Source organism: Bos javanicus, chromosome 20 (genome assembly GCF_032452875.1).
Source record: "Bos javanicus breed banteng chromosome 20, ARS-OSU_banteng_1.0, whole genome shotgun sequence".
In the NCBI taxonomy this organism is placed as follows: domain Eukaryota; kingdom Metazoa; phylum Chordata; class Mammalia; order Artiodactyla; family Bovidae; genus Bos; species Bos javanicus.
This window is the reverse complement of record NC_083887.1, coordinates 22212906-22357084: the sequence shown is the minus strand read 5'-3', so window position 1 is coordinate 22357084 and position 144179 is coordinate 22212906. Positions and strand designations below refer to the sequence as shown.

The following is a 144179-nucleotide window of genomic DNA, read 5'->3' as shown; positions in this document are numbered from 1 at the left end:
GCCTTATTGAAGCCTAAAATAGATGCAAGAAAATAATAATTATAGCTTATATGTCAAGACTTATCCCAAAGATATTGTTCTAAATGCTGTGTGTACATTATTGCATTTTCCTCCCAACTATTTTGGTAGGTATTATCAACCCCATTTTACTCGCAAAGAAAATGAGGTTCAGAAAGAGTAAACAATTTACCAAAAAAACTTAAGTGCTTGTGTTATGGCTCAAATTCATGCCTCTTTGATTCTAAAATTACCTATAATGCTACAAAGTGTAAAAACTTAAAATAGTAAAACATCCCCCCCAGATTACAATGAACATATCTAAAATGTTCCTACAACTTTCCAGTCCATAGATAGAAAAAGAAGTCACAGAAATATCAATAATGCACAAATCCTGTTTTGTTTCACTGTACCCAGAGAGTGTCAGGCTGCCCCTTCCCCTATTATTTCCCGAATCTGCAAAAAGAGATGCAATCTCACACATGCCCTCAAACAGCCCTATCAACCAGGGCTCTATAGAACTTGAGGAATTAGAAGTTGACTTTGAAGAACAAGGAGTCATCCCCTTGGTAAAATGAAAGAAAGACTCTCAGCTGGCTATATCAATAGTGTTGAGAGGACACACAAACAATTCCACTAATTTATATTTAATTTTGGAGTGTGCTCAGAGATGGTCACTTACATACACACTCACAGATTGAACCTGGTTTCCCAAATCTCAGTCATTAATAAGGGCATTCATTTCTTTGGAACTTCAATTATAAATAAGAGAAGTTTATGCAAATATGGAATTGGGGAAGATGAGAAGTTTATGCAAATATGGAATGGGGAAGTTTTTTTTTTTTAGGAGGATAGGGAATTTTTGAGCTTGGTTTCTGTTACAAAGAAAATATCATATGTTCACTATACTAATTTATCTTTCTGAACACACAGAAAGAATGCATTGTCTGGCTTCTTCTGCAGACAAGTTGAGAACTGAGGGAATATGGATGAAAATAATTAAGCCATTTGTTACTCTGGTCAGTAAAAACATTTACTTCCATCCTCCAGCCTGCTCTTTCTCCTTCATGGAGGTCTTGGAAACCCCACGTTCAGATACCATAATCAAACAAGGAAAGAAGTCTGAATCCTTGAGTCTTTCACTGGAGAGGACATGCTGAGTAAAGCCTCCTGACCTGAGTTAAACCCCAGCCTGAGCAAGAAATAAATCTTTGTTCCATGAAGCCAGTGAGATTTGGGGAGTTATATTACCAAAGCACTGTTTGATCTATCCTGACTGACTTCGTCCCTTGGAGGAAGTTCCAGGACTCTCAGCAAACTTAGCAAATACCAGCAATGTTTTTCTTCAGGAAATTACTGTTTGATGCTTAGAATAAATAAAAAACTGGGAGAAAGATTGTGGGAGACCTGGAGTCATGTCACCCAAAGATCATTCGGTGCTAAGATGATAAGGGAGGAAAGGGACTAACAGGAACAGTACCACAAAGAAGCACCAAAACTTAACCTGCGTCTGCTGGCAGGTCCGTGGGAGGATATGCAGGACTGGATTCTGAGGTCCTTGATCGAGAGGGCTGAGACATAAAATTGGATAGTGAATGGTACGCTTACTTGGGATTATTTTTCTGAGAAACAGGATTCAACACCTTGAGTGAACCAGGAGATAGTGTAAACTTACTAGTATCTTGGCTCCCAGAAGTTTGGAAAAGGTGGTTGGACATGCTAAGTAAAGTTGAATCCAGAATTACCATGGTGGTTGATGGAGGAAGGGATTAAGAAGCCCAGGGAAGTGGCCATGCTGGAATGGATATATTAAACACAACCAGAAGACTCATTAGAAGATTATCACAGGATGGCCCAAAGAACACACCATCTGTCAAGCCGTGGTGGTAAAGAATCTGCCTACCGATGCAGGAGATTTGGGTTGGATCACTGGGTCGGGAAGATTCCCTGGAGTAGGAAATGGCATTCCACTCCAGTATCCTTGCCTGGAAAATCCATGGACAGAAGAACCTGGTGGGCTACAGTTCATAGGGTTGCAAAAGAGTTAAACGTGACTTAGCGACTGAACAACAAGGATACACTAGCAAAAGGGGTGAAAACTTAGAGGTGGCTCCCCTCGTAGGCCAGGGTTGACCAAGGTAGGAGGTACCATTACAGAACTGAGCTTATTGAGGCAAAGGAAATGAAAGCACCTTAAAACCTGCCATCCAGGCAGAGCCCTTAAATGCCAGAAGCCAGGGGTTTGTGATGACTGCAGGAACCAACGCGGCTCAGAGCAAAACATCCACAGGGCCAAAATCATAGATGAGGGGCAAGGGTACTACTCAGTTTGTATCAGTAGATAATGTTAAGGACAGATGACTGGAGACTGGGGGCACTCGTCCCAGTAAAAAGTCACAGTTCTTGCCCAGTTTCTGGACTTGAGCCACTTTTCAGAACCTACTGATTGAAGATGTGGACAAGTCTCCAGGAAAGAGAACACTGTTACCCTATTAAGAAGGAAGCACAAGCCCTGAGAAGGCTTTTGAGGTTCTTAAGATAGTATATCCCACATCAAGGGATACTTGGTCAGTCCATATATTGGGGGGCCCAAAAAGCTACCCTATTTTTGTGGGGCCCAGAACAGCAGGTCTAGCCTATGATAAAAGTAACCCCGCCACTAACTAGGGCCATGTGATCTGCACACACTATGAGGTTGGAAGTATCCATAATAGGAGAGGATGCCATGTGGAACTGATAACAAGTCTCAGTGGGAGAATTATACTACAGATGTTACAGGTGTTAATCCCTGACTCATGTCTGCTTCTAGGAAATCCAACCTACGGCTGGGGTAAATGGGATATTTCTAACATTGCCCCAGGGTTAGGAGGCAAGACAGAAAGAGAAATTAGGTAAAAACACAAACTTTATAAGAAGCATATATTTTAGGTCTATTTATATATGATGCTTCTGTATTTAGAGGAGAAAAATTACTTGCATAAACAACTCATTACTTCCCCCATGAAACACGTTCTGAAGAATATTGCTAAGATTCGTTCTGTGTACCTTTCATGGAAGGAGGCCACTGTTCTTTAGCTTTCCAAAGTCACACAAGACCCAGCACTCAAGAAACAGCAGCAAAGCCTTACGCTTGTATTCACTGATGAAGGCTGTCAAGGAACTGAAGAACCACAGAATACTGAGGATGGAAAAGATTTTTCAGATATTTTCCCATCTTCCTTTGGAGCTATGGCTTGAGACCTAAGAGGAAATCTATGGGGGTCTTCTAGGAAAGGCTCTTGCCCTAATAAAAAGACTCACAAGACTCACAAGTAACAGTAAATTCTCCTCTTTGATCTGATGGACCTGAACCCTTGGCATACTAAATCACTTCAGTCATGTCCAACTCTGTGCAACCCTATGGACTGTAGCCCACCAGGCTCCTCTGTCCATTAGGGATTCTCCAGGCAAGAATACTGGAATGGATTGCCAAACCCTCCTTCAGGGGATCTTCCCAACCCAGGGATCGAACCCGTGTCTCTTAGGTCTCCTGCATGGACAGGCGGGTTCTTTACTGCTGTCAGGAGAGACATCATTGTGAATATGACAGTGCAGTAAGACAAAGCTGATATCTGTGGATATTTCCTTGAGCTATCGAACCAATCCCTGAAATAAGCATAAGTCCAGATTTTGATTTTAACAGAATATGTTCCTTATTTTAACAGTCATTTTTATACTTGGATACTCTGATTCATGGGCTTCCCTGGTAGCTCAGCTGGTAAAGAATGCCTGCAATGCAGGAGACCCCTGTTCTATTCCTGGGTCAGGAAGATCCCCTGGAGAAGGGATAGGTTACCCTCTCCAGTATTCTTGGGCTTCCCTAGTGGCTCAGATGGTAAAGAATCCATTTTTAATGCAGGACACCCAGGTTCAATTTCTGGGTTGGAAAGATCCCCTGGAGGAGGGCATGGCAACCCACTCCAGTATTCTTGCCTGGAGAATCCCTGTGGACAGAGGAGCCTAGAGGGCTACAGTCAGTGGGCTCACAAAGACTCAGAAAGGACTGAGCGACTAAGCACAGCGCAGCACTCTGATTCATAGCCAAAGCACCCTGATTATGGATTATCTAATAGTTTGGTTTCACAGATCAAGAAACTGAGACGCTGAGTAAGTAACTTGCTCAACACCCACAGTGATTAAGTGACAGGACTACAACTCAAATACAGACGTCCTGATTCTTGGACTAAAGCACTTTGTACCCAACCTTAGAGAACATTCTAGCTGGAATTGAAAGGAAGTGAGATGACTGGAGGGGGCCCTGGTAGTCTTTGAAGGGAAACAAGCCCCGGCACCCAGGGAGAGAGGGCTTCTGCTAGCGAGTGAGGATCCCTTCAGGACAGAATTCCAGCCAGTTGTGAGTGACTCTCCTCCCTGGTTCCTGACCTCTTAGCCCATCCTGTGTTCCCAGAAAGCCAATGAAAAGTAAGCTTTGACAATGTCACTGTCCTAGATACATAAAAATAACATTACTGTACATGACCAAAAGTGAACCAGATTCTCTGAATTTTTTTTTTTCCAACTTCCAAAAATAGTTAGGACTTTCTGCCAAAAAGAATGGGACTTCAATTCCCATGAAAAAACATCACTCCATGGCATTTGCTCCAATGTAGAAATAATTAAATACACTCTGAAGAATGGAATTCTCAGGGCTCTCACCCCACCACCCTATTTTCTAAAAGTAAAGGGTGGGGGGTAGAAATGGGACAACCACAGTGTAGTAAAGAAAGCACTGAACTTGGAATCAAGAACACTGGGCTCTAGCGTGAAGGACACTTTTGCCATTCCTTTCAATCACCCAGTGATTTAATCCTTTCTTTACAGGATTGTGGAATATCTCATTGTGTAAGTTTTAAAAGCCAGATAGTTATTTTCCCAGCCTCCTTTGCAGGTATCATTTTAAGTTCCACTGTGAGGGTTAATCTGATGTGTCAACCTACTGGACCACGGTGTGCCCAGAGATTCAGTTAAGTGATATTCTGGGTGTGTCTGTGAGTATGTGTCTGGGAGAGTGTTTCTGGATGAGATTAACATTTGAGTCAGTAGACTGAGGAAAGCAGATTGATTGCCTTCTACAGTTTGGGAATGCCTCGTCTAATCCCTGGAGGGTCTGAAGAAAGCAAGAAGCAGGTAAGAGAGAATTTGCTCTTTCTGCCTGAGCTTCCTCAAGCTGGGACGCTGGTCTCGTCCTGCTTTTAAATTCAGATTGGAACTTATACCATTGGTTTTCCTGGTTCTTAGGGCTTCAAACTCAGACTGAAACTATACCATCAGCTTTCCTGGGTCTCCAGGCTTGCCAACTGCAGCCTCTGGAACTTCCCAGCCTCCATCACCATGTGAGCCAACTCCTTACAATAAACCATAAACATACAGGAAAGTATATATATATATATATATATATATATATATATATATATACACACACACACACACATATACATGTATACACACACACATATATAAATATATAATATTTTTCCTGTTTCTCTGGCATATCTATATTAATATTATCCACCAGCCCAAAAACACCATCCCCAGATTTTGAACAGAAAGCCAGTGCGTCAGAGGAGGACTTGGAAAGGAGGGTTAGTGAAGAGAAGAGGAGGAAGAGAGAGTTGATTAAACACACCTAGTTGAGATTTGACCTGGAGTCACAGGAAAGCATTGCGTGGTTTTACAAAACGACAAAAGGTGTGGGCTTTTGTTTTCTCTCTCGGTGTTGAGGCCTTGGACCTTGTTGATTCACAAGTCAGACTCTGACTCTCAGCTGGACTGGAACCTCCCTGAGGAGAGAGACTTCAATAACCTCTTCGCCACTCTATCCTCAGCACCTACCTCAGTGCCTGAAGTCCTGTATCTGCTCAAAAAGGTTTGTGAAATGAAGTTTACTTTGTGTAAGACATGTCAGCCATTTCTTGTAAATAGGATCATTTTCTTTTGAGACTGATCAAATCAAACCTTGCTCAATCTAGGAGCTTTAAGGAAACCTCAGGCTAACAGAAGCATAATCATAACCAAAGAGGTTTAGATTTGGCCTAAACTTCAGGATTTACTTTGATTGCAACAAGCCACAACACAAAACATTGCACGTTTCTCTAAGAAGGGTCTAGTGAGTGGTGCCTTGGCCAAAAGGGTGATATCTTCCAGTCATGCACATTCTCATATCTTGTGCCAGGATGCCCTGGGGTATGGGGTAACAGCACCTGCCAGGACCACCTCCAACCAGACACTCTCAGCAGTGGCTCAACTCTCATTCTGGTCTTGCTTATCACATTTTGCTTATGCAATTAAAGGATGAAAGAGGGATCAAAGGAGCAAGCAGATTCTCCCCTTTACAATGTAGCATGTAATCAATCTTTACATTTTTAGTTACTTATTGATATGTTTATTATACTCCAAGAGAATTTTAGTTCATAAGTTAGCAGAAGCCTAAAGTTAGATGTGTACAAAAATTTAAAATGTTGCTCCTTTTGTCACAGTATTATTTCTTCAGGCCAGTGTGTGGGTGTGGTAGTAAAAAAGGCAGGCACACACAGACCCTGGACAGTTCTAAATTGGAATAGAAACTTCTGGGCTGACCCTGGGTGTCCTAAACCGCTTTAAGGTGTAACCAACATGAGCTAAGGCTTCAAGAGCTTGTGTTATGTGCCCATCACCATCTCAGCACTTCATACATATGAACTCAGGTAATCCTCACACATCTCCTCGAGTATGTTACCATCATCATCCCTGTTTTACAGATGAGGCAAGGCAGGCACAAAGCAGTAACTTGCTCAAATTCACACAGCAAGGCAGGGAGGAATCAAGATTTGGACTCACATCTGATTCCAGAGTCTGTGCCCTTTACGCAAGTGAATGCTAACCAGAAAATTCAGTGCCTCCCCCCAGAAATAACATGGTGCATACTTCCAAAAAGATGAACCAGGGCTAAGAATCAGTGAGCAGAGAAGGAGGAACAGAGTTTTTGTTTGTTTGGTTTTAAGTCACAAAAAACTCCATCCCTGGTGGTGTTTACTGCTGACTAAAAAAATAAGATGCTCATAGAAAACATGAAAAGTAACAAAGTATAAAAAATAAAACACATCTCATGTAAATCTGGGTTCTTTCAACCCACCCACGGCTTTCACTCATTCATCTGCCCACCTAGCCAAGTATTCAGTATACTTTTGCCTTGTGCTACACTTGACTCTGTAGAACAAGTGAAATAGAACAAGTCACAAAAACCATGCAATTTTACTTAGTTTAGAAGTAAAAGCAAAGCACGTCTAAGAAATGTCTTCTTGTGTACAGTTTGAGGCAAGCTGCAATTAGAAGTGATACAATGGAGCACAGAGGATTTGAAGGCAGTGAAACTAAGCTGTATGATACCAGGTTATACATTTGGTAAACCCCACAGATGGTTCAACACCAAGCTTGAACCCTGATGTAAACAATGGACTCTGGGCAATTATGATGACTCACTTCTAGGTTTATCAATTGTAACAAATGTGCAACAGGCTGGTGGGAGATGTTGAGAGTGAGGGAGGGGAGGCTTTGCAGACTTGGGAGCAGGGGATATAAAAGCAAGCTCTGTACCTCCTACTCAGTTTTGTGGTAAACATAAAACGGCTCTGAAAAATGAAATTTAAAAAATTAAAAATTAATAGTGTGAAAAAAGTCACACAAATTTAAAACAACGAATGCTTTGTGTTTACTCTGTGCAGTTCTCAGAAACTCTGTGAGTTAACTCATTCAGTCCTCACTACAACCAAACGAAATAAGACTATCTTTAAATCCCCCTCTTATAGATAAGGAAACCCAGGGGCAGAGAAGCTGCACAAGTTACCAACAGTCACAGCCGTTAATAGTGAGTGGAACCAGCCTATGAACTTGAGCAGTGAACTCCAGAAGCCACACTCCTCATTTCTATTGTCTGTTGCCTGCCTCCCAGGAGGTTTGGAAGGCTAAGGATGGAGGGATTACTTCCTGGGATGGGCAGGGGTGGGTGGGGAGGAGGGAAGCTCAAGAGTGCCAAGAGAGGGACAGAGGAGGGATTGAGGCAGGTCAAGAACAAGTCTTCACTTTTCTCCTTCCTGAAGTATTTCAGAGCCTCACAATACCAGAGTGGAATTCTAGATTTCTGGTCATTGGGTGGATGGTTCACACCAAGCAAAATGACAACCTTGCCCAGAAAGGCAGTACTGGCTGTCAAGCCCAGCGCTGACAAGCACTGTGGATGCAGAGTCTTCAGGGCAGAGTAGAAGATCTCTGTCTCAGTTAGTCATTCCTTCCCCTACAGCCCTTTCTATCTCAAATCCCTTCCCAGTGAGGGCTGCCCCAGGACACTGCCCTGCCAGCATTCCCCACACCCTCTTGCCTGGCACCTCTGGCCAGGCTGCAGTTGGGCCCCTGAGGCGTGGACTGGCTGGGGACAGCCCAAGCTGAATCTCAGAGAACGGGAAAGTTCAGTGTTAGCCTGAGGGCTGGCAAGTCACTCAACAGTAACTCCTCATTCTCCATCCCAGTAGAGCCCTCGGCATACATCCAGACCTGCGGAGGAGGGCTGGTCTTAACAGGCCTGCTGCCCTCCACTCATCCTCCTTCAAGGGGCATTAGCAAGATTTCTTCTGACTGAAATTTCTTTCTGCGGAATTTTGTAAGCATTCAGCCACTTCTAACGCTTAAAACACTACCAAACTAAACTTTAGCACGTTTTCAAAAGTGGTGGGTGGTTAACTTAACTCCCAAGAGGGTTGCCATCAGTTCTACTCTCCCCGTAGGCACTGGCCACTCTCCGCCTGGGAGGTGGAATCTAGCTGTACTTACCCTGGGATTGGGGCTGGCCTCTGACTGCTCTGAAGAGAATGGTAGAAATGACATTGTGCCAGCCAGGGCCCTAGCCTTGAAGGAAATGACCGCTTCTCCTCCCACCTCTGGGACCCCGAGTGGGACGAACAAATCCAGGCCACTCCACTTCACTGGACAGGCCACGTGGTGGAGGAGAGTGCAGACATTAGACTCACACATGAGGAAGCTCTGCTGAATGTCCAGCCTGGTGAAGTCTCCCAGTGACTCCAGGCCCAGCCTCCACTTGACTGCGTGAAATCCCAAACAAGAACTGCCAGGTTCAAACCATTCTACCCAGAGACTCCTGAATGATAAATAAATTAAGTTATTCATTTTAGGATCAGTTTGTTACATAGCAACAGATAGCCGAATTATGATCATTCACTTTAACCCAGGAATTTTAAGAACCTAGAAAATATTCTGGAATATAGACCAAGGCTCACAAACAAAGATGTTTAATACTTCATTAATGATCACAAAAAAAGTAGAAAAATGGATAATAGTTAAGTAAATTGTATACGTGATCTATTATGTAGTCATTAAAATAATACCTAAATGTGTTTAATATCATTGTGTTTACAATATACTAACCAAAAAATAAAAAGGAAAAGAACTTGAGTTCCTCAAATTGTAAATACTGTATGACCACATAATATGCGTATAGAGATGATTGGAAGTTAATTTGCCAAAATGTTAGCATTTTTAACTGAGTGTTCTGAAAGAGATGGGAATACCAGAACACCTGATCTGCCTCTTGAGAAATTTGTATGCAGGTCAGGAAGCAACAGTTAGAACTGGACGTGGAACAACAGACTGGTTCCAAATAGGAAAAGGAGTACATCAAGGCTGTGTATTGTCACCCTGCTTATTTAACTTACATGCAGAGTACATCATGCGAAATGGCGGGCTGTACGAAGCAGAAGTTGGAATCAAGACTTCCGGGAGAAATATCGATAACCTCAGATATGCAGATGACACCACCTTTATGGCAGAAGGCGAAGATGAACTAAAGAGCCTCTTGATAAAAAAAAAAAGAAAGTGAAAGAGGAGAGTGAAAAAGCTGGCTTAACACTCAACATTCAGAAAACTAAGATCATGGCATACAGTCCCATCATTCATGGCAAATAGATGGGGAAACAATGGAAACAGTGACAAACTTTATTTGCTTAGGCTCCAAAATCACTGCAGGTGGTGACTGTAGCCATGAAATTAAAAGGTGCTTGCTCCTTGGAAGAAAAGCTATGACCAACCTAGACAACATATTAAAAAGCAGAGACACTACTTTGCCAACAAAGGTCTGTCCAGTCAAGGCTATGGTTTTTCCAGTGGTCACATATGGATGTGAGAGTTGGACTATAAAGAAAGATGAATGCCGAAGAATTGATGCTTTTGAACTGTGGTGTTGGAGAAGACTTGAGAGTCCCTTGGACTGCAAGGACATCCAACCAGTCCATCCTAAAGGAAATCAGCCCTGAATATTCATTGAAAGGGACTGATGCTGAAGCTGAAACTCCAATACTTCGGCCACCTGATGCGAAGAACTGAATCATTGGAAAAGATCCTGATGCTGGAAAGATTGAAGGTGGGAGGAGAAGGGGATGACAGAGGATGAGATGGTTGGATGGCATCACCGACTCAATGGACATGAGTCTGAATAAGCTCCAGGAGTTGGTGATGGACAGGGAAGCCTGGCGTGCTGCAGTCCATGGGGTCACAAAGAGTCGGACATAACTGAACGACTGAACTGAACTAATAAGATTTCCATATGTAAAGGTACATTTTTAAACAGGCTAGGATATTGTAAATGCTGTTGTTTTTATCTTTGTACCTGTTTTGTAAGAACATAAATCTTTAAAACTAAAGTTGACATAATTTTTCTGAGCAATCTCATGGCCTTTAACCCTCTTTCACATACAAGTTTGCAGAGATATGTAAGTACACACAAACAATATAAACACAGGGGCAAACCTACCAGGCCCAAAATGATAGGGTAAAAATTATGACACTTAACAGCAATTCACAAATGAGGAAAGCTGCTATTTATTAACATGAAGGAGAAGACTTCTTGGGGCTCCCTTTTCTCTTACAATAGCAGGCCTTTGTTAGCAGACTTTGAACTTGACACTCATCCACAGTAAGTGAGGCCTGTTATACACAGAGGTTACAGGCAGAGCTATGCCCAGCCAGCCTGCCTAAGTTATCAATAGAACTCCTCCTTCTCTGCCTCAGGCTGGCTCTCTGACCTTGGACAAATGACTTAATTTCTGTAAACTTCCATTTTCTTATCAAAAAAACTGAGGCGAATCTATTAATGACCTCAAAGTGATACTGTGTTGAACTGGGCCGTCCATGTGATGTGCTTAGCACATTCAGTTAATATCTAGGCGGTGGTGAAGTCATTCTTGTTTTCTAGAAAGGGTTGTTACATTTGATTTGACTTGAATCCCAACCAGACAACTGGCATTTAGTCCTTGCCCATATTCTGCTCACCTTATGATGAAAGGTTTTAAAGACTGGAAAATGAAAAAAGCAACAGCAGCCGACCTTATACATTTATAGTATGTATGCTATAATAATGTTCCACAGTTTGTTAGTATTCCATGGCATTAACAGAAATCTTGGAAACAGGAAGAAAGGTTAACGTTCAGGTGTTTACACATTTTATTAGGCATAAGAGTTGGACACGACTGAGCGACTTCACTTTCACTTTTCACTTTCATGCATTGGAGAAGGAAATGGCAACCCACTCCAGTGTTCTTGCCTGGAGAATCCCAGGGACAGAGGAACCTGGTGGGCTGCCATCTATGGGGTCGCACAGAGTTGGACACGACTGAAGTGACTTAGCAGCAGCAGAAGACATAACAACAAGAAGTATTTTACACTTAGAGAAAGGAAGAAAAAGGCAAACAGTTTTTACATGTTTTTAATATGCCAAGCAGCATGCTCAGAGCGGCTACAGAACTAAATTCTCCAGACACATATTATTACACCCATTTTACAAGTGGGAAAATGGAGGCTTAAGGAAATTAAGCAATTTACCCAAGGGCATACAGTTGGTAAATGGGTGACCCAGGATTTGAACCCAGTGTTTGATTCCAAACTTCTGAGCTCAATCACAAGGATAATCTTCCCAGAAAATTCTATGGTGTAGGCATTACCTGCAGTGTTACCCAAGGTTACCTCCTAGGAGGGTCTCCATGCTGAATACACGACATCTTTTCGGAATAGTCACTCCTTCATGGCCCACAGATACTGGGTTGGTGAAAAGTTCATTCGGGTTTTTCCATAAGATGTTATGGAAAGATGTTTTTCCATACATGTTTTCCATAACATCTTATGGAAAAACCCAATGAACTTTTTGGCCAACCTAATACTATTTTCCTGTTCAGAAGCTGATTTCATGGCTCCACATTAAAATTACCGAAAAAGGATTTTAAACAGTCTCCCATTTTCCATGGTTTCCCCTGGTCAACCACGGCCTAAAAATGTTAAACAGAAAATTCCAGAAATAAACACTTCATAAGTTTTAAATTTCACATCATTCTGAATAGCATGATGAAGTCTCGTGCTATCCCACTGCGAACATGAATCAGGCCTTGTCCAGAGTACCCCACCTGGTAGTCACGTAGTAGCCATGTTGGCTATCAGATCAACTCTTGCAGGGTGGCCATGCTTGTGTTGAAGTAACCCTTTACTAATAATGGCCCCAATGCACAAGAATAGTGATGCCGGAAACTCAGATATTCTCTTACTCTGCCTAATTTATGAATTAAACTTTACCATAGATAGGTACGTATAGAAAAAAAAAAAAAACATATATAGGGTTCAGTACTATCCACTGATTCAGGCATCCGTTGGGGGCTTAGAACACATCTCCCATGGATAAACCAGGGTTAATCTCTCTATGGAGGTTCTAATTTACTATGCCCTCCTGGCCCCAGGCCCATCTTGGCCCAACTGAGCCAGCAGAGAGAAGCACTGCCCTCAAGTTTGCCAAGGGCCCCCTCTGCTTCCAAAGGGATGCTCAAGCAGTTTCCCTATCCCCTCAGCTCCTGAGATTTTCCCTCCATCCAGCAGTACCTATGGCTTTTGTCCTTGGTTTGCTCTGCTCTCTCTCTCTCATTGATTCTTTGCTCTGCCACCAGTGACCTTAAATCGCTTTCCTGAATAATCCACTTCCCCCCCTCCACCACCACCCTTTCAAAGTTTCCTAGAAAGCTTTGGTGAAAGTATGTTCTATTTGTTTGTTTCAGTGTGCTTGGGAAACCACTCTCTGTGGAAAAGGAAATTAAAAACAGAGAGAGAGAGAGAGAGAAAAAAAAAAAAAAAAGCTCAAAATCACCATTCATCGTTCCTAGGAACCTACCCTATCAGTGATTTTTAAGAAGAAAGGAAAACTTGTCAAACCTCTCTTGCCTCTAAAATTCGCTGGCAGGGATGCTTCTGGCTTTTAGAAGTGTGTTCTGGATAGGCAGGCTATCTTGGGGGCTGGATGACCCTAAGGAGCGACAGCTTCTGTTTTCTAAAAGTTACATTACTTAGTCTATGGAGCACTCTAAGTACAAGGACCTTATTCCTCAGAGTGTTCAGTTCTTAAAAATCTCAGACCTTTTAACTGCTAGAAAGGAAAAATCACCCTGAATTTTTTTCCCCAGTAAAACAATATTAAAATATGGCTCCAAACTAACAAAACAAGATTTGTCTGCTTTAGATGATGTACCACTGTTGCGTCTTCTGACCACTCCCTCTGGCACGTTCTATATTCACATATGAAATACAATTCTGAAAATACTTCGTTTGACCTACGTAAGTCTTTATCCTCCCATGTTAATTGTTTATCTCCACCTCAATTATCTCACAGAGACATCAGTCAATGTAAAACTTTGACTACTTTTCACTTGATAAACCCACAGAAAGGGGCTTTTATTTGAGATGAATTAACTGTTCTCTCCCCTTCTTCTATGACAGTTTAATATCTACGTGGCCACAAGAAAAGCTTTCAATAGCTCAACCTTCAGCCCTGGCTCTAGTGAGAACCAGGAATAAGAATGATAATCTTGTCTAAGCAACCCGAAACCGATTCCAGCCTCAACAGAAGGTTTTGCAGTTTTGCCTCCCAGAAACGTCCAAGACTTTAGGCAGAATGTGAGAACAGAAACCACGATATTGCAGTACAGGCTTCTCTTAAAAGGATTTTGGCTGATTCATCTGCACCTCATTATTAATTTACCTTTTGCTGCAGCAGAGGCCAAAAGAAAAATGCCCAAGAACCAAATCTCAAAGAGGCCTCACTGAGCAGAAGGAACAGGATTTATCCTGCTGTTTCTGGAAAGCAGTCCCCGATTAGTACAGAAATTAGAACAAGTTGTTCCAGCAACACAAGATTGCTTCTTTACCAAATTGGCTTTTTAAAATCCTGGTTTACAAATTATAGAAGTTCTTATTAACTTTTAAAAGTCACTCAGCATCATTTTTTTTTTTTTTTTGGTACACATAAGCATCTTCTGGAGAAGGCACATTAAAATGTAGGAGATGTGCTCAGTTTTACAGATAATGTGAAATCAGTTGAAATCAGGGTCAGACAACCACATGGTGGACCAGGTTGCTGCAATATTTAAGTACACTTGTTTAAAACTCTTCTAAGAACACAGATATAGATGAGTAAGTGGATACACATTTTAATCCTGGACTGATAATCATGAACGATGACTATGTTTAATTTTCGTTTCACGTTCAGCGTAAAGCTACTCTGTTGAGCTTTCTAACCATATGCTAGTGACAGTTTCTTTATAGTGTAATAAGTATTATGGTCAGTGAGGACCATATGGTCAGTGTCCATTTTAATTCTTCTATATTCTTATGTTCAAAACCAAATACATTCTATTTTTAAATTAAATATCATTTTACCCATTCTATTATTCAAAAAATATTGGGGAAGTGAGAAGCCATCTCAATAAAGTTAGAACTAGTAGAAAAACATTATGCAAGACATGCTCTAGGAATCCAAACAGATTTTCTCCTGTTAGCATATTTAATTCCCTGCCCACTCACGACCAGTAGATTTTAGTTGTATTATGTTCTACTTGTTAAACTTTCTGAAATTAAAAAAAGCACTTCAAGACCCACCAGAATACAGAATTTTTTGAATGCCATCAAGTTATCACATGGTAATATTAATATTTAAGTAGAGCCATAGGAGAGGGGGAAAAAATCTATGGTTTCATGAACTCTACTGCAGGTTTTGAGTAGAGTATGCTGTTCCTCAGAGCTATGGGTACTTTTATATGTCTTTACTTCTTTGTTCCTCACAAAGTATTATTGTTTTATGCTTTCCATTGTCCAGTCCCCCAGAACCTTGACTGAAGAACCAGCAGTCTGTGCGGGGTTTGAATTCACCATTAACACCCAGGGTAACCTCAGTCCACAGAATGTAAGAAGACAAGCGAGGCAATGTTTGTGGAGTCCAGTGGCTGAATCCGTTCCACTCCAGAAGAAATGCCCCGATTGTCCTTCCTAAGCAAAAATTGCCACGATTCCCCATAAACATGCAGTTGTCCGTTGACTGTTATAAATAGACTTTAATACACAACCAGCTGTCTGAGAGAGTTTATAACTGTTGACCAAAGACACAGTGGGGAAGGGAAATGGGAGATTTCCACAAAGCAGGAGAATGGCTTGTCAGCAGTGAGTGAGCTTGTGCACAGATCCCCCATTTAAAATATGTCAGCATGCCTGGATTTGAGCTAAAATTAGGGGACAGCACAATGGGCTTCATGTGGGAGCCTTCAATAGATACTCTATTCTTCTCTCATGGGCACCCTTGAATTCAGGATTGTGAAATAAGTGGCAGTTACCAGCAGACAGCCTGTAAAGTGCTAGTCAAAGGAGATATTTCAGATGATACAAAGCAAGATGCACCAGTTGGGCTGTGATAGAATTAACCTCTGCCCCTAGCTCTTCTCATTTCCGGTACTATTTTTCTTTATATTTTCCAAGATGTCTCTTTTGCCTTCTTTTCCAGCCTCCCCAGATAATCATTCTCTAAGACTGTTCTGAACAGTTTAGTTTAACTAGATGCAATCCTTGGGGCAAAATGGTGTCTCAAAATCTAATGGGGTGTGACAGAATGGGGCCCAGAGCCAGCCTGCTCTGAGTTTTGACCAGCCAGCGAGAGATCACTGGATGTGACTGTGGCTGAAAATGGATGGGCTGCTGTTGCAAAGCTCAGTGAAACTAAGCAGGGAAGGAGAGACATGCCTTCAAGAAACAAAGATGGATATAAAGGGGACAGACAGAAGACAGACACAGAAGTAGAACCCAGAGGGAAAAATGTATGTTTCTTTCCCCTGTAAGATACATAGGAGCAAAGAATGAAGATCATATTTTAGAAGAAAATAGTGCATTGTGTGCATTTTTTAGATATACCTTTTCCCAAAGGTCTGCAAAATATGCTGCAAGACACTGCAATTTCTCTTCATATCCTCAGTTTAATCCCCACCCCCCAAAAAAATTTTTTAAGAAGTATTCTGAATTTTAATTGAAGTATAATTGGTTTTATATTAGATTCAGGCATGATATTAGATTTGATATTTTCTTATGTTACAAAATGATCACCATGATAGGGCTCATTACCATCTGTTATCATACAAAGACAGTACATAGCGTTTTACTATTTCCCCCACACTTTACATTTCATGCTCATGATTCACTTACTTTGCAACTGGAAGTTTGTACCTTTTCATCCACCACTGCCCCACCTTATTTCACTCATTCCCCTCTCAGCACAGCTTCCCCTTTAGCAGCCATAAGTTTGTTTTCTGTATCTATGCCTCTGTTACTGTTTTGCTTGTTCATTCGTTGTTTTGGATTGAATATATGAGTGATATCACACAGTATTTCTTTCTCTGTATGACTTATTTCACTTAGCATAATACCCCTTAGATCTATCTATGACATTGCAAATGGCAAGATTTCATTTCTCATGACTAATATTTCATTGTGTGTATATGTATCCCACATCTTTAGCCACTTGTCTGTGGACACATATGTTGCTTCCATATTATGAGGGTATTATAAATTCTCTTTAGAAAACAAGCCTCTTATGACTGGTGCTCTGTGATGACCTAGAGGGGTGGGTTAGGGGCAGGGTGGGAGGGAGGTTCAAGAGCAAGGGGAAATATGTATACCTGTAGCTGATTCATTTCACTGTACAGCAGAAACTAACACAGCGTTGTAAAGTAACTATATTCCAACTTTTGAAAAAATGATCATAGCACAGTAACGGCATATAACTTTAAATACCTTTTGAGTATCCACCAATGTATTAATACACTTGGTTAATTGGAACTATGTTCCTATGCAAAGGAAGCAGTCTGGCAGGGCACACATCAGGCCTAATGGTAATGACTTTGGGATAGGATTGGTGGTGGAAGGCAGGCCTTTCATTCATAAACTTTACTATTCTTTACATTTATAGCACAAACTACTTCCACAAATGTGTTAGAACTTCACTGGCAGAGGTATGAAAAAAATATCTACCAAACAAGTTAGTATATCTGCTTTACGAAATACCAAGCTCTGAGACAGAGCTTGGAAAAGACAAGAGCCAGAAGCTGTTCTGTCTTCTAGTTGAGTCCCCATCCCAAGCACCCTTTTTCCATATTGCCAACTCCATAAATCATGCTGCGAGGGGCAGGCTGACATGGAAAACTATGACCATCTGCTGAGAACGTGAATGCAGCTATATTAAGATTTCCAACTGTAAGTGATGCATACTCCTCCCCTTTCCTAGAATTTTATAACCGATCAGATAACATTAAGGTACTGAGTAAATGCGGAATGTCAACTTGAACTTTCAGTTTCTCTTCTGCACCAACATCTAACAAGTAATTTTTGCATTTATAGCCACACTGGAGTACTTCCTTATATTTTTGTAGCTAGGTTTCAGAACCTAAAACCAGAAGACATGAGTAAACATTGTAAAGGATAAACATTTCAAAGAGCGATTTGAATTGCTTCTCTTTTCCGGGATCCTTGACAATAAGACTTGAGACCCAATATATTCACTCATTCTGATTCAGACACTCAAGGACCTCAAAAGAGAGCATGAGACTCACAAAATGATTACAGATTCTAATAATTATTATATAGATTATAAAAGATTTCTAAGGATAGCAAAAGAGCTAATATAACTAAGTTACCCCATCTTTAGACAGTGATGGTGGTGGTTTAGTCACTAAGTCATGTCCAACTCTTGTAAGCCCATGTACTATAGCCTGCTAGGCTCCTCTGTCCATGCGATTCTCCAGGCAAGAATACTAGAGTGTGTTACCATTTCCTTCTCTAGGGGATCTTCCCAACCCAGGAATCGAACCCGGGTCTTCTGCATTGCAGGCAGATTCTTTACTGACTGAGCTACAAGGGAAGCCCATCTTGAGGCAGAAAGTCACTCAAATGATAATGAGAGACAATCTGTCTGTTGGGGGGCTTCCCAGGTGGCTCAGTGGGTAAAGAATCTGCCTGCAGTGCAGGAGACACAGGAGATGCGGGTTCGATCTCTGGGTTGGGAAGATCCCTGAAGGAGGGCATGGCAACCCACTCTAGTATTCTTGCCTGGAGAATCCCATGGACAGAGGGGCCTGGCAGGCTGCAGTCCATAGGGTCACAAAGAATCAGACACGACTGTTAGGACTGAGCATGCAATCTCTCTGTGAGGTCAAAGTTCTCTGTCACCGAGGGTCAGTCTCCAGCAGTGTCCTCCCTGTCCAGTGGTGCCCAGACTCCCAGCTGACACTCCCTAGCAGCTAAGGCCTGGAGTCCTCCGCCATGGCTGTCCCATGCAGAGTGCTCCCTTGGATCAAGTCCTCACCTACTCCAAAGAGGCTAGGAGTGTTAGGTGTGGAGGAGTTGACCATCTGAGGCTTAAGGCAGCTTTGGCCCAGCTGCAGGCCTATGAGACAGAGACAGAGAAGTGGAGGGAAATAGATTGAAAGGGTCCAAAAGCAGAGCCCTGTTTAACACTAGTAAAGATTTTCCCCCAACCCCAAGGGCAAACACACCCATGCTAGCTCCTCCTTCCTCTCCTATGTGACCCCCAAGGTGACACTACACCTGGCCAACTCACTGTCTGGAGCAGTATGCAGACGTCCTGACACACAGTGGGCCCAGCTCGCTCAGTGCTGGGGTAAGAATAGCGCTAGAGGGGCCTCTGCTCTTGTCAAAGACAAGCATCCAAGGAGGAGTTACTCTCATAGCTCCATCCTTCTTACTGTGCTTCGAGAAATAGATACCAAAGAACTTCAAAGAGCTCTCGTCGCTATGAGGGCTAATCCGAGTCCCCAGTAGAGTCCCAAAACTTGAGTGGCTGTGGGGCCAGTGGGAGGCTCCAGGCTGCTCAAAAGCAGCCACACGTTTCTATTAGGGATGTGTTCACGCAACACACACTCATTGTGTTCATCATCTTGGACCGTCAAATAGAAAAGCCTGACCTCAAAGGGACCACTGACCTCTGTGGAAGAGGCAGGTATCTCCTGATAGGAAGGGAAATTGGATGCAACAATACACTCTCTGCAAGCAGCTCTGTGAAGTATCACCTTGGATCCTACAGATGACAGAGCTTCTCTGCTGGACACTTAGCCTGGCCAGGCCCTAGCTACCAGTGACACAGGCCTGGGGACCCACTTCAGGGACAAAGGGCTCCTGCAGGTAGGCAGGTGAAACAGAAGGCACTGCTCGAGGAGCCAGGACATAACCAGCAGCCCTGTATCCCGCTTGCCATTAGGTGTGGATATGCTTGTTCAGGCCAGTGTCAGCAACCAAGTGATGGAAACGTTTCTTTGGCCATGAGAGTGGGTACCAGCTCCACCTAATATATTAGCAAACAGTAGATAGATCTCCAATAACGGTCCTCTCTCTGACTGATAGGATGGAGAGACAATGGAAAAAGAACCCAGAAGGAATCTTTAGGTGCTCCTCCAATGATCCTCAAACTCTAGAACTAGCTCAGCTGGATGGGGGTGGGGAGCAGTAGGCATTCAGGCCTGCAACTGTATCAAGGAAATCCCCGAGAAGGGGGCTGCTTCAAAATGGAGAAGCCAGTAGCTGTATAGGATGCGGGAGCCTATAAAGAAGAACAGAGGATGCTGAAGGAGGCTGCCATCACAAAGCATCCAGCCAACGAAAAGCCTTCCTCCTCATGCACCTATCTCAAATGATAGGGCCAAGTCTTAGCAGACCCAGGGCATGTACACACATCGACCCACCTCCCACCAAGCCAGCTCTTGACTCCCCAGCAGTCTGGCATGGAAAGAGCTTCCTCTAATCCCATCACCTACCACTCATATTAAGACCAAGAAGGATAGCCCTGGGGTGGACCATCATCCCAGTCACCATGACCCAGGACAAGCCACTAGCCTGTCATGTCTCGTAACACACTCTAGTTGCCCAGGCTAGTAGATGTACACTCCACATTTTAGAGCATCCATGCATACAGAATATTAAGTACATCAGCCACAAAGCTTAAGAATACCTCACCCATCACAGCTGCAGAGCTGAGACCAGGAAACACACTTCTTTCCTGCTAGACCCACTCAGGGTTACTTCCTGCCTCTAACTCCTTGCTGTATCACCCAAGAGGTCCAAACTGTGGTCACTTACTACTCCTACACTGGCCCCACAAAATGCTACCAGACAGTGTCTGGAACATTCTTTCCCTGGCAGGGACCAGAGCTCCAGTTACATACTCTTGAACATGAGGAGGGAGTCACATTGCCTGGCAGAAAAGATCTTATCCACAGAATAAGATTTGGGAAGGCAGAATCTGGCAGGAAAAGTCCAATAGCTCTACTCAGGTAAACTGCGTGAACCAAAAGCCCAGAGACAGAAGCACAGGGACAAACCAACAAATCAGAGTGACCCCTCTTGCAGCTGACCTGACATTGTTCCTGCTTTCAGAGGTTGGTAGCCCTATCCAAGGCCTTTAAATAGGTGTAAGCCGTCAACCAAATCACATTGATTTGCACACCTCATACACAATCAAAAGAAGAGAAACTTACGGTTTATTTATCCTCACTTAAAAATTTAGAGTGTGCCCCAAATTATACAAATCAAAAGGAGTCACATTCAATCAAAAGAACATTCCATCTTTAGAAATGCTCCACCAACATTAGCTTATGAACTCATTCGGCAAGCTGGTGAGGTAGGCGTGATTATCCTTGTTTTGTGGATGGAGAAACTGAGGAAGGAGCATGTAATGACTTGCCCAAGGCAGGCATGAGGCTGCACAAAATGCAAAGTAGACACTATGTTAAGACAATTGCTTTGGAGTTTTGTCTCCTAAAAATCAAGAAATACAAAACAGAACCAAAGGAGAAAAAAACTTAATTTGGAAAAACAAGCTTTGGTGAAAAGAATAGGGTTGTTTGTTTGTTTGTTTTTAAGCTAAGAACAAAATTTCACAAGCTAATAATTTGTATGCCTCCAAGGTTCCTGCTCTGCATATAACTTAAATAAGCAGGGTGACAATATACAGCCTTAACGTACTCCTTTTCCTATTTGGAACCAGTCTGTTGTTCCATGTCCAGTTCTAACTGTTGCTTCCTGACTTGCATATAAATTTCTCAAGAGGCAGGTCAGGTGGTCTGGTATTCCCATCTCTTTCAGAATTTTCCACAGTTTATTGTGATCCACACAGTCAAAGGCTTTGGCATAGTCAATAAAGCAGAAATAGATGTTTTTCTGGAACTCACTTGCTTTTTTGATGATCCAGTGGATGTTGGCAATTAACTTATATGCAGAGTACATCATGAGAAACGCTGGACTGGAAGAAGCACAAGTTGAATCAAGATTGCTGGGAGAAATATCAATAACCTCAGATATGCAGATGACACCACCCTTATGGCAGAAAGTGAAGAGGAACTTAAAAGCCTCTTGATGAAAGTGAAAGTGGAGAGTGAAAAAGTTGGCTTAAAGCGCAACATTCAGAAAACTAAGATCATGGCATCTGGTCCCATCACTTCATGGAAAATAGATGGGGAAACAGTGGAAACAGTGTCAGACTTTATTTTGGGGGGCTCCAAAATCACTGCAGATGGTGACTGCAGCCATGAAATTAAAAGACACTTACTCCTTGGAAGAAAAGTTATGACCAACCTAGATAGCATATTCAAAAGCAGAGACATTACTTTGCCAACTAAGGTCCATCTAATCAAGGCTATGGTTTTTCCAGTGGTCATATATGGATGTGAGAGTTGGAATGTGAAGAAGGCTGAGCACCGAAGAATTGATTCTTTTGAACTGTGGTGTTGGAGAAGACTCTTGAGAGTCCCTTGGACTGCAAGGAGATCCAACCAGTTCATTCTGAAGGAGATCAGCCCTGGGATTTCTTTGGAAGGAATGATGCTAAAGCTGAAACTCCAGTACTTTGGCCACCTCATGGGAAGAGCTGACTCATTGGAGAAGACTCTGATGCTGGGAGGGATTGGGGGCAGGAGGAGAAGGGGACGACAGAGGATGAGATGGCTGGATGGCATCACTGACTCGATGGACGTGAGTCTGAGTGAACTCTGGGGGTTGGTGATGGACAGGGAGGCCTGGCGTGCTGCGATTCATGGTGTCACAAAGAGTCGGACACGACTGAGCGACTGAACTGAACTGAAGGTTCCTGCTAATGACCACCACCTAAACTGTGGTTATCTTTCTAGTCAATGAGAGGTTGATCGTAATATTCTTTCCACCTGATATGCTTTATTTTTCAATGAGTAGGTTTTTATGAAGCCCCAATTAAATATGTAGTGAGCTTATGGAATTCCTAACATATGGATGGAATTTCTAGCAAACATGACTTTCCTTTTTGTTTAAATTAATCTTCAAATTTTCAGCCAAGAATAAAGCAGTTGCTCCTGAGTAATTCCCAGAATTTCCCTAAATGACTTCAAAAGCTATATCAAGTATGAACATGTTAAGTAAAATCCTTCATGAATTTTAAAATTGCTCTAAATAAAGATTTTCAATAGTAATCTTGAATGAGAGGCTTGTTTTAGTAATTTATAGCTAAGCAGCTGTTGTTTGGGTAGCATCTTCAGTTTCTTTTTCACAAGAAAATCTGAAAATGAGTCATGTAGACAGGAAGACCAGATTGCTTTCCATGGTAAATGTTATTATATTCTTGTCTCATAGAACTTTTAAAGTTTCAGAAAAGTAAACACCAAAAAAGATCATTCATTAACCATTACACTGGAGAAAACATTAGCCAACGATATATTTAACTTATATTCCAATGAACTTTCTATTTTTGTATGTCATTGCCATACGACCCCTGAGTGTATGTGATTACCTCATAGGCTAGCAAAATACAAGTCAACTTCTCCGATGCCCTGCAAAGTTCAGCAAACGGCTCTTCAAAGGTGCAAGGTAGGATGGACTTCTCAAGTTATTTCCCCTGGTATGCCTCTCTGCACCACTCAGTTCTGTCCTCTTGGACTCGGCGAGAATCAGGAGTTGATGAAAAGCACATAGTTACTGATATGCTCAGGATCCTCTTGGCACTTGAGCTGATTTATGTAAAGCATTCGTTATAAATTATAAACTGCAGTTCTCATCTGTAGATAAGAATGTCATATATTTCAGTAATGCAATTATTTCTAAGCTTTTGATTGAGTGCCAGCAAGAAGAAATTAACATTTAACCCTATATCTATGTATGTTTATTCATTCATTAATAAACTATATATGTATATTCTCTGATAATATATTACATTATATATTATGGCAACAAAAATAGAAATTGAAAAGGGATAAGAATTTAGCAGTTTATTCTTACTTAACAGATAGTCTTCAGAGATAGTCTACAGATAGTCTACTGCTGTAAGGGAATGTTAACTCTATCTTGAAAATAAAGGATGATAATTAAAATTAACATTTACATAGTATAGATAAATACTGCTAAATATCATTAATTCTAGTGCTTTATGTATATTAACTTGTTTTATCTTGGTATCAGCCTTATGCAAGAGGTGTAATCTTCACTTCCCAAATGACGAAACTGAGAACAGACTGGTCACGTACCTTGTCTGTGGCCAGATAATTACAAAAAGGGATGTGATTTAAACTGAGGCAGTCTAGAGCTAGATTCCAGCTAACCTGAAAATCTGAAAGCCTGGCAAGTTGTTATCCTTCTAACTAGCGAGTGACAGAGGCTCCAATGCATTTGTTTCCAGAATGCCTGCATAATGGCATGTATCCTACCGTATTAAAATGGTTGCTTTGAGTGTTCCTCTCCAGGAGAATGCAAACTCCTTGAGTTTGGGGACTGAAGTATTTTTATGTTTGCATCACGGCTTTGAGCACAGTGCCTCACATCTAGAAAGCACTTGTTGAATGGATGACTATATGAAAGAAAAAAAGATTTTTAAAATGGATAGATCAATTGGTAGTTTTACCCAAAATTACTAGTCATTGAAATTTAAATGTGCTTGAAATAGGGACAAGAAGCTATCCTACCAACAAAGATACTCTCAGACTTTCTTCCTAATGGGATGTTGCTGCTGCTGCTGCTGCTGCTGCTGCTGCTAAGTCGCCTCAGTCATGTTCAACTCTGTGCGACCCCATAGATGGCAGCCCACTAGGCTCCCCCATCCCCCAGATTCTCCAGGCAAGAACACTGGAGTGGGTTGCCATTTCCTTCATTGCTAAACCAACACATAGGAAAAAATATCCTGCTGATGCTATTCAAGCCTCTTCAGACAGGAGTACTGTCCCACCCATGAGCCTTCCAATTCTTGACCCTAGAGAAACTGAAAAGGTGAAAGAAGAAAAGATGGGAATTTTGTTCATGGAAATAATATTTCTTAGGAGCCTTATTCACATTTTCTCTCATGAAAAGAACAAAACAAAAGGCAAATCTGCCCTTGTGCTCTGGAGTCAGCAGGAAGCTATTTCATTACTAACTTAGCCTGGAAATCACTAGGGAGGAGGGGGGAGGTTGAGGGATGGATAGGTGAATGAATGAATGATGGGCTTGCCTTCTAAAAAGTGGAGTTGAGATATCTAGTTTTCAATCCAGTCTTAGTTCAGCATAAGTGGTTACATTTCTTTTAGCAATAGACTTTGTCACAGCAAAAGCTACCCAAGCTTCAAACTGATATTTATCCTCAAACCATGGGAGTTAGTGTATTTCTTTTCCTTAGTTTTGCACGATGCAACTTAGCAGCAGTAGTTGTGGCACATAAACTCTAGGGTGTCTGGGCTCAGCGGTTGCAGCTCATGAGCTTAGTTGCCCCATAGCATGTGGGATGTTAGTTCCCTGACCAGGGATTGAAGTCATGTCCCCAGCATTTGGAGGCAGATTCTCAACCACTTGACTTCCAGGGAAGTCCCTTTTAACAGTATAAAAGCAATAAACTGGTTCCAGGAACATGGAGGACTGTGGTACTGGAGAATCTCTCATATTACAGCATGTAGAAATGCTTAATACAAACTGAACACCAAAGAAATAATAGAAAATCTGAAGATGCAAAAAATGGGATGGGAAGACTTCCCTGGTGGTCCAGTAGATAAGAATCTGCCTGCCAATGCAGGGGACATGGCTTCGATCCCTGGTCTGGGAAGATTCCACGTGCCGTGAGACAACTAGATCCACGCACCACAACTGAGTCCACGCACCACAACTGAGTCCACGCACCACAACTCCTGAAACCCGCGTACCTAGAACCCGTGCTCTGCAACAAGAGAAGCCACCACAATGAGAAGCCCACACACCACAACTAGACAGGAACCCTCACTTGCCGCAACTAGAGAAAGCCCTTGCATGGCAACAAAGACCCAGCACGGTAATAAGAATTTTTTTTAAGTGATACGGGCATACGGGAACCTACAAGGGGAACAGTAACCAAATGCCACAGCATGTCCCAGGGGGTGGGGTTTATTACCTACATGGGAACAGAGATGTGACTTGGGCCCAATGAAGCAGGGACCTAAAACTGAGACTCTTCATAAAGCTGAGACACCCCTTACCCACAGTGACAGGAGGATTAGAAAAACTGCTCTCTTGCCAAGGAAAGTTGGTCTTTTCCTCAGGTTCTGAGCAGAAAAAGAAAGATTATGTGGGAGATTTCAGTCCCCAGTGGGCCTTGTGTGAATGTGGAGACTTAACACTGGAGGATGTGGAAATCCCAAAGTGAGATACTTGAAACTCCCTGGACCAGAAGAAGCAAAAATGAAACCCCCTGCGAGAAAACCCCCTCCACAGCCCAGAATAGCTCACAGTCACCCAAAGACAGAAAGAGAAAAGGTCAGTATAAAAAAAAAAAAAAGACATTTTCAAACAAGGAGAGTCTACCATCCCAAGTCCTTGGCCAAAAGAGCCACTAAAGACTGTTCTTCAGTGCAAAGGAAATTGAAACCAGAAAGAATTTCTTATAACTGCACAATATAAAGACAGCCCAATTTAAAAATGAGTGAAGAACTGGAATAGACATTTCTTTAAAGAGGAAAATGAAGGACCGATAAGCCTAAGAAAACATGCTCAATATCATTAGCCAATAGAGAACTATGAACAAAAATCACAACGAAATACCAATTCATGCTCACTAGGACAGCTACAATTTTAAAAACCAGTAACAGTAAATGTTGGTAAAGGTATGGACAAATTAGAGCCCTGATACATTTCAACTGTGAGTGTAAAACAAAGCAACCGTGTTGTTGGAAAATAGCTTGGCAGTTCCTCAAAATGCTAAACAGAGCTATCATGTGACCCCATAACTCTACTCCCAAGTATACACCTATGAGAACTGAAAATATATTTACACAAAAATTTGTACATGAATGTTTGCAATAGCAGTATTCATAAGAGCTAAAGGTAGAACTCAAATGCCCATCAGCTGATGAATGGATAAATACTGCATGACACATTTATACAATGAAATGTTATTTAATATTATAAATAAAAAGGAATAAAAAATAAAAGGATGGATAAATAAAGAGGAATGGAATACTCCCACATACTACAACTTGGATGAACCTTGAAAACAATATAGTTAAGGGCAAGAAGTCAGTCTCCAAACCATCTATTATAGTATTCCACTTATGTGCAATGTCCAGAATAGGCAAATCCATAGAGAGAGAAAGTAGTTTAGTGGTTGCCAAGAGTAGGGAGTAGGAAGGAATGGAGACCTACTACTAATAGATATGGGCTTTGTTTGGGGTGATAAAATTGTCTTAAAATTAGACACTGGTAATGCTTGCACTGTGAATATACTGAAAACCACTGCATTTTATACTTTTAAATGGTGAATATTATGGTATGACTTCCCTGGTGGCTCAGAGGTAAAGAATCTGCCTACAATATAGGAGACTCAGGTTTGACCCCCGTGTTGGGAAGATCCCCTGAAGAAGGAAATGGCAAGCCACTCTAGTATTCTTGCCTGGAAAATCCCATGAACAGAAGGGTCTGGCAGGCTTAGTTCATGGAGTTGCCAAGAGCCGAACACAACTGAGCAATTAACTCTTGTATATTTTCATTATGGTGTGTAAATCATATCTCAGTAAAGCTGTTATAAAATAAAGGATAATGAGGAAAAAACACGTAGGCTGCAGAGAAGTAGAACTTTGAGGAAAATCAGTTCAGTTCAGTTCAGTCACTCTGTCGTGTCTGCTTCTTTGCGACCCCATGGACTGCAGCACGCCAGGCTTCCCTGTCCATCACCAACTCCCAAAGCTTTCTCAAATTCATGTCTATCGAGTCGGTGATGCCATCCAACCATCTCGTCCTCTGTCGTCCCCTTCTCCTCCCACCTTCGATCTTTCCCAGCATCAGAGTCTTTCCCAATGAGTCAGTTCTTTGTGTAAGGTGACCAAAGTATTGCAATTTTAGCTTCAGCATCAGTCCTTCCACTGAACACCCAGGGCTGATCTCCTTTAGGATGGACTGGCTGGATCTCCTTGCAGTCCAAGGGACTCTCAATAGTCTTTGCCAACACCACAGTTCAAAAGCATCAATTCTTTGGCACTCAGCTTTCTTTATAGTCCAACTCTCACATCCATACATGACCACTGGAAAAACCATAGCTTTGACTAAATGGACCTTTGTTGGCAAAGTAATGTCTCTGCTTTTTAATATGCTGTCTAGGTTGGTCAAAGCTTTTCTTTCAAGGAGCAATCGTCTTTTAATTTCATGGCTGAAATCACCATCTGCAGTGATTTTGGAGCCCCAAAAAATAAAGTCAGCCATTGTTTCCACTGTTTCTCCATCTATTTGCCATGAAGTGATGGGACCAGATGCTATAGTTTTAGTTTTCTGAATGTTGACTTTTAAGCCAGGTTTTTCACTCTCCTCTTTCACTTTCATCAAGAGGCTCTTTAGTTCTTCTTCGCTTTCTGCCATAAGGGTGGTGTCATCTGCATATCTGAGGTTTTTGAGATATCTCATGGCAATCTTGATTCCAGCTTGTGCTTCATCTAGCCCAGCATTTCACATGATATACTCTGCACATAAGTTAAATAAGCAGGGTGACCAATATACAACCTTGACGTACTCCTTTCTCTATTTGGAACCAGTCTGTTGTTTCCATGTCCAGTTCTAACTGTTGCTTCCTGACCTGCATACAGGTTTCTCAGGAGGCAGGTCAGGTGGTCTGGTATTCCCATCTCTTTAAAAATTTTCCATAGTTTGTTGTGATCCACACAAATACATAAACTCAAACACATATACTGAGGAAAATTTGAACATTAATGAATTAGTTTTCAATTCAAGAAATCAGGAAAACAATCACAGAATAATCTCAAAGAAAGTAGACAGAAGGAAATAATTTGGTAAGAACAAACATCAATAACAGAAAACCAAAGAGAATGTCAGTAAAACCAAGCTCTAGTTTTTTGAAAGTCCTTTGAAAAGACTAAAAAATAGTCAAACTTTATTATGAGAAAGAACAAAGCCCAGACCACAACTAGGAATGGGAAAATGAGCATTCATTACTTTTGAAAAGTAGACTTTTTAAATTCTAAGAGATTCTATGGGCTACTTTAAGATGATAAGTTTAGCTCTTGGAAAAATGTTAATTTCGTCAGAAAAAAAAAGTCTAAAATGTTCATAGGGGAAATTATAAACACCTATTGCAGATAAAAATGAAGACTTAAATATATGGTGGAAATCTCCTACCATATTGTTCTGTAGTAATTGTCTCTGTAGTAACACTGCCTTTCTTCTCACTCCTTAAGTGAGTTTTTAATTAGAGAGTTGATTTATCTGACTTCCATGGGCTCCATTTGCTCTACTGGATGGAGCTAGCCTATTAAACTGTTTAGAGTTGGACACGACTGAAGCAACTTAGCAGCAGCAGCAAGAAATGCAGATTCACCCTCTCTGCTGCCTGTCTTCACTCCAGCTGACCTTAAGTAACAAAGCTGGCTGGATTATTTACTTTGTAAATCCAAACTTTCCCTCTTTCACATATTCACTGAAAAGCTATACAACGATATTCCAGGTAGCATCCTTAACAAAGGGAAAATTGGAAGTAATCTAAATATTCAATGATGGGACAATAGATAAAAATAAAATTGAAGAATATTTACACTGTAGAACACCACAGAGTCTTAAAATACATAAGATAGCTCTACACTCATCGAAGTGATTAAATCTCAAAAACAACATTTCAAGAGATATTTATAAAAATTTTTACAAACCATGAAACAATATTGAATCTTGTTTATGGGTGCAAATACACATGTTAAGAACATAAAAATATGAAATAACTTCAGGATAGAGATTACTTTTGGGGTTCAGGGAAGGGAATTAAAAAAGGAAGCTTTTATCTTTATCTATCATATAATTTTATTTCTTCAAAAAAATATTTGAAGCAAGAGCAATGAAATATCAGCACATATTAAAACCGGTTAGTGATTATCTAATGCTTTACTATTGCCACTGATTTTTATAATTTTACATGGTTTAATAATTGAAGAAACAAAATGAAGCTTTATAAGAGCTTCATTTATATATATTCCTCAAATTTTTTCTAAGTGAAGTCATCAGCTACATTTACATCTCCTTAATTATATATGAGAAACACATTCCTTAAAAACTAATAATACATGGGTAAACCTATGGCTGATTCATGTTGATGTTTGACAGAAAACAACAAAATTCTGTAAAGCAACTATCCTTCAATTAAAAATAAATAAATAAAATTTTAAAAACTAATAATAGAAAAGTAACTTCACATTTGTCAATTGTCACTATGATGTCAAATATCTATACATTTTGAAGAAAACAAAAATATATATATACAACTAAAATCTTTTTAGTTTTTGGAGAAGGGTAAATACCAGAGAAGAGCATTTTCTCCATCTTTATGTGGTGTGGAAATGGACTTGAAGGCTATAAAGAAAGAAAGAACATAATTCTTTATCCCAAAGAATCCATCTAGAATGGACCACTTGAATGAAGCCAGAAATGACTGTCTAGTGCTTGGGGGCTTTTTAAGAGGATTTGAGGGACTTACTTGGATTCTTAGATATTTGAAATAGGATAACCAACTTTCAGCTTTGAGGTACCTGTGGACCTTAAGTTCAGTTGGTTTCTTTCTGGTAAGACGAAGTTTTCCTATGTCCAGCTTCCAAAATGTTATCTCAATTTCACCTGCAAAAATTAGATTATCCATTTTATGTGAGGGAGTTAGAAACTTGGCACTTGACTTTGTATACATAGTGTATGGCTTCTTAGAGTCAGGGCCCTTTGGACACCACAAACGTTGAAAAGATTATGGAGTCCTTTTACCTCATTGATAATTCAAATTTCTACTTTGACACAAAACTTTCATGTATGCTAAAATTAAGAGTTCCTTTCTATATTTTTGAGTGTGAAGTTCTGGAAAACTATGTCAAAGTTGGGCTTCCCGGGTAGCTCAGCTGGTAAAGAAACCACGTGCAATGCAGGAGACCCCGGTTCGATTCCCAGGTTGGGAAGATCCCCTGGCGAAGGGATAGGCTACCCACTCCACTATTCTTAGGTTTCCCTGGTGGCTCAGTCGGTAAAGAATCCGCCCGCAATGTGGGAGATCTGGGTTGGGACGATCTTCTGGGGGAGGGCATGGCAACCCACTCCAGTATTTTTGCCTGGAGAATCCCCATGGACACAGGAGCCTGGCAGGCTACAGTTCACAAGGTCGCAAAGAAGCAGATGCTACCGAGCAGCTAAGCACAGCACAGCACACGTCAAAGTTAACTTGTTTATAGAGAAAGAATACTTTTGCTCTGCTGGTACTCTGAACACATCATAATCTGTGGGGCAGTTGCACACTGTCTCAGCTAAGTTAAAGGGTTCTTTAAAGCAACCCATTATTTTAAAACTTAGAAGTGACTAGAAAAAGCTACTAGAGGTTCTAAGTTTTCACAATTGTTTCAGGAATCAGATTCTAGACTGAAAAAGCAAACACTCAAGTAGTTAACCAGGTAGCTCAGATGGTAAAGTGTCTGCCTGCAATGTAGGAGACCCGGGTTTGATCCCTGGAGAAGATCCCCTGGAGAAGGAAATGGCAACCCACTCCGGTATTCTTGCCTGGAAAATTCCACGGACAGAGGAGCCTGGTAGGCTACAGTCCATGGGATCGCAAAGAGCTGGACACTACCGAACAACTTCACTTTCACTTTCAAGCAGTTAAATGATTAAGTACCACAGGGCTGAAGCCCAACATTGAGATGCTCATTTACATTCTCCCATCCTCTGACATGGGAGAAGGTAATGGCAAACCACTCCAATATTCTTGCCTGGAGAATTCCGTGGACAGAAAAGCCTGGTGGGTTGCAGTCCATGAGGTCTCAAAGAGTCAGACATGACTGAGCAACTAACACTTCACTTCACATCCTCTGACGCAAAACTAGAATGTGAGACACCTGTGCAGTTTAGACCTATGACCTTCTGCATATGTTACATGAACCTTTGAAAAAACTATACTCTTCAGCTTCAGGACTGCTTTTGTTGTGGTTGACAGAGTGCAATTACTGAAATAAGATTGTCTTGAGATGTCTTTCGCAGCCAGTGCTACAGACTTCCCCAAATAAAAGTCATGTAGAAATATATTTTTTTAAGTTTCAAAAATAAGGTTAATTGGAACAGAAGATAGAGCTAATTAATTTTAAGCTTGTGCCATATTACTTTATATTTTCATAAACTTGTTTTGGCAAACTTGTTGAGAGCAGAGACTGTCTATCTGTGACATTCTGCACAGTATCCAATGAGGTGATTGGAGAAATGTCCAGGTGTTACATTACAAATCGTGTCAACTCTTTTCAAGTTATGTGAAGACATTAAAAAGTATATGAATTAAAATTCACATTAAACTAAAAATTTGATTTTTTAAAACAAATATACAGAACTACCTGAGATATTTTTATAAAAAGTCCTCTTTTTTGTATGATTCTCCAGTAGTCATGTATGGATGTGAGAATTGGACCATAAAGAAGGCTGAATGCCAAAGAACAGATGCTTTCAGGTTGTGGTGTTGGAGAAGACTCTTGAGAGTCCCTTAGACTGCAAGGAGATCAAACCAGTCAGTCCTAAAGGAAATCAACCCTAAATATTCATTGGAAGGACTGATACTGAAGCTGAAGCTCCAAAATTTGGCCACCTGATGCAAAGAACCAACTCATTGGAAAAGACCCTGGTGTTAGGAAAGATTGAGGGCTGGAGAAGAAAGGGGTAGCAGAGGATGAGATGGTTGGATAGCATCACTGACTCAATTGAAGGAGAGGGGAGACTTGCGTGCTGCGATCCATGAGTTCACAAAGAGTCGGACATGACTTAGCTATTGAATGACAATGATGACCAAACTGATTTAGTAAATCCAAGAACACCACCAATCAATCTGTTAATTAATCAATGTTATTAAGTCCTTGTGATATGAAAAGAATCTTAACAGTTACTGTGTGGAATTTTTTTAAAGGCATAAAGGTTTTGCCCTTAAGAGGTTTATAATTTGGTCAAGAAGAAAAAGCTTAAGTATGTGACTGAAAAACTAACACACATTAAAACATAAATTGCATAAGACAAAAAAACACAAAAGCAGACAGAGGCAATGCATGATCAGCAGTCCAATCTAAATAAATATAATGCTTTTGTAAAAGGAAGAAATTATTGCAGAACAAAATTTGCTATACGAAAATTTCACTATTTAACCAGGAAACACTGAAGGACGGGCCAGTCACACAGACCAGTTGGGCAAGAGTTGCTCCAGTGTTAAGACCAAACTAGGTCAGACTGTCTGGGTATTTACATGTCTTCAAGGTTGTGAACTGAGGTTGTAAGCAGGGGAAAGATTGGAGTAAACAAGCTGAGGTTGGAAAACCAAAATGCCGAGTGCCTTGCACACCTCATGGGAAAACTTCTGCTCTACCAATGGGACGCATTCGATGTGCTTAATATGGATGGATACATTTGCATGTACTCTTACAAAATGGGTAGTATTGTTTCAACTGCATGCTAACTCTGTCTCAGCCTTAATGAGATATAGTTCGCATACCATACAGTTCAACCATTTAAAATGGATTAATCTTCTCTGCACTGATGCAAGACTAGCAACAAGGCCTACTTTCATTCCGTTCTAAGTTATAGCATCTGAACAGAGATGCATTAGGTTTGCTAGTTCTTTCCCCCAACTATGCTGTCTCTATACCAGTTAAAATCATCTATTAATAGATGCTTCCACTTTGTGAAATAGTCTAATTTTTCTAAGCTGTAATTTTTGTTTGAAAATGCTCAGCAAATGATTTTTTAAAAGTCATGAGAGCCCAAAATAATAGAAAATAAAATGAACAAATCATTGGTTTTTAGTACCTTCACAGAGTTGTGCAACTGTCACCACAATATATATTACTATATTCTTATTTTCCTATAAAGAAACTGAACCTACTGGCGAGACACTGCCCATCGCCTCTCTGCCAGTCTTCGACAACCATGAATCTACTTTCTGTCTGGATAGATTTACTTCTTCTGGACATTTTGCATCAGGGAAACCATACAATGTATCTTCTTTTGTGTCTCACTTTTTCACTTAACAAGGTTTATTCATATTGCAGCACAAATAGGTATATACTTCATTCCTTTTTATGGCTATATGATATTTCATTGTATGAATTTACTATATTTTGCTATATCCACTCCAATTGAATGGATAACTTTTGGGCTATTATGAATAATGCTGCTATGAACATTCATGTACAAGTGTTTGTGTGAACATATGTTTTCAGTTCTCCTGGGTGGAAATGTAAGAATGGAACTGCTGCATCATATGGAATGTCTATATTTAGCATTGGGAGGAACTACCAAACTTTTTCAAAGTAGCTGCACAATTTTACATTCCCATCAGCAATCTCTTCTCAATTTCACCAACACTTCTTATTTCTCTTTTTTGTTACAACCATTGTAGTAGATGTAAAGTGGTATTTCAGTGTGTTTCTGATTTGCATTTCCCTGATAGTTAATATTCTTAGGCATCTTTTCATGTGCTCATTGACCACTTTTATATCCTCCTTGGAGAAATGTGTATTTCAATCCTTTGTCCCTTTTGAAATCAGGTTATCTGTCTTTTACTGCTGAGTTGGAAGAATTCTTCTTATATACTTTAGATACAAGCTATTTGTCAGGTTGAGTTTCTAATTTCTTAATAATGTCCTATGAAACAGAAAAGCTTTGCATTTTGATGAAGTACAAATTATCTATTTTTTCTTTTGTTTCTTGTGCCTTTGGCATCACATCTAAGAAATGATTATGAAACACAAAGTCACAAAGATTTACCCCTATGTTATCTTACAAGAGTTTTATAATTTTAGCTTTTACATTTGATCCAATTTGAGGCAATTTTCATATATTGGTGGCTCAGACAGTAAAGCGTCTGCCTACAATGTGGGAGACCCGGGTTCAATTCCTGGGTTGGAAAGATCTCCTGGAAAAGGAAATGGCAACCCACTCCAGTATTCTTGCCTGGAAAATCCCATGGATGGAGGAACCTGGTAGGCTACAGTCCATGGGGTGGCAAAGAGTCAAACACAACTGAGCGACTTCACTTTCACATATTCTGAGGTAGGAATTCCATTTCATTCATTTGCACATAACTATCTCATCCCAGAGTCATTGGTTGAAAATACTATTCTTTCCCCATTTAATTTTCTTAACACTCTTGTCAAAAATCACGTGAGTGTGTTAAGTCACTTCAGTCGTGCCCAACTCTGCGAAACCCTACAGACTGTAGTCCACCAGACTCCTCTGTCCATGGGATTCTCCAGGCAAGAATACTGGAATGGTTTGCCATGCCCTCCTCCAGGGGATCTTCTGGACCCAGGGATCAAACCTAGGTCTTTCCATCTCCTGTGTTGGCAGGTGGGTTCTTTACCACTAGCGCCACCTGGGAAGCCCCTAACAAACATCAGCTGACTCTAAATGTGAGGGTTTACTTCTGGATTCTCAGGTCCTTCTATTAATCTAGATGCCTGTCCTTATGCCAATACCACAATGTCTTAATTACTGTTGCTATTTAAACTGTTTTGAAATGTTTGACTTTTCCAATTTTGTTATTTGTTAAGGAGGCATATTTTTTATTCATAGCATTTTATTTTTTATCTACATATCCCTTTTGTAGTTGATTTTGAAACAAAGACCTAGTGATAATTTTACATAAAAGCTGTCTTTTCCTCTTTGTGGAGGTGTCCTGTCATTCTCTGGGTTGATGTAAACACCAAAACTCCTCTTGCTGGAACTGACGGAGGCAAAGCTTCCAAACAAAAGCCTTCTGTGAAGGTGGCAGTTCTTCCTTCTTCCTCCAAGTTCCTTCTTAAAGCAGATCTCGTCTCTTTGCATTGTTTTTTTAAACTCTTGAGACCTTTAGGAGAATTGCTCTATCTCTGATAATTCCAGTCGAACTGCTCAAGCTGAAACTGAGTGAGTGAATGCATTAATAACAGGCTTTTCTATAAACTCCTTTGCTCTATACCTCTTTCCAATGCTCTCTTCCACATTACTAGGGAATAGTTGAGTCTCTACAAACGATCCATGGTCAATTGATGACATTAGTTGAATAAAAGCCAGTTTTAAATGTTAATAGCAGTTAACCAAAAAGAAATCCAAGTCTATAATTTCTAAAATTACTTTACCTATAAATACTTCATATATGTTGTTGCATATAGAAGTAGAACAACTAACACTTATGTAGTACTCTCAGTGTTCCAGACACTATTTAAGTGCTTTTCCTATTTTAACTCATTCATTCCTCTTAATGATACTACAAGGTACTATTATTTTCATCTCACAGATGAGGAAATCAATGCATGTGGAGATTAAGTAATTTGTTCAAGGTTACATTAGTATTAAGTTGCAGAGTCAAGCTGAAACTTGGACAACCTTGCTCCAAAGTGTGTGTGTGTGTGCCACCTGTTCATACCAACATGGTAGAGGTAATTAGAGAATACCACAACACATGATAGTGTGCAGTGTGGTTCAGAGAGTGTAAAAGCAATCAGAGAAGAAAGAGTTCCTTACGAATAGAAATGATTGGAAAAGAACTTCCTAAGTAGAGAAGATAGGAGAAGGCCATAGGTCAGTTTGCTCTAAGTAAATTTACCAAATGATCAAATTATCAAATGACAAATTTGCTAAAATTTGTCAAGAAATTCACTGCAGCTAGTTATGGTAACACTGCAGCTGTTACGTAAGAGCCATCCACATAGCTAAGAGCAGAAAGGGATAGAGGTATCTAAATTATTAGACTGATAGTTATTTAACAAGTCTAACAAGTCTCTAGCTATAGGGTTATAGCAATGCTTCAAGAAAGCTGAAAAGTGAGGAAAGTCCCCAGTAAGGCAATGAGTTGGTCATTCAGTACATTAATCATTTGTGGAATTGATTTTTGGTGAACTGGCTTATGGCAAATTCACTGTCAATGAATTGATTTTTGCTGCATGCGCCTGATTCAACATCTAGAACTGGAAGTTATGAACATTGGTTTGGTCCTACAATCCCCAAATCAATGACCTTGAATCCTTTTTTACTGTAACCTACAGTAAGGAATACACATTTGCACTTTACAGTGTGACCACACACACACATACACCCCCAAGATTCACATTGCTCTTACCTCAGGCAATGCACTCTGGTATTTTCTATTGTATTTCTTTTTTTTCCAAACTGGTTACAACACAATAAAATGATTTTGCAAGCATTCAATTGGTTATGACCTGCAGTTTAGAAAACCTCATAACAGAAAACCTGTTGTAACTTTGAATACACAGTACAAGGTTAATAGTCCTATAGCACCAGACTAACATGCGTAATACTATTTTGGAGAAAATAACGGATATAATTCTAACTCAGTGTTCCAGGATACAGTTCTCCACTTATAATGAAACAGGGAACATTCTGTCTATTAATACTCTAAATTCTGCTGTGAGGCTGTTGGGAGATCTTGCAGATCCAAATTGCTGGTATTGCTGCCATGACCTGGTGGGTACCTGTGGAGCTAGTTAAGGGGCTGAGGGCAGGAGTATGCCTTGACCACCAGATGCCTCACTAGTGGGGCCCGTCCTTCTCCTCTACTAAATTTACCAGTTCCACTTTTCACTGCTAGAACTTGCTATCTGGTGACTGTAAGAATTGCTCTTTCCCTTGTTCCACTAATAAACCAAATGCTATTTTTCACTGCCTCTCCTATCCTGAAATCAAGTCATCAATCCTTCAAGCTTTTCTAAGAGGGGTATAGTGCTAGTGAAAAGAAGATGTAGATGGGCCATGTAGGAAAAAAAGGATTACACACAGATTCTTATGGTGGGTTGTCAAGTACAGCAACATTGATTTACCACCATCTTGAGAAAAACCAGACTTGGGCTGGTTTGACAGGGTTTTCAGGTCATCTGGCTATTTTAGGATATTATTTATAATTCAGTGACATATAAATATTAGAGGGAAAAATAATTTTTTTAAAGTATATCATGTGCTATCATATAATGTCCCTTCATTTACCATAGATTTAAACAATTTAGATGCTGGTTATACTTCAAGTGTAAAATGCTGAAGGCCTATTCTGCCCTTTTGAGTTCAATTAAATTTTTAATTACTTGGTAAATGGAACTTCAGGAAGGAGAAGTGACATTTCACTCAAAGACTTTTCTAAAGTTAAGAATTGAACAGCAATATTTTTATGTGCTATTGTTGGCTGATGACCAAACAACACTGTTGTTCAGTTTTAACCAACTCCATTCGTTCAATTCCAAGGGATTTGTACCAAACCTATTGAATGCTAGGACTTCCCCGGTGACTCAGCGGTAAAGAATCCACCTGCAATGCAGGAGCCGCAGGAGACACAAGTTCAACGTCTGGGTCCTGGGTTGGGAAGATCCCCTGGAGGACGGCATGGCAACCCACTTCAGCATTCTTGCCTGGAGAATCCCATGGACAGAGGAGCCTGGTGGGCTACAGTCCATAGGGTCGCAGAGAGCTGGACACGACATGACTGAAGAGACTTAGCACGCACGCGCACACACACTGAATGCTAACAGAAAAGACTGGAGTCAAAGATAAAGAATAAGGAAAATATCTGGGACTTACAAATCTCTGAGATTATGCTCTTTGCAGCTGGAATATTCCATACTGGAGTCAACCCAAAACTTATTTTAAAGAGAAACTTTGATTAGCATTCCTTCAGTTACGAGGACATTATAAAGCAAAGTGTTTTCATGGCGCCTTTGTTTTAGATTATTTTTCTTTCTCATCCATGTGAGCATCTTTAGAAGAAAAAGAAGAGCTGCACTTTGAAACAGACTTCACTGAACAAGGTGAGTGTGAAGTATTCAGTGTGCAAAACTGAGAAAACACAAAACTGAAAGTATTATATCAGCATTTGAGTATCTTGAATGCCTACTGGGCCTGCTGAATGATCTCACTGAATGCATAAGAATCTGCTCTGGTCCCACATTCTCTGGTGTCACCCTGCTACCTCTGTGGGTTGAAGGGTTAACACTAATGAGGTGACGTGGCAGGCATGGTCCCTGTTTGAGTTACTCAGCATCATTCTGAGAAATTTGATTACTTTTACCACCAACTAAACTTCCAGCTCCAATGAACTGCTGGGACATCTTGTGCTACTGCTCCCAATAGCACTGGCCGAGGACTGTGAGTGATTACGGTATGGTTGCTCAAAAAACCTTCAAATGCCTGGTACCTTATCAGCACTCGATAAATACTGGTTGACTGATTAAGTGCCGCCTGATTATTATACAAGAATACCTTTATTCTTCCTGGAAGCAGTGACATAGAGTGGGAAGAATACCAAATTTAGGGTTAGTAGCCTATCCTGCTAATTTGCCAGCCAAGTGATTTGGGGCAGGATGAAAAGTTCTCCCTGAGGCTCCATTTCCAAGTCTATAAAATGGGAGGAAGAAATCGGTCTTGAAAAAGAGTCGTGCGAGAAATAGGGTGACAGAACGTAAAACATCTGCCTCATGAGGGAAGTCTCAGCAAGCGCTGGGTGGATCAGATCCCAAATCACTCATTCTCAGGAATGAGTACGTCCCTAATGTTGCTCTTTCCACAAATAATTTTCTTCTATATATTTATTTTGTTCTCTGGATTATCTAGTATTCCTCCTCCCTTAAAAACAATCAACTCATTTTTGGCAAAGTACCAATGCAGGCAAAAATAATAGGAATATGAAATATTACAATGTCAATAAAAAAGGGAGGAAAACCTTCTTTGAGAAACTAGGAAGCTCACCAGATAGCTTCAGGCTCCTCTGTGTACATTAATAAGGGAGGCAATGAATCCAGTGGCAAATTCCCTGGGTTAAAACATTTGGAGCTTTTTACAGAGAATCCAACGGATTTAAGTTTATGTCATCCTCTCATCAGGGATGGTCTCCTGGCAGTCACCTAAGCTGGCATTATTGTTAGATTAATATGAAAATTTATGACAGATGCTGAAATACTTCCCTTTAAATAAAATGAAATTAACATCCACGGAAGAAGAAAGAGATACAAGAGAAGGGGCTAAAAATCAGCTGAATTAGAAGGGGCCACTCCAAACATATGCTCATCCTCTAAAGATACTAACAGCTTGGGGCTGGGACAGGCCAGACTGTTTGGGAGCTGCTTTTTCTCTTCTGTGAGACCAGAGGATAATCAGTAACTGCCACATGAGTAGCAGAGCTGGGCCTGGGCCTGACACTCAGTGAGGAATACTGGTTGCAGACAACACTCTTGCAAAGTCCTGAGTCTCTTCAGCCTTCAATGCAGAACCTTAAGTACCACCCAACATGCAGTCAGCTGTTTCAGGATGATAATTCCTTTTAGGAAAAGATAGCAATTTTAAAATTGGCTTAGAAATGTCCTTATATTTCAGAAGATTTTGATTTCCAATGATATTCCCATATAATTTTCATCCCTGAAAATTTTAGTGTCTGAAAAATTAAAAAAACCTAAATCTTCTTGGAATTAGTTCAACTGACTTTGTCACTAGCTCTTTCTAAAGGAGATGACTCTTCAAAAACAAAACTTTGAGACCCTCTGAGATATCAAGTGATTTAAAATAAGAGGAAGTGTTTATTTCCAAGGTCTTATTCTGTCTGGTCCACCGATATCTTATCTTAAAATGAGTTGGCACTCCAGTATTTTCATATGTGCTAATGAGCTATAACAACAGTTTCTGTTCAGTCACTAAATCGTGTTTAACTCTTTGCAACCCCATGGACTGCAGCACGTCAGGCTTCCCTGTCCTTCACTATCTCCCGGAGTTTGCTCAAACTCTTGTCCATTGCCCACCCATTTAAATGACTCTAGTAATAAAGAAGATAGTCTTGTGGTTTCCCCCAACATTAGGAGTGCTTCTCAAAGAAAACGCATTCTTAGTTTACCTTTCCCTCTCATACTAGGGTAGGATATGACTTATTTTGTAGGTGACAAATTGAGGAGAGTAAACGCTTCCTTTGAAGCTTTCATATCTTACCATCTTCTCCTACAATTGGTCCTGCAGACACTCCGCCACTAAATCATCTGAAACAACAGATGCATCCTGCAATTACCAATAAATATGTGTTTGGGGAGGGCTCTCTGCAGACGTTTCCTGTGTTTTAGAGCCATTACTACATTGACACTTTTACTTTTTCATCTTAGAAATTACTTTTCTTTATAATTTAATTAGAGATGGAAGTCAGTGAAGGTGTCCTCTTAGCAAATGCAGAGCAGTACTAAACTGAGTCCCCAAATCAAGACTTTCCCTCACCTCATGAGTTGTATTTTTCACTTTTCTAACTTTGCAAAAACACTTTAATTTCTTAATGTACTTAAAAGCATGCTGTGTCCACAGTGTGCGCTGAATATATCACAAGGATCAGTCTTTCCATGTTACAGTTCTTTCCCCCCGCCTTTTTATTTTATATTGGAATATAGTCAATTAGTAGGCTTCCCAGATGGCTCAGTGGTAAAGAATCCAACTCCCAATGCAGGAGATGTGGGTTCGATTCCTAGGTTGGGAAGATTCCCTGGAGAAGGAAATGGCAACCTACTCCAGTATTCTTGCCTGGGACATTCCATGGACAGAGGAGCCTAGCATGTTACAGCCCATGGGGTCACAAAAAAGTCGGATATGGCTTAGTAACTAAACGACATAGACAATTATCAATATTGTGATAGTTTCAGATGGACAGTAAAGGGACTCAGCCATACATATAAATGTATCCATTTATTCTCCCCCAAACTTCCCCCCGATCCAGGCTGCCACATAACACTGAGCAGAGTTCCCTGTGCTATACAGTAGGAGTTTGCTGGTTATCATTTTAAATATACTAGTGTGTACATGGCAATCTCAAGCTCCCTAATTATCCTTTCCCTAACTTACCTTGTAAATAAGTTTGTATCATTTCTTTTTAGATTCCACATGTAAAGGATGTCATACAACATTTCTCCTTCTCTGACTTATTTCACTTAGTATGACAATCTGTAGGTCCATCCATGTTGCTGAAAATGACATGATTTCATTCTTTTCAATGACTGAGGAATATTTCATTGTATACATGTACAGCCATGAAATTAAAAGACGCTTACTCCTTGGAAGGAAACTTATGACCAACCTAGACAGCATATTCAAAAGCAGAGACATTACTTTGCCAACAAAGGTCCGTCTAGTGAAGGCTATGGTTTTTCCAGTGGTCATGTATGGATGTGAGAGTTGGACTGTGAAGAAGGCTGAGGGCTGAAGAATTGATGCTTTTGAACTGTGGTGTTGGAGAAGACTCCTGAGTCCCTTGGACTGCAAGGAGATCCAACCAGTCCATTCTGAAGGAGATCAGCCCTGGGATTTCTTTGGAAGGAATGATGCTAAAGCTGAAACTCCAATACTTTGGCCACCTCATGCAAAGAGCTGACTCATTGGAAAAGACTCTGATGCTGGGAGGGATTGCGGGGAGGAGGAGAAGGGGACAACAAAGGATGAGATGGCTGGATGGCATCACTGACTCGATGGACGTGAGTTTGAGTGAACTCCGGGAGTTGGTGATGGACAGGGAGGCCTGGCGTGCTGCAGTTCACGGGGTCGCAAAGAGTCCGACACGACTGAGCAACTGAACTGACTGAACTGAACCGTATCTTCTTTATCCATTTACCACGTCTTAGCTATTGTAAACAGTGGTGCAGTTAACACTGGGGTGCAAGTATCTTCTTGAACTATGGTTTTCTCCAGATATATGCCCAGGAGTGGGATTTCAGGGTTATATGGTAGCGCTGTGTTTAGTTTTTTAAGGAACCTCCATACTGTTCTCCATAGTGATTTAACCAATTTACATTCCAACCAACAGTGTAGGAGGGTTCTCTTTTCTCTGTAACCTCTCCAGTATTCATTGTTTGTAGATTTTTTTTGATGATGGCCATTCTGACCAACGTGAGGTGATACCTCATTACAGCTTTGATTTGCATTTCTCTAATAATTAGTGATGCTTAGTATCTTTTCATGCGCTTTTTGGCCACCTACATGTCCTCTTGGAAGGATGGGGGAAGGGACAGTTAGGGAGTTTGGGATCAACATGTACACACTGCTATATTTAAAATGGATAACCAATAAGGACCTACTGTATAGCACATGGAACTCTGCTCAATGCTGCGTAGCAGCCTGAATGGGAGGGGACTTTGAGGGAGACTGGATACATGTATATGTATGGCTGCAGTCCACCTGAAATTATCACAACATTTTTAATTGGCTACACTCCAATATAAAATAAAAAGTTTTTAAAAAATTTAACGTCTATGAAGTATTTATCACATACTGCCATATAGTAAATGCTCAATAAATAATTTATAACTGTTAATAATTTTTAACTTCCTATGCTTCCTGGAAACTTTCCCAGATCCTCTTCCTACAAACTTTCAGATTTGTTTCATGTTACAGATATGACTCCTTTTCTGTCATTCTCTTCTTCTGTATTTCGGAGTCCCACTCCTCAGTTCTTTCTCCCCTTTTCCCTTCCTTCTCTCTTTACATCCCTCCTTCTCTCTCTCTCTCTCCCTTCAATTATTGCCAATAAGAGCTAATTAGAATGCATATAGAAATTAATTATCACCTTCTTCTAAAGAAAGTGCACAGTTACATTTGCAAATGAACTCATACCACTTTCAGGAAAGAGAACTTCTTCCTCATTAGGGAGCAAATGTGATTGATGCTCAGATCCTATGGAGTCTTAGATAGCTTGTGTTTGGTAGCGACCTGTCTCAGCTGGTAAGGAATCTGCTTGCAATGCAGAAGACCCTTGTTCAATCCCTGGATTAGGAAGATCCCCTGGAGTAGGACATGGCAACCCACTCCAGTATTCTTGCCTGAAGAATCCCATGGACAGAGGAGCCTGGTGGGCTACAGTCCATAGGATCACAAAGAGTCAGACACGACTGAGTGACTAAGCACAGCACAGGACACAGCGACTTAAGTCAACCCCCGTTACTTGAGCATCTACTACATGCAAGGCACTGAGCTAGGGGCTCTGGGGAGGCAAGGATGATGAAGAGGAGATGGTCCCTCCCTCTGGGGTCTTATTAGCCGGTGGAAAATGTTGACATGGACACAAGTGGCTCTCATGCAAGGCAGGCTCTGGAAGTTCTAGGGAAAGGGCATCTTCTCACTTTCTGTACCCCCAGCACCCAGAAGGGGCCTGCCTGTTAGCAGGTGCTTAAAAGTACTTCCTTCAGACGTAGGCAGGAGGATAGAAGTGCACCATGTGTCACAAATTTGGAGAACAAATGTTTTAAAGAACACACAGCTGCCCTGGTCACTTGGGTCTGGGGTGCGGTGCTGGCTCAGCGTGATGCATAACCCTAAACTCCTGTTCTCGAGATCGATGCCTCTCAGGATCCAGAGATGCATTGTTTCACACGCCTTGTCCCCTAGTCTTGACAGGTCGAGAAGGTCTGTGGCTATACTGCTGCCCATGTTGGAGATCAACATTAATTTATAGTTGGGGAGAATCTTACTAGTAGATGTATTCAATAAGAGAAGAGAAAAATAAGCTAACTTGTCAAATCTGTCCCTCTGATAACAGGAATGCAATGGATTCCTGAACAACCGCATGTCATATCCTAGGCGTCCGAGTGTCCATGTCCTTGCTTTTCTTTTTGACCTATCTCGTGGGTCCTGGGCTACTCACTCATTGGGCCAGTATTCACAACAGTAACACACAAACGCTAAGAAAAAATTTGCAATATTAAGTAATGTATATGACCTAGATTTGTATTTGTGTAGGTATAGACAAATCATGTGAAGTATGTTGCTATTCCTTACATTGGCAACCGTATGGATATTGAATGCTAGGATTGCAAATAGTTTGATCCTGATAAAATACTTGATTACATTTAATTAAATTTTTTTTAAATTTTAAATTCAATTTTAAATATTTTTTATTTAAAAATTTGATATATCTTTAGTCCTCATCCAGTTAGCCCATCAATGGAACACCAGATATAAATATAATTGTCTTTAATATTTTGTTGCCAGTCATGTAAAAAAAATCACAACTTTACACAGTGTTCAGTTTTGTCTTTATGAAAGTATATATATCAAGGTAGAAGCCTAAAATATATTTTATCCACTGTTGGTTTACATTCTGACTTTTAACTAATTTAAAATGTTGTTATGGGGCCTTCATGTGTACTCACGCTGCCCCTTCAAAGGTTAAGAATGGGCCAGGCCCAGGGGTGGTGGTGGCCAGAGTTTGGGTGTGGAGTGGATTTAAGGAAGAGTTTTCAGAAGAAGAGGGCTCATAGGTTAGAGTGGAGGAAAAGATAGCATGACCTGCTCCCAACCTGGGGAACAGATATTGTGGTGGGAGCCCAGGTACAAGACAGGGTGAACTGTGCTGAGAACCCAGCAGTCAACGGTGGTAGGCTGGGCGTGTGATGAAGGCAGGTGGCAGGTCTATGCTGATCTCATTTCTTGACTTTGAGTGGTGCCCAGCACACAGGAGCAAATGCGTTTAATATTTGATAAATGAAAGAAAGAAGGAATTTGGACTCTATGTAACACGGAACCACTAAAGAGTTTGAGTAGAGGTGATAGAATCAGAACTGTAGTTAAGAAAGAAACGGACAAGGGTGCCTGAAATTTATTTGAAAGTTTAGCTGTTGGAGGTAGAAAGAGTAATATGCTAACCTACATGTTACTAATTTATATCTATTGTGATTTGTTACTTCCTGAACATACAAATGTGGATATTTGTAATTATACAGAATGAATGAAAAAAGAAATCTGGAATCTGCACTCTATATTCTATGTAATATGGAACCACTAAAGAGTTGGAGGCCTAACCAGACATTTAATGGTCCATAAAACTCCTAAGTTTTAGGTATAATGGCTCTAGGGCTGTGCTGTCTGGTAACACTGGTCACTGTCTATATGTGCCTTTTGAGCATCTGAAATGTGACTCAAATGATGTTCAATATGTTCTGAAGAGTAAAAAACACACTGGATTTCAAAGATGTAGTAAAAAAATAATGACAAAATCTCATTAGTAATATTTTATATATTGATTACATACTGAAAAAGTAATATTTTGGATATACTGTATAAATTACATTATTGAAATTAATTTCACTTGCTTCTTTTTAGTTTTTCTAATGTGGCTACTAGGAGATTTAAAATTACATACGAGCCTTGCATTTGCAGCTTGCATTACATTTTATCAGACGGCACTGCTCTAGTGGATATCACTTTTGTATACTTCTTTAGCAGTTTTTACCCCAAAACAATGCAAATCAATTACAAAATGAAGGCACAAATGTTGCAAAAGATGAAGAAGTTGACTAAACCCCCAGAAGGGACACCAAACTTCCTGGATCATGTGTAAGGTCTTGTCAGCATAGGACTTAGCAGAGTTGGACCAGTGGCCCACAAAAGAAGAGAAAACCAACAAGGACATTGATTCAAAGAAAGAAACTGAATATTACAGAAGGACCTTGGAGAAATGTACGAAGTCTTCAAATATATACATATATATTTTTTGGAAAAATGATAGTCATGATTAAGCCATAAAACTTAAACAGAAGAATATTGCCTTATACACCAAAAAAGAGCAACCAACAGGGTTCAACAGAATTCAAAGAATCATTCAGAGTTGCAAAGGTAAGTAGAATTTGGCTAACTGTGAGATAAATCAAATTTCCTTAGTTGCAGTTTTAAATATAAAATCCCGATTCAGCTGGCTTTCATTATTCACTACAAAAATTTAGTTTCTGATTTTAAATACTTTCAAATATAAGCAAAATATTTAGATGGCTGGTTAATAAAAAGGAATCTCATACGTATATATAGTATAAACTATTTTCCTTTAGATTAAAACATAAGCAACAGGGTTTTGTCTTGTATAGTTTGGGGGTTTTAACCAGTATTTGGGTGGAGGGCCTTGGTCTTTTGAGTATGGGTCCACTATCCAGAGGCTTTCTCACATTTCTCATGGTCTACAGTTTTCACTATGTCTTTCAAGCAAAGTGAAAACTGAGAGACATGTACAAAGTTCTTATAGAATTGAATGCTTTTTTCTCCACTCTTTCACAATCCTCATATCCATAACTGATTTGACAGAGACTCTTTTCAGTGTCTCGCTTTCACTCATTCTTTCAAGGCATTTAACTTAGTTTTCATCGGAATAACTTTTTGTTTTGCACTTACATAGTCATGTTTAATAGGACTTAATTAAATTCTGTAAGGACAGTTACAGCAGCTATAGTCAGATTTGGGAACAAATATGGTGGATTCGCTGAGGTCCATAACTCAAATGGTGGGAGCAGAAGTGAGCAGGTATCATGAGCGTTCATTATGCTGCAGCATCCCTCTGCCTGCTGCACACCACACCAGGAATGACAGGTATCTGTTACTAGATGAGTCAGTAAGCGGAGGTTGGTGAAGAAGCTTTCTACTATAATGTCACCTACTGGCGTGCTGCGATTCATGGGGTCGCAAAGAGTCGGACATAACTGAGCAACTGAACTGACTGAACGGTGTACTTGCAAAAGGTCAACTATCCCATAAATGACAAGATTTCCTGACTCAGGACATCTGGAAACACTTGGAAATATGGACAGAGAACAGAGAAACCAAGTTCTCACCCCAACTCTCCTGCAAGTATTCCATAATAATATTTATAACTCTGATAGGATACCAGCTTTTACTCTATTCTCAAGGTTATCTTCTTACTCTTTATGTCTACCTAAGACAAAGATTTCACAGGGGAGTGAAACCCCACACACAGATGGATCTGAAATTCTAGCAGAGTCAACTTGATGAATACCCACTAATAAAAATATTTGCAAATGGATTGTTTTACTTTTGTAAATATGAAAAACAACAAACAATATCTCAAGAGAAGAAAATTGCTTGTGTGTGCATAATAGGTATTTAAGAAACACAAGGTGAGTGATATACAGACTGAAATATTTCTGCCAGTGCCTATTAAATTTGTTCATTCTACATCAGTGTTTATGCACAAGAAGGAAATGCACCAATATTAAACTGGATCCTCCAAATGAGTGAGATTCAGGAACTGAAGTATGACTTAGGTGATTCCCAGAAGCACCATGTGGAAGCAGCGATCTGTAAAATATTGACGTAAAGGTTACCAAAGTTGTCATAGCATAAATGAAATTACTGCAACATTTGTGTCTGAGAGAGAATAGAAATAAAGAGGTTGGAAATAGGAACTGGAATTTTCAGTGTACAAGCAAACTTGGAAGAGTCACAAGTCTCCTTTATGTCATTAAAGAAATCAAATTAAGGCAATTTGACATATATCTTTACGCAGTAATATAAAGCAGGACCCAGCAGCACCAAACTAGAGACAGAATTTTAACCACGCTTAAGACGCAAAAATTTTGGTAGCAATTCAACAGGTTAAAGTTTCTTCAAAGAAGACTTTATATCAACATATGATGGAGGAAGAACACCCTTTTCAGTCAAGCACATCCTTTATAATTCTTCCTTAAAAAATAAGTTTGTCAGGGCAAGGTGCATAATGACAACTCGAATATATACACAAAAGATTAAAGGGGGAAATCACTCAAAGCACCAAAAACCAGGTGAAAGACCGGCACTTAAGGTTTTGCCATGGCGGTGTGATGGATGGAGGCCAGAGACTGTGGCTAGTTGATAGTACTGTGCTCTTCTCACTCGGTCCCGTTTTCATCACTGTGCACAAATGAAGAGGCTGAAGTAAATGTTTTTACTGGATCCCGTTCTGTTTTGCTACTCTGGCCAAACTTCAAAATTGGAACAATTTTGAAAAGCTAAAGGCATCTACCTACTTTTCTCATTTACAGTTAACTAAGTACATGTGTTTAAATTTAAAGGTTTTCTAATCTAAATAAGAAAGAAGTTTATCCTTCCCAACGTAGGTTTTGGTGGGTGTAACAATCCGGGAAGACCTAGGAAATAACTACTGTTTGCTTTGGATGATACACTTGGCTACCATTAAAAGACTGTATAATCATAGCCTAACTGTAGACTTCAAATTCTAACAGATTTATCTAAAGTTTCAAAATTTGTACCGTTGGATGTAACTAAAACTAGCTTATGGCAGACTTCGTAGCAGTTAACACAGAGCTAATATGAAATCTGAACCCGCTTTAAAAATCCCTCGGATATCACCATCCTCCTCAGTTACCGTTTATAGCCAAGAAAGAGGTTTTCATTTTATCTGTTTCCAAGCAATCAAAGGAATTATTTTGTAGACAGTTTAGACTTTTGTCTAAATATATGAACACTGACAAGTTAGCGCTCTCCTTTCTCTTCCTGAGCAGCTCTCTCCCTCCACGACGCTCCCCGACCCTACCCGCCCCCGCCTTAATCTCTGTTTCACAAAGTAAATCTAGGGACTCGGTTCCGGGCTTGAGGGAGATTTCTCAGCACTGACACACCGGCTGGAGGAAAAGAAGGGAGGGGAGAAGTAAACGCGACAGGGAAGCCAGAAGAAAGGTCTAAAATCATTAACATGTAAATGGTGCTTTTCCATTCCAAAGCACCTTATCGCCAGACGCCCTCAGGGACTAGCAGGGTTCGTGACGCCGCTCTGGGTAGCTCGGGCTCTGCGGGGGTGGGGGCGGAGGGAACCCGACTGCAGCCCGACCCTGCGGGGAAGAGGGACGTGCAGCCAGAGGCATAGGGCTCGGGGAGGGTCAGAACCTGGCGGAGGATGACAGCAGCCAGGACTTCCTGGTTCCTTCCCCAAACATGCTGTGGTCCTGCATATCTGCCTTTCCCAAAGACAGCGGAGGAAAAAAGGAAAAAGATTTATAACGATTCACCTCGACCACCCCCCCCACCCCGACCCCATTGCCCGGTCCTCTCGGTCTCCCTCTAGCTGGGGGCGAAACAGTGGGTGAAGAGGATGTCCCAAACCTGGGATTTCAGGTTTGGAACACGATATTCCAGAAACTTCTGTTTTATTTGTAGCACGATCTGGGGGTGGGCAAAAGATGAGGAAAGCTTTTTTTATATATAAACTTGTGTTCTGGGTCCGCGGCATCACGTCAGCTGAACACTGGGTTTCTTTTGCTTTGCAGCAGGCGAGCGCCCCGGGCGCCACCTGCGCGTCCCGCGCGGAGTGGAGGCGGGGGCGGGGGTAGGTCGGTCCGCGCCCGGGTTCCCCGACGCCCACTGCAACGGGTATGCGAATGACAGACTGCAGACCCTCTGGCTTGCGCCCCCTTCAACGCACCGTCCATCAAAGCTCGAATTGCAATTCCCTTAGGGCGAGCGCCGGCCAAGCCGGGCCGAGATTGCGGCGGAGAGGAAGCGGAGCTCCGCCGCCGAGGCTCCTCCTCTCGCCGGTGCAGCCCGGGACTACCTGGCGGCACGGCGGGTGAGGCGCGCGAACCCTAGCGCGCCCCCGCAGCGGCCACCTCGGCAGCCACCTCGGCGGCCCGCGCGCGGGGCTGAGCTAAGAGCCCACTCCCCACCAAAACCGGCGGTTCGCCGTCCCTGCCGTCCTCCCCCCACCGAATCCCACGCGCCCTCCCGTCCGTCAGTCCCGGCCGGGGGCCCGAAGGGCCGCGCTCACGCAGTTGGCGCAGCCAGCCCTACGCTAGAGGCGCAGAGCCCGCCCTCCGCCCCCTGCACTCTCCCCGCCCCCTCCCTCCCTCGCAGGGGCCGAGCGAATGTAGCCCGCGAGAGAAAATGGCGGCGGCGGCGGGGAATCGCGCCTCGTCCTCGGGATTCCCGGGCGCCGGGGCGGCGAGCCCCGAAGCGGGCGGCGGCAGAGGGGCCCTCAAGGCGAGCAGCGCGCCCGCGGCAGCCGCGGGGCTGCTGCGGGAGGCGGGCAGTGGGGGCCGTGAGCGGGCGGACTGGAGGCGGCGGCAGCTGCGCAAAGTGCGGAGTGTGGAGCTGGACCAGCTGCCCGAGCCGCCGCTTTTCCTCGCCGCCTCGCCGCCGTCCTCCTCCACTTCCCCGTCGCCGGAGCCCCCGGACGCGGCGGCGGGCGGGAGCGGTTTCCAGCCTGTGGCGGTGCCGCCGCCCCACGGAGCCGCGAGCCGCGGTGGCGCCCACCCTGCCGAGCCGGTGGCCGCACCGGACAGCGGCGCCCAGAGCCCCGCGGGGGCCGAGCCGGGGGAGAAGCGGACGCCCGCCGCCGAGCCGACTGCGGCGGCCCCGGCTGGGTGAGCAGCGCGGCCCGGGGAGCGGCGGGGACTTGGGGGGCTGGCGGGCTATTGCAATGAATGAACCCCGGCATCGCGCAGGGCGTCCCGGGGCTCCGCAGAGCAAGGCTGCGCGCGGCTATCCGGGACCCAAGCCCTCGGGCACCCCCTTTGACCCTTCCAGCTTCGGGCGGCGCCCCGGACCTGGCCTGGGGGACCGGACGGGGGCCCGGGGCGGGGACGTGCTGGAGAGTTTGTTATTGTTTGCAGACATGTGACAGGCGTGCGAGCCGCGCTGCTTGGACCAATTGAGATAAGGTGTGGGGGGCCGGGCTGGCTTTGTGGGGCTCCTGGGATCGGGGCTCTCCGAGGAGCCCCGGAACAGGACCCTGGCGCTGCCCTCCGGGTCAGGCTGGAAGAGGCGAGCAGCAGTGCGGCGGCGGCGGCGGCGACCCCGGACCTGAGTCCCGGGGGGCGCGGGGGTGAGGCCTGAGCCTGCGGGCGGGCGGTGTAGGTGGGCGAAGTAGGTGGGCAGCCCTGCCCGAGGCCGGGTTGGGGGGCTGGAGGGCGGCGGCGCAGAAAGCGGTGGGGTTCCCCGGGCCGTGACAGGCAGAGCCTCTAGGCAGGTACCGGAGGCCGGGCCGGAACGGAGGCGGCGCGCCCCGAGCGCGGCCGCAGGGGGTTCCGGGGCTCTGTAACGCCTGTCAAAGCGGTGCGGGCTGACGGGCTGCAAGCTCTCGGGGGCTTGCGGGGTGTTAGGACTGAGAGTTTTCTAATCGCGTCCCCCAAGGGATTCCTAGTGTCCTGGGGAATACAGACCGCACCACGGAGACTTGAGTGACTTCTGTTTGGAGTTTGAATTTGGCCTTTGAAGTTTGCATTTGGCGGAGTGGTGTAAGAGCCAGGACCGGATGTGTCAGCCATTCAGTTGCAAAGCGGTAGTGCCTACTCCCCGCAGCCTCTCCGGCGTGGTTGGGGACCGCGGCGCGGGTGCGGTGCTTCCTGCTCCCTGCAGCTGCGTGGGCCGCCGCGGGATTCCAGGGGACCCAGTGAGGTGTGCTCCGGGGCCCTAGGCTGCCTGCGCGTTACGGTATGTGCAAGGTAACTCAGGCCAGCCGTTCCTGGCCTGGCTCTTTGGCAACTAGAAATTTTTGTGTGAGGAAATTCTTTTTAAATGTGACAGCCATAGTCCTTGTTTTTGTTTGTTTTAAAATCTAGTGAATGCAGAGCACAGGTTTGAGGGGTGTTTTGAGTTGCTGGAAATGTTGTGATAGTCACCCGTTTCCCTGTAGGGTTTCCTGACCTTATTCTGAATGTTTTAAAGTGCCTTGTATTGGTTTCCCTTGTGAAACGAATTTGACAGTAGGAATCATTGGCTTTCGTTAATTATCTAGTGATTTGGCACTTTTGGGGGCAACTTGATTATTTGTTTAAAACCGCAGTTTGTTGATTGCTACTTAGAAGTTGCCCCCTTCTCTTTCCCCACTTCGCGGGGGAGGGAACCCTAAAAATGTGGTCCGCAGTGTGCCATGGCAATGTTGAGAGGAACGGAGACTTGTGACTGTGCTGGTTTTCTGTGTGCACTTGTACATGTAGCTTAGTCTTACAAGGGTTATGTTTCTCTACTGCTCCTTTGCAGATTGCATTAGAACTTGACTGGAAAGATTCGTTGTAGGCGATTGTTACTACAAGTGAGGTCCAGTTAAAGATATTAAACCCTGAATTTGAGAGGTGAATTTTGTCTTATTCCCATGATACTAAGTTTTGGGATGCAGTAAATAATTTAGCAAGCCTCAGCATTCTAGCCATCTTAACGAGCTATGAATATAGTAGAAGAGGAACCACTGTAAATTAATGTATAGATGTTTAGTGCTGTCTCCACACAAAATAAGAGGACGAAAGTGAAAGCAGATAGAATTCAGGGAGTGAGTAGTCCATGTTTAATTTTTGCATTTTATAACCTAGTTTTTCCCCCTCCCCTTTTTGGAAAGGGTGGATTATAATTGCACAGTATATGAAATAATAGACTAATGGGCAAAATCATTTTTTTAAATGAATTTCACTGGCCAGAATGCTGTTTATTCATCTCAAATAATATAAACATTTCATTTATAGTAAAATATTGATTTCCTCTACTTTTGAAATAGTTTTTTCCATATTGCCTTGTTCATGGGGTTGAAATTCATTTGAATCTGTTGGTATAAGCACTTTGACTGTAAGCAGTAAAATTGCAATTGAACTTTACTTTTTGGATAATAGGTACATTCATACTTTAGTAGGATCATCTAACATCGAAATTTTGAAATATTTTTATGTTTCAGTAGTACTGTACATCTGGACACCCATCTGTTAAGACCTGTTGTATTTTTTTTAAAGAGAATTCCTAAAGTTTTTAAATTTTATAATTTCTTCAGTTTTTGATCTTTGGGTGTAGAAATTCAAATTTTGGAAAATACAATTTTGTAGTGTAAATAATATAAATAATACTGATATTAAAAATAGAAGATTTTAAGTCCACCCGTCTTTTTCAGGTTAGTAACTGAAATCAGTGAAATTTTTTTGCCTGTAAGTGGCGCCCAAGGGTTTGGGATTTTTTCCTTCTATTACAGAATTAGGGGCTTTTTCTTCCTATTTACTGTCTTTGAAGAGAAATTACAGTGTTACTCTCCATTGAACAGGCTATTGTGAGTTTGGTAGATATAATTACTCCATCCTATTTTTGTAACTTAAAAAAAAAAAACACCTAACTATCAATTTGCTGGGCCCCATGAAAGAACAAGATATGCTGTACTTGTTAATGTTAGTTTTTCCTTAAAACTGAAGCTGTTTCATAGGCTGCTTTTATATCCTCATATAGCCCTCAGCTTTCACTTCCTTTTAGAAGCTTCTGGACTAAAAATATAATTTACTGAGTTTTTACTAAAGGAGGTGTAGGAAAATTATTGCCCCAAAATAAGTTTTTTTTTTTTTTTAATTGGTGATTTTATAAAATGACAGAAGTAGTTACAGAAGTTAGTCTTACATGAATTTGTAAGTTTTGTAGTTAGGAATTGTCTCCAAGTTTTATTTTGAATCAGGTAAGAAAATGAATGCATTCTTCAAAGATTATTAAATATAGTTTTGAAAGGGAGAAAAATATTAGAACTAGAATTGTTGCCAACTTTAGTTTTCTTTTCATATCTGATTCTGGCATGAGTGACTGGTTAACCAACATTCCTTAATACATTATTTCCAATATGCTATAATAACTCCATTTTGCTAGATACAAAAAAAAACAGGAAGTAGCTCTGTTCATCGATATTCTTTTTCACATCTCCTATAGTTCCTCAAGCATATGTTGCACGTTTTAGAAATGGTTGCTGATTTACTGACTTGGAAGATTTCAAAATATGGAATGAAAGGAGTGTTCTTTGCTTTCAACAAGAGCAAAAGAACCAGCTACAGCTTGCCTAGGCTGTCTGCTGATCAGCCCTTGACAGTTGCTGGGAGCATTCCAGAAGAAATGCTGGGGTGGCTGGGGCAGTTAATAGGGAATGGATTCCCCTGAGGAAAAACATGGGGCATTCAGAAGTTCTCTGAGTTGGAAGGCACAACTTTTGCATTTTGTATCCAGTCTTCTTGGGTTGAGGGTTATTTTTCTTTGAGGAAGGCAATAGGAGAATGTGGCATGGAGAAGCATTAGTCTCCAGAGGCTCCTTAAGAGCTGCAGAATTTTGTACTTCTAACCTTGAAATGCCTTGCTATATCAGATATACCAGGTATATTCCTTAGACTTGGTTGTTTTCTTCAGTCCTGGCCTCTTTTTATATCCTAAGCTGAAAATTAGAGTTACTTTAAAATGTAAATGGGTAAAAAAGATTAATGTGAGGGAAATATGCACTATTAAGAATCATCCCCAGTTGTTTTTAAGAAATAATTTAAGAACATTTTGAAACGCGAAAGAAGTAATCAGAAACAGAATTGAAGTAAATGTTCATTTATAAATGCTCTCACTGCAAAGCTGACTGTGCTAGTTGGGTGTTCTTGCAAGAAAATAAGAGGATTTTTGCTGTGGTTAATAAACATGTTCATTGATCAAGTAGAAATACTTTTATATAGTCACTTTTCTTGCCTTCTGTGTGTCAGGCAAGTTATATATTAGCTCATTTCATCATGTCTGCAGCCTTCCAGTGTGTTGTAATTTCTGTTTTCAAGAGAAACTCACGTGTGATGTGAAAGCCCCATGATCACACGACTGGAAAACAGGCTAGGATTCCAGTCCTTGACGGTCTCACTGCACAGTCCATTTCTTTCCATCCCTCTCTGCTGTCTCCACTTTCTTTTACAAATTAATGACCAGATTAATGATTTGAAGATGGAAGTTGTCCTTCCAGAGTCAATGTGAGAATGACAGGTTTCTACCCAGTGCCATTGGCAATGCGTTTGTCTCCTGACGTGTCCATAAAGCATGGTGTTTGTAACCTGGCTTCGTACATGTGATACAGGTAAACTGTGCTTAGATCACCTCATCACGTTAGGCAGGGAGAATAAATGATTTGTACTTAGGTCACTTCACTGTGTTAGTCAGGGAGAATGGTTGATGAGTGTTGAGTGTTTCCTAGGTTTCTTGGTTTGTGCAGTTTATAAGTAGAAGGAAATAAAGAAGCTAATATAATATCACACATTCATTTTAATCATCACACATGGAAACTGTTCCAGTAGAGTCAGATCCTATTCGTTTGTACTTGTTTTAGATTTCATTCATCCAACTTTTATGAATCTCTGCGAGGTGATTTTCTGGGTGGTAGAGAAAAATGTCATTAGTGCACAGCCTCTGTTTCTGCTGGCAGATTGTGTTATGAAGAGGTGTCACACTGCCATGTTAAGTGTTCTGAGAGTCATGGGAATAGAAAGGAGCACCTAGATAAGGATTAGTGCCGTGACTCTCACCCACAGACAGTATTTCACACGGTATCTCTGCAGTGAATTCAGTAGTACTTCCTTAGCTTTCTGAGGAATAATTGACCTTCCAGGACAGTGGTTAAAGGTGGAAGCTTTGTTCTGCTTTCTGCTTGTACCTTTGGTCTGCTAGTTTTTGCTCTTTCCCTTTGGTCTCTTTCCCTTTCTTAGGACAGATGTATACTGTAGCTTTTCTATTTCCACAGCAGTGGCAAAAGGAATTTAGATACAGATTACTTTCAAACTATTTCTGCCTGTACTCTTCAAAGGTATGAGAAGGGAACTGCAAGTTCAGATGTGATTTTTTTTTTTTTTTTCCTTTCTTGAACAGAAAATTAAGTAGGGGGTATAGGAGCAAGAAACTGAGGATCTGCCAACACTGGTTTTAAAATTCAGGCTTTATTATTAGTAAAAGCAACTCTGCTAGTTAGGGAACTAACTTTGGGAAACATACAAAGTATGCTCTAGACTATAAGATAATCAAGAAGATATCCTTGCTTCATTTGCTCTGGCCTGTGGGTTGGTTTAGGTATGTTTGGTATGTAAAGGAGTTCTATACTGTTAGCGATAGAATCCTTCGAAATAACCAGTCTGGTTAGTTTGGTTAAATAGATTGAGATGTTATAGAGAGCCAAGAACTGTTAAGTTCTTAAGACACACCAAGCGTGTATTTCTGAAAATGCAGTCTGTCACCTGGGAATTACTGATTAGACCTTCAGTCCTCTCAAAGACTGAAGCAAGTGCCTGGAGTTTACACAGTGCTGTAGTTCGTGTGTTAACTAAGTGTCACAGTAAGCATGATGATGAGTGTATGTGGAGTAAGAAGAGGGTAGATATCAGGGTGGGGGGTAGAGATTGTACTCTTGATAAATAGTTGGGATTATTGCCTTCCTTTATGGCCTAAATAACCATTCAACTGATACAGCATCGAATAATCTTGAAACTGGTCTTACAGCATTCTGAATGCTAAATATCAATTGCTAACAGACAAGGAACTCTGTCTTATTCTTTATGCCATTGCCCATCACCTAGACTAGAGTCTGGCACCCATGAATGTTGGATGCACGTGAGTGTTCAGTCGCATCCCACTCTTTGTGACCCCATGGACTGCAGCACACCAGCCTTCCCTGTCCTTCACCGTCTCCCAGAACTTGCTCAAACTCATGTCCATTGAGTTGGTGATGCCATCCAACCATCTCATCCTCTCTCATTCTCTTCTTTTTCACCTTCAATCTTTCCCAGCATCAGGGTCTTATCTAAGAGCATTAAGATGAGCATTAGGATGAATTAATTTTCCCAAAGTGTTAGGATGAATTAATTTTTAAATAAGTGTATCAGAAGATACACTAACTCATGACTTAATGTGATGTGATTTTAATCATAATCTAGTTTAAGGCAAGTTTTGAAGGCAGGAACTATTTCTTATGAGTTTTGGTGTATTCCTTGGTATTCTGTAGCAGTAATTGGTATTTAGCAAGCAGTGATTAATAATGTTGACCAATTTTATATAATGTAAACCTTACAGAATTAGTTGAATAACTCAGTGTAGTTACAAAGTAATTGGAGCCATGTGTAAACTGTCAAATATTGAGAAAATTTAGTTTCTGGGGTTTGAGTGTCTAGTTATTTGTGCTGATGGGTAGGCCCTCCTGATTGTCTTCTTAACTCTGCCAGCCCTTCTTTAATGGCTCCTCAGCTTCTTCAGCATTAATAGTAGAACATCCTCAGGTCCAGGCCTTCTCTCATTTCCTGTCTTCCACCCCCACCCCAGTCTCATTAATGCCTTTAGGTCAACTTTTGACCTTTCATAAATGAGTATAGAGTTTATTTTCCTAGCCATGACCTCTCGTAGATGCCACACCTCTCTACAGAACACATCCATACTCAGGCATCTGAAACCAAATTTAGGATTTTCCCTACACCTTGCCCTACTCATACTCATGAGTTCTCTGCTCATGAAGTGGCAGGACCAGAACCTAGTAGTTACCCTTGACAACTCCTAGTCTTCAGTTCCATATCAGAGGCTGGTGCTTTGGTCTGTTACCATATTCCTAGTCCAGGTTTCCGTGATCTCTCATTTGAACTAACATAGTAGCCTCCTAACTTGCTCCCTCTCTCCTGCTTCCTCCCTTCCAGTTGGTTCTCCATATTGTGTGACCAGAGTGATCATTTTAAAATGTAAATCTGAGTGTAGCAATTTTCCTGTAGAAAAGTAAAATTAAATTGAATTTTAAAACGTTCAGATGCTTTCCATTTGGATAAAGATCAGGGAAATCTTAAGATGTCCTACAGAGTCCCTGCCTGGTTTAGCCCCTGGCTGCCTCTCTGGGCCCATCTCTGATCACACACACCCTGTTCTCAGCAGGACTGCCTTCGTTTCCTGACTCAGCACACCACCTCTGCCATCTGGCCTTTGTGGCACCGCCTGCTCTCTGTCCTGGAGCACTTTTCCCAGTTCTGAGTCAGCTCCTCCCTTTTCAGATCTTAGCTCACTGAGGCTTCCTCAGGGAAGCCTTCCTTCCCTAATCTCCTAGACTGCCTTTTTAGCTCCATGTCCTTGCTGTTAGTGCTTTGATTTTGTATTTGTCTCATTTGGTGAATGGTTGCCTTCCCTTGAAGACTGAAAGGACATAAGTGGGCAGAGCCTTTGGCTGGGTAGGAACCCAGAACCTAGCAAAATGCCTGGCCCAGAGTAGATCCTCAGTAAGAATTTGTTGAATAAATGGATGCAGGTAGTTATGATGTTGCAAGATCAAACCAGTGGATTGTCTGTTCTTCCCCTTTGGTCAGATGTAATCAAGACTTAGCTGAGATGGGGTTAAATGGCAAAACCCTAGATGATTGGTGTTTCCAAATATTCAGTGTGTGATAGATTCATTAGGAGGTATCTGAGGTATTAGACACACCAAATGCCACAGGTGAAGTAGGATGGCTTAATGTGGCACAAAGGAAAGAGCTATACTGCATGATAATACGCTGTAAGAAGTGTTTGCTCTGTGTATTTAGTTCTGCTCTTACCAGGGAGTTGAAAGTGTGTGTGTGTGCACACATGCGTGTGTGTGTGTGCACACATGCGTGCGTGTGTGTGTATGTGCATATGTATATAAATAAATATACACCTGGACCTGTTATGCATTAATACAATGATTCCTTTTTCTGAGTTCTCGGAATGTTATCTAAATTTAGGATACCATGTTTAGGATTTTTGTCCCAATTACCCTACTTCATCCAAAATTTATGAATTTGCTACTGATAATGATTCAACTTGGGATAAATAGTTCACATTTGCATTAAAGAAAAGATTTGCTAGACAAGTACTATGTGAGATTTCAGGAACCAAGAACCCACGTTAAAGAAAACGTTTTAAAATTTACTGGTGGTAACTAAACCCTCCCTTATCTGGAACATGGTTTAGTACTAAGAAGTAAGAAAAGAAGGCTCTGAACTGCCAAAGGGCCTGTAACAAAATCTGTGCTTTGAAGTTCTTTGATTTTACACTTAGAAGAGTTCCAGGGGCATTCACTCAGGATTTGCTGACTTTTTTTTATTGTTCTTGTAGTCTTGTCTATTTGGTGTCCCAGTGTTCTTGCCTGGAGAATCCCAGGGATGGGGGAGCCTGGTGGGCTGCCGTCTATGGGGTCGCACAGAGTTGGACACGACTGAAGTGACTTAGCAGCAGCAGCAGCAACATATGTGCAGCAATTAAAAGCAGCCAGTTAGAAGACCGATACTTAGAGCAAGAGACAGGTTCCCTAAAGGCAGAGTATAGGCAGAGCCCTGACAGGTGAGAAGAAGGGGGAAGAAAGGGACCTGCTAAGAGGACATTGGAACATGGCAGTTGGGGGCCGCCTAGTGTTGGAACGCTTGGTTCCACACATCTGGATCACCTCTAAGATTATGAATTTATTAAATCACAGCACTTTCCTGCATTACTTTTGGGGTATCAGATTCCTTATTTGTAAAATGAGAGTGATCAAGATTATGTGATTGGTTTTGTTTTCTGTAATGATAATGACTGTGGCTTACAAGATTGTTGCATTTCCCTCCATTCAGTCAACCAAGTTAGAAAACTTGTAACACATTAAGGAAGTTTTCTGTCTCTGATAGTTTGTAGCAAGTAGTTTGATCCTCAAAGTGGTAAACATCTAAATTATCTGGAAGAGGTGGTCCTGGAGCCTTGGTGCTGAATAAATGAAGTGTTCTTTAGAATTACATAAAATTGGATGCTGCTCCTTACCAGTGTCCTGTGGGTTGGCTGTGTGGCAGAGTTTTTTGCTCTGTTTGTTGGCCTGAGTCATTTTATATCCTGCAATTAAAAAAGATGCCTTAATAGTTAATCACCACCACCAATATATACTGCCCTTTCTCCTAGCTAGACTGTGAGAAGTCAGGCAGTAAGCCCAGCTTTGCAATGTTGACCAAGTTATTTAATTACTGTGAGGACTTTGGTCTAATAAGATGGCTGCTTGCGAAAAGCTTGGATTCTTGATGTTCACATGTCTTAAGATGTTGAGTGTTTTGAGAAAGACATTTCACATTTCTTTTTGTCCTCTTTCAAAATAATTAATTGGCTATACCTATTATTTATTATCTGGATTTTATTGATATTCTTAAATTCTTCTTAAGTAATAAATCAGATTATTTTCATTGATCCTTAGATTTAAAAAAAAGATGTGACTTATTAATTAATGTAGATACTAATATTCCTAAAAAACTTTTAATGTCAGTATAAACTTATTTTGAAATTTGAAAATATGTTTCAGTTTTTCTGGCACACTGGCATTTCTACACTGTTATATAAGGTCCTTGTGATTTTTCTGAATTCAGAATTTTTAGATTAAGCTTATTAATAAAATGGTTAGACAGTCCTTTTGAAAGCAACAGAACAATTTGTTTTAAACATTTATTTATCTTTTAACAAAAGAACAGTACTACATAGATTGCTATACAGTTTTTTTTTTTCTTAACAGCATTTTGTTTATTAACGATGAACGTAGAGCTGTCATTTTCATGACTGCATAGCATTCCATCGTCTGGTTGTCTCATTAACCAGTCTCTTTGTAGACATATTGTTTATTGTTTGGTAGTTATCATGCTGCAGTGACTACCATTGTATATACATTTTCAGATATTTGTGCATTTGGTTTTGTAAAATAAATATTCAGAAGTAAAACTGCTGAGTCAAGGGTTTTGCGTATTTAAAATTTTCATGCAGCCAAATTGCCCTGTAAAACATTGTGTCAGCTTCCATTCATCTCGTGGTATGTGAGAGTGCGTGTTGCTTCACATTCTTGCCAGTGTTTGATATTAGTCTATGAAAGATGGTTTCTTATGTTAATTTGCATTTCTTAGCTTTTTAGCGTCATGGTACAACTTGTATTTATTAACAATTTCTACTTCTTTTGTGACTTTCACATGAGAGAGAATTGTTTATTTTTTTCTTATTGATTTTTAAGTATCCTTTATGTATTAGAACATTAGCTCCACATTTATTGGAAATGTTTTCCTCTACTTTTGTGTTATGATTTATGAATTTCAACGATACTGTCATTCCATAAAGAGGCTTTAAATAGTCCTTCAGATTTCATTTCTTTCTTTCTCTCTCTCCCTCTCTTTCTGAATGGTCTTACTCTAAAATGAAAATATTGCTTCAGAATTGTTGCAAGAACAAAGTGTTTGTATAAACACTGTAAGCAGTGCGTGGGGCATGATGAACGCTGTGTAGGCAATAGCTATTATTCCCTGCATAAGATTATAAAAATCCACCAGTCTTTTCTAATATTATTTGTATAGATTAAAAAAGAAATCGTCTCTGATCTATCTGAAGTTTAAGGCCCTAACTTTATTTTCTCCAAATGATTGGCTAGGTTTCCCAGCATTATTTATTGATTAAATGTATCCCCTTTATCACATACTAAATTTTCAAATATTTCGACGTTCCCAAATACATTTCTTTATTTCAGATCTTACTCTTGCACAAAGGGCTAAATTCTTAAATAATCACATTTCAAGTTTTGTACAAAGATCCTTAAAGAATGTCATTGACTGGAGAGAAAAAGATGCATCAGAAGACTATTAGTTGTGTCTTTGGTGAATCATTTTTATAATATTTTGGTGCCTAAAATGCCCTGGCTTCAGTGACAGAACCCTGCACACCCCTGCCTCTGGGATAGTTTCTCCAGGAGGTGTAGCTCAGCCAGGTGCTGCAGCCACCACACACCCAAACAGAATCTCCATCCTCCCGGTCAGATCTCCTGGTCCTTTGGGGTGCCATTGGTTTAATTCCTGCCACCACCTCCGGAGCGGCTGTGCTCTACGCTGGTCTTCTCACCCTCAGCATCCAATCAGTCTCTAGTTCTATTGTTGTCAGTTGTCAGCTAGCCCTGGAATCCACCCCACAGCTGCTAACCCAGGGTCAGGCCTCTGTCACCTCCTCCCAATTCTTGCAAAACTTCTTCCTAACCAGCCTCTGGCTCCTGGACATGTTCTCCTCAGTCACTCACTGCAGTTAGAATGAGGTTTCTACTATGGAAGTCTGATCTTGACACTAAAGTAGACAAAAATCTAGCCCAGACTTCTCATTTTAAAAATGAAGAAACCGAAACACAGGCAGTTCAGATCGTTAATCAGTGGCAAAGGTGGGAAATCCCAAGTCTGTCAGAAAGAATTGGCACTGTTTCTGGCATTCAAGAATAATTTCCATTCATGCATATTATACATGTATATAATATACATTTTTTCTATATTATACATGTATAATATAGATTTCATACCTTGTGAGTGGTGGATAATTTATGTAATGTGAATTGCTGGTGTCCAGCATGCCGTCTATGCACAAACTGAGGCCAGGAGAATGATGAAATGCTATAGAATGAACTCCTCCATACAGTATACTGTACAGTTCAGAAGATGCTTTTGTATTTGCTGCTGTCTAATTGAAATATATGTTACTGTAATCTTTCAACCTGAAAATCACACAATATCACTCTCAGCTTAGATTCTCTTAGTTACTTGGGTCATTAGCGTCTTAATAAATCTTAAAACCTACATTTGCTTCTTTTAAGATATTTATTAATGTAAATTAAATACAACAATTCAACTTAATTCCCTAGCTTTAAACTGTGTTGATATTGTGCTCTACGATTTTGAATGGCTGTGTTCTATCTTTAAATAAGTGAATTCAGAAGGGGAAAAAAAAAAACTTTTCTTCATCCCAGGAATAAAGTCCAGACTCCTTAATGCAGTTCAGAAGCGCGTGGTAATTGGCTCTGCGCCCCTCTCAGCTCCCCCTGCTGAACACCCTGCTCCAGTCGTTCAGGGCTGGGTTCACACTTTTGTTTCCCTGGCTGACCCTTCTTTTCTCTCAGTGCGCTAAATGTTGTTTCTTCTGTCTAGAATACTTACTTTGTCTCTGCTGTGAGGTAATTTTTAATATGTTTTTATTCCCCCTGCAATGAACAGTTTTTGGTATTCTATTGTATTAAATATAAATGTGACTATTTGCGGAAGTTAGTTGTTGTTCAGTCGCTAAGTTGTGTCCAACTCTTTGTGACTCCGTGGACTGTAACACGCCAGGCCTCCCTGTTCCTCACTATCTCCCAGAGTTTCCCCAGAAGTCGATACGTATTGTGAATTCTACTGAACTCTTTGATTTAAAGTTCCTTGGTATCTGAATTAGTTTTGCCACTTTTAGGCCTTTTTAGGGACTTGCCTGGTGGTCCAGCGGCCAAGACTCCTCACTCCCGACGTAGGGGGCCTGGGTTCGATCCCTGGTCAGGGAACTAGATTCCACATGCCGCAACTAAGAGTCTGCATGCTGCAAGTAAAAATCCTGCAACTAAGATCAGGTGCAACCAAATAAATAAGTAAATAAATTTTTTTTTTTAAAGGAAAACTCCTCATAAATCTTTTTAAAAAGTTTTTCCTCTGTCATCCCATATATGGTCATGTCTTACTGAACAAATGTTTAAAAAGAAAAATTCTTTTAAAATTATAATACATTATGGTAAAGCGAATCAGATTTTTCTTTTAATTTGTGTTAAAATTTCAGAGGTACAGTCTTGGGAAAATATTTTGGTGCCAGGCAACGTCCTGTCGACCCTCCATTTCCATGGTTGCAGAACTTGCAGGTACCGAGAGCTGGCTGTACTACATGGTTTTATAGTATATGGACTTGAGCATCTGTAGAGTTTGGTGTCCGCAGGAGGTCCTGGCACCAGTGTTCTGTGGCTCCAGGGGGACGACTGGATTGCTGTCACCCAGAGTAATCCGAGACCCCTCAAGTCAGAGAACAGATACGCTCAGCGCTTGAGCACAGAGGCTGATTGTGGCCTAGGTGCATCCGTCACAAGGTTTCTATCCGCCGCCTGGCCTCCATGGCAAGGTGCCGGGGAGCTCATGGGTTGTAGGAAAACAAGCACATCAGTTGTAGGGTCATTGCAGATCTTTTTGTCTGGTCTGTGGGTGGTTTTTCTAGAAAAACGGAAAGGCAGAGTAGTAAACACGCCAGGGTGAGTGCCCATTGTCAGTGCTGTCATCACTCCTGACCCGGCTGGGGTCACGCTTCATGAGCACTCTTGGAATGACTTGCTGTGACCTAGGCGCCAAGGTGCTGGGGACCCAGCTGTGGGGAAGCCCATGAAGTTTAACGAGGTAACAGACTGCCTGGAGACAAGGGTGGGGCTGGCCAGTCTGCTGGGAATGGGAGGGTACAGGAAGGTTTTCCGGGAAATGGGAGGACTACTAAGTCCTGAAGAGTGCAGAGGAGTTAAACAGGTGAAAGGGACTTGGAGAGAGACTTCATGGCCTGGGGGTAGAGGCAGGGGTGTGTGGAGAACACACAGAGGCCTGGAAGTCCATGGAGGGTTGTGTGCTGATACGGAGAACTGTGAGTGTAGTTCAGGTAGCCCTGTCTGGGTTGGGGCAGGGCTCAGCAACCAAGCCCGAGAACCACGCAGGGCTCTCTGCCTCCATGCTGCTCGCAGTGCTTGGGACAAAATAGAAAGCCTTTGTAGTTTGACAGATAACTCCAGCGCCCTAGGAAGTGGGTCAGGAGGCCCAAAAGAGGAGTTACAGCAAAGCTGGAGCAAGACAGACTATGTCTGAGGCCGCAGTCTAGGAGCTGTGGCTCTTGGATTTCTAGTGGCTCTCCATAGTTTCAGAGGCTCACAGGGAAATGTTCTCAGGCAGATGAATTCCAGCCACCCTGGTCCCTGAATGTGGTTTTGAAACTGCACGATTACATTTCAGGGGCAGCACAAGGATGCTGGGCCCAAGGAGGCAGAGCCTCTTTAGTCACTCACCTGTCACTGGACTCCAAGAAAGTCACTTAATTTCTCCGAACCTCAAATTTCTCATCTCGAAAATGGAGTGAGTGGTGGTGATTAGATAAGATAATGAAGCACTATTCTTAACCCAGAGAAGTACTCCGTAAAAACTTTTTGTAATATAACTGCAAGTAAGTATGAAGACTACCTACTTAAACATTTGGCTGTACAGATGAGGATGATGTAAAGACACTGACAGTTCCCGTACTAGTTACCATTAATTTAACAAAGGCAGTTTGTGTAGATTATGCAGCATCTTGAGAGCAATATAGTTTCCTTAGTATTTTGAAATTATTAGAATAATGGAAAACGCAACTTTCAAAATTATGTAATGTGGGATAAAGCATGTCATCGGTAGGACGTTGATTAGGGTTTTCATCACTTTGTGAAGACCTAAGGCTGGTCTCCTGGGTTGCTTTCTTATCTGTGAAAAGAAGAGGTTGGCTCCCATAATCTTTTTGTTCCCTTCAAACTCTGGCAAATAATATTCCAAAAATTTAATTTGAAAATTATTTCTTATGGCTAAATTTAGTTCTGATTATTGAAACAATTAGATTTTTGAACCTACTAATTCTTGGAGTTTTAAACCTGGGTATCAACTATAAAAAATGCAAATGAAAAGCAGTGAAGGCTCAGAAAACAGAGAAGTCATGTCTATTAACTGACATTAAATGTTAAGTATTTATTTTTTAAAAAGCGTACAACTATGCTGGGAGAACATATTTTTAAAAATGGAAAAAATAAGTTAGGGCACGGTCACTTGCATGTTTGTGTTTAGCAAATATGTGTAACTTGTGTGTGCTTAGTCGCTCAGTTTTATCCCACTGTTTGCGACCCCATGGACTGTAGCCCGCCAGGCTCCTCTGTCCATGGGGATTCTCCAGGCAAGAATACTGAAGTGGGTTGCCCTGCCCTCTTTCAGGGGATCTTCCTGACCCAGGGATTGAACCCAGGTCTCCCACATTGCAGGCAGATTCTTTACCATCTGAGCCACCAGGAAAGTTCAATTCTGGTAACTTGACTGCTGTTAAAAACATTTTCCCCTTAACTTTAATTACATAAGGAAAGGATATTCTCTAGGGATAACCTCTAATAAGCAAAGCAGTCCTTTGACTTTCTTCCTATGTTTATAAAGACCTTTTTGTAAATAGACATATGTATACAAACTTTTTTTTAACTAAAATAGCTTTTAAAAAATGATGCTGAATTGTATTGTTTCCTAATTGTGAAAATTCAGATTTCTGTTTTGTAGATTCTTTTCATGTAATTTGTAGAGAGTTGGCAGTTACTGAACAGTATGAATTTCACTATCAGTCTTTTTTTTCTTTTTAATCTTTAATAATTTGGAGCTCAAGTTCTAGAAAATCTTGACTATCAAATAGTTTTGGAATAGAACTTTTTGACTGATTTAATCGTGGTTACATCAATTTGAAGCATATTCAGACCTGCAGACTCTCTCCCCCACCACTGTTCTTCATCTACACAGCTAAACCTGCTCATAATTCAGTGCTGAGCACAGGGACCTCCAACAGTAATTAACTGTTTGTCTTAACTTCCTAGTAGTGAAGAATACTTGACCCTTCCTGCTTCTATCAAAACTCACACAGCTCTCAAGTCCCAATTGTCGTGACAGTTCTTCAGTTGTTTGGGAGCACTTATTGCATGATGGGCTTCCCAGGTGGCGCTAGTGGTAAAGAACCCGCCCGCCAGTGCCAGAGATAGAAGACACGTGGGTTCGATCTCTGGGTCAGAAAGATGCCCTGGAGGAGGGCGTGGCAACCCACTCCAATATTGGAGAATTCCGTGGACAGAGGAGCCTGGGAGGCTACAGTCCATAGGACTGCAGAGAGTCAGACACGGCAGAAACAACTTAGCACACACACACACACTGCATGCTCCCACCACGAAGGCTGTGATAAGAAGTAGAGCAAAGTCCTTCTGCGTCTTGATGCTTTAGCACCATTCTTCTAGCTGGTTGTGATTGATTTTGATAGCTGGCTATAGTTTTTGTCACCAGTTAGCATGTCATTTGCACAATGCGAACTGGAATCATCCTGCAGTTTTGTAAGTGGATAGTGGAACATAACCCTCCACTGCAAGAAGATTTGCTAGAAGAGTTTTAAATAATACCAAAAACAAATGAGAACAAAGCCTACACTTTGGGGACTTAGGTCTGTAAAGGCAGTTTTGGCATCAAAGAGAAAAAGGTTTATGCCCAAGAACTTCATTTTTCTTCTCCCTTAGACCTCCTAGGCCAAGTTCTGGTGATAGCATATAAAACTGTTGGTGTCTAAAGTCAGCTCATCTCTAAATACAGCAATTTGAAATATGTTCAGAACTGCATGTGTAATAGACTGCTTTATTCTTATTGAAGGTTCCCCAAAATACTGAATGTATTTTAATTACTGAAAATAAGTTAGTGGAAATTTCTTACATGGCTGACTATAGAGAATATAGTCAGCCATGCACTGAGCCATGAAATTGTGTGTGTGTGTGTGTGTTCTGTCTCTGTTTCTTTTTCCTCCCAGCGCCCAACACACACATACCACCCTCTCTCTGCCCCACCCCCCCAAACACACACATCTTTCTAAAGTACTGACTCTTCATTCCATGCTGACAGGTTGTACTGTAACTTGTTATTAGAGTCTTCAATGAGCAACTTACACTGAATTCTGTAGCAAAACTCCTATAGTGCCAGTGCATTCACACTTTTTCCTATATTTCTCTGTTCTTTATTAAAAATAAATCTCATTTTATAAATTATCTATTTATAATGCTTTGCATTTTTTATGAAATCTTCTTGACACTTCAGATGACCTATGTATATGCGTCTGTGCTGAGTCATGTCTGACTCTTTGCAACCCCATGGACTATAGCCCGCCAGGCTCCTCTGTCCATGGGATTTCCCAGGCAAGAAAGAATTCTGGAGTGGGTTGCCACTTCCTTCTCTAAGGGATCTTCCCAACCCGGGATGGAATGTGTATCTCTTATCATACTTTTACTCCTAGGCTGACTTCCTGTCCTTACACTGTTGGTTTACCCCTGGCCTATAAATCTGTTGCAAAAGTTAGCCCAAAGACATAGAAAATTGCATGCTACCAATTATTTATTTTTTAGGTGCCTAATCTAGGATTTGTTTCTGTGTACTGTGGAGATTGTCTGCATTGTGAATATTGAGAATAATACATAGCTTTGGTAAAAAGTTTCTCCTTAAGGAATAGCATATTTAAAACATTGATTCATTCTTTACCATGTGCTTAGGCAGCCACATGTGCCAAATCTTTTCAAATAGAATATTTTGTCTTCTTTCCACAAGCCATTAAAATTTCAGCATTCCAGGTCTGTCTTCTACAGCTCTCTTACCTGTGAAAATGGGATAAGATTTTGGCTTTTTAGGATCACATATGTGAATTTGAGGTTCAGAGGCTATGGTCACTGTGGCTCTGTGACAGCCATCGCCTACTGTCGTCCAGGATTATGTCCCCTGTGGTTGTCATGGGGGAAACGGTGACATGCATACTTTTAGCTGCTGGAGTGTTAGATTCTGCCCCACAGCCCGGTGACTATTTTGGAATCTCTCCTGTAAGTCTGGGATGTGAAACATCACTAGTTTCACCTTGGATCCTGGGCAGCAGAATGGTCAACTGCTTAGTGCAGCTGAAGCAGGGTGAATTCCTCAGCATGGATCATTTCAGATGTCTCTCAGAGCTGCTTCTCCTGAATAAGGCTTGCTCAGAAGGATGTTTGTCGGTGGTGGTCAGTCGGTAAGTCGTGTCCGACTCTTTAGCGACCCCATGGGTTGTAGCCTGCCAGCCTCCTCTGTCCATGGGATTTCCCAGACAGGAATACTGGAGTGGGTTGCCATTTCCTTCTCTAGGGGATCTTCCAATCTAGGGAGCAAACCTGTGTCTCCTACATTGGTGGGCGGATTTTTTACCACTGCACTGCACCACCAGGGAAACCAGTTAAACACACAACAGCAACAATGAAACAACAAAAGGATGCTGAACTGTTCTTGCCTGCTGGAGCATAGAAGCAGCCACGAGGTGGATTTTCGGATACCAGCTTAGGAATGGGACAGAGCAGGAAGGGCTGGTTGTGGTGTTGGTGGCTAGAATCGATCTCTAGAACCAATGAACTGTGAAACCTAATCAGGTTTTTTTCCAAGGTAGGTAGATTCTGAGAGGAAGATGGACCACAGAAGACCTTGGCCTAAAATATTTTCAACCTCTGATTTGTAACTTAATGTAAGAACCTTATGAACGTTTTAGTCTATTTCAAGATATATCTGTGATCGCTTGTGTAGGGCTAATAAAAAAAGTTAGAAATAAATGAATTCCATGAGAATTCTTCTTTGAGCTCTTGAGTCAAGTAGCACTACCTGAAGGTGAGATAGTATGGATAATACTTGAAAAAACAAAATTATTCTGATACAAAACTTCGGTTTTCTTCACTGTGTCAGTTAAATTGAAAAGCCTACTCAAATTGCAGTTCAAATTCAAGAGTTCCTTCTGGACATACTTGATTCCTTCTTTTCCTCTTTTAGCCCTATGGGATAGGGAATCGCCAGCTGTCTTTAGTTTAAAGGTATTTAACCTGCTTTCCAGCTGCTTATTGTCATGGACTCAGTGTTGCTGTTGGCTCAGGCTCATCATTCCTATCCCAAGGGCTGTCTTACCACTTCTGCAGGACATTGAGTTAAGTTATTTAACTGCTTTGAATTTGACTGTCTTCATCTGTGAACTAGAAATAGTGATACCTTTCCTGCTACCAGAATTTGAGAAGATTGAATGAGATGGTGGGATATGAAAGTACTTTTAAAGGGTAAAAATTACTAGAATTTATGGTCACGGTAAAATTACCAGCTCTGACTCAGAGTGGCATTAGAGAGGTCCCATAATTGTCAGGAGGTTGAGCACTGCGGTGTAGTGCGGGGCTGGGGTACCCATGCCTGGCTGACCTTAGTCCATCCTCGTTTCGCTGCTTTCTCCTGCTGTGCTTGTCTTACTGGGAATAGCGGTAATAGTTAATTTCCTCTGAGGAGGTACACTGGTACATTATATAGCTTGTCTGGTTTTAAGCCTAGTCCTGTCCTTGTAAAGTAAATGCGGTTTTTATTCAGATTTTACAGATGAGAAAACAGGGACCCTGAGAGATGAGGTAACTTGGCAGCTAGTGGGTGGGTGAAGCCAGGGTGTGATCCCTGACAGTTTGACTCCAAGATGGCTCTTTAACCTTATGATAATCTTTTATGCATATTTTACTATTTCTTTAAAATCAGGAGATGAGTTTGAGTTACATCAGAGAATACATTTCTTTATCCATTATTCATTTTCTTGTCTTTTATTGAAGTAAAAAATCATACCTAATGATGATATTTTAAATTCTGTTTAAGTCTTTAAAAATATGCAAAAAGCATCAGTGAAATATTTTTTTAACATTTTTCATTGTTATGTGACATTCTTATAAAATAAGGCCAGTTGTAAACACAAATTTAGACTTCAGTATGTTGACTGTGCTGGGAAAGAGAGTAGGTTCAGGGTGCAGATGTGGTTGGACTTGTTCATGCGCAAACCTTTGCCAGCAGAACGGGAGCTCTACTTGGAGTGCACAGTCAGTGTTACCACTCGTGGAGGCTTTACAGAGTGCTGGCACACAGATCCCTCCTCACCCTGTGAACTGGCCCTGCTCCCATGTACTCCTCAGAAACCAAGTGAAGTAGTAAGAAAGTGAAAGCTCCTGACCCTCTGCTCCGGGTATGCACACACCCCCTCCTCTGGCCTTCTCCTAGGCTCACACCTGCGTGTCCCAGTGTGTGCTTGGAGGTAGCTGCCTTGGGTAGCTCAGGCATTCAAGATTTATTTCTTTACAACTGAACATAGCTATTAGAGCTCTTTATAAATGAGTCATGAAAATAATAGCTAGTTTTCATTTCCAGTGGTTTTAAATTAAAGCTCAATTTAGACTTTGGCCTTCTTTTAATTGGTGTGTTTTGATTGTTGGTTGTGCCTGTTTACTAATTTGAGTGAAGGTACCAGTTTCTAAGGCCAGCATCCAGTAGAGAGTTACGCTTAAATGGACTTAAGTTCATTTTTTTCTCTTACTGATGTTTGTTCTCTACTGGTAATATAGATTAATGAATGCCTGCCTATCAATATTTTGTCTTCAGCAGGCATCTTCTTCTATAATTAAAAGAGCTTAGTGGCTCTGAGAGAATTCAGTAATCTCCCCAACAAACAAAGGAGATTATCTTTGAGTTTAACTATAGAAAGGTCACTCAGGTAACACTGAAATCTCCTTTAAGGCAAGATAAATATCTTTGCCCTTAACTGCGTCTCTAATGTTCCATTGTTTTGTTTTCTTAAGTAACAATAGTAATGTGTTTGCTGTCCCAGAAGTCTTATGTATGTGTTGCTTATGGAAACTTAGACTATCATTCCAAACTCAGTAATGTTTACTGATATACCACATGTATACTGCTGTTCTAGGAACTCAGTTATCCCCAGATAAGAGCTGGGTAGGTAACAGGATGATTCTGTTGTGTTGTCTGGCCAGTTGTTGATTATCAGTAGCTAGTTTCATGAGAAGCTCTTTGAGAAAACTGAGTAGTTGTAATTTCCACCTGAGTTTGACCGTTTCCATGCACACGGTGGATATTAGACAACTTCATGAATGCTGCTGATTGATCATCCTTTTAGGGCACAAATGATGTAGGCAGTGAAGAAAAAAGAGAGAAATACTATTGCACTTAAGAAAGCCCTCTTAATAAAAACTTGGGTTGACATCCTCTCCAAAAAGTCAAGAATGATTCAGTGTGAGACACCTGAAAATGTTATTATGTGTGTTATATTTATATACAGCCTTTAAGAAAACAGCCTGTAGGAAGTGAAATATGCTTATCTTTATATTTCTTATTACATTGATAGTAATTCTGCCTCTGGGATTGAAGTTTCCTGGCTTCTCACAGTGTCTCTCATTAATGGTACCTTTGCTCAGCTCAGTCTTGGGTTTCTCAGAATCTCACAGTGGCTAAGAACATTTTAATTTCTTGATAGGTAGGCCCAGGCCCATCTCCAAGTCAGTGAAAGGACAGTGGGGAATTGTAGCTCAGATCCCTCACTCTGAGGAGTGCCAGGATTTCCTGGAAGGGAGCAGAGAAGATCTTGCAGATGACACCCGAGAAGCAGAGCAGAGGATTTCATCCAAGGAGAAGACGGTCAGCGACTGCAGTGCCACGAGGCAGGATGCAAGGGCTGCCGCCACCGTCCCCAGGCCAGCAGTTTTAGTGGAGTGTTGGGCATCAGAGCCACTGAACTTCCCTAAGGGATGACAGGGCTGTGAGAAAGCACAGGCTCCTCTTAAGAAGCCAGAGGAGGACAGGGTAGGGGAGAGGCAGAGGCCCCAAGGATTTGTAAAAGCAGGGAAGCATTTTGGGATTGCCCGGGTTGGGTTTTATTTTAAGGCAGGAAGAAGGGAGAATGCTTATAGGCTGAAGACAGTGGAGCAAAGGAGGGAAGTTTGTTGTTGAAGCGGTGAGTGTTCTTTCCTGAAATACTGACATTTCTCAGGGAGGGGGCTTGGAGGATGCTTGACTGCATAGTGACTAGAAAGCCAGTCCATGATTAAATTTGCCATAGTTATGAAATACATTGGTAGGAGTTTTCTCTGTGTTTAAATTATTATTTTTTAGGGTGTAAAGAAACATTTATCCACCTGACAAGTTTTTTAAGAATTGGCTACACTAGGAATATAGCAGTGATGGAAAAGACAAAAATCCCTGCCCCTATAGAGATTATGTCTTCACAAAAATATGGTTGTAAGTAATCCTGGAACCCATTTCATGGTTTCTACTTGCACTTTTTTTCATGCTTTGTGGCCTTCCCTTAGGGTGACGTGAACACGTAAGTGACCTTCCTGCCCCAAGGGATCCGAAGATTGCTTTCTGTCCAAGCCTTGCAGGTGGCTCTTGCTTCACTCCACCCTCTTCCTAATTGTCACCCGCAGTTACCTCATAGAAATACTCTCCGGGTCCCATTTTAGCTTAGGCAGCATGTGTCCCTGACTGGTAGCCAGGTCAGATTTTGATGTTGAAGGCATGGGTGTGGTGATTAGTTCTGGGGAGTTAATCCAGCATACTCTGTTGGTAATAAAATATCAAAGTTTTAAAATCATTTCTTTTTAGAAAATAGGGCATATTTAGAAATATCCTTGTAAATGCTGCTTATTATCTTGCATAACCAGTAGACTTTGTTGGATGGAAAATAGTAACAATATGGCTAATATTTCAGCACTCAAACAGTTTATTTTTGCTTCAGGTAGAGGGTGACTTGGTACTTACATATGGCCAGTGGTTGTGCCATTGATAAATTACATCCCCTAAACAAATTTTTGAAATTTCACCATATTTATAGTGATTGTCAAATTGTGATGGGAAGGTTGTTGAGAAGAGCTGCTTTAGCTTTTAACATTCGTTCGGCAGACTTCTGTTGAAGAGGAAGGGCCCGGGAGCGTGGTACACAGCCTGTCACTCTGGGAATGCTTGCTTGGAGCACTGAACAAAATTGATTCAAGTCGCTACTCTGACAGTTTACCTTAATTCATTTGAATTTTATGTTTTAGTTGTATTTATATTTTTACCTCAAACTGCCACTGCATCCTCTCTCCCAAATGTTGGAATAAAATTGACATTCTAGAAGTAGATGCTCTATTTTTCGTAGTTACGTGGTGGTTTCAAATGGATCCTGCCAACTATGCCCCCTGCCCAAACTAGGAGAATCCAGATTTAAGGAGTCTCGATTTGGGGTTCGAGCGCTCTACCTTCCCCGGAGACACCCCATTCATTGAGCTCCTCATCTAGTTCCCTTTCTCCTTTCAGGTTGCTTCCTAGTGTAGGGTATAGTCTCGTGACTTCTGCCTCTTCCCTCCCAGGCACAAAATCTTTTGAGGTTTTCTTCAAACCTTTTTCTTCTTGTTAACTGCAGGAAAATGAGTAGGCGGTAACTAAGTTAGAGACATAGACAAGTTCTCAAGTTATGGAAAGGTTTTCCGCTGAAGTACATGTGTTCTAGGCTCCTGGTGTTTGGCTTCTTTTTCTGGCCATCTCTGTGTTTTACTGGAGATGAAATCCGTCACTCTTACTACAGCTGGTATTCCCAGCTCTTCTCTCTTACTGCAGCATCCTAAAACTAGTGGTGGGGACTTGGTTTACACAAAGGCCTCAGCGAAGCTTATTTGCATCTTAGAGATCTTTCTGGCCTGAGACTCATCTTGGAGAGGTGTTGCTGTCTTACAGCCTGGCACACACAAGTAAAAGGCATTGCAGAGTCAGTATTGTTCAAGTGGAGGATGAGTAAGACAGAGGCCTTGCCCTGAAGTGAAACACAGCCCAAGGGGAGAGATCAATCTGTTCCTTTATTCAGTACATATTATTGAGACTCTGCCATATGCCAAGCTTTCTGCTAGGGCAAGGAACATAAAGTTAAGACTCACTTCTGCTCTCAAGGATTTCGCAGTCAGGCAAGAAGCCGTTACAGCAGAGTGCTATTTGCTGAGTTGGGACAGAGGAAGGCATCCACCCCACTGCCCACTGAGTGAGAGGGGCTGTGACCAGTGGGGAAAGCCGAAGGCAGCTTCTGGGATAGTTTCTTCAAGGGAGGGGTGACCCTAGATAGAATTTGAGAAATAATATGGGAACAGGATATACCTAAACAAGTTTTTCTAATTAAGGAAAATTAGGCAAACTATTTTTTGCTTCTTCTGTATACTAGGTTAAACTCACATTTTATCAATTGTCAGCATTGTTTCTATTTTTCAACTTAAAAATTTGAGATTGAGTATCAGCTGGAGTGATAATGAATTTAGTCAGTTATTTTAGTTAAAAAGAATATTCATATGCATGCTTATGAAAGACTGTCATGTTTTAAAACAAAAAAAATAATACAGTCTATATATTACAAGTATAGTTTTTCCCCATTTCCATTCAGATTATTCTTTTATAATGAAGTTCTTTAAAAATCAGAAAATGGTTAGGAAGAATGTGTTTTGAATCATATATCAGGCTAAATTTTACATCAAAACCCACCAGTTTAAAATAAACACAATGCTTTGGTTCTTCTAAATTGTAGCTTTTGATGCAGTGAAAAGAAATAAGCATATTTAAGAATATCTACAGTCCATTGAAATGAGAAGACATTATATAATGTCATTATATAATGACATTATATATACAATTATATAATGACATTATATAATGAGAAGACAATATAATGATTCAGACCGTATTTGGGACAGGATATTGGAATTAATGTGCCTTCTCTTTCAAGTTATTAGTGGGCAGATGATATTTTTAACAATTGCCTGTTACATTTTTAAGGAAAGAGTGCCACCTATTGAATGAAGATTTTATCTTCTCTCATTCCATTCCTAGAGTGTTCTGTTTCCCTTTGAATCTTTGATTTCTTCAACTGTATGCTATAATTAACTGCAATAATTTTTGACAGTGAATAAAGCAGTTAGATTCACTCTTGATCCTGTCTTCTAGTGGATTAACCTAGGGTGGCTAGTTTTCTTAGAGGGAGTTTGAGCCCTCCAAAACCAGTTGCAGAAACAAAACCTAAATATAAGCATGATTCAGCACTTTGCAGGTTTCAAAACCTTCCCCTTATTTTAATGTATTCTCTAGCTGAAAGGGTTTGTGTTTGTTTTAAGATGTGTGTGTGGACACTCAGTGAATAGGAATTATTCCCAGGAATAATTGAAAGGGATTGAGGAACATACGACATTGGTCAGGATCTACTGGGGAGACCTCAGTCTCCTCGGGGATGTTAGTACAGAGACTGATCACAACTTGGCCATAGGTCACTTGGGGAGATTCCTGAGGTTACAAATCCCAAACACCAGATGCAGAGTAAATTACATGGTGCTTTTTGGTAGTTCTTATCTGTGGAAGGTTGAGAACATGAACACAAGCATACACACCAGTATCAGAAGTAAAAGACTTCATTTGGGAATTTATATGGTCATCATTTGAAGTTTATTGGCACGTTAGTGGTGTATTGGCAACAGGGAGGCCTGGCATGCTGCAATTCATGGGGTCGCAAAGAGTCAGACACGACTGAGCAACTGAACTGAACTGAACTAAAGGCATCAACTGTCTTCAGCTTTTCCACTTGTTTACTGGACTGTACAAGTAGGGAGTGATTTTTTTTTTAAGGAGGTGAACTGTATGCTAAATTGATTTATACTTGCTGATGTAGACAGATTAATAATATAGCCCACTGAGGGATGATATTTTGTGTTAAAATCCTGAGGTCAAAAACAAAACAGTATATAATGTAAGGTGGTGGTTGTTCAGTCGCCCTGTCGTGTCTGATTCTTTGCGACCCCATGGACTGCAGCACGCCAGGCCTTTCTGTCCCTCACCATCTGCCGAAGTTACAGTGTAAGGTATCATTCCATATACAATGTTTTAAGTTGTCTAATCCAAATATGTCAAGCTTATGTCCTAAGTATCAAATGTAATTCACCAAAGATGAATTACTTTTTTTTTTTTTTTTCCACTTTAAAGAATAAATTGCATCTAAGAGAGTAGATCTTAAAAGTAAAATAAATAAGAAAATAAATTGCAGTGACTGCATTATGGGAAGAGCAGGCTTGGTGGCTGCAGAGAGCTCTGGACTGGGGGAGTTAGAATTCATATTGGGACGCTGTCACAGCTGAAGCTGAGGCTTGGCTAGAAAGCCACCATGCTTCATTTCTCATTTCTGGCTCCTGCTTCACAGCTTTTTGACTTGAAGCACTTAAATATGCAGAATGATTATGTTTCTTTAAGGAGGAGAAAGTTGTGGTTCTTTTCTTTAAAAAAAAAAAAAAAACCAACTAGGAAAGTTAATGTTTTCAGTGTCAAAAAAAAATCCATGTAAATCCATGTTTTTTGGGCCCTCCTTTCTTGACTGTTTCTCCTGATAGTTGTTTTAGCTTTCTGAGAGAGCTCTGATACAGTCCATTGTACATAATACTCACCCTTTTTTAGTAATTAGACTTGAATTGATTTTACCATAGTGACTATTAGGGAAACTGAGTCCAAAAGTTTTAGTAATTTCCAGCCTGAGTTTTCACAGAGTCTATGGATCCACGTTTGTTCTATGGTAATGGTAATGTTGAGAAAGGATTCTCACATTTTAAAACACCAGGAGACACTGAATTATAGATGTACAAAGAATATTTTATGCAAATAAACTATTGGAAGGTACTCTCCAGAATTAACAGAGTCTGTGGATCCTGTTGAGCTATATATTTTTTGATATTATATCTCCCTTGCAGAACTGTAGTATTCACATTGTAGCATTAATGAACGATGTCTTCCCAGGTGGTTCGGCGGTAAAGAATCCGCCTGTCAAACAGATGTGGGTTCAATCCCTGGGTCGGGAAGATCCCCTGGCGAAGGAAATGGCAGCTCCAGTCTTCCTGCCTGGGAAATCCCATGGACAGAGAAGCCTGGCAGGCTGTGGTCCACGTGGTCCCAGAAGAGTGGGATACAACATAGTGACTAAACAGCAACAATTAATTAACCATTAATTAACAACTAAAGAGCAATTAATAAATGAACCATGTTCATTCTGGGTGTCCCTGAAACAACATCTTGTAGTCTGATCTGATTTGGTTAAATTCTTGAATTCCCGAAAGGTTGGGGATTACTTAAGATTCTGTAGCTAGGGAGGAGGGTTCAGGATGGGGAACATGTGTATACCTGTGGTGGATGCATGTTGATACATGGCAAAACCAATACAATATTGTAAAGTTAAAAAATAAAAAAAAAGATTCTGTAGCTGGTTAATGGCCTAGTTATGACTTCCCAATCCTGTTATTAATTCAGTAGCACATGTTTATTTTTAAGGAAATATTTCAGCCATGCAGAGGGAAAATACCAGAGAATAATATAATGAACAGCCATAAAATCTTTACCCATATTTAAGAAATGCTAATATTTTATCATATTTGCTGCAGTTGGATGTTAAGGAAATGAGTGTGCTTTAGACACAGCTGGAGCCTCCTTTGTCTTCTTACCCTCGTCCTCCTCGCTCCCCAGAGGTAATGGGCCCCTGTAGCCTGTTAGCAGTCTTCACATCCCAGACGTCTCTAATCAGCGTTATTTCCTCCTGAAACCAGAAAAAATAGTTTTATTTTGTTATTGTTATCTGCTTTTCAACTAACATATTGTTAAGGGAAACTGAAGTAACATAGACCAGAAGGAAGAGCACAGGGCCTCAAAGCCAGAGAAACCTGGTTTGGAAACTCAGAATTCCCACTTACTGTGGATTCTTAGTCAGACTTATTAATCTTCCCAGCAGAGTTTCTTTGTTTGCACAGTGTGGACACTGAGTCTTACCTTGTAGCTTTGTGAGAGGTTTCATGGAGCCCCTGGCATAGTACCCGGTACGGACGAGGGGCTCCGTAAGGAACAGCAGCAGTGTAATAATGAGGATGGTGGTGGTTGTAGTTATTTAGTGTGTGCTCACCATACACTTGACGCCATTTTAAGTGCTTCATCCATGTTCGTTCTTTGTAAAACTGAGATGATAACTGTATGCAAAGGGTTTAAAACAGTGCAAGGTACATAGGAAGTACATCAGAAGTATTGGCTATTATCGCCATTTTACAGAAAAAGGAAATTACTGGAAGCAAATTAGGGGGGTGAACTTACTTTTGAGCACTTTACCTGTACGCGTGTTTAATCCTATGGTAGGTATTATTCTTTTTACGGTGAGGAAGTTGAGGTACAGAGAGGTTAAATAACTTGGGTCAAAGCCATCCAGCTGGTCCGTGTCAGACCTTGGGTTTTAACCCAGGCCTTCTAGCTCCAGAACTCTCATCACTGATCACCATGCCATATGTCTTGATGACACTTGTGGTACAGCTTCTTTATCTCCCCTATCCCAGGAACGTGTACATCAAGTTATGCCATCTCCTTTGAATAAGAAGCCCTTTTGATTTTGCTGAGTATACAACTGAGATTTTACTGGTTTGGGTGGCTGTTGCCCCATCTGTGCCCCTAATAGACACCCCCGTAGTTTCTAAACTCCCCAGTGAGGACCTGTCATGTACTAGTGGACGGATTTGGGCAGTTCCCTGTAGCCTTCTCTGGATGACGTGGAACAATGGACTGGTTCCAGATTGAGAAAGGAGTACGTCAAGGCTGTATATTGCCACCCTGCTTATTTAACTTACATGCAGAGTACATCATGCGAAATGCTGGGCTAGATGAAGCACAAGCTTTAATCAAGATTGCCAGGAGAAATATCAGTAACCTCAGATATGCAGATGACACCACCCTTATGGCAGAAGGTGAAGAGGAACTAAAGAGCCTCTCGATGAAGGTGAAAGAGAAGAGTGAAAAAGCTGGCTTAAAATTCAGCATTTAGAAAACTAAGATCATGGCATCTGGTCCCATCACTTCATGGTGAATAGATGGGGAAACAGTGGAAACAGTGACAGACTTTATTTTCTTGGGCTCCAGAATCACTGCAGGTGGTTACTGCAGCCATGAAATTAAAAGACGCTTGCTCCTTGGAAGAAAAGCTCTGACAAACCTAGACAGCATATTAAAAAGCAGAGACATTACTTTGCCAACAAAGGTCAGTCTAGTCAAAGCTATAGTTTTTCCAGTAGTCATGTACAGATGTGAGAGTTGGACCGTAAAGAAGGCTGAGTGTGGAAGAATTGATGCTTTCGAATTGTGATGTTGGAGAAGACTCTTGAGAGTCCCTTGGACAGCAAAGAGATCAAACCAGTCAATCCTAAAGCAAATCAGTCCTGAATATTCATTGGAAGGACTGATGCTGAAGCTGAAGCTCCAGTACTTTGGCCACCTGATGTGAACAGCTGACTCATTAGAAAAGACCCTGATGCTGGGAAAGATTGAGGGCAGGAGGAGAAGGGGATGACAGAAGACGAGATGGTTGAATGGTGTCACCGACTCAATGGACATGAGTTTGAGCAAGCTCCAGGAGGTGGCGATGGACAGGGAAGCCTGGCGTGCTGCAGTCCATGGGGTCGCAAAGAGTTGGACACACATGAGCGACTGAAAAACAACAGTGACAGTGTCTGGATGGCACTGCCTCCTTCGGCCACACGCGTCTCACTGCCTCTGCTTTCCCCTGACCTGCTCCCCACCAGTCACTGCGGAAGCGCTGTCATCAGCGCTGAAGACGTGTGAGTGCTTCCGCAATGCCAGAGCTCCAGGGGTTTTCGAGAAGCAAGGGCCGTTCCCCAGGCCCCTTTTTTATTTCAAGTTCTGGGGTCTTCCTCTAGGCGTGTAGAGATTTTTAAAGTAATGGCTTGTCAGGGGTTTTTCTTGGCTGATCTTTGTCTTCTCTCCAGGCTTAAATCTTAAGCAGAGTGAATACAATGGGCCTGGGGCAGATCTTAGTGACGGACTCTGGCCTCTGCAATGCAGGAGACCTGTGTTCAATCACTGGGTCAGGAAGATGCCCTGAAGTAAGAAATGGCAACCCACTCCAGTATTCTTGCCTAGAGAATTCAATGGACAGGGGAGCCTGGAGTCCACGGGGTTGGCAAAGAGTCGGACACAACTAAGCGACTGACACACTGGTCTCTGCTAGTGGTTAGACTAGGCCAAATTTGAATTGTCTGACATCCACTGCTCTTAGGATGAGTTCGTACCAGGTGAGTTTACTCATCTCTGGCTGGCTGTCAAATAATCTTGTCACCCATATTTTGATTTTTAGAGGCTTAATTTCACTGAAGGCAGTTGCTGAATTTTATGGAAGCTTGAAAAGCCACCATTGAAACAGTATTAACTGGTATTAATTTCTTGTCTGTATTTTTCTTCTTAGACCTATTGACTAATTTGAGCCAGAAAGGATATAGAGATGATCCTGTACAGATTTCTCACAGTATATTCTAAGGACCGCCACTCTGTCAAAGGTGTTTTGCTTATAAGGACTTTTGTGCCAAATTAGTGTGAGAAATACTGTTACCTTCTTTTTTTTTTCCTTCTTGAAAAAGTATGATGAACTTGTCTTTAAATGAATATGTTTAACTTTATGTAGTGTTTCCTAAACAGAACAATAAATTGTTTAGTACTCTGTTGGACCTTATTTTCACCAAAGCTGTTTCTTTTGTCAAGAAAGTCTTTTAACCTTCATCAGCTTCATGCCTGCTAGTCCTTTTCTTTCCTTAAAAACTATTCAGGCATCACCTCCTTTGTAGGTCTTTCCAGGACTCTGCTACAAAAAATTAAGGATGGAGATCCACTCCATCCTTGCAGCTGTTTATGATCTGTTAAAATACTCCTATTGTAGCAGTGCTGGCACGTTTTCTCTCTTCTGCTAGACTAAGCGCCTAAAGGGATGGAGATCCTGTCTTTTTTCTTTATCCCACTTTGTATCTCTGTTGCCTAGTTCAGAGCTTACACATAGTAGGCGTGCCAGCATTCACTGAACAGAATGGTTTTCTAGCATTAAAAGCATAGAGAAGAAAAGCGACATTTGTCAGGAAGTTATTCTTCCTCATTCTGAGCATCCCAGTTAACGTGCCTTTCCACCAGCTAGAAAGAAGTACTATAGAAATAGTACTAGCTGTTCCATGGGGTTTGAAAGAGATCATTCTCCTAGCACAGGCTATAAGAGGGCTTTGTGCTCTACTTCAGCACTATATGCCTTCTCCGTTAATCTGGGAACATTAAAAACAACCAAAGGGTTTTTATTAATACAGAAGGTATTCAAGGAAATGACAGCCCAACTCCAGTATTCCTGCCTGGAAAATCCCATGGACAGAGGAGCCTGGCAGCTACTGTCCATGGAGTCGCAGAAGAGTTGGACCCAACTTAGCGACTCAACAACAGTAGTTCATGTTACATTTTTAACTTTACTTTTCTTCAACTGTGAAAGGGGAAAGTGTGCAGTAACATACCACTTTCCCAACTACTAGTTTTGTTCATTTGATCTTTAGAATATTCAAACCCAAGTGGTCACATTTCTTTCAAGATAATTGGCTTAGTAAAAATGTAGTCACATACCCATTGGAGAATGTTCCAGAGAAACATACTTAAGAGCTCACCGTAACACTAACTTGGGATCTTTTTGATGAAAACCAAAATGGCGAAGGAGCAGCCATCTTTCTCCCCTGGATGCCTGCCTTGTGCCACGGATTGTGTGCCAGCGCCCTTGGCGGAGGACAGGACACGGCTTTGCTGAAAGCGGCCCCATGGTAGTAGTGTATAGGGATTTCTAATATACTTCTCTAAAAGCTCACTTAGTTTATGCATCAGTTGTCTTTTACACATTCCCAACCCTAGACTCGTCAAGTAGCATGAAAGGGGAATTCTTGAAAGGAAATACACATTTAGCAAAATACTGTAAAAAAATTAGCATCCTTTTCCTTGCTTACTGATCTATATTCAACAATTAAGGAAGAGGATGCTCACACATCCCAGTGTTTTTTTTTTTTTAACAGTTTCTAAAGGTTCTTCGTCAGTTATCAAGGACACAACAAAGGAAGGAATAAACAGTGGAATTTTTAGCACTGAATATTAAAAGAATACAGGCTTACAGAGTGAAAAGTATTTGAAGCTTTCGTGGGTTTTTGTTGGAGAGGAACAGATGAGAAGTGGAACCATACTTAAACTCCCACTGTAAGCATTGGCTCTCAAAAAACAGTTTGCATTAAGCCTGTAGATTTTCTCAGTTCACGAGTGAGAAGAGTTGTGTGACTCTTACCCCATGGGAAGGTGGATAGAATAGTATTATATTATTTATAAATTTTGTTACAGAAGTGGTTACTTTGATGAATACCCCCCCAAAAAAGTATTTTTGTACAATATTAAGTTTAAGTTGTAAATATTCCAGTGACAGCTAGTAACTTGTCAGTCCATTTTGTTTTGTCTGTCATGGTAACAGAACCACACTCACTGTTTTTCTGTCACTAAGGTATTCATATATTTTGTGAGACAATGACTTTTATAAAATCATGAAACTCGTATTTCTCTCCAGTTCTGACCATTTTTACAGTTTTCATTTGTCTGCATAAATATCGTCATCAAATTTCAGTTCATAATTTGAGACAAGTGAGTGAATTTCATTGAAGTTGAATCTTAAGACATTACAGAACTGACAACATGTTGGTTTCACTGCAGTCGGTTTTGTTTTCTTTTCTGCCCACACAGGAGGGGTATTAACTTGAAAAGACACCTGCCCTCACCTTCTCTGGTTTTTCTCTTTGACTGCTTCTTTAAAAATAATGCTGCCTTTTTTTTAAAATTTCAAATTGCTGAATCTTCTAGGATTTTAATTTCCTTACTAATCTAATTTGATTACTGACTTTATTCATCTTATTTCCTTTTTCTTTAAAATTCTTGTCAATTTTAGTAGTCATTGCATATCCTTGATTTTCTATACATAGCTACTTCCCCCTTGAATTTTGCTGTATATTTGAGCTATCTGAATTATCTTTTCCTCTAACGAGTTTTAACTTTTATTGCAGTTTGACATTTTCTGACATTTACTGGTCAGCTACACACTTGTCAGTACATATGATTACTATCTTGTATTATCCCCCCACCTTGATAAAGTATATCTAATTAGTTTCATACTTATATTGGGTGATTTTTATACTTATCTATTAGCACGTTTAGAAGGAAGAATGATTATTTTTTCCAGATTTTGATAGAACATCTTGGTTCCATTACTGAGTGATTACATCAGTAATACAGATTAAATTGATTTGTTTGTGGTACATTAATAACTTGGATGTAGTGGCTTTTAATGGAATCCACTAGCTACATTTCTGAGAGACATGGATGCCCCAAGGAAACATCTTAACCAAGTTTTTGCATTGCTGCTTTATTTTTTTTCTTGGACTGGGTAGGTATTAAGAAATGATTTAGAAAATCACTTTACATTGGACCTTTTATTTGTTTATCTGGGTTCTCAGCCACAAGAAACATAGCCCCTTTAGTTTGATGTTATTTACTCACTATCTGGGAAGATCCCCTGGAGAAGGAAATGGCAGTTCACTCCAGTGTTTTTGCCTGGGACAGTCCCATGAACAGAGGAGCATGGCAGGCTACAGTCCATGGTGTTGCAAGAATCGGACGCTATGGAAGCACAACAGCACAAGTTTACCTACCTGAAAGTCTAGCCTTGGTGTTTTACTTTAAATATGTCAGTGACTTTGGAGGCTGTTGAAGTCATCCAAAATGCTCATATGTCAATTTTATAAGATTTACTTTACTTTGATAAAACCTGCAAGACAGTCTTATCATTTGACTATTCTTAACGAATGTTTGTGATCAAGAAAGGTTTCTTGTAATCATTAAATAGTCTTGAGCAGAATTAAATGAAAAATTAAAAATAAGATTCATGAAAGAAAACAAACTAGAATCTTTTTTCTTTCTTCCCTTAAGTCTCTGTTGATCATAATAGTGTCCTAATTGCTAGTTACCGATATTTTATATACCTTAAAAAACATTTGTTTTAATGATGTCTGAGCTTGTAGCACACTGACTTAAAATTATCAGGAGTAAAAAATTATCAGGAGTATTTACTTCTCTGTGGAGTTTACTCATTCTGTAGACTTTATTAATTGCTTTAAATATTTTCGTGCATCTCTAGCATGTATATTAAAAACATATATTATAGAAGAGCTGTGCAGTTAAAATACAGTTTTCTTTTTGATTCTCTTGTCTTCTCTAAAGGGAGACTTTGAGGCATGTAGCTTACTCCGTATATGTGTTAGTTGCTCAGTCATGACCGATTCTTTTCGACCCCATGGGCTATAGCTCACCAGGTTCCTCTGTCCATGGAATTCTCCAGGCAAGAATACTGGAGTGGGTTCCCATTCCCTTCTCCAGGGAATCTTCCCAACCCAGGGATCAAACCCCGGTCTCCCACATTGCAGGCAGATTCTTTTCTATCTGGGCCACCAGGGAAGCCCAGTTTACTCCATAAACTTCATCAAAAAAAGCTTACACAGAGTTGCCACCTTTAAAAATGGCTTAATATTGCCTATTAGCTCTGCGTTTTGTAAATTCCCTGTTACTATATTTATACAGTGATTGTTAAATCAGTCTTTTATGAATTGCTAATTTAAAAGTAGTAAACCTTTTGAATATTCTTTCTTTTCTCTTTGAAATGTTTATATACCCCAGAGGCACTCATTTCTGGTAGAAGTTATGGGTTAAACAGGCTGTATGTGTCTATTACATGTGCTGGGTACATCTGCAGTGTTATTTTCCAGATCTTCATTGATTAGGAGTGATAACCAGCTATGCTAACTCCAGATCGTTGATTGTTTATCAAGCCTATGGCGTCAGTTCCTCTGGGTGCTTTGTTTGTGGCAGCAGGGTGTGGCCCAGGGAAAGGACTTACCCTTGAAAAACGGGCACTTTCCATGTCTAGGTTGGCATAGGTCAACTAGAGAGTGAGTATTTGCAGTGTGATTATCCACTAATTTTTTGGTTTAATTTTGGTTAATTTCATACAACTTATACCGTGCTGTGCTTAGTTGCTCAGTTGTGTCTGACTCTTTGTGACCCAGTGGATTGTAACCCGCCAGGCTCCTCTGTCCATGGCAATTTTCCAGGCAAGAATACTGGAGTGGGTTGCCAGGCCGTCCTCCAGGGGATCTTCCCGACCCAGGGATTGAACCCAGGTCTCCCGCATGGAAAAGACTCTGATGCTGGGAGAGATTGGGGGAAGGCGAAGAAGGGGACGACAGAAGATGAGATGGCTGGATGGCATCACTGACTCGATGGACGTGAGTCTCAGTGAACTCCGGGAGTTGATGATGGACAGGGAGGCCTGGCGTTCTGCGATTCATGGGGTTGCAAAGAGTCGGACACGACTGAGTGACTGAACTGAACTGAACTGAACCTTAGTATACATAAAGATTTCCAGAACAGTTTAGATTATGGATAACTTTAGACTCTCAATTCTCTTGGTGTCTAAGCAATCTCAAAAAACCTTGGAAAACACACTGAATTATTTGGGACAGGCACAATTCAGAGCCACCCAGTTGATGCCTACCTGTGAAGTTCTCTTAGCAGCAGGAATTCATATACTAAAACCCATAAGCTTTGTTACCGAAAAGAGGGAGAGCAAGGGAGGAACTATCTCCCAAAACAAAACCAGACCACTCTGGGATCCTTAAAATTTAAGTTGCCAGGTAAAAAGCAAGAGAAGGAAACTTTGGTAAGGATAAGGAGAGTGTGGTGACGCATAAAGGCTGTTAACAACAGAGGCCAGCAACCCCTTACCATGGACAGAGCACTGTGCTAACAGCTCCAAGCGGGTCACTTCAGTCAGTTCTCATGAGAATGGGACTCTCTATTGTTGGCTAGTCATGGGGCTTGTGGGATCCTAGTTCTTGACCAGGGATTAAACCTGCGCCACCTGCAGTGGAAGCAGAGTCCTAACCACTGGGCCACCAGGGAAGTCCCGATGATGAGACTCTTTACTATCCCACTGGCAGATTAAACAAACAAACAAACCAACAAACCAGGAGGTTACGTTATGTGTCCAAGGTAATAAAGTCTGTATGCAAAAAACACAGGATTTAAATTCAGATGTGAATGACTTCAAGGGCGAAAGGAAACTTAGTGTTTTACAAGTGCTTAAAATTTGGAGACCTAGATCTGAGGCCAAAAAAATCTGTATCTTAGTTGTAAAACAACTTTATTTTCCCTTAAGATAATTTCTCCAGAGATATATGGTCAATGGCAACTGCTGGCCTTTTCCCTCTTCTGAGCAAGGAGGACTAAATAAAATCATTGTTAAGAGTAACCCTTCCATCTTTATGTAATGCAACATTACAACATAATATGTAAAAGTAGCTCGCATTATGAAAACTAGGCCCCCTAAGAGTTCACTTCAGGTTGTGCTCAGGAGCATTTGGCTCTGAGAACGAAAGAAACTAGTAACTTTCTTTTTCCCTCAGTGCAGAGTAAATATGCTGACTTTAGTACGATAAAGGACTGTTGATTTCTTGGTATGAGCATGTCCACAGTATAATGAGTCTTATAATACATTGAATTTCTACCAGAAATCTTTATCAGGGGACAAAAACTATCTGCAGTGTTGCCTGCAAACCTTCCCAGTTAGTCCTTTGAAGGATACAGGCACAAAATTTCATCCTCAAAAAGCTCATGTTCTGGTTAACTCATCAAGGGTGGAATAATATGGGGGTTAAATAACAAAGACAACAAATAGCTAATTATCAACAATGATTATAATATAAGCAGTTTAATACCACCTTAGTTATTTTGATTGATTCACACTTAAAAATTATTCTGAACTGTCTTATACATACTAAAAATCTATCTGGTATCAGGGATTTGTTTCTAATAAAATATTACCCCATTTGAGTTTTAAGATTATAATTATTCTCCACCAAAAATTATAGGATTTTGAAAAGTGGGCTTCCCTGGTGGCTCAGATGGTAAGAATGTGCCTGCAATGCAGGAGACCCAGATTCAATTCCTGGATTGGGAAGAGGCCCTGGAGCAGGGAACGGCAACCCACTCCAGTATTTTTGAGATTCATCATCTAATCAATTAATATAGTTATAACAAAGTTTTTTTTTTTAAACACGAACTAATCTAAACAGATTAACATTGTTACAGATTAAGCTTTATCCTCCTTTCATATTTATTTAAAAAACATGAGGTTTCTTACTTTTTTTGAATGAATCTGTAACTGACCTAGGGCTTCAAAAAAAACCTTCTCCCCTGAGGTTAGGTTTATATAGTTTAGTCTCTTTCTAGACCTACAGAATTTACCTGCTAATATTTAAAAAAACAAGATGCTTCACTTGCCTCTTCTCAATGAAGCCACTCAGTCCTCCATTTATCTGGTACCAGGCACTGTTGATTAGACTGTCACTCCTGTAGTTCTCCCTCCTCTTGTCTTTTGGGAGATGATTTTCCCTGGTTCTAAAACTCTAATATTCATTCGTATCATGTACGAGACCCTCTTCCTGGAACCTCTTACATGCCAGCCACTGGCCTCTTCTCATGGCACTAAATCTCTTCTTAAGCACACCAAGATATTTCATGTCTCTCTGCCTTTGAGGATTTTTTTCCTGATAGGAATATACCTTTTGAAATCTCATATGCCTTCAGTAAAGAATTTCCTACCACCGTTCTACAGCAGTTAGCCGTTCCCTCCCAGGATGCTATTAATAGTATTAATTATCATACAGCATAAACTCTAGTTTTTAAGAACCTGCTTCCCTCATCACACTGGGAGCTCCTCCGGGACGGGTTACCACATCTTATTCACTCTTCTGTCATCAGCGCCAAGTGTCCTGGACAGGCCACAGAGGCACCCGACATGAGGCCAGAGGGCCTACCCAGTCATAGCCGCCTTCCTTTCCCAGCGGTCTCTGACACCCGGGGCACCATGCTTTACACATCTAAACCCATCTTGCAGTTCACAGTTGGCTGGCGCAGGAATGTACCCTGATCCAAAGACCCACTGCACTGGACGGTGCTGTACATCTTAACCAGACCTTCTCTCTGTGGGAGTTTGAATACGGGATACCTGGAGAGTATCACTGTGGGAAGAATGACGTCCAAATAGACAAAAATAGCAAAGCAGTGACTAGGAGCAAGGAGACAGAAACAAGGGAGAAGAGAGAGAAGTTAGTCAGAAGGAAGATGTGGTTAGAGACAGGGAGAGGGGAAGAAGCAATAAAAGTGAACACAAGTGTTGTACCTGGCTCCCCCGTCCATGCTGTCAGTCAACTGAAGCTACTTTGGTGTCTCCCCGGGGCGTGGATCACCACGTTCTCCAAAGGCCACGTGTACGCGCTGCAGGGGAGAAACTTCACGAGTCCCTCGGTGTGCACTGAAATCACCCCTAACGATCTCTCTCCCCTGCAACCCCAAAGAGCCGATGAAAACACTAACTCAACACAGAAGACACTCGAACAGGCCCAAACCCCCGTCGATCTGACTCTGAAGCCTGTGCTCTTCATTGTATTGGCAGGTCACTGTCAAATCTGATTCTGTTTTTATAACAAGTCATCGTCAGAAGTCTATGCTGATACTTGCTTGGGGACTCAGGTTTAAACAAGTTTTTTTTTTTTTTTTTCAATAGAGTTTATTTATTTATTTTTTTAATTTTATTTTATTTTTAAACTTTACATAATTGTATTAGTTTTGCCAAATATCAAAAAATGAATCCACCACAGGTATACATGTGTTCCCCATCCTGAACCCTCCTCCCTCCTCCCACCATCCCTCTGGGTCGTCCCAGTGCACTAGCCCCAAGCATCCAGTATAGTGCATTGAACCTGGACTGGCAACTCGTTTCTTACATGATATTTTACATGTTTCAATGCCATTCTCCCAAATCTTCCCACCCTCTCCCTCTCCCACAGAGTCCATAAGACTGTTCTATACATCAGTGTCTCTTTTGCTGTCTCGTACACCGGGTTATTGTTACCATCTTTCTGAATTCCATATATATGCGTTAGTATACTGTATTGGTGTTTTTCCTTCTGGCTTACTTCACTCTTAAACAAGTTTTTTAAATGGTGACTTTCATTATAAGAATTAAAGGAGCAGATTAATTGTATAAATTAGTGGAGTACTTCACTGTAACAGTAATAGTGACTACAGTGATATGAAACCTTTCCGGAAATTAATGAGGTTTACATGCACACATACCTGGTAAAAGAAAAACCCTGTTTATGTCTGATCTGTGAAGATTATAACAAAACAATAAATATGTAAAAAAAAACTTGTTTTTCTTCCCAATTTTGTTTTTGTTTCAGAGATAAATGAAGCTGAGTAGGTACGATTTTTTTCCCCCGCGGGCAAGTGGAATAGAATTTATATTTTACTGAATTTAAGATTCCATTGGTTGTAAGTTGTATCATTATTTTGTATACCATGGAGAAATTTTAAAAACCCTGCCAATTATAACAGCAGTTTGATTTAAAAAGGCATTCAGATTTCAGAGATATTAAAATGTGAGGCACAGGCATGAGAAAGTTGAACTAAGAGATCTTATAGACAGAGTACCTGAAGAACTATGGATGGAAGTTCGTGACCTTGTACAGGAGGCAGGAGTCAAGACCACCCCCAAGAAAAGAAATGCAAAGAGGCAAAATGGTTGTCTGAGGAGGCCTTAAAAGTAGCTGAGAAAAGAAGAGAAGCTAAAAGCAAAGGAGAAAAGGAAAGATACACCCATTTGAATCCAGAGTTCCAAAGAATAGCAAGAAGAGATAAGAAAGCCTTCCTCAGTGATCAGTGCAATGAAATAGAGGAAAACAATAGAATGGGAAAGACTAGAGATCTCTAAGAAAATTAGAGATACCAAGGGAACATTTCATGCAAAGATGGGCACAATAAAGGACAGAAATGGTATGAACTTAACAGAAGCAGAAGATATTAAGAAGAGGTGGCAAGAATACACGGAAGAACTACAAAAAAGATCTTCATGACCCAGATAACCATGATGGTGTGATCACTCACCTAGAGCTGGACATCCTTTAATGCGAAGTCAAGTGGGCCTTAGGAAGCATCAGTACAAACAAAGCTAGTGGAGGTGATGGAATTCCAGTTGAGCTCTTTCAAATCCTAAAAGATGATGCTGTGAAAGTGCTGCACTCAATACGCCAGCAAATTTGGAAAACTCAGCAGGGGCCATGGGACTGGAAAAGGTCAGTTTTCATTCCAATCCCAAAGAAAGGCAATGCCAAAGAATGCTCAAACTATCGCACAGTTGTACCCATCTCACACGGTAGCAAAGTAATGCTCAAAATTCTCCAAGCCAGGCTTCTACAGAATGTGAACTGTGAACTTCCAGATGTTCAAGCTGGTTTTAGAAAAGGCAGAGGAACCAGAAATCAAATTGCCAACATCTGCTGGATCATGGAAAAAGCAAGAGAGTTCCAGAAAAGCATCTATTTCTGCTTTATTGACTATGCCAAAACCTTTGACTGTGTGGATTGCAATAAACTGTGGAAAATTCTGAAAGAGATGGGAATACCAGACCACCTGACCTGCCTCCTGAGAAGTCTGTATGCCGGTCAAGAAGCAACAGTTAGAACTGTACATGGAACAACAGATTGGTTCCAAATCGGAAAAGGAATACGTCAAGACTGTATATTGTTATCTTGCTTATTTAACTTCTATGCAGAGTACATCATGAGAAGCACTGGACTGGCTGAAGCACAAGCTCTAATCAAGATTGCTGGGAGAAATATCAGTAACCTCAGATATGCAGATGACACGACCCTTACGCCAGAAAGCAAAGAACTAAAGAGCCTCTTGATGAACGTGAAAGAGGAGAGTGAAAAAATTGGCTTAAATCTCAACATTTAGAAAACTAAGATCATGGCACCTGGTCCCATCATTTCATGGCAGATGGGAAACAATGGAAACAGTGAGAGACTTTATTTTCTTGGGCTCCAAAATCACTGCAGATGGTGACTGCAGCCATGAAATTAAAAGATGCTTGCTGCTTGGAAGGAAAGCTATGACCAACCTAGACAACATATTAAAATACAGAGATATTACTTTGCCAGCAAAGGTCCGTCTAGTCAAGGCTATGGTTTTTCCAGTGGTCATGTATGGATGTGAGAGTTGGACTGTGAAGAAAGCTGAGTGCCGAAGAATTGATGCTTTTGAACTGTGGTGTTGGAGAAGACTCTTGAGAGTCCCTTGGACTGCAAGGAGGTCAAACCAGTCAACCCTAAAGGAAATCAGTCCTGAATATTCATTGGAAGGACTGGTGCTGAAGCTGAAGCTCTAATACTTTGGCCACCTGATGCGAAGAACTGACTCATTGGAAAAGTCCTTGGTGCTGGGAAAGATTGAAGTCAGAAGAAGGGGATGACAGAGGATGAGATGGTTGGATGGCATCACCAACTCTATGGACATGAGTTTGAGCAAGCTCTGGGAGTTGGTATAGGGAAGCCTGGCGTGCTGCAGTCCATGGGGTCACAGAGTTGGATACGACTGAGCAACTGAACTGAACTGAAAATGTGAGGCACAGGCATGAGAAAGTTGAACTAAGAGTGAGTGGAAAGTTTATACGAGTTTAATGGAGGAGGTGGTGGCTGGGCCCAGGACCTGTGTCCCCGTGGAAGGCTTGGAAATGCTGAAGCTCTGGAGTGCTGGGAGGACACACAGAGGGTCCTAGCTGTCTTCCTTAGGCTGGATAATTTTTTTTAATATGAAAAAATATACATTTTAGAACTAATAGTATATAACTGTTACTTACAAAGATATTAGAAAAAACAGGTTTAAATTTGCAGATCAGTTTAGGAACAACGAAAATTGTTCCACTGAATAACATTTCAGTTACAGACTGAGTCTTATATTAAGTGCAGAACTGCAAAAAGATTAAGTAACATGAGTAATCATTAAATTTTAAAACTAGGAAGGTCCTCAGAACTGCCAAAGATGTTAACAAATGATCATTCATTTAGTATTTGTTTTCATACCGATTGTAAGCCAGGCATTATTAGATGTTGGGTATATAGCCATGGATGGAAACACTGGTCCTCTGCCTTCACTGAGCTTAGTTTGGGGGGCAGTGCAGTTTATAGGTTTGCCAACAGCAGTGAACACTTCAAAGAAAAAGTACAGAGCTGTGGAAGAGTGGAACTAGAGGTTCCTAATTGAGAGTGGGAAGGGTCTGTAAGGAGTTGAAGAAAAGCCACTGAGTGGGTATAAATTAATGAGGTAAAAAGGAGACAAGAAACAGCTTGTGCAAAAAACCTGAGCAGGAGAGATGGAGCCAGTCAGTGAAACAGAGTGTAGGGGGGGTGACTTCATTTGAGGTAAGACTGGATGATGCAGGGCCTCATAAGCCATTACATTTTGGATTTTTACTCTCAGCCCAGGGGGAAGCTACCAGAGGGTTTTAATGGGGAAAGTGACCTTGGCTGCTCTGTGAAGCCTAGATTGGAGTAAGGTTCAAAGTGAAGAAGGCCCCTCAGGAGTCTGCTGCTAATTGAGACCAGCTAAGGCAGAAGTGAAGAGGAACTAAAAAGCCTCTTGATGAAAGTGAAAGAGGAGAGTGAAAAAGTTGGCTTAAAGCTCAACACTCAGAAAACTAAGATCATGGCATCTGGTCCCATCACTTCATGGGAAATAGATGGGGAAACAGTGGAAACAGTGTCAGACTTTATTTTTGGGGGCTCCAAAATCACTGCAGATGGTGACTGCAGCCATGAAATTAAAAGACGCTTACTCCTTGGAAGGAAAGTTATGACCAACCTAGATAGCATGTTCAAAAGCAGAGACATTACTTTGCCAACAAAGTTTCGTCTAGTCAAGGCTATGGTTTTCCCTGTGGTCATGTATGGATGTGAGAGTTGGACTGTGAAGAAAGCTGAGCGCCGAAGAATTGATGCTTTTGAACTGTGGTGTTGGAGGAGACTCTTGAGAGTCCCTTGGACTGCAAGGAGATCCAACCCGTCCATTCTGAAGGAGATCGGTCCTGGGTGTTCTTTGGAAGGAATGATGCTCAAGCTGAAACTCTAGTCCTTTGGCCACCTCATGCGAAGAGCTGACTTATTGGAAAAGACCCTGATGCTGGGAGGGATTGGGGGCAGGAGGAGAAGGGGACGACAGAGGATGAGATGGCTGGATGGCATCACCGACTCGATGGACATGAGTTTGAGTGAACTCCGGGAGTTGGTGATGGACAGGGAGGCCTGGCGTGCTGCGATTCATGGGGTCGCAAAGAGTCGGACACGACTGAGCGACTGAACTGAAGGTGACAATCTGACCTGAGCATTGTGACTGAAAGTATGTGTTCTTGAGGATAATCTGTATTAACCGAAGTCTTAATTTGTGTACATTTGGACCCAGCAATTCCATTTTCGGGTATTTATTCTAAAGGAATAATCTTAGATGTGTGCAAAAGTTGAACCACTGGTATGTTTAAATATTTATATTTACTATTATGTATTAAATATAAATAATAGATAGGAATAAGAAATTGGTTTGAAAGATTATAGTATTTTCAAAAAGTGGAAAGGAAAGAGGAAAATCATACCCCCTTGAAGATTTGTTTAGATAAGGAGAGTTCTCTGTGTGTTTGAGTGGGTACTAGGGAAAAGACGCTGAAAATACAGAATTGAGAAGAGATGCTCATGAAACAAATTTGGGGAGGAGAGATCTAGGACCAGGGGAAAGATGGTACTTTGCACGGTTGCAGGAGCTTCTGGTGTAAAAATGAACTGCGGTTCTACAGTGTGATTTCTGTTTTGAGTACTAGCCTGGGAATCTTTAAGCCATGCCTTGCAACATTGTTATTGGGTGGAAAGTGCTTTTCATACCAGAGAGTTGTAAATGAATTTTTAGTGTGCAGTCAGCCCATGAATTTGCTTGCCTGTAAATTTGAGTTTCCCTGGGTAAGGATCGACTGAGCAGGATGAATTTTTGAGAAAACACTTTCTCTCTCCCTTTTCCCCTCTCCCCACTTGTGTCCCTATCCCCTTCTTTTTCGCTTCCTTTTCCTCCCTCCCTTCCTTCCCCTTGCATCCCTGCCTCTTCCTCTGATCCGCCTCTAACATTTACACTTTATGATATATTCAGAGCGGAAAAGCAGTCAAATACTTAAAGAAAATCAGCGTCCTCCTTCCCTCCCTCCCTCCCGTACTGCCTTTGTGACAGGTTTTATGCCTGTGTAGTGGAGTATTTTCCTATGTGGTGTGCCTTATGCCCCTCTGCAAGTTTCAGATGTTATGTATTCTTTGCATTAGTAAAAATATCTAGGCCAGTTTCAGGCACAGAGGTATTTAACACCCTGGTTTCCACTCCCTCCATAGTATTGATGCTTAAGTAAAACCAGTTAACTGTTATTTCCTTTCTAGTGCCTGTTTTAAGTAGGTTTTGTGTGTGTGTGTGGGGGGGGGGGTTGTTGTTGCTATTGTTGGGTTTTTTGTTGTTGTTTGCTGCTGCTTTGCAAATACTGCTGCTTTATAGTAATGATTAGCTGGAATATTCGTAGAGGAGTTTGAATTTGACTTTTTGGTAAGCTTGCAGTTATCATCTCTGGTATTTCCTTGAATATTTCCTTTTCCTATCAGTATAATTAAAAAAAAAAAAAAACTGTAGCTTTACAGAATTTCCAAAATAGTTACTGAAGTTAACTGAGTATTTTTTAAGTTGTTGCTTCTCCCAGGATGCAGTTGCTTTAACTCTTTCCTTATAAAACCAGGTTTTAAAATCCATGCCTATATGTATTGTGTGTTTCATATATCCGTGTGTGGATATGAGTGTATTTTGAAGCTAGTGGGTGTTTTACCTATTCGGCTTTGTAGAGTTAGTTCTCAAAAGTTACCAGCTTCCTGGATATTTTATTATAACTCCATAATACATTATGGTGTAAAGGTCAAAATGTTTCTACCAGGCAATTTTTTACTATTTATATATGGAGTACCCCAAGTACCATATTATTTTCTGAGAAAACAAGTTTAATTATTTAGACTTTGAAAAAATATTGTGGATTAGAAGATGTGGTTAGGTTTCACCTAGATTATTAAATGTTTAACTTATTTCCGCAAATGAGCATACTTTCCAGATTTTATCTGTATTGACTTAAGTTATTGGAATTCCTGGGATAAATAGTAGTAAAATGCTCTTTAAATATTTGTCTGTCATATACTTGAGTATGTTAAAATGGTGTAATTAGAAACAGTGCGGTTTTCATGAATGTGTTAATGCAGTGCTTAATGCCTTGAGATGCTTTATATGAACTACCTAGAAACAAAGGAAGGTCTGCAGTAAGATTACTAGTAAGCCTGCACCTTCTAAATAGAACCTTACTTTTTAAAGACATTGTTAAACTAGTGTTATCAGGCAGCATTTAACACTCTCCATGTTACAGTGTAAATTCAACAACATAGTATGATTCATAATAATATTTTCATATCTTGCTTAAGTCATTAGGGGATTTTAGCAGTTATCTTTTTAGCTACAAGTCCATTGAAAGTATGAAGTAAAACCATATTGTTCTTGAAAATTATTTTTCACATATAAATTTCATTCTCCTTATTTTTTCCTTCTGTTTTCAGTCGTGAGATGGAGAATAAAGAAACTCTCAAGGGACTGCACAAGATGGACGATCGCCCAGAAGAACGAATGATCAGGGAGAAACTGAAGGCCACCTGTATGCCAGCCTGGAAGCACGAATGGCTGGAACGGAGAAACAGGAGAGGCCCTGTGGTGAGTTACCTGCTAGAATGAAGAAAGCATAGGAGGAAGTGGAAAATTAAGCATAAATAGATCCTCTTGTAAACTCCCCCCCCCCTTCATTTTAAATGCAATGCAGTTTTATTTGCTTTGACATTTTCTAGACATTTGAACAAAATGTAGCTAATGCTGTGCTCATTAAGCAACTTAAACTGTTCTAAGGAGTAATCCCTCTGGTTGAGTGGGAGAGGTAATGCTTAAAGCAACACTGCCCTCTAATGTCTGTGTCTCTAAAATCCTTTAATTAGCAATTTGTACTGTACTTAAAAAAGAAAAACGATTTTTCCAATTTTATTTTGAAGTTTTATCTCTAAGGTAGGATCTAAGGATCTTAATTCTAAATCTTTTAAATTCATGTATGACAACATTTTAAAATGCATTATGTAAATGTTATCAACATTCAATTGATGGAGCCTAAATGACTGAAATCTGTGTGGTTAAAAATAGCCTTACACTTACAGCTTAAACTAATAAAGAAAAGTTGATAGATTTTCTGTTGTATTTGTATAATATTGCATAATTTTTAAAAACAGTTCTTGTCTTAATCTTATGTTCACATTTACTTCTTTTTTAATTTTTTAAGTAATAAAATACTGGCATTTTCATTTAGGTGGTAAAACCAATCCCTATTAAAGGAGATGGATCTGAAATTAATAACTTAGCAGCCGAGTCTCAAGGAGAGGGCCCAGCGAGCGCTGCTTCCTCAGCTCCCAAAGGCCGACGCAGCCCTTCCCCTGGCAGCTCCCCCTCAGGTCGCACAGTGAAATCTGAATCTCCAGGAGTAAGGAGAAAAAGAGTTTCTCCGGTGCCCGTAAGTTAATGTTTTAGCAAATGTGCTAAGTTTCTACAGTTTTAAAACATACTTATAACACAGGAAAGATTGGCAAACCATCTGTTAGAGCAACATTCCCAAAGTGTGCCCACAGACCCTTGGCTCAGGGTACCTGCCCTCAGATGCCTTCTGTGGATCCATTAGGTCAAAACTAATTCTGTAATAAAACTGAGATGTTATTTGCCTCTTACACTGCATTGACATTTACAGTGGTGAGTAAAGCTGCTGGTGCATTTGCCTAAATTAAAGCTACGACGGTAGAAACTGTATTCCTCACTTGGGTATTTGACAGACATTTTTCTTACAAAGAATTAAGTAAGACTCACTTCAAGGAAAACAACTCATCTGTTTGTTCACTAGTGGTAAAACTTGAGATTTCAAGCAAAAATTAGAGTTTTGGAAAACTCATATCCAACCACTATCAGCTTGATAGCTTCTCAGTACTTAGACTTATAATAGGCCAATAGTATTATCACTTGTGGGTTTTTTTTTTTTTTTGTATATTGTGCCATGAAATATATGAACTTTTAGAAGATGTACCATTTCTTTGATGTAGTATCAAAGACAAATATTCATTATTATTTGAAAAGGATTTCCCAAATACATATCTATGTGAGGCCAGATTCTCTTCATGTACTCAACCAAAATACCATGTCACAGCAGACTGAACGCAGAAGGATGGATGAGAATCTCAGTATTGAGATTCAGTACTCTGATTCAGTCTCCGTATTGAGCCAGACATCAAAGAGATTTGTAAAAAGATAGGTCCTGACCCTCCAAGACAGAGAGATTACTACTGGTAGGAATGCGAGTTAAAACTTTCTAACCTTGAAAAGCAAATGAGTGATGGCAAAATAATTGTGGTATAGTGACCAGAAGGGGGAGATTTGGGTTTCCTCACACCTAAGGTTGTTAAAGCACATAAATGCTTCAGAAAGTAAATTTTAAATAAAATTTACAGTAAAGCCCAAGATTCTCAACAGTATTTATCAGCTTTATGTGGACACACATTTAAAGTAGCTATTTTTTTAAAAACTCGAAATAGGAACAATCATTTATTAGCTCATAAATCTGAAATAGGGCGGGGCTCAGCAGGAGTGGCTCATGTCTGCTTCCTGTGGCATCTGCAGACACTAGAATATCCAAGGCTGCTTCTTCACTCCCCTGTCTAGTGCTTCAGCTGGAACAGCTGGGGGCTGTTGGCCTTTCTTTCTCATAGCACGGAAATTGGGCTGTAACAAGTGTTTCAAGCTAGGAAAGCAGGTGGAATAGATTCTCACAGCCCTCAGAAGGAACCAACCCTGCCAGCACCTTGATCGTTGATTGTGGACTTCAAGCCTCTGGAACTATGAGACTATACATTTCTGTTAAGCCAAAGAACAAAAAAAGGTGATTCAAGAGAGCAAATCCCAGCATGGATGCTCTTATGAAGCCACCACTTGGATTATGTTTACTAATGCCTTATTGCCCAAATCTAGTTACATGCCCAAATCCCAGAATCAGTGTGGTAGGGGGCTACAGAAGGGTATATAAATATACTGGGAGGTGTGGTCCATGGGGTCATCAAAGTGAAAGTCTACCGCAAATAAAGAATTGTGTCTCCCCTCCCCCTACACCCTCTTTGGGATATATATTAGACAAGGTGACTTCCTCATGCTAACGGCTACCTAACGTTTCATTATCTGGATAAAGATCATTCATGGCTTCTTTGAACTACATACTAGTGGACATTTATGTTCCTTCTCAACTTTTCATTACTAAAAGCAATCTTGCAAAAATATTTTTTATGCATGCACCATTTTGCACATCTAGTGAGCATATCCATAGTGTGAATACTTAGCAAGTCCAATAGTATATGCATGTGTACTTGTTTTGGGTTTTGTTTTACTTCTTAGTAACTGCCTATTTAAAAAATAATGGTTTTGTTAAGACAGTTCATATAGTGTACAATTCACGCATTTAATTGTACAGTTCATTGAGTTTTGGTATATTTACATAGTTGTAGCCATCACTACAATAAGTTTTAAAATATTTTCATCACTCCAGCAGAAAACCCCAGACTAATTAGCAGTCTCTCCCCAGACTTAGGCAACCTGTATACAATCTACTTCCTGACTATATACAATTTGCGTGGACCTTGTATATAAATGTAATCCTATAATATGTATAGGCTTCTGTGGCTGGTTTTTTGCTCTCAGCATCCTGCTTTCAAGGTTCATCCACGGTATAGCTTGTATCATTTTTAATTGTAGAATAGTACTCTATTGTATGGATATGCATATTTTGTTTATTTACTCATTAGTTGGTGGGCATTTGATTTCCACTTCTGGCTTCATAATGCTACTGGGAACAGTTCTGTACACATTTTTGTGTGGACATAGCTTCATTTTTCTTGGGTATGTACATAGAAGTGGGATTGCTTTACAAAGCTTTACAAAATGAGATTGTTTTACAGAGCAGGTACACCATTTTACATTCCCACCAGCCCTGTTGTAGGCTTCCAACCACTTCATTTTCTTACCAGCTTTTATTACCTTTTACCTGTTTCTTTTAGCATCAAAAAGAACTAGACTTTCCACTGGGCAGTGATGGAAAGACCAAGTTCTAGGGGAGTCAGTGAAGTGGACTGAGTGACACACATCACCCTCACACAGGAGCATTTTCAGCAGCCTCCAGTGAGATGTCTTAACCTGGGAAGAGTCACTTACCGCTCCTCCTCCACAGAGAACTCCATGGAGCTGTTTGTAAATGACCAGTCACAGGAAGCACATTTAGTGATCCCTTGAGTGGAAGCCAGGAAATTGGATGCTTAATTTTCATCACTAGAAACAAGTCATTTTACCTGTTTAGGAAGCACATTTTCTATGCTTTTTATTTTGGTTTACATAAAACTTTTCAAAGATGTCAAATACTTATAATTTGTAAAATTACCATATGTTTGTCTCTCTTGGCCAAAGTTTTATTATTTTAGGGATGACAGATTTTAAAAATTTACTCATAGCAATATGTCAGACAAATGCATTTGCAAAACACATTTTGTCCCATCATATTATATATTGAGGCATTTTTGGGTGAATATAAAAAAGGTCTGGTGTGACCTTTTTTAGGTCATTTTCTTTTCTTGTGGAGGAGTAAATGTCTTAGGAGCAATTTACCTAATTTTTAAAATATTGTGAAGTTTCAGAGTGGGAGAATCACACCACCTCGAAGAGCCCCTTCACCAGATGGCTTCTCGCCATACAGCCCGGAGGAGACAAACCGCCGAGTGAACAAAGTGATGCGGGCCAGGCTGTACTTACTGCAGCAGATAGGACCCAACTCCTTCCTGATTGGAGGAGACAGCCCAGACAACAAATACCGGGTGTTTATCGGGCCTCAGGTAGGAGCTGTCACCGTTTTACATTTTATTAGGATTTGGTACTAACTCAATATACTGTGACATTCTTAAATTTAAATTAGTATGTAATTCTCTTTTGTAATCTAAAGAGAGTTAAAATATTTGGGGAACTGTAAACTCTTTTAATGTGTTTATAAAGGGTTTTACTATGATGTGATATACTTCAGAATACAAATTTGGTCTTTTTATAACTTATTTAGGGCTGTGCTGGGTCTCTGTTGCTGCTTGGGCTTTTTTCTAGTTGCGGCGAGCAGGGGCTGCTCTCTTAATTGTGGCGCATGGGCTTCTCATTGTGGTGGTTTCTCTTGTTGCAGAGCATGGGCTGTAGGGTGTGCAGGCCTTGGTAGCCGTGGCTCGTGGCCTCGGTAGCTGCGGCTCCTGGACCCTAGAACCAGGCTCACTAATTGTGGTGCATAGGCTTAGTGGCTCCGAGGGATATGGGACCGTCCTGGACCAGGGATCAAACCCCTATCTTCTGCATTGGTAGATTCTTTACCACTGAGCCACCAGGAAAGCCCCTGGTCTTTTTAATAAACCAAAAATAAGAGATTAATTCATGGAGATAGCTGTAGGCTTTTCTTGCATATCCTTATATATCTTATTATATAAAGATAATGAGAAATTAATAGAAAGTTTAGTATAATAAACGTGGAAATATTTTTAAAGGGATCACCCTAGGAGTTCTAGTGGAACACGGATTTATTAAAGTAGAGGTTTTTTTTTTTTGTTTTTTTTTTTTTAACTCTTTAGAACTGCAGCTGTGGGCGTGGAACATTTTGTATTCATCTGCTGTTTGTTATGCTCCGGGTATTTCAGCTAGAACCTTCAGACCCAATGTTATGGAGAAAAACTTTAAAGAATTTTGAGGTAATTTTTTTAAATAAATGCTTTGGAGTAAAATTGTCAACTAATTTTTATGATACTCCTGAAATTTTTCCATAAGCTTTAAATTTAAGTGGACAGTGGTCATTTCAGAGGTGTGAATGTATTTAAGGATTACTTGATGTTTGTGAATAGTTCTCTTATAAGCTATTGACTAATTAGTTTTTTTCTTCTAGAGTGAAAAAAAGTAAACACTGACCTATAAAAATACTGTTCATAGTAAACTATATGTATTCTTATTTTTGAAGCTCTTAAATTGGCTTTGTGAAAAACTTATGAAATAAAAGCCAAATAATTCAACCTATAGAACTCATTATCTGTACGTTATGGCACAAATGTCATGTTGCTGTCTTTTTTCAATGTTAGGTTGAGAGTTTGTTCCAGAAATACCACAGTAGGCGTAGCTCAAGGATCAAAGCCCCGTCTCGTAACACCATCCAGAAATTTGTTTCACGCATGTCAAATTCTCATACATTGTCGTCATCTAGCACGTCTACATCCAGTTCAGAAAACAGGTCAGTACTTTTTAAGGAATTAACAGCATTATGCAGTGTTACTCTTTAATTTTAGGGTTTATATATATATATATATATATACACACACACACACACACACACTTGTTACGTTGCTCTAAAATGACTTAACTATTGAATCTTGGCTTTCAAGTTAAAAATCACGGGTAAAAAATATTAAAAGTCATCAAAGTATATTTGGATATTTTGTCCTGAAGCCTACAGTGTTGAAAATGGCACCTGAAATATCAGAATATAATAAATGTCCATTTCATAAGAAAAATTAAGGTATAAAGTAAGTGGCTACTGTTCATCAATTTTCACTTTGTGCCAAGCACCTTTTATGTTGTTTTATTAGGTTAGGTTTTACCACTTTGGGAGATAACAAACTTGAGGCATTGTGTAAAGAATATGTCTGTAATTTTTTTTATAAATTATGTACAAGGCAAAGTGGTTATCCAAAATTACTTTCAAATATCAGATCAGATCAGATCAGTCGCTCAGTCGTGTCCGACTCTTTGCGACCCCATGAATCGCAGCACTCCAGGCCTCCCTGTCCATCACCAACTCCCGGAGTTCACTCAGACTCACCGTCCATCGAGTCAGTGATGCCATCCAGCCATCTCATCCTCTGTCGTCCCCTTCTCCTCTTGCCCCCAGTCCCTCCCAGCATCAGAGTCTTTTCCAATGAGTCAACTCTTTCCATGAGGTGGCCAAAGTACTGGAGTTTCAGCTTTAGCATCATTCCCTCCAAAGAAATCCCAGGGCTGATCTCCTTCAGAATGGACTGGTTGGATCTCCTTGCAGTCCAAGGGACTCTCAAGAGTCTTCTCCAACACCACAGTTCAAAAGCATCAATTCTTCGGCGCTCAGCTTTCTTCACAGTCCAACTCTCACATCCATGCATGACCACAGGAAAAACCATAGCCTTGACTAGACAAACCTTTGTTGGCAAAGTAATGTCTCTGCTTTTCAATATGCTATCTAGGTTGGTCATAACTTTCCTTCCAAGGAGTAAGCGTCTTTTAATTTCATGGCTGTAGTCACTTTCAAATATAGGATTTTTAAATTTCATGGTATAACTGCTCTCATAGATAGTCCTCAGGGAATCCTCATTACAGCCTGTTTTACATGTGAGAACATAAGTAGGCTCTTCCGAACAGAGAGACTAATCATTTGTAATTAAGAGATACAATACCCATTAATCATAGTTATTAATTAAAATCTGTGTTGCTTCTCAGATTTTTCCATTGCCTAATTGCTGATAAGACTAAACTCATAATCCTGAAAGATCTGAGTTGTAAACCAATATGACAGGTGTGGAAAAAATTAAGAGTATTATCATAAAAAGTCATGCCAGTTTTCTTTCTTTTCCAAAATTTCTTTATTGGTTTTAATGAAAAAAAAAAATGAGGTTCTTAAAAATTACTCCAGAAAAGAGTACTCCTTTTTTTAGAAGGGCGCCTCCTATGTGTTCTCAGGAACTTCAGTCTGAAGCACTGGTCTAAGTGATAGTGTCGTTTTCATTCCATCAGTCTTTTAAGTATTGTTGAGGAATAGAAAGTGATGGTATCAGGCAAGAGCGTGATGAAGTAACGAACTGAGAGAGAAGTGTTTTTTTTATCTATGGAAAAAGTAAATGTTTGAATTTTCTTATTTTTTATTAAGTGGATTGATTTTAGAATGAGAGTTTTATGAGTTTTTTGGGGACATTAGAGATTTCCAAGTTGACATGGTTCAGTGATAAGTAAAACCAGAACCGGTCATGTGAACAGACGCAGAACCGAACCCTCCTGACTTGTGGTTGAGGACTCTTTCTCTTAGCCTTCATTTCTTCTAAATAAATGGAAAAAATTAGCTTTATTTCTCAAGCTTCCTTACCCAAACTTATTCTAGAGCCTTTTTCCTTTTGATTCATATTTCTGTAGCTTTTTATTTTGGAAAAGAAATTAATGCTTAAAACCAGGTAGCCAGTAGAAAGTGTCTCTCTCTCTCTCTAAGATGAAAAAGGCACCCTCTAAATATGGGCTGCCATAATTCGTGGGTTTTTTCTTTTAATTTATTTATTTGGATTTATTGTATCCAAGGGGGGAAACTGAAGAAGTTGTAATCTTAACTAAGAGTATACTGTGTAGGTAAGAAGGTTAATGTTTCATATAATCACAGAATTTTATGTCTAAAGTAAATATTTTAAGACTAAAATCAAGAAAAAGAAAATTTATCTGGAGATCTTATCACATTTTATATTAATTTAAAAATAGTATATAAGAAGCACTGAAAAACAGAATTGGGACAGATTGAATATATTAAAAAATAATTAACAAAACTGTACCACCAAAACAATAGAAACCTGTGATCCAGTACACAAGTGGGCAAAGAGCATGAGAAGAATTTTCACAGAAGAATTTCAAGGGGCTAACAAACATATGAAAATTTTTCAGGCAATCAAAAACTAAGAAAATGCTTATTTAAAAATATATATTATATATATATATATCAGATTAATTTACAGAATTAATAGATTGTAATGAGACAGTTCAGTTCTTATAAGATATGCTTTACTATATATGTAAAGTGGTATAGCCTTTCTGGAAAAAAGTAACGTGACTTTTGAAAATATTTATAGTCATTAATCCAGTATATGTATTACTTTTTTTTTTTTTTAAGAAAAAAAATTTAATCTGAAAAATGCCCAAGACTTACATATATGGCTGTTTCTCACAGTACTATGGTGAAGAACTTGGAACAACTTAAATATCCAGCAACTGAATGGTTAAGATATACCCATATTATGAATATCTCATGCAGCCATTAAAATTATGCTTTTGAAGACTATTGAATGGTATGAAATAAAATCCAGATTATACTATCTGTCATGCATGAACCCATTTTTTATATATAAAAGGTATTACAGGTGCTTAAATAAATGAGTAAAAATTTTAATGGTTTTTAACTGGTGGTATTACAGGTAACATTTTTATACTTTAAATACTTAGGGCTTTGAGGGTTATTGGGACTCTGTCACAGCTATTTGGCTCTTCCCTGTAGCTGAAGTAGCCACAGACAGCATGGGGCATGGCTGCGTTACTCCCAATACTTCTCATCTTATTATTTTTAAACAAATATAAAGTCATGACATAATTTGATCTGCAACTTGCTTTTTAAGTTAAAAAAAAAATGTTTTCACTTTATATATCAAGAACATTTTCCTCAGTACAAAAATATATACTACTTTCTTATTACAGCCATGTAAGATTATATGGATATAACACAATGTATTTTGCTGTTGCCATAATTAATGGACATTTGTGCTCAGATGCTCAGTCACTTCTGACTCTTTGTGGCCCCGTGTACTATAGCCCGCCAGGCTCCTGTTCATGGGATTTCCCAGGCAAGAATACTGGAGTGGGTTGCCATTTCCTACTTCAGGAGATCTTCCCACCCCAGGGGTTGAACCTGTGTCTCTGTGTCCCCTGAATTGGCAGGTGGATTCTTTACAACAGCTCTATTTATTTTCTTTTTTTGCCTAATTAAATGCAATGGATTTTCTATTAACTTGAAATATTTCTGAAGGAAAGCATTCTAGAAAACAGGTTCTTTAGGTCATGGATATGTATGTTTAGTATCTTAAGAAATACTAGCAAAGTCTTCTAAAAATTTAAATTTTTTCACTCCCACCAGTAGTGTATATGAGAGCCTGTTTTCCTATCAGTATCAACCTATTTAATTTTTGTCAGTCAGATTATCCCACCCCCACCAAAGACAAATAAAATAAGAGCTTTATTAATATAACATGTATTTTATACTTCTCTTTTTATGTTTATTCACTATTGGTCTTTCTTAAGTCAGCTGCCTTTTTATCTTCTTTGCTTGTTTTACTACTGAGTTGCTAATATTTTTCTTACTGATATCATAGTTACTTTGTATATAATGGGAATGGTATATACAGTATAATTATATTTATCATATAAGTCAAATACACATAATAAAGTTACAGTTTTGCCATAAATGAAACCATTCTGTACAAGTTAGAATTCTGTCATGTTATCTGCTATTTTTTCATCATATAGTATATTATAAATATTTTTCTTTGTCATTATGTATGGATCTCTGATCCTTTTCAAAGGCTTCATAGTGTCTGGGTGTACTTTTTTTTTTAACCTCCTTTTGATGTTCCTTTGGTTGATTTTTTTTTTCATTATGCTAAGTAGTACTGTAATGAACATTCTCACACATATATCTTTATTATTTGTATCTTTATTTCCTTATGGTATATTCCTAGAAGTCTAGTTGAAAGATTGTGTACATTAAGAATAGTTGTTTCTAGCTCTTTCCATCATCTTTCCATGCTGCCATAATGATGTGCTTGAATGTCCTGGCTGATATTTTCAAGAGTATCAGTAATGCTGAAAAGAGAGGCAAATGCCAGATGCTTATTAGGCCATGCTCATCATCCAGGTCATCGTCAGGTTTCTAACTGTGATGATGAAGCATGGTTACATTGGTGAATTTGAAATCATCGATGATCACAGGGCTGGGAAAATTGTTGGGAACCTCACAGCCAGGCTAAACAAGGGAGGAGAGATCAGCCCCAGATTTGATGTCTACCTCAGAGATCTAGAAAAATGGCAGCATAACCTGCTTCTGTCCCATCAGCCTGGTTTCACTGTACTGAGAATCCTACCTGGCATCATGGACCATAAAGAAGCAAGACAAAAACACACAGGAGGGAAAATGCTTGGATTCTTTTTCTAGGGATGTAATACATACAAATAAAATGCCTCAGAGGATCAAAAAAACAGTTGTTTCTAGATTTTTTTCTAGGAAAGTTGGACCAGATTATATACTCACCAAAAGTGTCTGAAATAGGCCTTCATACTTAAGGATGGGGAATAGATGAGTTCTACAGTCCTTCCAATACTTGAAATCTTGACAGTGTTGGCATGTAGTATGTTTATACATAGATCTTAGGGTAGTTCATTTATTCAAAAGGTGCACTAACAAAATTTGGGTGATACATATATCTCTTGAGATTTAGTTCATTTATTGAATTATATTCATAGCAAGGAAAGGTTAAACCACATTCAAAATTACTGTATATTATAACAGCAGATCAGATCAGATCAGTCGCTCAGTCGTGTCCGACTCTTTGCGACCCCGTGAATCGCAGCACGCCAGGCCTCCCTGTCCATCACCAACTCCCGGAGTTCACTGAGACTCACATCCATCGAGTCAGTGATGCCATCCAGCCATCTCATCCTCTGTCGTCCCCTTCTCCTCCTGCCCCCAATCCCTCCCAGCATCAGAGTCTTTTCCAATGAGTCGACTCTTCGCATGAGGTGGCCAAAGTACTGGAGTTTCAGCTTTAGCATCATTCCTTCCAAAGAAATCCCAGGGCTGATCTCCTTCAGAATGGACGGGTTGGATCTCCTTGCAGGCCAAGGGACTCTGAAGAGTCTTCTCCAACACCACAGTTCAAAAGCATCAATTCTTCGGCGCTCAGCCTTCTTCACAGTCCAGCTCTCACATCCATACATGACCACAGGAAAAACCATAGCCTTGACTAGACGAACCTTTGTTGGCAAAAATACTTCTCAAATAGTTTATGTACACAGTGCTCCTAAACAAGAATTTCTAATGAATTCTAAAACCAAAATTGTTTTTAGCATATGGCTTTAATTCTGTTAACATTCTTTTGTAGTTAATGCCTTTGTGTCCCCTTCCTTATAGTATAAAAGATGAAGAGGAACAGATGTGTCCTATTTGCTTGTTGGGCATGCTTGATGAAGAAAGTCTTACAGTGTGTGAAGACGGCTGCAGGAACAAGCTGCACCACCACTGCATGTCCATTTGTACGTGGCGCCTTTTCTCCCTGTGCTTAGTCAGCACGGTTCCTCTAACAGCTAACTGTATGATGTAGGATTTTAACATGGCCTTTGGCGACACTGGTGAGGGGCGAAAAGAAGTACATACCTAGGCCCTGTGTGAACTTCTCAACAAATAAGACTTTAGATCTGTTAGGAGATGAGCTGTGTGAGCAAAGAAATGTTATAAAGTGTGACCCCTGGTAATGAAAGGCGTGCACAGAATTAGAAACAGTTCCGATCTGGTGGGTGCACCTGGAGGGAAGGGGATGGAAGAATGCCTGGGCAGGGCGTGCCAGAGAGGGTAACGTCAAAGCAAGGTTTGCATGATGTGACCAGATTATCAAGTGGGCAGGATGTTTTAGAAAACAGTAAATAAGATACTTGTTACATAACTAATAGCATTTGCAAAAATTACGAGCATCAGAATAATCTAGCCTACTGTGTTTTCCTTTTAGGTAAACGTTATAGGTAAACGTCCTTTAGGTAAACGTTATATAAGTTTTGAGGCTCCTTCCATATATAAACCCTATACTAGCCATTATGAATAATTATTACATAAATAGTAAATGTTAAACATTTATGTTTTTGTAAGTTTTTTTCCCATAATTTTTCAGGGGCAGAAGAATGTAGAAGAAATAGAGAACCTTTAATATGTCCCCTTTGTAGGTCGAAGTGGAGATCCCACGATTTCTACAGGTAATAATTATGCGTTAATGATTTGGATATGTTTAATAAAGAATAAAAATGCTCTCACAGTGTCCTTTAAATCTGCTAATTCTTCTTAGCAATCTCTGTTCACTTTTCATTCAGCCACGAGTTGTCCAGCCCTGTGGATTCCCCTTCTCCCCTGCGAGCTCCACAGCAGCAGACCACCCAGCAGCATGCCTTGGCTGGGTCCCAGCGGAGGAATCAGGAGGGCAGTCTTACCCTTACTCATTACGGGACTCAGCAGATCCCTCCTTCTTACAAAGATTTAGCTGAGCCTTGGATTCAGGCAAGTAGTTCTTGTTCTTCATGCCTCAAAGAACCATTTGAGGCTAGTTAATGTAGTTGTCTCCCCAGTTTATGATTTAAGAAAGTACTTTTGCTTGCCTCCATCATGACTTGTATTCCACTGAAAATTTTAATTTGACCTTTGGTGTTAATACTTTGCTGGGGCTTCCCAGGTGGCTCATTGGTAAGACATTCGCCTGCCGGTGTGGGAAATGCAGCTTCAGTCCCTGGGTGGGGACAATCCCTTGGAGAAGGAAGTGGCAACCCATTCCAGTATTCTCTCTTGCCTGGGGAAATCCCATGGACAGAGGAGCCTGACGGGCTACAGTCCATGGGGTCACAAAGAGTTGGACACGACTGAGCAACTAAGCATGCACGCACGCATGTATATTAATACTATGCCGCTTATAATAGAGCTGGAACTTTAAAAATTCTTTGCAGTCTCACCTCCCACCTCTAGACTAAGGGACATAAAAGTGAATATCCTTATTCAAGGATAGACACTAGAACCATTTAATACCAACTTGTTCCAGTGTTTAATCCCACTCCTGCCAAGAATTTGTTATTTTTCTCACTTGTTGCCATTTAAACTCCGTTTCTCCAATTGGTATTCTCATGGCATATGTCAGGTACTTAATACTTAATGAATGGAGGAATAAGAAAAAATATATGGCATTTACCTTGTATATTAGTCATTTTTATTTGTAAGTGTAGTTTCCATTCCTTTACCTTCTCTTCTGCTTAAATGCTTTCTCATCCTTAGTAGATCAGAATTTCAGTTGGTTGGTTGGATTATAATGGTTTTCTTTGTTGTTATCTGCTTAGTCTTATTTTTTAAAATGTATAATCCAAAACCAGACAATATCTCCAATAGATTATAGTGAAATAAAATGTTTTTGATAATCTGGTAAATTCTATTAAATTTGTAAGCAGACACAGGTTAACTCATTACGCTTATATATACAACAGTAGAATTTCTCTTTTTCTTTTTGTAACTGTTATAGTCCTGAAGCTTTAGAATTCTCTTTTCTTAGCATGTTAACAACCCAATAGGATTCTAATAAAATTTACAGACTTAATAAATATTTTATCTAATTCATTAATGGTATTTAACATAGCCCCTCACCTGCCCCTTCATGATTCCTCAAGAAAACTCTCAAGTTGATACTGAGTCTTGGATGCCATATTTTCAAGGCAGAGGTCTAGTTTGTTTTGCTTAAGCTGTAGGTTGGACTAAGCTATATATTCTTGTTTTTTTAGGAGGAATATCATATAAGACATAAGACTCGTGGTATGCTATTTAACAGTGCTGTGCTTAGTCGCTCAGTTCTGTCCAACTCTTTGCAACCCCAGGGACTGCAGTCCGCCAGGCTCCTACATCCATGGGGATTCTCCAGGCAAGAATACTGGAGTGGGTTCCCATGCCCTCCTCCAAGAAGTCTTCCCAACCCAGGGATCGAACCCAGGTCTCCCACACTGCAGGCAGATTCTTTACCATCTGAGACACCAGAGAAGCCCCATTTAACAGTGCTAGGCATACAATCAATTCACTAGATTCTAATTGATTTAAGTCTCCTTTACTATCATTCTAAAACAGAACACACAAAAACTGTCATTATTTGTTTCCCCCAAATCATGTTTATTCAGTCTCTAATAGTTAGAAATTTTTCATATAATGTTATCTTAGACATTGTTTACTTTTAGCTAACTGATCCATAATGTCAAGACCATGCACCCCTTCTTTCAGGACTCTCTGGCTTTGCAGAAGTGGTAGTAATTACTATAATGATATACACTTCAATTATTATACGTATTTTTCATTATCCTTTGCTGATTTGAACACAGTTGTTGTTTTTTAGTCTTTTGGGTTTTTCCACTCTATTCATTGTATTTTTTTCTAATTAACCAAGTAAGAGAAATTCTGTTAACTTCTTAAACACCTTGCTCTAGTACCTTTCTTGATTTGGTCTTTTAAAATCTTGCTTCAGTTTTTTCTCTGCAAACTATGTTAACAAAAATAAAAATTTGGGGTTCTTCACAGATACATTTAGTTTAAGTACAGGAGCACAGAAATATATATATATCTATCTGATTACTTAATGGTGTTCACTCTTAGTTTTACTGGAGCTAATAAATGTTAAGGACTTTTGATAATTACTAGTTAAATTTGAGTAGGTTCTTATGGACACATTTGAAAATTTTATAGTATGGTGAAGATTTAAGAAATGTCCTATTTTCCTTTAGTAATCAAAAGTCATACTTAATTCAAAACACTTTAGTTTTTCTTCACATTGAATTCATTTTGTCTGTTTGACTATAGGTATTTGGAATGGAACTCGTTGGCTGCTTATTTTCTAGAAACTGGAATGTAAGAGAGATGGCTCTCAGACGTCTTTCCCACGACGTTAGTGGGGCTCTGCTGTTGGCAAATGGGGAGAGCACTGGAAATTCTGGGAGCAGTAGCGGAAGCGGTCCAAGTGCTGGAGCCACCAGTGGGTCTTCCCAGACCAGTATCTCAGGAGATGTGGTGGAGGCATGCTGCAACGTTTTGTCAATGGTCTGTGCTGACCCTGTCTACAAAGTGTACGTTGCTGCTTTAGTAAGTAGCTTTATTCTCTAACTGTACCTTTTATGGGTTTGCGTTGGGTTGTTGGTTGGTTTTCTTTTTTTTCCTTCTTGACAGCTTGCAGATATCATTTTTAAGATTCAGTAAAACTACATAATTTGATTTTGGAAAATCCAAATTTTGTTTTTATTTTATAATCCCAGGAAATTGCAATTTTCCATTTAGCATCTTCACCTAGGTTCTACTTATTTTAATCTGGTCAAGTTTTCTTATATGTTCTTCTAAAGTAGGAATAGTTAGCTGTTCATATCTTTGTTTGCCTTACCTTATACATGACCAGATTGAAAATATTTTATGGGATAGCAAAGTAACCAAAGTTACCTTTGGTTTTATAAAAAATTTAGTATTAGACATTAAGAGCTGATTTTTAATAAACATTGTATGGAAATTCAGAAACCTTTTCACAAAAGAGGGTTCTGTAACATAAATTACTGAGTTGTTTTTCTAGTTTAATCTGTTAGAAGCTGTGTTTAATGGTGAGACAGAATGACAAGGAGGCTGTTCTGTAATTTTGTAAGCTAAAATTATGAGTATGTACATCTTTAGAACAGTTTCTCAGCCTCCACACTTACTGACATTGAGACAGGCATCTTATGCGTCGCAGGATGTTTAGCGACATTCCTGGTCTTTACCCACTACATGGCAGTGGCAACCCTCTCCTCTCCTTAGTCATAACCACCAGTAGTGTCTCCAAGCATTGCTCAGTGTCTCCTGAGGGTTAAAAGTGCCCTCAGTTCAGAACCAGTGCTTCAGAATAATTCTTACCTGATCTTTTGAAAACTCATTCATCTCTCTGCTTCTACTCTTCCATGCGTGCTAAGTCACTTCAGTCTTGTCTGGTTCTTTGTGACCAAATGGACTATAGCCCTCTAGGCTCCTCTGTCCATGGGATTCTCCAGACAAGAACACTGGAGTGGGTTGCCATGCCCTCCGCCAGGGGATCTTCCCCACCCAGGGATGGAACCAGAGTCTCTTCTGTCTCCTGCGTTGGCAGGCCGGTTCTTTGCCACTAGCGCCACCTGGAAACTTCCACTCTTACTCTTTTTCTAATCCATCCTCTAACAACTATGCCTGTAAAATCTTCTTTTTGAATAGCAGTATGGCGTAGGGTTATGAACATTAGTTTGGAATCAAAATGGAGTGAACTCATAATTTACCATCCCAACTGGAATACTTGAATAATTTGCTAGTTAAACTGGGACTAGCCTAGGCTGTCTGGTCAAAATCAGAGAGAACTTGATTCAAATTCCCATTCTCCAGTGTGCTGGCAGTGTAACTTTAGGACTCTTAAATTTTAGCTTCCTCACCTATAAAATAATGAAAATATTTCTCTCTCAGGTTTGAAATAGAAACCTCTAACCATAATGTCTAGTGCATTGTAGCAAAGTTGAATATAGTGGCCATCATTATTCCTTAAATGCCACTTTATTCCCCAGCTCAGAAACCTTTAGAGGTTTCTGTTTCTTCAACAGCATTTCCTAAAGCATATTCTGTGGAAGTCTGGATGGGTTATGAGAAGTTCCCTGAAGAAAGAGTCTGTGTTCAGTTAAAATTGGTAAGCACAGAGTCACATGAGATTAAATGGGTCTATTCACTGAAAGGCTTCTAGGAAGCTTTATAAGTTAATATACATTAGGAATCTAATCATAGCATAAGATGCATTATCTCCCAGACTTATCTTACCATGGTCTGTTTTTCATGTTAGCATCTTGAGGGACCCAGCATCCTACAGAATACTATAGAATAAAGACCAGCATGCTGTAGAATAAAGATTACTTCTTTCTTCTTACTGTTTTCCAGCATAGAGCTTCAGACATACTGAACTGTTTGGTATACCGCTTTACCATCCAGTTGTTTATTACCAAGTTCAGATGGTGCCCCAGTGCACTTGTGAGCTCCTAGAGTAGAGGGGCTCTGAATGATACTGTCTTCCGATTCCTCTACGGTTACTTAGTGTGCCAGACACCGTGGAGGCAGGTGTGGTTCCTGCCCTTAGAGCTCTCCTTTCCCTCTCCCCCTTCCTCTTGCCCTTCTTTGTTTTCTCTTCTCCTCTCTCCCCATATATAATTTTTTGCTGAACCATTTGAAAGTTGTGTGTAGGCATCATGACATTTCACTTCCAATACTCTAGCATGTATCTCTAATTATCTCTTAAGAACAGATACATTATTCTGTATAACCACAATGCAGTCAGCAAGCTCTGAAAATTTAGCATTAAAACAATATTATTATGTACTATAAAGTCCATATTCAAATATCCCCAGCTGTCCCAACTGTGTCCTTTACAGCTAAAACCACAGACTTTACTCAGATTTCATCGGGTTTTCCATTAATGTCTTTTTTCTCTTCTAGGATCCAATCCACAGTCTCACATGTCATTTAGTTATCATGCCCCCTTAATCTCTTCCCATCTGGGACAGTCCCTCAATCTTTCCTTGTCTTTTGTAGACCTTGACACTTTTGAAGTGTATTGGCCAGTTATTTTGAAGAATGTCACTCAGTTTGGTTTTATCTGGTATTTTCTCATGATCACACTATGCATTTTTTGTAAGAACACCAGAGGTGATGTGCCCTTCTCAGTGCTTCAGTATCGGGGGTGCATCACATTGGTGTGTCTTATGGTTGGTGATGCCATCATCCTTCATCACTGGCTTACGGGGATATCTACTGGGTGCTGTGAATTCACTCTTAGTAAGGGTCTTGGGGCAGATACTTTGAGACTATGTAAAAACTCTGTTTCTAGCCACAGAGTTATCTTGCCTACAGCAATCATTACTGTAGTATCCTAATGATGAGCTTCTATTTCCCATATTCCTTCTATAGTATTTAATTGTAACTCTTTTATGAAAAAGATCTGTCTTATTTATATATTTATTCAGTTTTTTATTTCTGTCACCATAGACTTATGGGTATTTATTTTATTCTTTGGGTTATATTTCAGTACTGTCATCATTTACTTTGTTGCCCAAATTATTCCAGCTTTAGCCATTAGAGGCTCTTTCAGATTGGCTCCTTTTCTCATTTTCTTTTTAAAATAACTATTTTGAAATTAATTCAGACATTTAAAAATTACAAAAAATAGTTGAGAGTTCCCTATTTATTCAGTCTTTTATTTGTATCAACTCATGGATTCTTATTTATGGGTCATAATCTATTCCTATCATTGTTTTATTTCTCAAAGTGTCTCAAACTAGGCCATTGTCTCTGATGCTTTTTAAGTGTAGTTAAACTGACCTTCAGTCTTTTTCCCCCAGAAAACGTTGAGAGCCATGCTAGTATATACTCCTTGCCATAGTCTGGCAGAAAGAATCAAACTGCAGAGACTTCTCCGGCCAGTTGTAGACACCATCCTAGTCAAGTGTGCAGACGTCAATAGGTAAGGCCCTATAAATGAACTGATTCAAACCCGCTTGTCCTAAAAGCCTAGCACAGAGCCTCACACCTGCTGAGTGTAGGATACATGCTTATTAAATGAGGTCTGGAATATTGTTTTCTAATGTGAGATTTGAAATTACCATGTAACGTTTAAAGCTCTTAAGGACTAGAAAGAAGAACTAATGGCAGGTGAAAAACAGGATAACAAACTGCATGGACCTCCACATTATTGTGATTCTTTTATTTTAAAGTAATATGCTTAAAACTGAAATCCAGTTGATAAGAATAGCTGATATATGAGGTATAATCTCATTTTAGAGAATGAATTACACAGGATAGGAACCAATAAAATTATTACACATGGTTTGTATTATCAGGACCAAAAAAAAAGATTTAAAAAAAACTTCATAATTTTGTGATGGAATTTTACTCTATGACACTTTATGTCAAATAACAATAATTCTATATATCCCTGCAATATCCTTAAAAATCAGCAAGGGACAGAACAGCCCTAATTGGAGGTATAAAATACAAAGTAGAGAAATGAGGTATGGTGATAAAGGAACATGACGAGCTATGCTTTTATTAGACCACTGGTTCTTTCTCTCTCTCTCTCCTTTTTTTCTCCTTTCCATAAAGTGGGAGGAAAAGACCATTTTTCATACAAAAAGCATAACCCAGTCAACACATTGGGCAGTTCTAATCTCTTCATGTCCCAGCAGATCCCAGGTGGTTAGGAGCACTGAGTCCCTTAGTTTGCCCCTGCAGTTACCTCCTTTTGGAGCTCTTCCAGGCCAACTTTGTCTTCCTCCCTAAATCACACAGACATAAATCTCTACAGACATAGTCTGTAGAGGGTCTCACAATTTCAGCACTTAACTTTGACTTGTTTGTCATCTTTTCAAGTCTTTCACCTCCATTTTCTCTCTGCACAAGACTACACATTGTAAGAATTAGAGGTTTTCTTGCTGCTTAGAGAGAACACTATAAATATCTGAGAAAAATTAACATATTTGTAAAATGCCTAGAAAAGTAATTGCATTTCTTAATATCATATTGGTTTGGGGTTTTGGTTTTTTTTCCCCTGAGAATTTCAGTGCTTTTATAGCAATTGTTTTGTTGTCCACTCTGAAATTCTAAAGTCAGGTTGTTTGGTCACTTGAATGATGGAACATTATAAGAAATATGGTAAAGAGATTTTATGATATTTAGAAGTCACTCTGGCTATACAAAAAGAATATAAAGTTTTAGATGGGAAGATTTTGTTTTTAATTTAACAATTCTTAGTGAAAATCCAGAAATCAAAATATTGGAATCTTCTTTCTTATTTTAACAATATATGATAATGAAAATAAGCCTTTTATATGGTTTGATATTTAAATTAATACTTGTGTAAGAACCAGTAGTGAAGATTCTGTGTTTAACATAGAGAATAAGGTAAAATTTAAGAAATTAGAGCTAATAATAAATATTATGACTGATAGTGACATCAATGATGCAATTTTAGTGATAGTCCTGAAAAACATTTTGTCCCACCTTTTCACATGGCGTTACATTACTACTCTCCTTTTAATATGTATTTTATCCAAGACTCAAGTCTGATGTTGCTTCCTTTCATTTTTAGTCGCACAAGTCAGCTGTCTATATCAACGCTATTGGAATTGTGCAAAGGCCAAGCAGGAGAGTTGGCAGTTGGCAGAGAAATACTTAAAGCTGGTAATAACTTTTCACTTAAAATTAATATAGCATATTTTATCATTTTCCTTAGACAGTCTAATCTCATCTCTAATATGGCCGTTGCAGGATTTTGAAGTAATTTTATAAATTGACTTGGTCAGCCAACATTTAAAATAGGAATTAATCTGAAAGATAAATTCTTAAAATTAATATAATTTAGAATATTTTTATTAAACGTAACTTGATCATATTTTTAGGTTTTAATATCACTATTTTTCAGTTATTTTTGCTTTCCTTTTTGTAGGATCCATTGGTATTGGTGGTGTTGATTATGTCTTAAATTGTATTCTTGGAAACCAAACTGAATCAAACAACTGGCAAGAACTCCTGGGCCGGCTCTGTCTCATAGATAGACTGCTGTTGGAATTTCCTGCTGAATTTTACCCTCATATTGTCAGTACTGATATTTCACAAGCTGAGCCTGTTGAAGTCAGGTAATTTTTCTTCTGAAAATGTGTTTCTTTTCCTCTTCTTACCTAACCCATCCCACGCCCACCATTACCTATCCAAGAAGGACACATTTTAGATTAATGAGACTCAGAAACTTCAGAGCACATACAGGTTACCAGTACTCAAATATTTGATTGACAAACACCTAAAGTCTAGGCTATTTAAAATAAAATATATAGATCTTTTATACTGAAGCAGTTTTTTTTTTTTTAATGTAAAAGCTGTAAAGTAGTACCCTTTTATTTCTATATACTTTGCAGTAATTTTAACTTGTTTCATAATTGAATGTGCTTTTTCTTTCAGGTATAAGAAGCTGCTGTCCCTCCTGACCTTTGCTTTGCAGTCCATTGATAATTCCCACTCAATGGTTGGTAAACTCTCCCGAAGGATATATTTGAGTTCTGCAAGAATGGTTACTGCAGTACCCCATGTATTTTCAAAACTGTTAGAAATGCTGAACGTTTCTAGTTCCACTCATTTTACCAGGATGCGGCGTCGTTTGATGGCTATTGCAGATGAGGTGGAAATTGCTGAGGCCATTCAGCTGGGCGTAGAAGACACTTTGGATGGTCGACATGACCGCTTTTTGCAGGCATCTGCCCCTAACAGCTATCCAGAAGCCATGGACAATAGTTCCTTTGAACGCATGGACCATTTAGAGAAAACTGGAAAAGGACTGTGTGCTACAAAATTGAGTGCCAGTTCAGAGGACATTTCTGACCGACTGGCCAGCATTTCAGTAGGACTTCCTAGTTCAACAACAATGGAGCAACCAAAGCCAATGGTTCAAACAAAGGGCAGACCCCACAGTCAGTGTCTGAACGCGTCTCCTGCATCTCCTCATTCCCAGTTAATGTTCCCAGCCTTGTCAACCCCTTCTTCATCAACCCCATCTGTACCATCTGGCACTGGGACAGATCTCTCTAAGCAGAGACCTCAGGGGTTTGTTCCCTGCAAAATGCCTTCTGCATCTCCTCAAACACAGCGTAAGTTTTCTCTACAGTTCCAAAGAAACTGTTCTGAAAACAAAGACTCAGATAAACTTTCCCCAATCTTCACTCAGTCAAGACCCCTACCCTCTAGTAATATACACAGGCCAAAGCCATCTCGACCTACCCCAAGTAATACAAGTAAACAGGGAGATGCCTCAAAAAATAGCATGACACTTGATTTGAACAGTAGTTCCAAATGTGATGACAGCTTTGGCAGTAGCAGCAATAGCAGTAATGCTGTTATACCCAGTGACGAGACAGTGTTCACCCCAGTAGAAGAGAAATGCAGATTAGATGTCAATACAGAGCTCAACTCCAGTATTGAGGACCTTCTTGAAGCGTCTATGCCTTCAAGTGACACAACAGTAACTTTTAAGTCAGAAGTTGCTGTGCTCTCTCCTGAAAAAGATGAAAATGATGATACCTACAAAGATGATGTGAATCATAATCAAAAGTGCAAAGAAAAGATGGAAGCTGAAGAAGAAGAAGCTTTAGCGATTGCCATGGCAATGTCAGCATCTCAGGATGCCCTCCCCGTAGTTCCTCAACTTCAGGTTGAAAATGGAGAAGATATCATCATTATTCAACAAGATGTAAGTATGGAGTCTTTTAAGTGGTTAGAGTTTCCTTGGACCATGCAATAAAATAAATCTAGTTCAGAAATATGGCTTCTAATGTGAGTTAACTATAAGAAGCAGATTTTTCACACAATTAATTGTACAACAATTTTTGCATTACTGCTTGAACATAAATACTTGTTGCCTATTTCAGAGGCGCTTCTGGTTGATTCTACAATGGTGAATCACTTATGCATTTGACATTGGTTACCAACACTGTCCTTTCAGAGGTCAAGTTTATAGGTGATTTGGGAAGCCAGACTAAACAAGAGTAATATTTTGCTAGGCTAATTTCACAAACTCATACTCTTAACAGTAAAAAGATTGCTTTCATTTATTATGTAGACACCAGAGACTCTACCAGGACATACCAAAGCAAAACAGCCTTATAGAGAAGACAGTGAATGGCTGAAAGGTCAGCAGATAGGCCTTGGTGCCTTCTCTTCTTGTTATCAGGCTCAAGATGTGGGAACTGGAACTTTAATGGCTGTTAAACAGGTAAATGTCTAGTGAGCTTATAAATGATTAAAATTATAAAAATGAGTAAAGTAAAAAAACAAAGGGTATATCCCCGTGTGTATATATTTTAGTTCTTTAAGTTTTCAGAAACCTGAATTTCAAAATTAGATGTTGCCAGGGCACCAAAAGCATCATGAGTCTATTTGAAAGTTGAAGCATGATTACCATAAGATGTGGTATCCAGATGGGCCTTACAAAGGTTGTGTTTCTTATTGTGCTTTTTTATATTTATTAGAGGTATGGTTTTATACTCCCTTCAGCCAAGTTACTGGTGCAGTGTCACCTTGGGATTTCTATGGTTTACTCTTTATAATGAGCATGCTTATCAATATATGATAACAGTCAAGTTTTCATTTTCAAGTCATGTTGGTTCTTATGATTGGTCTTTTCTCATTTTTTAGTCTGTCTTCTGACAGTTTTTAAAGAGTGGCTGTGCCCCAGCCTTTTATCAAATCTCCTGATAGTTTACTGCTGCTTAAGATAGAGTCTTTGGAGAAGGCAATGGCACCCCACTCCAGTACTCTTGCCTGGAAAATCCCACGGACCGAGGAGCCTGGTAGGCTGCAGTCCATGGGGTCACTACAAGTCAGACACGACTGAGCGAATTTTCACTTTCATGCATTGGAGAAGGAAATGGCAACTCACTCCATTGTTCTTGCCTGGAGAATCCCAGGGATGGGGGAGCCTGGGGGGCTGTTGTCTTTGGGGTCGCACAGAGTCGGACACGACTGAAGCGACTTAGCAGCAGCGGCAAGATAGTCTTATTATCTAAGACGACTTTGACTTGGTTTTTTTAAAACAAGTATATACATTGCATCCATGAGCATAATAAATGCAATCTCCTATTGATATATAAGCTAATTTGGGTTTGTCCATTTTATATCAGATTGTTAATGAAAATTATAAATAAAAACTCATCAGGATTCAGAACTTTATATAAATGTTTATTGAAACAGGTGACATATGTCAGAAATACATCTTCTGAGCAAGAAGAAGTAGTAGAAGCATTAAGAGAAGAGATAAGAATGATGAGCCATCTGAATCATCCAAACATCATTAGGATGTTGGGAGCCACATGCGAGAAGAGCAATTATAATCTCTTCATTGAATGGATGGCAGGTATGTCCATGTTTTAAATAGAAAAGAATACATAGATTTAACTTTTGCTTGATACTAAATTTAGGAAAAAGTTTAATGAACACTTATTTTATTAAATAGGTTTCTAAAAGCAAATTGCTCTAACAGTACAGTTGTATAAACTGTGTAAATATTTTGTTCATTTAAATATAAATAAAATATTATCTTTTAAACTTTTACAGTGTGTCTTTTAAAATGATTGTGTGCCATTGTTTTATAGGAATAATTATTCAAACCTTCTGTGATAAGATCCATATATGTCCAGTTGGCCATCTTTAATTGGATAGATTTAAATGGCAACCCACTCCAGTGTTCTTGCCTGGAGAATCCCAGGGACGGCGGGGCCTGGTGGGCTGCCGTCTATGGGGTCGCACAGAGTCGGACACGACTGAAGCGACTTAGCAGCAGTAGCAGCAGCATGAGATATTTTAACATAACTATAAAAATGAAATGAAGATACAGCTTTTAAAACTTACACGTATACTAGCACTGAAGCATAAAGTTGAACCTTGTCATCTGCTTTAACAAGCAGAGTTTTATTCTGTATTACACAGCATAATACAGTAAAATATATACAGTAAAATAAATGACTTGGGGTGTAATGAATACAAAAGTGCTTGGTTTAACTTCTTAGATCTTTTGTGTTTGAAGAGGATATTTCTATTTACAAATCAGTTATTTACTATATTCTCTGATGTTGGTTGTAGGTGGTTGATGTGTTGTATATGTGTTGACTATAAATACTTCTAGAAGAGGCTTACTGAGTGAGATAGGAAGCCTAATTCTGGGTTCTTCTGGCTCCTCCCATTCTTTTTACTTAAGTATTTCACTGTTTACTTAAGTATATAAGAAAGGCATTTTGTGTATCTTGGTCAAAAAGAGGTGAATTGTACATATGAGAAATAGTTCCATCTAAAATTGTTAACTTTTAAAGGTTTCTGAAATCTTGACTTTCCAGAAAACCAGTTCATGCGGGTTCCATGAAAATGTCTCCTAATTGCCAGACTTTAAGATTACTGGAATGTGTTAGTTTTTAAATCAGTTTCACTTCTGATGCAGATGATAAATATTTCAAATGTGAGCTCATGCACTGCAAGCTTATATAATCAAAGTATATAATAAACCATTTAACTTTGGCTTAAAATTATGATTATTATTACGTGTTTAGGGGGATCTGTGGCTCATTTGCTCAGTAAATATGGAGCCTTCAAGGAGTCGGTAGTTATTAACTATACTGAGCAATTACTTCGTGGCCTTTCATATCTCCATGAAAACCAGATCATTCACAGAGATGTCAAAGGTAAGAATTCTTTTCATTACTATCTGCTTATTACCAATAAGCAGAAAACAAATGTCATTTTAAAACTTGGAGCTTTGTTGATAGTTTCTAACTTGAGCTCCACTATGGGATTTTTTCCTCCAAATCTCTCCTGAGTACTCAAATTTCTCCTAAGTAAATCATTAGAATTACCAGAAGTGAAAAGAACTTTTAGGATAATATATCCTGCCTTCCTTAAGCTGTGACTTTTACACAGTCTTACGGCTAATTGGTGGCAAACCGAGTACAAAATACAGGTCTCTGATTCCCCCATCTTGGTCTCATGATGTACTGCTTCCCCAAAGGTTTCTGTTCTTGGTTTTATTTAAAATAACTGGGATATTATAAACTTCTTTTAAGAAAGCACCTCTCAAATCTGTTGCAGTTTGGTTTATTAAAATCAACTTTGGGGAATTCCCTGGTGGTACAGTGGTTAGAACTTCACGCTTTCACTGCCGAGGCCTGGGTTCGATCTGTAGATGGGGAACCGAGATCTCGTAAGCTGGGTGGCATGGCCAGATAAAAAAAGCAACTTGGCTTTCTGACATGAATGCCTTTCTATAACATTAATTTTTTATTAAGCTATAATTATGAAATTACAGTATAAAGTCTGAATTGGTCTATCTGGGTCAGTATGTTTAAACAGAACTTTGTCTTAAAAGTGTAAACTACACTAAAAATTGAACTCTGAGGAAAGATTTTGCTAGGAATCATTATATTAAAGGCTTAACACTAAAGTTTCACAAAATCTCTGCTTTTATTCCTAATGCCTTGATGTTTTACCCCATTTTCCCTCTGAGGCTTTGGATTTTATTTATTTTACATTGCGGAGAACTATATACCTTTACTAATGAAGTGAACTGGGAAGGAGAGTAGATTTCTCTGACATGGGGTCTTTCTTTTGTCATTGTCCTATTTCATTAGTAGCATTTTACTGAGTTTTTAATCTGTTGTTTTTAACATAGAAGGTTATTTGCTGTTTCTGTTGGCAGGTGCCAATTTGCTCATTGACAGCACAGGTCAGAGACTGAGAATTGCTGACTTTGGAGCTGCAGCCAGGCTGGCCTCAAAAGGAACCGGTGCAGGAGAGTTTCAGGGACAGTTACTGGGGACAATTGCATTTATGGCACCTGAGGTGAGAAGCAACTCTGAGTGTGATGAAAGAAAATATTTTGGAGCTCTGTGTGGCAGTGTTACACTAAATAATTTTGCAGTGTTATCCTGTATGTGCTTACTAACTGGAAGTCCACAGCCCTAAAACTAAGGTTTTGATGATATCCTTGATCTTCAGGCCCTTAATACCTGCCTTTCCATAGCCTTTAGGCAAATCTGCTGCTGCTTCTGCTGCTAAGTCGCTTCAGTCATGTCCAACTCTGTGCGACCCCACAGACGGCAGCCCACGAGGTTCCCCTGTCCCTGGGATTCTCCAGGCAAGGACACTGGAGTGGGTTGCCATTTCCTTCCTCAATGCATGAAAGTGAAAAGTGAAAGTGAAGTCGCTCAGTTGTGTCCGACTCTTAGTGCCCCCATGGACCGCAGCCTACCAGGCTCCTCCGTCCATGGGTTTTTCCCGCCAAGAGTACTGGAGTGGGTTGCCATTGCCTTCTCCTAGGCAAATCTATTAATGCCTATTTCTAAAAAAGAATTATTGGGTAATTTATAGCACTTTTTTCCTGGCAAACCTAAAGTACATACAAAATAACTGTGTTCTGAACCTGGTCTCTTCCGTTGTGTTCAGAGCTCTTCATGTTCATACACAGTGATCACTAGTTGTCCCCTTGAGTTTACTAAGTGTACTGAGGTGGCTTTGAAATTCTGATATGACTCTGCTTTAGAAGCTCACAGTTCTCCAAAACGTATTTGTGCCACATGGGAAATTAATTAAGCTTATTAATAAAATCACAGATAGTCTATGGAATTGCTCTTTGTACCCCTGTTTTTCTCTGAAGTAGAAAAACCAGAACCCATAAATAAAGAATGGCTTTCTCTTTTTCTAGTGAGTCATATTTCCAAGTTAACTCTGCTTTATTTTAGGTCCTAAGAGGTCAGCAGTATGGTAGGAGCTGTGATGTATGGAGCGTTGGCTGTGCTATTATAGAAATGGCTTGTGCTAAACCACCTTGGAATGCAGAAAAACACTCCAATCATCTTGCTTTGATATTTAAGGTAATCATGAGATAAAAATGACTTCTGCTAAAGTTGGCAACAGGCAAATTTTCATGGATTCTTCTTCACTATCAATCTAACATGAAAGCATATCTTACTAGAAATAAGTATATGTGTATCTAGGAGTTGATATGCTGCAGAGAATGTTGGCAGCATCACAGTCAGTTCTCATGCATTATAAAGTCACTGTGAACACTGAATTAGCAGATACTGAATCACTGCCCCTGGGTGAAATATGTACCTACACACACACACACACACACACACACACACCAAACTTTTAAATGAAAATACCGGAAGCTCTTTATGTATTGTACTGTCACAAATTTGTATTATTTACTGTATTTAAAAAGTTCATACCTGAGGCAGAGGCCAAGGCTGTTCTACCCTTCTGACAACTCTCAAATGAACTTTGTCCGTTTCCACCAGAGAGTAATGTAATGATTGAGTTTTTAGTGTTTGAGTTAGACCTGTGCTTGTTTAAAAGCTTGGATTTTGGAGTCGTACAGACCTGGTTCCATCCTTTAATAGCCGTGTGAGTAGGAAAATTATTCTGTCTGCCCTGTTTTCTTGTTTATAAAATGGGTGTAATAATAACACCTACTTCATGAATTATTCCTGTCACCTTATGAGGATAAACAGAATTGCTTCTGGGCCTGAGTAAAGCACTTAAGCCACAATCACCTCTCTTGCTGAGTGGCTAGTGTGAGTCCTCTGAGCTGACTGCCAGCACCTCTCACCTGCTGTAACCTCCTCCAGGTCTCCCCATTCTTGAAAAATTTCCTCAGTCCCCTGGGGAGAAAAAATCAGTGCAGTTGTGTTTCTGATGTAGTCAATTGACTGGCTAGGTTTAGTCTTACTCTGAATAGCTCTCTGTGCTAAAACAAACAAACAAAAAAACACAGGAAAAGTGCAATGAAGCAAAGAGGACAACCATTTTGGAGAATATGAGGAAAGCAGAATTGATTTGAGTGAATACCTGCCTAATCCTTTTGATGCACCTTGGCCTTGTTCCTTTGAGACCGTAAAGAGGACTGCAACTCCCATCTCACCAGGAAGTATTTGGTCAGATTCAGGAGTTTTACCATAGACACCTTGTTAGGAAAAAGTCCACCCACTTCTGTTTTAATTCTTCTGTATAGGAGGCACAGGTATTGAAATATATGCACGAGTACTTGTGTATCACAAGCTCTAGTTCTGGAGCGCTTTAACACTGTAGTGTTTTCTCTTACAGATTGCCAGTGCAACTACTGCTCCATCAATTCCTTCACATTTGTCTCCTGGTTTACGAGATGTGGCTCTTCGTTGTTTAGAACTTCAACCTCAGGACAGACCTCCATCGAGAGAGCTACTGAAGCATCCAGTCTTCCGTACTACGTGGTAGCCAATTATACAAATAAACTGTTACAGAGACAGGATGCTCAACAAGAGAAAAGAACTTTTGTGGGGAACCACGTTGATGATCTGCTGGCCTTCATGCCACTGAACAGCTATGAACAAGATCAGTGGGGAACCCTTACCTAAGTATGTGATTGACAAATCATGATCTGTACCTAAGCTTAGTATGCAAAAGTCCACAATTTGTGCAGAAACTGTAAACCGTGCCTTTCAAAGAACTGGCCCTTAGTAAACAGGAAAGCAGTGAAGTCTGCATGACTAATTAACAGAGCATAATTTTTTGGAGCACTTTTTCAGCAATATTAGCAGCTGAGGGGCTCAGGATCTGTTTTAATGTTTCAATTATTCTTCCATTTCATATCGTGATCACAAGCAGGGGGTTCTGCAGTTCTGTTCTTTTTTTTTGGTCACTGCAAACAGTCAGTATCTGCCTCTTTTAGGTCAGAATATGCTATAAGTAGCAGTAAATAAATATATTTTTGAAAAGTTGACAACTTCTTTATGACCCACAATTGACTTTTTTTTTTTAATGCCTGGGCAGTTGTGGTTCATTGTGCATTTTACTGTTGGCCCATTCATTTCGTTTTTGGAAATTACGGTTCTATACTTTCATTTCACCTTCATTTTTGTTTAATATTCAGGGAAAGGTGACCTTTTCAAACCACACACAAAAAAAGTAGAACTAGATGTGAACTAGAGTTTATTAAATATCTTGCTGTTGCAAGAGTTTTTTAAAATACAGATTTTAAAACTTTGTTTTTAAAATTGGAATATGATAAAATACTACCTTCATTGAGTCAGTCACTGCTCTTCTCATGCAGGTTAAATATAAATTAAGTGAAAATCAAATGTTCTCTGTGATGCAGCTCACAACCAAGATCAAGATGACCTTGAAATGTATTTGAATTTTATAATTATGTTTCTTTAGTAGGAAACTTCACACCATTTAGGTCTTACTCTGTATGTAATAATCCGTCATTCATCATCACCACTGATAATGTTAACTGCTATTTTCCTTCCACCATGTATCATCTCTTTACAGTAGGCCTGGCTGAGATACCTAAAGAAAAATTAATTTAATTATGCAACTACAAACAGGTGTTTCCAAACAATAAATTTGCTTCAAACTTGGAAAATATTTTCAGAAAGAAAAGTGACTTTGAAATTTCATTTACACACTAATTCGTTGGATTTTGCACAGTTCTCTAATGGTTTTTATCTGAACTGAATTCAGATGCATGGAATCCTGAAGGAAAATGGCAGCTCCTTTACCCTTTTTCTGTGAGTTTTTTAAATCAAGTACTGATTTAAGTATTTAATACAACTTTTTGAGATGTTAAGTTTTAACTCTTCAGAAGCCAGTTGAATTGTTGCAGAGTTAAATAGAATTGGTTATTCTCAAAGACTCAGGATAAACTAAATAAGCTATATAGAGAGTACATTTTAAATGTACAACACAAATTGGAAGTAAAATACGTTACAAGATAAGTTTACAGGGCAGTTTTTTTTTATATAAATGAATGTGTTTCTTAGTGAAATTTTACATTCCTTTGGTTGGAAGATTGGCAATATTTGAAGAGTTAAAAATAGTACTGAAATGTGAAGTTTGGTAGCTCTAAATGTGTTGTGTTTCCTTTTTTTTTTTTTTTTTGACTACTTTAGAATTTTCACAGTTCTAATAAGATTGTTTCCAAGTCTCTCATGTGCAAGCTTTAAAGGATGCACTCTTGCCATTTTATGTACTGGAAGATCATTGGTCAGATTAATACTGTGTCTGACAGAGATGTAAACTGTATAAACTGAGGAACCTCAGCTAATCAGTATTACTTTGTAGACCACCATGCCCACCACATTTCAAACTCAAACTGCCTCTAGATGTCAAAATCCATTGTTTGAGTTTGTTTGCAGTTCCCTCAGCTTGCTGGTAATTGTGGTGTTTTGTTTTTTTGTTTTGTTTTCAATGCAAATGTGATGTAATATTCTTATTTTCTTTGGATCAAAGCTGGACTGAAAATTGTCATGTGTAATTATTTTTGTGTTCTTAATGTTATTTGGTACTCAAGTTGTAAATAACGTCTACTGCTGTTTATCCCAGTTTCTACTACCTCAGGTGTCCTATAGATTTTTCTTCTACCAAAGTTCACTTTCACAATGAAATTATATTTGCTGTATGACTATGATTCCTAAGACTTCCAGGGCTTAAGGGCTAACTTCTATTAGCACCTTACTGTGTAAGCAAATGTTACAAAAAAAGAATCTCTGGGTTAAGAAAATTTGGCTTAAATGTATTCTTTGTTATTTTAAATATATCAAAGATATTTTAATTAAAATTTTTACCCCATTGAACCAATTTTATAGTATTTGTACCTATTTTGGTGTTTTGTCTTTATAGTAAATAAAAGTTTTTGAACAAAGGTTGTTACTTTTATTTATTTTGGAATAATCCATTCTTAAAAAAGAGTCCTAAGAATACCACAAAGCACTCACATATACCATTCACTCTCAAAAGCCCCAGGCACTCAGGTTTTGCAGCGGTCTAGTTATATCCTTTATAACAAAAGGATCCGAACCAAGATCAGCTTTGTTCTTAGTTATGCTTCTTGAGTCGCAGTCAATCCAGAACTATTCCTTCTTCCTTGACCTTCACACCTTAATTTATTGTTTTGTAAAAGTCGTTCAGTTTCCATTCAGTGCTTCCGCATGCTTCAGTTCAGAGTGAGTATCTGTGACAGGAATATCTCAGAGGTGATGCAGGCCGTGTTCTTTTCAGTGTCTCATATCAGGAGGCATACAAGGTCAGTTTGTCTCCTTGCTGTTGATGTAAACTGGATGATCTGATAGGCTTCACCACAGTACTCTTGCCCTTTATAATTAATATCTACCTTTATATTATTTTGTAGAGGTGATACTTTGAGACTAAATAAATACATTGCTATTTATCCAACTTTAGCTCTTTGCTCTTAGCTGTCTTATCTGAATTATTACTTTGGTTGGTTGCCAAACACTGATTTTCTGGTTCCTGCACACCTGTATTGTGTGTGTGTGTGTGTGTGTGTGTGTGTGTGTGTGTGTATGTTGTGTCCAACTCTTATGACCTTATGGACTGTAGCCCACCAAGCTCCTCTGTCCATAGGATTTCCCAGGCAAGAATACTGGAGTGGGTAATAGCCTATCCCTTCTCCAGGGGATCTTCCCAACCCAGGGACTGATCCCAGGTCTCCTGCTTTGCAGGCAGATTCTTTACTGGCTGAGCCACCAGGGAAGCCCCATATATTTATTAATGGGCATTTTGCTATAAGAAAGACCTCTTCTTTATTACTCACATATCAAAACGGGTTTGTGGATTCCTATTCAGTGAGACAGAAGTCATTATTGTCATCACAGATTTACTCAAATTGTCACATTTAGCTATTGGGAGCCTCTCAGAGCTTAGCTTCTCTCTGGACTGACAAGCCACCCATTATTCTCTGACCACTTCTATACTTTCAGACCCATCTTGTGTGTTTGCTTCAGCCTTGGGATCAGCATTTTTCCAGAGCCCTGACTCCACCGATAAAAAACGGTGCTAGATATGCTCATTGCTCTGGGGTGTCACTGCTCCCACGCCCTCTTGGTAGACAAAGCTAGATTATATAGTTTTATGCATACATATGCAAAATACACACACACATACACAAAAACCATAAGTTCATACCAGTTTTCAATTTCAGTCTACCACTACCCAGATTCATTCGAGACTTCCCTCTTTCCACATCTGTAACTCCTTTTCTGGACAGTAAGAAACCTGGCTTCCATTTGCCTCAACATATTGACTTATGCTATGGTTAGATAACATCACAGATTCAATGGATATGAATATGAGCAAACTCCAGCAGACAGTCAAAGACAGGGAAGCCTGGCCTGCTGCAGTCTATGGGGTCACAGAGTCAGACATAACACAGCAACTAAGCAACAACAAATTGACTGACCAAGTTCTCCACCCACCTATGTAACCCGTAAGGAAACTAACCTAAAGGCAAGGTAAGCTGTATACTTTTTCAGGGTAGTTTTAGGTTCACAACAAAATTAAGCAGGAGATTCATGAATTACCCATATACTTCCTGATCCTACATATTGCATAGCCTCCCCCACTATCAACATCAAATGCTTTTTTGACAAAAAGTGTTTTAACAAATTTTTCTTAAAAAAATTAACTGAAAATTACATCTTTTTAAAAAAACCTTCCTTATGTGGTTTTACATGTCATAAACTTGCATATAAACACTATTACTGTCTCCAGACAGCAACAGATAAACTTAATTGATCCTGTTCATAGGACTCGATCATGATACAGAAAAACATAAAAACCATCCTCCTATGTTAAAATTGTTGGGAATGAGAAGATTTATTCACCAGCTACTATTTATCAGGGACACTTTGCAACACAGTGATTATGTTCTGTTTCACAAGTGAGGAGATAAGGCAATTTCAATCATTCTGCAATTCAAGGTGTACCAGGGAACTCATTTGGCTGACCCCAGGGTTTTAGTCTTCCATTGTATCTTGTTTTTATTGTGTGTTGTTGTTTTCTACTTTCATCCTTTGTATTTCTGCTCAGTAGTCGTTTTTCACATGATCACCCTGCAAGATAGGTAATGTCACTGAAAAACTGAGTTCAGAAGCCATCCTGTGTCTACATTTGTTTTAAACTTTCTGTAATAGCTTGGTTTTAAATGTACACCTTTTAAATAGGCTCTGAATATTGTTCCTAAAGGGCAGACTTCAGTCATTTCAGAAAAATACTAACTTTGAGTAAAGCTTTCTGTTTCAGAGGAATTAATAATTCTGTTGTTCCTTCGTTCTATTTAAATGATATTAACAGTTTTTAAAAATGGTCAAATCTGCAGGTTACATGGAATCTAGAAAAATGTTGGGGTATCATGCCCATATGGAAATGCCAAAGAATGCAATTGTGAACTGACATAGTAGTAACTCTTGTTATAGAATGTATGAAGTACTGCAATCAATGGAGAACACAGTGACAAACAGAAATGTATGTAAACTGCCGTATTTCCATGTTGTGACAATTTATAGGTTTGTCATTTTTAAAATTTTGCTATAAGCAAAAGTCACATGTTGAATTGCCGCAAGCAAGGAAAGGATGGGCCTTTTAAAGTAGGTGATGATGATGGACACGGTAAGCACAGAGCCTGAAGCATCACCTGGGTCAAATCTGGCTCTGCCACTTCCCAGTAGTGTAATTCCTGTTTGACTTTCTGAACCTCCATTTCTGCATCTATAAGATGAAACCAACAGTTTTGAAGAGAGCCTATATAAATGGCTCAGTACAGTGCTAGGCACAATGGATGCACGATATGTGTTTTGTGAATGAAGTGACCCAAGAGTCACAGACTCAAATGCTTTAGCCTTGGGATCAGCTAGAATACTGTGGGGCTAGAATATCCTTAACAGAGCTTTTGGCTGACCTGTGAGTTCAGGCCAAATTCATGTCCAAGAGGGCCAATGGTTAGCATGTTGGAACTGAAGAAAAAAAGCCCACTATTGCCAAAACCTGTAAATTTTCAAAAGAAGCTGGAGAGATCTAGATGTTACATGCAATTTCTTAATGTCTACACACTGGAAGCTAATTTTACATTTTTATAAGGAACTGTAGGCTAAACAAAATTCACATGTTTTATCTGGCCTGTGACTAGCTGCTTTTGACTTCTGAGCTGGGTCCAGGCTTGTAAAATAAAAAAAGAAGTAGAAAATGAGAGTTAAATCTCAGCTTTGGGAAACTGAATCCAGGACTTTTGTCTTCTGAGATACATGACATAAGGGAAAAGTGGAGATGCTGATTATAAATGCTAGAGAACTAACCTATGAGGAGAAAATTATGTCTGATTTTAAGCACTAGTGTGAAATGCTTACCACTAAAGCCTAATTACCATGTAGCAAACTATACATGAAAATTAAAGTGTGAGTCGCTCAGTCATGTCCAGCTCTTTGCAACCCCATGGACTGTAGCCCACCAGGCTTCTCTGTCCATGGAATTCTCCAGGCAAGATAACTGCCATTCCCTTCTCCAGCGGATTTTCCCGACCCAGGGGCCAAACCCAGGCTTCCCGCATTGCAAGCAGATTGTTTATCACCTGGGCTACCAGACAAGCCCACTATGCACATGCAGCATTCAAATGTGCCATCCCAGTGGCGCAGCAAAGCCCGCGTGATAGAGGAACTTTACCCACAACTGAAGCCAACCTCACCACTCTGCATCAACCTGGAGTCACTATGACCCCTACCCCACAGCCCTCACTTCAGCTTTGCCTCGTTGAAATACAGTGAGGCTAAACCGATGACGCAAGAGTCATGTCCCAGAGTTCTTTTTCCCACAATGCTGAAATTCGTAGTAGAGTTTATTTTTGAGATGACTGTTATTTTTCCATTAAAATCAATTTGCTTAATGAGCTCTCCCAACATCTACGCAGACATACTCAGAGGATGAGGGCTATAACTAGGATGAAAGGGAGAGAAAAGGAAGGGAAATAATAAGGAATGGGGAAATACTGGAAACCTTTGGTAGGGAGTAGCATGGCCATGTATGTATTTCTTTGAAGATCATTCTAGCAGTATCTTGAAGAAAGAATCAAATGGGGCTGGCTGAAGAAGAGGCAGAGAAAGTCAGAAGACAACTGCAGTATCTAGATAAGAAGGTATGAGGGGGAGGGACTTCCCTGGTGGTCCCAGTGGATAAGACTCCGAGCTCCCTGGTCAGGGAACTAGATCCCGCATGCCGCAACTAAGGAAAAAAAAAAAAAATCCTGCATGCCGCAACTGAAGGATCCCACAAGCCACACAGAAGATGAAAGAGCCCACGCCATAACCAAGGCCTGGCACAGCCAGATAAATAAGTAAATATTTACAAAAAAGAAAGTATGAGGGGAGAGTGATGTCAACATCAATAGAAGATAATATCCCTACCAACACTGAGTGATGAAGGAACGGAAAATCTGAACAGACCAATAACAAGGAGACTGAATTGTACCCCAAAGCCCCTCAACAAAGAAAAGCCTGGGCCCAGATGGTCTCACTGGGGAGTTCTATCAAACATTAAAGGAATTAATGCCAATCCTTTTCAAACTCTTCTAAAAAACTGAGGAGGAGGGAACCTCCCAAGCTCATTTTATGAGCCCAGCATTACCCTGACACCACAGATAAGTAAGATAAGGAGAAAACAGAAACATAAAGGCCAGGGGTGGTCCCAGATGGCAGTGTGGGAAGATCTGGAACTCACCTCCCACACCAAATCAACATTCAGAACACTTTCCTCTAGAAAAGACCTGAAAACTCACTGACCAGCACCTTCACGATAAATGATAAAAGGGCCACCCTGGGACAAGCAGGAGAGGCAAGGAGTGGGCTTACTAAAACCCCACCGCGGAGCAGTGATCCACGGTCCGGAGGGATGTCAACCATGCAGAGCTTCTCCCTGAGGAGGGAGGGGTTCATGCCCCTCACCGGGTCCCGCAAGCCTTGGGACCTGCAGTGGAAGAGATGAACCCCCAGAAGGTTCTGGCTTGGACCCTGGACCAAAGGGCTGTAGAGAACTGAGATATCTCTCTTAAAGGGCTCACATGCAGACTCACTCGCCCTGGAGACCAGTATAAATGCAGCAGTTTGAAAAGTGCCTGTTCTCCATTCTGACTGAAGCAATTTATTGATACATTTCCCAACAACAGGGTAGGGGGGTTCCTTTATCTCTGCATCCTCTCTAGCATTTATTACTTGTAGACTTTTTGATTATGCTCAATCTGACTGGTGTGAGGTGATACTTCATCATAGTTTTGATTTGCATTTTCCTAATAATTAGTAATATTGAGTATCTTTACATGTGCCTGTTGGCTATCTATATGTATTCTTTGGAGAAATGCTTATTTATGTCTTCTGCCTATGTTTTGATTGAGCTGTTTTTTGTTTTGTTTTTCCGTATTAAGCTGTATGAGCTGTTTATTTATTTTTGGAAATTAATTCCTTGTCGGTCACATTGTTTGCAAATATTTTCCCCCATCCTGTAGGCTGTCTTTTCATTTTGTGTATGGTTTCCCTTTGCTGTGCAAAACCTTTTAAGTTTAATTAGGTCCCAATCGTTTACTTTTGTTTTTAATTCCATTACTCTAGAGATGGATCCGAAAAGATGATACTATGATTTACGTTTGAGTGTTCTGCCTGTTTTTCCCTTTAGGAAATGTTCTTACATTTAGGTTCTCAGTCCATCTGGGGTTTACTTTTGATTACGGAGAGGGCAATAGCGACCCACTCCGGTACTCTTGCCTGGAGAATCCAATGGACGGAGGAGCCTGGTGGGCTGCAGTCCATGGGGTCGCTAAGAGTCGGACACGACTGAGCAACTTCACTTTCATTTTTCACTTTCATGCATTGGAGAAGGAAATGGCTACCCACTCCAGTGTTCTTGCCTGGAGAATCCCAGGGACGGGGGAGCCTGATGGGCTGCCGTCTGTGAGGTCGCACAGAGTCGGACACGACTGAAGTGACTTAGCAGCATGGTGTTAGAGAATGGTATTTCGTTCTTTTATTTCGTTCTCTCTTTAGCTGCTCAGTTTTCCCAGCACACTTACTGAAGAGACTGTCTTTTCTCCACTGTATACTCTTGCCTCCTTCGTTGTAGATTAAATGTAAGGGCATGGGTTTACCTCTGGGCTCTCCACTCTGTTCCATTCATCTACCTGCCTGTTTTTGTGCCAGTAGAGTATTCATTACTATACCTTTGTAGTAATTATGGTACAGTCTGAAGTCAGTGAGTGTGATTCCTCCAGCTTAATTATTCTTTCTCAAGATCGTTTTGGCTATTGGGGGTCTTCTATGTTTCCATACAAATTTTTAAACTCTTTGTTCTAGTTTTGTGAAAAATGCCATTAGTATTTTGCTAGGGATTGCACTGAATCTACAGATTGCCTTGGGTAATATGGTCCTTTGAACAATATTAATTCTTCCAATCCAAGAACATGGTAGACACATCATATGTTTCATGTGTTGTCTTCAACTTCTTTCCTCCCTGTCCTATAGTTTTCCAATATGGGTCCTGTACATCTGTAGGTAGCTTCATCCCTAGGCATTTTCTTTTTGATGCAATGGTAAATGACATTGTTTTCTTAGTTTTCCTTTCTGACATTTCATTGTTAGTCTGTGGGAAAGCAACAGATTTCTGTATATTGATTTTGTATCCTTCAGCTTTACCACAGTCATCAATATGAGCTCTAGTATTTTTCTAGTACCATCTTTAGGATTTTCTACGAAGACTATCATGTCATCTGCAAACAGAGACAGTTTTGCTTCTTTTCCAATTTGGGCTGATGTTTCGTTTCACTCTCTGACTGCTGCAGGTGGTACCAAAGTGGCAAGAGTGGGCATTCTTGTCTTGTTCCTAATCTTGGAGGAACTGCTTTCAGTTTTCACCACTGAATATAATGTTATTTGTGGGTGTGTCATATATGGCCTTTATTATGTTGACGTACGCTCCCTCTATGCCCACTTTCTAGAGAGTGTTTTTTTATCATAAATGGATGCTGAATTTTATCAAAAACTTTTTCTGCATCTATTGAGATGATCATATGATTTTTATTCCTCAAGTTGTTAATGTGATATATCACACTGACTGACCTGTGGATACTGAAAAATCCTTGCATCCCTGGGATAAGTCCCATTTGATCATGATGTATGATCCTTTTAATGTACTGTTGGATTTGCTTTGATAATGATTTTTTTTGAGGATTTCTGCATTTATGTCATCAGTAATACTGGCCTGTAATTTTCTTTTTTGTGATATTTTGTCTGGTTTTGGTATCGGGGAGATGGTGTCCTCACAGAATGAGTTAAAAAAATGTTCCTTTCTCTACAATTTTTTAGAATAGTGTCAGAAGGATAGGTGTTAACTCTTCTCTAAATTTTTGGTAGAATTCACTAGTGAAGCCATCTGGCCCCGGGCTTTTGTATGTTGGGAGTTTTTAAATTGCTGATTCAATTTTGGTACCCATAAAATTTTCATGTCATGAAAAACAAAAACAGGGACAGATTAGACTAGATTAACTTTGACCCAATTTTAAAAGCAAATAATAAAAGAACAAACAGCTATAAAAGGTATTTTTGAAATCTGAAAAATTTAAATAGGAGCTATATTCATGATAGTGAATTACTGTTCACTTTAAACGTCATTCTGACATGAGTGCACAGGCATATGGTGTGTGTGTGTGTGTGTGTGGAGAAAGAGAGAGGAATTATTACAAAATGTTAACAACTGATGAACCTACATAAAAGATATATGGTTGTTCCCTGCACTTTTCTATAGGTTAGAAATTTTAAAAATAAAAAATTGGGAACATATTTGTTTGTATATTCTTCAACTTGGTTTCATTTATTTTTGCATTTTACCTTTATTCCCTTTTTTCCCCTGTAACGGGATTTCTGTATTTCAGTGGCAATTCAGCCTTCACTAACTGACCACGTTTAGAATTATTTAGGGAATCACACAACATTGCAGAGTCGGACACGACTGAGCGACTATACTGAACTGAACTGTCACAACATCCAGAAGAGGGCGCCAGAGTAAACGTTTTCTTTAATGAAAGGATGATCTCAGCAGTGTTCTGACTGACACATAACTGAAAATCAAACTTTACACCACGTTTTTCTCAAGAATAAATCTCACTGCTCCTTTTAGAAAACTGAAAAAACTCAAGGCAATTCACTGATAATTCCATTTTTCCAATCAAAACCTTAAGTTCAATGTTTATCCATTTTCTCAGAGAACAATACTATTCTGCCATCCCCTTGAGACAAGCGTTAACAGTTACAACCAAAGAAAGGCTTTAAAAAGACACATGATGCCTTCTTTCCTGGTTTCCTGTTCTCAAGACCACCTGCTCTTGGTAGACTCTCACCCAGCTGCCAACCACTGTTCCTCTGAGCTTCTCAAACTAGTCCCACATGCTAGTGCTCTGCTTAAGAACCTTCAATGACTACCTACTGCCTATCTCACGATTTCATCATGGTCTGATCTTACTCTGCCTATTTCATTTCCTACTACATCTAATGGAAATTTTTATTCTGAGTAGACCCCACAATATTCATTCCCACTTCTGCACTTTTGCTCATGCCAATGGCTCTCAAACTAGATGGCAGCAAAGTGGTTGGGGAAAGAGGTGGTTGTGCGTGCGTGCTCAGTTGTGTGCAAGCATGCTTAGTTGTACCCAACTCTGCGACCCTATAGACTGCACTCTGCCAGGTTCCTCTGTCCATGGGATTTTCTGGGCAAGAATAATGGAGTGGGTTGCCATGCCCTTCTCCAGGGGATCTTCCCAACTCAGGGTTTAAACCTGATTCTCTTACGGCTACCTACACTGGCAGACGGGTTCTTTACCACTAGTGCCACCTGGGAAGCCTGGAGAAAGAGGTGAGTTTTGCTAATTCACAAACTAACAGAGACCATTTTTTTTCTCCTTTTCATGCAGTATTTTCTTTTCTTTTACTTTCTTTTTTCCAAGGGAAAGTATGAACACAGTCCTTCACTACCACAAATTATCCAGCTGAGTTTTCCCCATTTGGGGAAGTTGCAGGGGTCAACACATCTGGATAGGCCTCGCCCTGGGAAAACCACTTTCATGATAATTATTTCACACAGTATTTTAGATCCTAAAGCACAAAATGACTTCAAAATACTTTGTGTCTAATTTTATCAATATGCAATATACTACTGTCATTCACAGAACTGACATTAACTTCAATATCTGAAGTTAATAAAACGCCTTGTCACAACTTTCCTTTTAAAAATTTGCATTATAATATGTGGCTGTAACACTCAATTCTTGATCATTTTTGTCTTCAGACCCCATTATCCTTTAAATTTTACTGAGAATCCCCAAGGAGCTATATCTATTGATATTTAGTGTATCATATTAAAACTGATAAACTTTATTTACTTATTCATTAAAAATAACAATTAAAAAATCTATTATAATATGTATAACGTATCTTTTCGAAAAATAGCTAAATTCCTCCAAATAGTGAAAAGAATGGTATTTTAATATTTTTGCAAATCTATTTTATTTCTGGCTTTATAAAAGATGGCTGGATACTCATACCTACTTCTGCATTCAATCTGTCTCACCATGTATCATGTGACCCCTAGAAAACTCCACTGTACCCTTGTGGGAGAATGAGAATAAAGACATTAACCTCTGAGTACTATTACGAATATAGTTTTGACCTTGCAGATCTCTAAAATGGTCGTAGAGACCCCTGTGTCACTAGGCAGGACTTAGAGAACTGCTGGTTTATGCCTTCCCTTCCTTTCTACCTCTCGTCTATCTACTTCTCTTTGAAGCACTCCTTTACTCCAGTAACTCATACTCAAATTCTGTGGTAACTATTATTTAATATTTATAATTATGTTTTTCCAACTAGACCATAATATTGGATGTATAGGCACACAGTTATCAGTGAATAAATATTTGCCAGTTATGTTACCCACATTAGATGATGTAGCTATTCAAGTAGGCTCCAGAATATCCACCAACTTTAAACATCAACTCTCTTCCAGCAAAGAACTGTGAAATAAGGACTCATGCAAAATAAGCTTGTCCTCCAACAATTTGAAAAACAGTTCTTTCTTGGATACAGTCAAAGCTCTAAGTTATTTACTGATCCTGACCATAAAAAAATATTAAGTGGATAAACTGCCAGGCATTCATAAAAGGTTTGACTATCTGCTAGTTTGTCAACATAAACTCAATCTTTTCATCACTTACTACAAACAGAGTAATTTTAACTCCCTCTGAAGGTGGAAAGAGAACCCCTCTTTTCTTGTCCAAGAGCAGAAAAACATTGGTGGGTTTATTTTAAATGGTTCAGTAATTCCCTCCTGCATTTCCCTGTAAGACTGGCTTTCTAATTCTGGGCTATTTTAAATCTTATCTTCTCATTTCAAAATTCCAATATTACCCTACTGTAACTATTCTCAGTGAAGATCTTGCCTCATAGGTCAATGAGAAACTAGAAACCATCACAATTTAGCCCTCAACTTTCTCCAACCAAATCCCCTAACACACCTTCCATTGAGCCCATAATCTCTGCCTTCTGTCTTGCTTCAGATGAAGATGCGTCCATGCTCCTGTCAAAGGACCTCTCTACTTACCCTCTGAATCAGCTCCCACCTTCTCAAGAACTTTATTCTGGAAATTAGTCATACATCTCTATCAATTTCTTTCGTTCTCTTGGATCATTCTCATCAGCACACAAGGACACTATAGGATCTTTCATCTTACAAAAGTTCTCTTCACCTTTGGCCCTATTTCCTGGCGTCCCTTTTCATAAACTCACTGAAAGAGTTGTGTACATTTGTTTTTCCTACTTCACCTCACATTTTCTCAACACACTCAAACTTCCCAAAACTGCTTTTGATCAAGTCATCACAGGCCTATATCTTGCAAAACTCATGGTTGCTGCTCTATCTACATTCTTTGCCATCTCTTCTTCAAGTCTTCTGGCTAAAGACTCTTAATTTTATCTCTGATTATGGCTCCAGGTGTGGATATTCAACCAGTTACTTGACATTTCTCACAGGTATTTTAAAACTTCACCCTCCCACATCCATTCATGAGCAAGTCCCATCAGCTCCTCCAAAATATAGTCCTAATCCATTCACTCTCTACATCTCCATAGCTACCACTTAGTCTAAACTATCATTATCTCTCACCTGAGGCTTCATATTAGCCTTCTAATTAACCTTCCATGTATGGTGACAGCCCACCTATTATCCATAAAATACTCAAACTGGTCTTTTAAAAACAAGAATCAAATCCTATTACTTCTCTGCTCATAACCCTCCAAAGACTTCCCACTGCACTAAGAACTCAAATCCTTCCCTGAACCTGCAATGCCCCACATGGTTTGGCCTCTTCCCTGACGTCATCCTTCCCGTCTCCTTTACTATCATGTTCCAGCCACGTGGCCCTCTTTTCCCTGCTTGAACATAGCAAGCTCCTACCCATCTCATTGCCTTTGCATTTCCTATCCAGAGACTCTCCCCACAGATCTTCCCAAGTTTTGCATCTTCTTGTCATTTAGGTCTCAGTCATACATGCCACTACCCTATCCAATGTTGCTACACCAGTTCCCACCCCCAAGTGACCTTTATAAAGAGAGTGAAGTCCCAGGAGGAAACAGACGACACACAGGAAGTCCTCCAACCCACTCTCTTCTCAGGACTCTACCTCATTTTCTCCAGGGCACTCATCACTGTCTGATATTATTTATGTGTTTAGTATCTGTCTCCTACACTAGAGCTTCAGATGCAGCAGGTGCTCAATGGATTATCTGTTGAAATCTCATTCTGAACTAATTCTGGAAGTTAGAATCCATTTAGGGACACATGCACTATTTGTGGATTTTTAGGATATTGATAATAAACTTTATCTTTCCTACATGGCATTTTTGTGATTAACAGCATAAATGGGCTTTAAATGAAAAAACACAGCACACATATCTTTAACTGGGTAGAGTATTTCAAGAGACTGAAAACAATAGGAAGCAGGGGTAAAGAATCAGAGAGAAGAGGGCAGTTTTGGACAACAGCACATCTCCATGCCTGCCAATACTAATCTTTTGATCATCATATATTTTATATTAGAAAATTGTCTGGCAGTCTGTTGTTTCTCATTTATCTGTATTTAAAATTTTATGTAAATCATTAAAGACACGGATGATCTAAAGGACAATAGCAGCCACTATGACCTAATATTTATAGAATTTTAAACCAAAAAGCTATAAAGCATATACTCTTTTCAACAGCATTTGGTATATTCGCCAAGAGAGCATATTCTGGGACATAAGACAAGTTAATAAATTTAAAAGAACTGAAAACATACTTATTCTCTAATGACAAAAAAATTAAAAACCAATTACAGTAACATATCTAGGGAAATCCCAAATATTTAGAAATTAAAAACACATCTAAATCATGAATCAAAAAAGAAATCACAAGGGAAATTTAAAAAATATTTTATACTGAATGCTAATGAAAATACAATATATCAAAATTCCCAGGACTCAGCTAACATAATGCTTGGAAGGAAATTTTTAACTTTAGATGCATACATTAGAAAAGAAAAAAGGTCTAAAAACACTGATGCCAAAGGTCCACCTCAAGAAGCTGGAAAAATAAGGGCAAAATAAACGCAAAGTGAGGAGGATATATAAAATAATAAAATGAACAAAATAGAAAATAGACAAACAACAGCGAAAATTAATAAAATCAGAAGCTATTTCTTTGAAAAGATCCATAAACTTCCAGTTACAATGATGAAGGAAAAAAGAAAACACAAATCACCAAAATTATGAATGAATTTATCACTACAGATCATATAGACATTAAAAAGACAGTAAGATTATATTTACGGACAATTTTATACTACCAAATTTGATGACTTAGATGACATGAACAAATTCCATGAAAAATACAACTTATCAAACTTAAGATGAAAGAGAAATTCTGAATAGCCCTACAATCTTCAAAAGAAACTCAATTCGTTATCAAAGAAAACTAGAAGCCCATGGTTTCAGTGGTGAATTCTATTAACATTCAATAAAGGAAACACCAATCTGATAGTTATTATTTTTTTTTTTTGTAGAAAGTAGAGGAGAAAGGAACACTTCTGAACTCATTTCAGGAGGTCAGCATAAGCCTAATACCAAAATCTGAAATAAAACTACAAACAAGCCATGAAACTGAAAAAAGAATCCACCTGCCAATGTGCATCTGATTCCTGGTTAGGAAAGATTCCACATGCTGCGGAGCAACTAAGCCCATGCACCGGAACTACTGAGCCTGCCCTCTAGAACCTGGGCGCCTGAACTACTGAGCCCACGTGCTGCAACTTCTGAGGCCCAGTGCCTGGAACCTGTGCGCCCCAAGAGAAGCCACTGCAATGAGAAGCCTGCCTACTACAAGGAAGAGGAGCCCCTGCTCTCTCCAACTAGAGAAAGCCTGCGTGCCGCAATAAAGACTCAGCACAGCCAAAAATATATAAACCAATAAATAAATAAATATTTTAAATGACAGAGTGTGACAAAAGTGTCATTCACAACTGAGTAGTGTCATCTCCGGAATCCAAGGATGGTGCAACATTTGACAGTGTGGCTTCCCCAGTGGCCCAGCAGTATAGAATCTGCCTGTAATGCAGGAGATCTGAGTTTGATCCCCGGGTGGGAAAGATCCCTGGAGAAGGAAATGTAAACCCACTCCAGTATTCTTGCCTGGGAAATCCCATGGAGGGCTACAGTGCATGGATTGCAAAGAATTGGACACGACTGACTCACTAAACAACAACAATATTATAATTTACTACGTTTATGGGAGAACAGAGAAAAATTATGTGATCATCTCAATAAATAGCAAAGAAAAGTATTTGATATTCACCATTCATTTAAAACTTCAGACAAAAATTCTTGACAAATAAAAAACAGAAGAGAACTTTTTACACTCTATAAATTATACCTACCAGAAAACTACAGTAAATATTAAACTTGAAGGTGAAACCTTAGAAACAGACAGAAGAATGAAGTATACTTTTACGAACTAAGGGGAGACTCCAAAATATATCTTTAATAAATAAAAGAAACTGAATATACAAAATATAAGAAACTCTAAAGACTCCACCAAAAAACTGTTAAATTAATAAATTCAGTAAACTTGTGGGGAACAATTTCAACATGCAAAAATCTGTTGCATCTCTATACACTAATAAAGAACAAGGAGAAAGACAAATTAAAAAACAACCACATTTACAAATGCATCTAAAAAAAAAAAAATTAGGAATAAATTTAACCAAGGAGGCAAAAGACCTAGACAGTGAAAACTACAAGACATTAAAGAAATAAACTGAAGAAAACACAAATAGATGGAAAGACATTTCATGCTCATGGATTAGAAGTCTTAATATTGTTAAAATGCCCATATCACCCAAAGCAATCTACAGATTCAGTGCAATCCCTGTCAATGCAATCAACTTCCCAAAGGCATTTCTCACAGAAACAGAACAATTCTTAAACTTGTATAGAACCACAAAAAATCCCAAATGACCAAAGCAGTATTGAAGAAGAGCAAAGCAGGATGCAGCATGCTGCCTGTTATCAAATATTACAAAGCTATAGTAATTAAAACAGAATGACACTGGCATAAAAATAGACACACAGATCAAAAAAACATAACAGAGAGCCCAGAAATAAAGCCATGCACATGAATAAATTTACAACAATAAATTCACAAGAAAGGAGAGAAGAATACACAAGGGAGAAAGGATATATCTTCTATAAACGATCTTGGGAAAACTAGACAGCCACATGAAAAAGAATGAAACTAGACTACCGATTTACAGTATACACAAAAATTAACTCAAAATAGATTAAAGACTTGAATGTATAAGACCCGAAATCATAAAACTCCTCAAAGAAAACACAGGCAGTAAGTTCATTCTTACCAATGATTTTTTGGATTTGACATCAAAAGAAAAGGCAACAAAAGCAAAAATAAAAAAGTGCAACTACATCAAACTAAAAAGCTTCTGTACAGCAAAGAAAACCATCAGCAAAGTGAAAAGGCAAGCTTCTGAGTGGGAAAAAAGATCTGCAAACCACAAATCTGATAAGGGGGGTATTCTCCAAAAAAATATATGAAGTGAAGTGAAAGTCACTCAGTCATGTCCCACTCTTTGTGACCCCATGGTCTCTATAGTCCATGGAATTCTCCAACTCATACAAATCAAAGCAGCAAAACAATCTGATTTTTAAAATGGGCTAAAGATCTGAACAATTTTCCAAAGAAGATATCTAAATAGCTAACAGGTACATGCAAAGACGCTAACAACACGAAGTAATCAGGGAAGCACAAATCAAAATCACAATGAGTTATCACCTTGCATCTGTCAGAATGTCTATTATAAAAAAGACAGCCGAAAACAAGTGTTGGTAAGTCTGAGTGAACTCCGGGAGATGGTGATGGACAGGGAGGCCTGGCATGCTGCAATTCATGGGGACGCAAAGAGTCGGACACGACTGAGACTGAACTGAACTGAACTGAAGGATGTAGAGAAAGGCAAACCCTTGTGCACTGTTTGTGAGAATGTAAATCCATGCAGTCACTATGGAAAACAGTATGGCTGTTCCTCAAAAAAATTAAAATTAGAACTACCATATGATCCAACAATTCCACTTCTGGTTGTTTCCAAAGGAAACCAAATCATAATCTCAAAAAGTTATCTGCACCACATTCACTGCAGCATTATTATTGAAACAACCTAAGTGCCCATCAATAGATGAACGGATAAAGAAGATGCAGTAAATACACACACACACACAATGACTACTACTCAACCATAAGAGAAATATGAAACTTTGCCATTTGCAACAACTGGATGAACCCTAAAGGCATTATTAAGTGAGATAAAACAGAGACAGACAAGTAGCGTATATTCTAACCTATATGTGGAATCAAAAATAAAAAAGAACTGAAAACAAAAACACAAGCTCATAGAAACAGAAGTCACGGGGATGTAATGTACAGCAAGCAGATGACGGTTAATAAAACTGTACTGCACATTTCAAAGTCAGTAAGAGTACATCTTAAAAGTTCTCATGACAGGAAAAAAATTTTCTATATATGGTGACAGATGTTAACTATAGTATGGTGGCGATACATATAAATATCACATCATTATATTGCATACTTGAAACAAATATAATGTATGTCAACTATAATTCAAAAAAGTAAATAAATAAATAAGGTCTGGGCAAAATGGTGCTTTGTACTCGGTGTACACCTCCATGATTAAA

At 39.9% G+C, this 144179-nt stretch overlaps 1 protein-coding gene and 1 pseudogene across 3 annotated transcripts; both read left to right on the top strand.

The window, feature by feature from the left end:
- The first annotated feature begins 50491 nt into the window (after positions 1 to 50491).
- On the top strand, positions 50492 to 127714 carry MAP3K1 (mitogen-activated protein kinase kinase kinase 1). Of its 3 annotated transcripts, none has more exons than XM_061393483.1 (20): positions 50492 to 51002; positions 96305 to 96455; positions 97093 to 97293; positions 100493 to 100693; positions 101462 to 101578; positions 101960 to 102108; positions 107836 to 107957; positions 108587 to 108668; positions 108783 to 108966; positions 111286 to 111564; positions 114846 to 114967; positions 116591 to 116682; positions 116948 to 117137; positions 117457 to 118738; positions 119108 to 119260; positions 120238 to 120400; positions 121587 to 121718; positions 122729 to 122871; positions 123771 to 123902; positions 125137 to 127714. In XM_061393483.1, the coding sequence occupies exons 1-20, from the start codon at positions 50524 to 50526 to the stop codon at positions 125284 to 125286; spliced, it is 4524 nt and encodes a 1507-aa protein (XP_061249467.1). In that variant the 5' UTR covers positions 50492 to 50523; the 3' UTR covers positions 125287 to 127714. The 3 variants fall into 3 exon arrangements, with proteins under 3 accessions (XP_061249467.1, XP_061249468.1, XP_061249469.1); XM_061393484.1 differs by lacking the exon at positions 50492 to 51002 and adding an exon at positions 51061 to 51463; XM_061393485.1 differs by lacking the exon at positions 50492 to 51002 and adding an exon at positions 51575 to 52071.
- Positions 104786 to 107743, top strand: LOC133233560 (small ribosomal subunit protein uS8-like; annotated as a pseudogene).
- Positions 127715 to 144179: the final 16465 nt, after the last annotated feature.

Coding starts and splice junctions, on each gene's coding strand:
- MAP3K1 (XM_061393483.1), top strand. CDS start 50,524: ATGGCGGCGGCGGCGGGGAATCGCGCCTCGTCCTCGGGATTCCCGGGC. Junction 102,109..107,835: donor ACATCCAGTTCAGAAAACAG/GTCAGTACTTTT, acceptor CCTTCCTTATAG/TATAAAAGATGAAGAGGAAC. Junction 116,683..116,947: donor CAGAGAAATACTTAAAGCTG/GTAATAACTTTT, acceptor TCCTTTTTGTAG/GATCCATTGGTATTGGTGGT.